The 144179-nt window shown below is 39.4% G+C and overlaps 2 protein-coding genes and 2 pseudogenes across 2 annotated transcripts; 1 reads left to right on the top strand and 3 right to left on the bottom strand.

Annotated features, from left to right (window-relative positions):
• Positions 1-14391: 14391 nt before the first annotated feature.
• Positions 14392-15400, bottom strand: LOC138075614 (olfactory receptor 10AG1-like; annotated as a pseudogene).
• Positions 15401-25010: 9610 nt separating this feature from the next.
• Positions 25011-25961, bottom strand: LOC138085983 (olfactory receptor 10AG1-like). The gene has a single exon (XM_068980676.1). The coding sequence runs from the start codon at positions 25950-25952 to the stop codon at positions 25011-25013; it is 942 nt and encodes a 313-aa protein (XP_068836777.1). The 5' UTR covers positions 25953-25961.
• Positions 25962-34146: 8185 nt separating this feature from the next.
• Positions 34147-36168, top strand: LOC138075608 (zinc finger protein 786 pseudogene; annotated as a pseudogene).
• A 29409-nt stretch (positions 36169-65577) lies between these two features.
• On the bottom strand, positions 65578-135658 carry ZC3H6 (zinc finger CCCH-type containing 6). The gene is made up of 12 exons (XM_068973360.1): positions 135578-135658; positions 106791-106971; positions 100367-100489; positions 92272-92524; positions 88235-88368; positions 80035-80151; positions 79322-79433; positions 75876-75985; positions 74292-74542; positions 73492-73982; positions 72937-73170; positions 65578-67590 (listed from the first exon to the last, which is right to left on the bottom strand). Exons 1-12 carry the CDS (start codon positions 135607-135609, stop codon positions 66116-66118), a joined length of 3513 nt encoding a protein of 1170 aa, XP_068829461.1. The 5' UTR covers positions 135610-135658; the 3' UTR covers positions 65578-66115.
• Between the last annotated feature and the right edge of the window lie 8521 nt (positions 135659-144179).

Genomic DNA, 144179 nt, shown 5'->3' with positions numbered 1-144179 from the left:
CAAACATAAGACACCACCAGGACCATGCATAGAACAAGGGATGGAACAGAAATAGCCGGCTGCAGACCATCCCCCTCCGGTGACAGGCAGCCAGAGCCGTAAGGGCTGGAAGGGGGCAATCGCAGCCCAAGAGAGGCATTACCTACCAAAATGCAAGCAGGCTTCTTTGCTAACTAAGACTTCTGGGGTTCTGGACAGTAATCATTCACCTGAGAAGGGACGCCAGCGATACACCCAGAAAACTAAGCAGCAGAGATGGGAAAGGCGATAAGTCACAGGCACCATGAGCAGGGGCAGGCCCAGCAGGGCTGAGACACTGCAAGCACACAAGAGTGCTATTTATTTGCAGCATCCCTCCCTCCCACAGCGCGACTAAACAAGTGAGCCTAAAAAAAAAAAGTGTCCACCACCGCCCCTGCTGTGTCAGGGCGGAAACCAGACACTGAAGAGACCAGCAAACAGAAGAAGTTAAACAGAGGGAACTGCCTTGGAAGTGACCCCACACGGCCCACAACACCAGAGAAAGGGCCAGATATATCTTTACTATTTTTACGACCATTCTTTTGTTGTTGTTGTTGTTGTTGTTGTTGTTGTTGATGATGATGATGATGATGATGTTGTGTGATTGTTTTTCTTTTCTTTTTCTTCTTTTTTTTAACATTTTTAAATTTTTAAGTCCTCTATTTCTCCTTTAATTTTTATTTTTATAACCTACTATTACTTCTCAGAAAAAAGAGCCTATTTTTAAAGCAAACACCATATATAGTCTTTTTGTGGTTGTCGTTTTTTAATAATTCCTGTGGCTTTGTCTTTTTTTCTCTTTTTTTCTTCTCCTTCTTCTTCTTTTCTTTACTATTGTATTTTTTAAAATCCAACCTCTACTCTAGATTTTTAATCTTTGCTTTTTGGTATTAGTTGTCAATTTCATACATTTAAAAACCCAATCTTCAGTACCTAATTTTACCTGAGAGCGAGATTACTGGCATGACCACTCTCTCCTCCTTTGGACTCTCCTTTTTCTCCACCAGGTGGCCTCTGTCTCTTCCCTCTCCCTTCTCTTCTCTACCCAACTCGGTGAATCTGTGTTCCAGACAGTGGAGAACACTTAGGGAACTGGTTACTGGCTGGATCTGTCTCTCTCCTTTTCATTTCCCTCTTTTATCCTCCTGGCCACCTCTGTCTACTTCCTCCCTCTCCTCTTCCCTGTATAACTCAGTGAACACCTCTGAGCAGTCCAGACAGTGGAGTGCACATACGGAAGTGATTACTGGCTTGCTTGCTCTCTCCTCTTTTGATCCCACCTCATCTCATTCCAGTCACCTCTAACTACCCCCTCCCTCTTCTCTTCTCCATGTAACTCAGTGAACCTCTCTGGGTGTCCCTCAATGTGGAGAAACTTTTCATCTTTAACCTAGATGTTTTATCATCAGTGCTGTATAGATGGAGAAGTCTTGAGGCTACTGTAAAAATAAAACTGAAAACCAGAAGCAAGAGGCTTAAGTCCAAATCCTGAGAACATCAGAGAACTCCTGAATCCAGGAAACATTAATCAATAGGAGCTCATCAAACGCCTCCATACCTACACTGAAACCAAGCACCGCCCAAGGGCCAACAAGTTCCAGAGCAAGACATACCACGCAAATTCTCCAGAAACACAGGAACACACCCTTGAGCTTCAATATACAGGCAGCTCAAAGTTACTCCAAAACCATTGATGTCTCATAACCCATTACTGGTCACTTCATTGCACTCCAGAGAGAAGAAATCCAGCTCCAACACCAGAACTCCAACACAAGCCTCCCTAACCAAGAAACCTTAACAAGCCACTGATACAACCCCACCCACAGTGAGGAAACTCCACAAAAAAGAGACCTCCACAAATTCCCAGAATATAGAAAGGCCACCCCAAACGCAGCAATATAACCAAGATGAAGAGACAGAGGAATACCCAGCAGGTAAAGGAACAGGAGAAATGCCCTCCAAACCAAACAAAAGAGGAAGAGATAGGGAATCTACCTGAGAAAGAATTCTGAATAATGATAATGAACATCATCCAAAATCTTGAAATCAAAATGGAATCACAGATAAATAGCCTAGAGACAAGGATTTAGAAGATGCAAGAAAGGTTTAACAAGGACCTAGCAGAAATTTTAAAACGTCAATATATAATGAATAATGCAATAAATGAGATCAGAAACACTCTGGACGCAACAAATAGTAGAATAACGGAGGCAGAAGATAGGATTAGTGAAATAGAAGATAGAATGGTAGAAATAAATCAATCAGAGAGGAAAAAAGAAAAACTAATTAAAAGAAATGAGGACAATCTCAGAGACCTCCAGGACAATATGAAACCCTCCAACATTCGAATTATAGGAGTCCCAGAAGAAGAAGACAAAAAGAAAGACCATGAGAAAATCCTTGAGGAGATAATAGTTCAAAATTTCCCTAAAATGGGGAAGGAAATAATCACCCAAGTCCAAGAAACACAGAGAGTTCCAAATAGGATAAACCCAAGGCGAAACACCCCAGGACACATATTAATCAAATTAACAAAGATCAAACACAAAGAACAAATTTAAAAGCAGCAAGGGAAAAACAACAAATAACACACAAGGGGATTCCCATAAGGATAACTGCAGATCTTTCAATAGAAACGTTTCAGGCCAGGAGGGAATGGCAAGACATAAAGTGATGAAAGAAAATAACCTACAGCCCAGATTACTGTACCCAGCAAAGATCTCATTCAAATATGAAGGAGAAATAAAAATCTTTACAGACAAGCAAAAGCTGAGAGAATTCAGCACCACCAAACCAGCTCTCCAACAAATGCTAAAAGATATTCTCTAGACAGGAAACACAAAAAGGGCATATAAACCCAAACCCAAAACAGTAAAGTAAATGGCAACGGGATCATACTTATCAATAATTACCTTAAACGTAAATGGGTTGAACGCCCCAACCAAAAGGCAAAGACTGGCTGAATGGATACAAAAACAAGATCCCTATATATGCTGCCTACAGGAGACCCACCTCAAAACAAGGGACACATATAGACTGAAAGTGAAGGCCTGGAAAAAGATACTCCATGCAAATAGAGACCAAAAGAAAGCAGGAGTACCAATACTCATCTCCGATAAAATAGACTTTAAAACAAAGGCTGTGAATAGAGACAAAGAAGGACACTACATAATGATCAAAGGATCAATCCAAGAAGAAGATATAACAATTATAAATATATATGCACCCAACATAGAAGCACTGCAATATGTAAGACAAATGCTAACAAGCATGAAAGGGGACATTAACAATAACACAATAATAGTGGGAGACTTTAATACCCCACTCACACCTATGGACAGATCAACTAAACAGAAAATTAACAAAGAAATGCAAACTTTAAATGATACAATAGACCAGTTAGACCTAATTGATATCTATAGGACATTTCACCCCAAAACAATGAATTTCACCTTTTTCTCAAGTGCTCACGGAACCTTTTCCAGGATAGATCACATCCTGGGCCATAAATCTAACCTTGATAAATTCAAAACAATCAAAATCATTCCGAGCATCTTTTCTGACCCTAATGCACTAAGATTAGATCTCAATTACAGGAGAAAAACTATTAAAAATCCCAACATATGGAGGCTGAACAACACGCTTCTGAATAACCAACAAATCACATAAGAAATCAAGAAAGAAATCAAATTATGCATAAAAACGAATGAAAATGAAAACACAACAACCCAAAACCTGTGGGACACTATAAAAGCAGTGCTTAGAGGAGAGTTCATAGCAATACAGGCATACCTCAAGAAACAAGAAAAAAATCAAATAAATAACCTAACTCTACACCTAAAGCAACTAGAAAAGGAAGAAATGGAGAACCCCAGAGTTAGTGGAAGGAAAGAAATCTTAAAAATTAGGGCAGAAATAAATGCAAAAGAAACAAAAGAGACCATAGCAAAAATCAACAAAGCCAAAAGCTGGTTCTTTGAAAGGATAAATAAAATTGACAAACCATTAGCTAGACTCATCAAGAAACAAAGGGATAAGAATAAAATCAATAAAATTAGAAATGAAAATGGAGAGATCACAACAGACAACACAGAAATACAAAGGATCATAAGAGACTACTATCAGCATTTATATGCCAATAAAATGGACAACGTGGAAGAAATGGACAAATTCTTAGAAAAGTAGAACTTTCCAAAACAGAACCAGGAAGAAATAGAAAATCTTAACAGACCCATCACAAGCATGGAAATTGAAACTGGAATCAGAAATCTTCCAGCAAACAAAAGCCCAGGTCCAGACGGCTTCACAGCTGAATTCTACCAAAAATTTCGAGAAGAGCTAACACCTATCCTACTGAAATTCTTTCAGAAAATTGCAGAGGAAGGTAAACTTCCAAATCCATTCTATGAGGCCACCATCACCCTAATACCAAAACCTGACAAAGATGCCACAAAAAAAGAAAACTACAGGCCAATATCACTGATGAACATAGATGCAAAAATCCTTAACAAAATCCTAGCAGTCAGAATCCAACAACACATTAAAAAGATCATACACCATGACCAAGTGGGCTTTATCCCAGGGATGCAAGGATTCTTCAATATCTGCAAATCAATCAATGTAATTCACCAACATATGATTATCTCAATAGATGCAGAGAAGGCCTTTGGCAAAATCCAACATCCATTTATGATAAAAACTCTTCAGAAAGCAGGAATAGAAGGAACATACCTCAACATAATAAAAGCTATACATGACAAACCCACAGCAAACATTATCCTCAACAGTGAAAAATTGAAAGCATTTCCCCTAAAGTCAGGAACAAGACAAGGGTGCCCACTTTCACCGCTACTATTCAACATAGTTCTGGAAGTTTTGGCCACAGCAATCAGAGCAGAAAAAGAAATAAAAGGAATCCAAATTGGAAAAGAAGTAAAACTCTCACTGTTTGCAGATGACATGATCCTCTACATAGAAAATCCTAAAGAGTCCACCAGAAAATTACTAGAGCTAATCAATGAATATAGCAAAGTTGCAGGATATAAAATCAACACTCAGAAATCCTTTGCACTCCTATACACTAATAATGAGAAAGTAGAAAAAGAAATTAAGGAAACAATTCCATTCACCATTGCAACGAAAAGAATAAAATACTTAGGAATATATCTACCTAAAGAAATTAAAGACCTATATATAGAAAACTATAAAACACTGATTAAAGAAATCAAAGAGGACACTAATAGATGGAGAAATATACCATGTTCATGGATTGGAAGAATCAATGTAGTGAACATGAGTATACTACCCAAAGCAATCTACAGATTCAATGCAATCCCTATCAAGCTACCAAAGGTATTTTTCACAGAACTAGAACAAATAATTTCAAGATTTGTATGGAAATACAAAAAACCTCAAATAGCCAAAGCAATCTTGAGAACGAAGAATGGAACTGGAGGAATCAACTTGCCTGACTTCAGGCTCTACTACAAAGCCACAGTCATTAAGACAGTATGGTACTGGCACAAAGACAGACATATAGATCAGTGGAACAAAATAGAAAGCCCAGAGATAAATCCACACACCTATGGACACCTTATCTTCGACAAAGGAGGCAAGAATATTCAATGGAGTAAAGACAATCTCTTTAACAAGTGGTGCTGGGAAAACTGGTCAACCACTTGTAAAAGAATGAAACTAGATCACTTTCTAACACCACACACAAAAATAAACTCAAAATGGATTAAAGATCTAAATGTAAGACCAGAAACTATAAAACTCCTAGAGGAGAACATAGGCAAAACACTCTCAGACATAAATCACAGCAGGATCCTCTATGATCCACCTCCCAGAATACTGGAAATAAAAGCAAAGATAAACAAATGGGATCTAATTAAAATTAAAAGCTTCTGCACAACAAAGGAAACTATAAGTAAGGTGAAAAGACAGCTTTCTGAATGGGAGAAAACAATAGCAAATGAAACAACTGACAAACAACTAATCTCAAAAATATACAAGCAACTTATGCAGCTCAGCTCCAGAAAAATAAACGACCCAATCAGAAAAATGGGCCAAAGAACTAAATAGGCATTTCTCCAAAGAAGACATACGGATGGCTAACAAACACATGAAAAGATGCTCAACATCACTCATTATCAGAGAAATGCAAATCAAGACCACAATGATGTACCATTTCACACCAGTCAGAATGGCTGCAATCCAAAAGTCTACAAGCAATAAATGCTGGAGAGGATGTGGAGAAAAGGGAACCCTCTTACACGGTTGATGGGAATGCAAACTAGTACAGCCACTATGGAAAACAGTGTGGAGATTCCTTAAAAAATTGCAAATAGAGCTGCCTTATAACCCAGCAATCCCACTGCTGGGCATACACACCAAGGAAACTAGAATTGAAAGAGACACATGTACCCCAATGTTCATTGCAGCACTGTTTATCATAGCCAGGACATGGAAACAACCTAGATGTCCATCAGCAGATGAATGGATAAGAAAGCTGTGGTACATATACACAATGGAGTATTACTCAGCCATTAAAAAGAATACACTTGAATCAGTTCTAATGAGGTGGATGAAACTGGATCCAATTATACAGAGTGAAGTAAGCCAGAAAGAAAAACACCAATACAGTATACTGACACATATATACGGAATTTAGAAAGATGGTAATGATGACCCTGTATGCGAGACAGCAAAAGAGACACAGATGTAAAAACAGACTTTTGGACTCTGAGGGAGAGGGAGAGGGTGGGATGATTTAGGAGAATGGCATTGAAACAGGTATACCACCATGTAAGAAACGAAGTGCCAATCTATGTTCGATACAGGATACAGGATGCTGGGGGCTGGTGCATGGGGATGATCCAGAGAGATGATATGGGGTGGGAGGTGGGAGGGGGATTCAGGATTGGGAGCTTGTATACACCCGTGGTGGATTCATGTCAATGTATGGCAATACCAATACAGTATTGTAAAGTAAAATAAAGTAAAAATAAAATTAAAAAAAGAAGAAGAAGAAAATCATACTGAAACTCAGGTTCAAAAAATAGCCTGGTCAAAAAACAGAACTTGCAATAAAAAATACAGTGTTCTTAATTTACTAAAATATTTTTTGTCCTTAACTTTGCTTTTCTTTGTCAAATGGAGCAAGATTTTATGAATCTTAAGTGGAATTATCAAAGTAAAATCATATTTAAAGTAAGAAATATCAAAACTATTCAAATCCTACCCAAGTTACACTTAGTTTTATAAACTCTATCTCATCAAAATTTTTCTTCTCAGATCTTGCAATGTCACTACTGGTTTCCAAGTTCTGGAAACCTTTAGATAGCACTAATACTACACTCAGAAAGACGAGACACTAAACTGTTCAGGTTATGTAGCCACTTTTGTTTGTTTGTTTAATTTAATGTTTTTTTTTACTTTATAATATTGTATTGGTTTTGCCATACATCAACATGATTCCGCCACGGGTGTACATGTGTTCCTAATCCTGAACCCCCCTCCCACCTCCCTCCCCATACTACCCCTCGTTTTTATCCAAATAACTTATGTTTGCTTTTCTGGTCTTTTCACTGTGTGAGGATTATAATAAGCATGTACATTATCTATCATTAAAATGTACATGGTGCTATTGAAAGCAAGTTTGTAAAATCAAATTGAAGATAGGAAATAAAAGTCTAAAACTGGTGACTCAAAGAGTCTAATTCCGTGTGCTGCAGTCCATGGGGTCACAAAGAGTCAGTCACAACTGAGCGACTGAACTGAATTGAACTGAATTCCTTATTTGAAGTTTCTAAAGATTAAAATGAAAACATACCAAAATCTCTTTCTCATTGTCAGATTCAGTTACCATAAAAGTTATTTTTAACAAACAGGATTTGATGTAAATAGGGTACAAAATCTTTTTAATAAAGTTCATTTACTATCTTATTCCTTCAGTTCAGTTCAGTCACTTAGTCGTGTCCAACTCTTTGCGACACCATGAATTACAGCACGCCAGGCCTCCCTGTCTTTCACCAACTCCCGGAGTTCACTCAAACTCATGTCTATCAAGTCAGTGATGCCATCCAGGCATCTCCTCTATCGTCCCCTTCTCCTGCTCCCAATCCCTCCCAGCACCAGGGTTTTTTCCAATGAGTTAACTCTTCGCATGAGATGGCCAAAGTACTGGAGTTTCAGCTTCAGCATCATTTGAACTTCAGCCTCCAAAGAACACCTAGGACTGATCTCCTTTAGGATGGACTGGTTGGATCTCCTTGCAGTCCAAGGGACTCTCAAGAGTCTTCTCCAACACCACAGTTCAAAAGCATCAATTCTTCGGTGCTCAGCTTTCTTCACAGTCCAACTCTCACATCTATACATGACCACTGGAAAAACCATAGCCTTGACTAGACGGACCTTTGTTGGCAAAGTAATGTTTCTGCTTGTCAATATGCTATCTAGGTTGATATACAATTAATTTTAATGAGATATCCCCAGATTTAATACATGCAAACTTCTTAAATATATACTTAACACATAGCAATCACTTAATAAAGGTTAGCATTTAAATTATTATGATAGTGAGGCAGAGGTTGGTAAACTTTGGTATACTGGCCCACACTATATTATAAAGTACTTTTTAACTTTTTATTTGATAATATAATGATGTGGGTCAGAAAAGTAAAAAGGCTATCTGAATCAGGGTTTTGAAATTAAACAACAATAACAAGAGTTTCCTTGCTAAACTTTCTGAAATGAGTGGTTTTTGCCTGATGTTACATGTAAATAGGTACATTTAAAACTAAATCCAACATTGGACAAAAATGAGGCATGCTTACCTGTTTGGATTGAAGTTAAATATAATGCTTACCTTTATTAATTGAGTTATTGAGTTAAAAGCTGATAGAAACTGTGAAAGGTGTGTTTTGGGTTTTTTGTGCCTTTTTTTTTTTTTTTTTTTTTGGCAGTAAGGTAATTCATGATACCAAGAATTTGATACCAGGCTTAACCACTCGCTAAAATATCTTCTATCTTCATAACAAATAGGGCTCTTTAAATAAGAATTATTCTTACCCTTGGGATCAGCTTCTTCCCCAGGTCACTTTCTAATTGAGCTAAACCTTTCTGCTTGCCACTCAAGAAGTTTGGTACAACAAGCAAAACCATACCTGTCTATACCACCTGTTCTCTACATTCTCTATATCTCTTGCTGATTTTTGTAATTACTAAGAAATAAAAGCATTGTAAAACATTAATTTGTGATGATATATTATTTTTATAAAATAAAGATGGTCTGAAAAGATATAAATATATACTGTTTTACAGGGAATTTTGTTTTTCTCTCATTAAGAGTTCTGCAATAAGAAATCCAGGACTGTCAGGGCAACTGTGTCATCTTCAATGCAGATCTTCCATTTCCATGTCCATTGTAAAACAATAATTTATGATGATACATCATTTTTATAAAATAAAGATGGTCTAAACAGACGTAAATGTACACTGTCTTACAGGGAATTTTGTTTTTCTGATATTAAGTGTTCTGAAGCAAGAAATCCAGGACTGTCGGAGCAGCTGTGGCTTCTTCAACACAGATCTTCCACCTCTCCGTCTACATGAGCTGGGTAGTCCTCACTGCCTCCCAAACTACAGGGGGACACAAAGGAATGCTCACTCACTCCTTTTCAGATGTACAAACCGGAAACAGAATACTGAATTTCCAGGTATGACCCCTCATATCAACATTCATTACCATATCACGCTAAACTGGAAGAGAGGACGGAAATATTTCTAGCTGTGCTGCCGTGTGTCCGGCCAAGACTTCCATTTCTATCAACTGCCCTCAGCCGTCACAAAAGGCTTCCCTGGTGGCTCAGACAGTAAAGCGTCTACCTGCAATGTGGGAGACCCCGGTTCGATTCCTGGGTCGGGAAGATCCCCTGGAGAAGGAAATGGCAATCCACTCCAGCACTCTTGCCTGGAAAACCCTACGGATGGAGGAGCCTCATAGGCTACAGTCCATGGCGTTGCAGAGTCAGACACGACTGAGCGACTTCACTTCTTCACTTCAAAGCTCCAAGAAGTTACTGTATTGTCTCCCCAGCCAAGCATGCCTTTAAGTTAATTGTGGCAACTCTTGGTACAATGATTATAAAATAATAACAGTGTTTTCTGTAGCACACCCTACAAAGACACATAGACTTACAAAATGCAATGGAGAAGAATATCAGATTTAACTATACAAAGTAGGAATAGATTTATACTCTTATGAAGATTAATAAAGAGATAATTTAGAAATTTGATGCCCTGCATTGAAAGCTATTCAAAACTTATATATATATGCACACACCAATTTTGAATTATATCATTTTGTAATTTGTTTTGTTTAACTCTAACAATTGAAATACATGTGTAGCATAATCTCATTTTTGTTTTCATTTGCATTTTGATAATGACTAGTGACAGTGACTATCCCTTATGTGATCATTTGACTTCTGATTATCTCCTTTAGTAAAGTATCTATTTAAGAGTTTTGTACATTTAGTGGACATTTAGATTGCTTCCATGTCCTGGCTATTGTAAATAGTGCTGCAGTGAACATTTGGGTCCATGTGTCTTTTTGAATTATGGTTTTCTCAGGGTATCTGCCCAGTAGTGGAATACTTGAATCAATGGCAGTTCTACTTTTTTAGTTTCTAAAGGAACCTCCATACTGGTCTGCACAGTGGCTGTATCAGCTTAAGTTCCCGCCAACAGTGCATGAGGATTCCCTTTTCTCCATACCTTCTCTAGTGTTTTTTGTTTGTAGATTTTTGATGATGGCCAGAGAGCTAGTGGGAGCCTGCTGTAAAGCACAGGGAGCTCAACTCAGTGCTCTGCGGTGACCTAGATGACCTTCAGGGGTCGGAGGGAGGGGATGTATGCAAACATTTAGCTAATTCACTTCATTGTACAGTAAAAACTAGCATAATCCTGAATAGCAATGACATTCCAATGAAGGAAAAAAGAAAAATCTTGTACATTGATGTTAGATTGCTTCTTTTCTTCCTGTTGGTTTTGAGACTTCTTTGTGTAATCTTTCTATATATTTCTTATTTGAAATGTGTGACTTTCAAATATTTTCCCTTTTAGCTTGTATTTTCTGTTTGGGCTTCCCTGATAGCTCATTTGGTAAAGAATCTGCCTGCAATGCAGAAGACCTCGGTTTGATTCCTGGGTCGGGAAGATTCTCTGGAGAAGGGATAGTCTACTGACTCTAATATTCTTGGGCTTCCCTTGTGACTCAGCTAGTAACGAATCTCCCTGAAATGAGGGAGACCTGGGTTCGAACCCTGAATTGGGAAGATCCCCTGGAGAATGGCAAGGCTACCCACTCCAGTATTCTGGCCTGGAGAATTCCATGGACTGGATAGTCCATGGGGTCACAAAGAGTAGGACACAACTGAGCAACTTTCACTTTCACTTTATATTTGTGAAGACGATTAAGACAACTTACTCCTCCTTTAGAGACCTTTCAAAAACATTTTGCTGACTTTATCTTAATGATAAAATTTTAGATGTAGGAGCTTATTAAGACTGTATGAATATTCAAAACAAAAATAGATTGAAAATGAGTACAGATCAGTGCAGATACAGGTATTATTAACAATGTCTCTTGAAATCATTTTTATCTTTGGGCCACTATTTCAAGTAATAATGAAGGGGTCATACTTGTTATGAACCAAGTTATAAGAAAAGTTCAAGGCCTGCAGGTTTAACAATGCTTTTACATGTCAGAATTATACAACAACAAAATTGATTACAAAATGAAATATTATTTAAAATGTAAGAGATTTATCAAACAACTACTTTCAAATCATCAAATTCCTAGCTGTGGAATATCATAATTATGAAAGCCACACTTACAGAAGCATGCAATTCTTTTCTTTGAAATATCAAGAGGTCATTCCAGGGCCTTTCTTGCTATTCTTCCCATTGACATTGTGGATATATTAAATTCTTGCAAAATGCTTATGAAATGTGTCTATATACACAGCTGTCTACATCCACAGAAGTTCAGAAATCGGATGAAGTTGGGTTGAATGCATGAACAGAAAAGAAAAGCACACTTCCCTTGGAACATCCAAAACATCAGTCATAACACACACATTAAAAGTATTAAAACCTGATATTATTCAGCTGCTAAAAAGAATGAAGTGATGTCATTTGCAACAACACGGATGGACCTAGAGATTGTCATACTGAGTGAAGTCAGACATAGAGAAATATCGCATGATATCACTTACATGCAAAATTTTTTAAAAAAGAAAGATGTGATGAACACACTGCTATGTTTAAAATGGATATTGGATGAAGGCCTACATACTGCACAGGGAGTGCTGCTCAGAATTATGTAACAATGCAAAAGGGGAAAGAGTTTGAAACAGAAAAGGTACCTGTATATGCATAATTGAATCACTTGCTTTACACATGACATTTTGTGAATTTAGGGAACAGCACTATTTCCATGACATTGTGATTCCTGCTTTCCTAAATTTCAGAAACAAAACTGCTATCGTCATCTTTATCATCACTATTATAATCCTCATCCTAGATTACATTATGGGCTATATATAAAAGTATATAAACATACTAAACATTTAATTAGAAGGTATATATGCATATAGACACTATGAATAAAATGCATAAATAACTAAACCTAGTACATCATATTTACTGCCTAGATATTAAAGGAAGCAAATGGACTGAGACGTGAACTATAACTAGCTTCACAACAGGAACTAACATTGCCTTATACACATGTGTACAGTTATAACTAAAACAACAAGAGTATACTGTCAAAAGAACTGCCAGCGGACATATTCTCTAAATGAGTTGCTGAGTGTGTTTGTGTGTGTGTGTGTGTGTGTGTGTGTGTGTGTGTGTGTATGCTCTCAGTCGCTCGGTTGTATCTGACTCTTTGGGACCGCCTGGACTGTAGCCCACAAGGCTACATGTTCATGAAATTTCACAGGCAAGAAGACGGGAGTGAGTTGCCATTTCCTGTTCCAAGGGACCTTCCTGACCCAGGGATGGAACTCGTGTCTCTTGCATCTCCTGCATTGGCAGGCAGATTCTTTACCACCGTGCCATCTGAATGGAATTGGGAGGATACCTGTTAATGATTCTATTGACAGATGCTCATTTTCCTTGTGAATATCGGTTCAAAGGTTTAAAAAATAATATCGCTTAGAGAAGGATGGAGGACTAGGCAAGGCACACTAATGTAAATGCAATTGTGGAAACTTTGTGTAATTCTGAAAAGAACTTCTAACATTTTCCTCACATTAAAAATGCATATATTTTATTTTTCAATATTAATTAGCATTGGGGTAGTTTGGAAGGCAGTGATGAAATAATTCAAAGCAGATTATTTTGGGGTCAAAATTGCCACATAGAATATAGAAATATGTACAAAGTAAAAGTGTTGAGACAAACAGGGAGATTCTTCTATAGAATGCAGTTGGGAAAAATACTCAGATTTGCTTTTGTTATGATGATTGAAGTAATTCCTCATGAGGGTACAGTGGGCTAAATAGACATATTCTTAGTGTCTATTGATCCTTTGAAGTTTCTGGATTTTGCCAGGATTCTGACATAGGGCAAGGTAATATGCATTTGTTCATTCACTTGTTCAATTCCTCCTTCAAATAGTCATTACTTAACTGCTACTGGTCAGTTTCCATGCAATTGAACCAAAAAAAATGCCAACAATAGAAGTGGAAAAATAGAAGCTGTGATTTAGGTAAGGAATCTTGCATGTTTTAAGGTATATTTAAGCCAAAATTCTTAAGAGCTTGAATTCTATTTTGTTTTTTCATAAAGTATGTCATGAACATTGTTCTTTATTCACAATACAAGATTATTTAGGTATGAAATATTGAAGATGTTTTGACTAATTATCCCTCCAGGCACCTCTGTCCGCGAGGATTCTCCAGGCAAGAACACTGGAGTGGGTAGCCATTCCCTCCTCCAGAGGATCTTCCCAACCCAGGGATCGAACCCAAGTCTCCCGCATTACAGGCAGATTCTTTACTATCTGAGCCATCAGGGAAGCCTAAGAAATATTTAAGCACAGTCAACTGTGGGTTATTTTAAAGTATCTAAAAGTATCTTATAAGCTAGCAATAGTCAAGTTTTTAAGGAGAAAATATAGATATTTAAAATCTTTATCTGGTAATTGTGTGACAAACAGCTAAAACATTTATAAATATTCTCATCATAGTATATTTATATGTTTTCCGTCACCCAGTGGAGTCCAATTTTTTGTGACCCCATGGACTGCAGCACACCAGGCTTCCCTATTCATCACCAACTCCTGGAGCTTGCTCACACTCATGTCCATTGAGTTGGTAATGCCATCCTACCATCCCGTCCTCTGTCATCCCATCTCCTCCTGCCTTCAATCTGTATTTTAAGTAACAATTTTCTCAATGCTGCAATCACATCCTACTTCCAAAGGCTGTATATCATGGGATTGAACATTGGAGTCACTATGGTGTAGAACAGAGAGGAGTCTGTGAGTTCCTGTAGAATGTCTGGATTTGGGCCTTAAGTAGTTAATGGTAGCAGATCCAAAGAATAAAAGCACAACCAACAGGTGAGAAGAACACGTGGAGAAGGCTTTGGCTCTTACTCCGGCTGTTGGCAACCTCAGAATAGTGGAACTGATTTTGCTGTAAGAGGCAAGGATCAGCATAAAAGGTACAGCAACAAACAGCAGAGCTCCTGCATAGACTGGGAGCTCATGTGCAAAAGTGTCTCCGCAGGCCAGCTTCAGAATGGGGGGATGTCACAGAAGTGGTTAATCTTGTTTGAATGACAGAAACGCAGAGAGATCCGGCACATATGCCCTATCTGCACTGGGATTCCACTGACCCAGGAGCCCACAGCCAGCTGGAGGCACAGCTTTGCGGTCATGACCAGGGGATAGTGCAGAGGGTCACAGACAGCTACACAGCAGTCATAGGCCATCACCACCAGGAGGAAGCACTCAGTGGCTCTGAGGATAAGGAAGAAGCACATTTAGGCAGCACAGTCCAGCACAGAAATGCTTCTGTCCTGAGCCCAAAGGTTCACCAGAATCCTAGGAAGAGTGACGGGACTTGAAACAGATTTCCAAGGTGGAAAAGTTTGCCAAAAAGAAATACATGGGTTTGTGCAGTGCAGGGTCAAGCCTAGTTAGTATTATTATGAGACTGTTTCCAGTTAAGATAATGATGTGAATGATGGAGAACAGCCCAAATAGCCCTTGGAGGTTTGGAAGGTCAGAAAACCCCAGGAGTACAGAGTCTATCACTTTGGACATGTTGTCTTTTGCTTCCATATCTTCATATTTCATCTGTGGGAATGATCCAGTCAGAGGTACTATTATTTCACTTTCACTAGCTCTTGTTTTCTTATTTACAAAACAGGAGGCTGCAACTTTCTATTTTTCAATTTCCTATAAAAACCAAACCTATAACACCAGGTGCTCTAAATGTATGATGAAGTGTGTTTTTCATCATTATTAAATCTATCTGCAAATTAAAAAAACACTTTAATCTTTCTTTCTCTGCTATCTACAATATTTATTTAGTTCTGAAGATACGTGATTGTAATTTTGCTATTCATCTGACCACTCAAAAATATAAATTCTGAATTTAAGTTCCTTTGTGAAATAACTTGATATTTTCATTTGACCTCTCCATTCTGTTTTTCATTATCAATTCAAAATTAATTTTTTTTGCCTTTTTAAATGTCTTAAGCAATATAAAATAGTTTTAGGGATATATATGGTTAATTTTTTTAAATGAGTTTTTTTTCAGTTGTATTTCCAACATCTTTTTAACTTTGACATTCTGCATATTTAGCTATTTTTATAAAACAAAATTCATCAGCTAACCACTCAATATTTTTAAATGGTATTTAATTTTTAAAATTGTGTATAGCAAAACCAATACAATATTGTAAAGTAATTAGCCTCTAATTAAAATAAATTTATATTAAAATAAATAAAAATAAAAATTGTGTATTTCAATATAGTGTGTACAAATTCAGCAGTCATAATTTTTATTCAGATTGATGCTATATTTTATAAAGATTAATGATTAGAAAGATGAAAAATGTATTTTAGAAACATTATGTCCATACATGGAATAATATCACTGTTCAAGGTTTATATATTTACTCACAAATGTTGTTATATTATTTTGTGGTTTTTTATTTTAATTCTAGCCATTAAAGTACATGTGTATCACAACTTTAATTTTAATTTGCATTTCAAAATGCAAATGCTAATGCTGAAGATGATGAGGAAGTTTTATGTTATTATTTTAATTCTGTGTATCCTTATAGTAAAATATCTATCAAAGAGTTTTGTACATTTGTTGATTAGGTTGCTTCTGCTCTTGCTACTGATCTTTGGGAGATTTTGTATTATCTATATACATTTCACTTTTTTGAATATGTGATTCACAAATACTTCCACATCTGTTTTACATTAATGTTTTGTTGAGACAAGAATACGACTTATTTTATCCTTATGAGTCCCTCTTTACATATTTAGCAGACTTAATCTTAATAATACAATTTTAGTTATAGGAACTTATTATGACTCGATTGTTCAAAGGAAAGACATTGAAAATCATACTGATGTAGCTATTATTAATCACAAGCCCTTGAACTAGTTTTCCCTACTTTAAGATGCTATTTTAAATAATCATGAAAGTGTCATACTTGCTGTGAGCCACGTTTTAAGGAATCTGCAAAGCCTACAGATTTAGCAATGATTTTTAATATCAAAGATCATGTAACAGCAGAACAATGTTGATGACAAAGTTAAATATTATTTTAAAAATAAAGTATTTGCCTTAAAAAATGCTTTTAGAATATCAAATGTCTGTAAAAAGTTATATTTATGAAAAACAAAGTAACAGAAACATGCAACACTTTTCTTTAAAATATCAATAGATCGATAGATCTTTCTAAAGTTAGACCTTTCTTTCTAATCTCCCATTGACACTGGGAGCATATTAAAATATTACAAAATACTAGTGAAACGTGTCTGTATCCTCAGCAGTCCTTATCAGATGAAAGCGTGTTGAGTACACGCACACCAAAGAGAAGCATCCTTGAAACACCTGAAATATTCAGCCACAACACACACATGATCATCATTAAAGTCTACAAGCACTTTCATCTGATATATGAACTTCTTGGGATATGGACTTCTTGAGGATACTGACAGGTTTCACTGTTATTTTGTAATATTTTAATATGCTCCCAGTGTCAATGGGAGATTAGCAAGAAAGGTCTAACTTTAGAAAGATGGATAGGATGTGGAGAAAAGGGAACCCTGTTGTACAGTTGGTAGGAATGCACATTGATATAGTCACTATGGAGTACAGTATGGAGAATTCTTTAGGAAAAAAAACACTAGTAATAAAACTACAATGTTGTTGTTCAGTCACTCAGTCATGTCCAACTCTTTGAGACCCCATGGACTGCTGCACACCAGGCTACCCTGTCCTTCACTATCTCATGGTTTGCTCAAGCTCATGTCCATTGAGTCAGTGATGCCATCCAGCCATCTCATCCTCTGTCGTCCCCTCTCCTCCTGCCTCCAATCCCTCCCAGCATCAGGGTCTTTTCCAATGAGTCAACTCTTCGCATGAGGTGGCCAAAGTACTGGAGTTTCAGCTTCAGCATCATTCCCTCCAAAGAAATCCCAGGGCTGATCTCCTTCAGAATGGACTGGCTGGATCTCCTTGCAGTCCAAGGGACTCTCAAGAGTCTTCTCCAACACCACAGTTCAAAAGCATCAATTCTTCAGCTTTCTTCACAGTCCAACTCTCACAACCACAGCCTTGACTAGATGGACCTTTGTTTGCAAAGTAATGTCTCTGCTTTTCAATATGCTATCTAGGTTGGTCATAACTTTCCTTCCAAGGAGTAAGCATCTTTTAATGTCATGGCTGAAGTCACCATCTGCAATGATTTTGCAGCCCAGAAAAATAAAATCTGACACTGTTTCCACTGTTTCCCCATCTATTTGCCATGAAGTGATGGGACTGGATGCCATGATCCTCGTTTTCTGAATGTTGAGCTTTAAGCCAACTTTTTCACTCTCCTCTTTCACTTTCATCAAGAGGCTTTTTATTTCCTCTTCACTTTCTGCCATAAGGGTGATGTCATCTGCATATCTGAGGTTATTGATATTTCTCCCAGCAATCTTGATTCCAGCTTGTGCTTCTTCCAGCCCAGCGTTTCCCATGTTGTACTCTGCATACAGGTTAAATAAGAAGAGTGACAATATATAGCCTTGATGTACTCCTTTTCCTATTTGGAACCAGTCTGTTGTTCCATGTCCAGTTCTAACTATTGCGTCCTGACCTGCATATAGGTTTCTCAAGAGGCAGGTCAGGTGGTCTGGTATTCCCATCTCTCTCAGAATTTTCCACAGTTGATTGTGATCCACACAGTCAAAGACTTTGGCATAGTCAATAAAGCAGAAATAGATGTTTTTCTGGAACTTTCTTCCTTTTTCCATGATCCAGCGGATGTTGGCAATTTGATCTCTGGTTCCTCTGCCTTTTCTAAAACCAGCTTGAACATCTGGAAGTACACAGTTCATGTATTGCTGAAGCCTGGCTTGGAGAATTTTGAGCATTACTTTACTAGCGTGTGAGATGAGTGCAATTGTGTGGTAGTTTGAGCATTCTTTGGCATTGCCTTTCTTTGGGATTGGAATGAAAACTGATCTTTTCCAGTCCTGTGGCCACTGCTGAGTTTTCCAAATTTGCTGGCATATTGAGTGCAGCACTTTCACAGCATCATCTTTCAGGATTTGAAATAGCTCTACTGGAATTCCATCACCTCCACTAGCTTTGTTCCTAGTGATGCTTTCTAAGGCCCACTTGACTTCACATTCCAGGATGTCTGTTTCTAGGTGAGTGATCACACCATCATGATTATCTAGGTCGTTAAGATCTTTTTTGTATAGTTCTTCCATGTATTCTTGCCACCTCTTCTTAATATCTTCTGCTTCTGTTAGGTCCATACCATTTCTGTCCTTTATCGAGCCCATCTTTGCATGAAATGTTCCCTTGGTATCTCTAATTTTCTTGAAGAGATCTCTAGTCTTTCTCATTCTGTTGTTTTCCTCTATTTCTTTGCATTGATCACTGAGGAAGGCTTTCTTATGTCTTCTTGCTATTCATTGGAACTCTGCATTCAGATGCTTATATCTTTCCTTTTCTCCTTTGCTTTTTGCCTCTCTTCTTTTCACAACTATTTGTAAGGCCTCCCCAGACAGCCATTTTGCCTTTTTGCATTTCTTTTCCATGGGGATGGTCTTGATCCCTGTCTCCTGTACAGTGTCATGAACCTCAGTCCATAGTTTATCAGACACTCTATCTATCAGATCTAGTCCCTTAAATCTATTTCTCACTTCCACTGTATAATTATAAGGGATTTGATTCAGGTCATACCTGAATGGTCTAATGGTTTTCCCTACTTTCTTCAATTTGAGTCTGAATTTGGCAATAAGGAGTTCATGATCTGAGCCACAGTCAGCTCCTGGTCTTGTTTTGTTGACTGTATAGAGCTTCTCCATCTTTGGCTGCAAAGAATATAATCAATCTGATTTTGGTGCTGACCATCTGGTGATGTGCATGTGTAGATTCTTCTCTTGTGTTGTTGGAAGAGGGTGTTTGCTATGACCAGTGCATTTTCTTGGCAAAACGCTATTAGTTTTGCCCTGCTTCATTCCGTATTCCAAGGCCAAATTTGCCTGTTACTCCAGGTGTTTCTTGACTTCCTACTTTTGCATTCCAGTCCCCTATAATGAAAAGGACATCTTTTTAGGGTGTTAGTCATTACCCCTACCATGGGCCAAACTACAGGGAGGGTACACAGCCCCACTCATCAGTAGAAAAGTGGATGAAAGATTTACTGAGTATGGCCCCACCCATCAGAGCAAGATCCAGATTTCCCCACAGCCAGTACCTCCCAGCAAGAAGCTCCCACAAGCTTCTTACCCTTATTCATCAGAGGGAAGACAGAATGAAAACCACAACCACAGAAAACTAACCAAACTTATTACATGGACCACAGCCTTTTCTCACTTAATGAAACTATGAGCCTTGTAGGACCACCTAAAATGGACAGGTAATGGTGGAGAGTTCTGACAAAGTGTGGTCCACTGGAGAAGGGAATGGAAACCACTTCAGCATTCTTGCCTTGAGAACCCCATGAACAGTATGGAAAGGAAAAAAGATATGACACTGAAAGATGAATTTCCCAAGTTGGTAGATGCCCAGTATGCTACTGAAGAGTGAAAAAATAGCTCCAGAAGGGATGAAGAGGCTGAGCCAAAGTGGAAACAACACTCAGCTGTGGGTGTGTCTGGTGGTAAAAGTAAAGTCCGATGTTGTAAAGAACAACACTGCATAGGAACCTTGGTCCATGTATCAAGGTAAATTAGAAGTGGTCAACTAGGAGATGGCAAGAGTGAACATTGACATTTTAGGAATCAGTGAACTAAAATGGATGGGAATGGGTAAATTTAATTCAGATGATCATTATATCTACTACTGTGGGGAAGAATCCCTTAGAAGAAATGGAGTAACTCTCATAGTCAACGAAAGAGTCTGAAATGTAGTACTTGGGTACACTCTCAAAAATGACAGATCTCTGTTTCCAAGGCAAACCATTCAATATCACAGTAATCCAAGGCTATGGTCCAACCACTAATGCCAAAGAAGCTGAAACTGAATGGTTCCATTATGACCTCCAAGACTTTCTAGAACTAACACACCCAATATATGTCCTTTTCATCACAGGGGACTGGAATGCAAAAGTAGGAAGTCAAGAAACACCCGGAGTAACAAGTAAGTTTGGTCTTTGAGTACAAAATGAAGCAGGGCAAAGTCTAACAGAGTTTTGCCAAGTGAATGCATTGGTCATAGCAAACACCCTCTTCAACAACACAAGAGATGACTCTACACATGGACATAACCAAATAGTCAATACCAAAATCAGATTGATTATATTCTTTGCAGCCAAAGATGGAGAAGCTCTATATAGTCAGCAGAAACAAGATTGGGAGCTGATTGTGGCTCAAATCATGAACTCTTTATTGCAAAATTCAGACTTAAATTGAAGAAAGTAGGGGAAACCACGAGGCCATTCAGGTATAACCTAAATCAAATCCTTTATGATTATACAGTGGAAGTGACAAATCAATTCAAGGGATTAGATCTGATAGACAGAGTGCCTGAAGAACTATAAATGGAGGTCTGTAATGTTGTAAAGGAGCCAGTGATCAAAATCATCCCCATGAAAACTTCCATAAGACTCAGCACTCCTACTCCTGGGTATATTCCCTGAGAAAACCATAATTCAAAGAGATATGCAGCACTATTTACAATAGCCAGGACATTGGAGCAACCTAGATGTACACTGACAGATGAATGGATAAAGAAGTAGTGGTACATATATATATAATAGAATATTACTCAGTCATAGAAAGTAATGCATTTGTGTCAGTTCTAATCAGGTGGATGAATCTAAAGCATGCTATATAGAGTGAAGTAAGTCAGAAAGAGAAAAAACAAATATTGTATATTAATGCAAATAAAATGGACTCTAGAGAATTAGTACTGATGAATCTATTTGCAGGGCAGGATTAGAGAGGCAGACATGGTGAACAGACTTGTGAACACAGCAGGGGAAGGAGAGGGTGGGGAAAATTGAGAGAGTAGCCATGAATCATTTACATTACCGTGTGCAAAACAGATCTAATGGGAAGTTGCTGTGTAACACAGCTCAGCCCAGTACTCTATGACAACCTAGAGAGGTGGGATGGGGTGGAGAATGGGAGGGAGGTTCAAGAGAGAGGGGACATATGTATCGTTAGGGTTGATCCACCTCGCTGTGTGGCAGAAAACAATACAACATTGTAAAGCAATTATCCTCCAATTAAAAAAATAAAAATAAAAAAGCACCAAAATCTACATTTCTGAGAAATGTTTCCTGCCACAATACAGCTTTTCACCAGATGAACAGACACAAGAGGGGTACTATCTACTACCACTTACCATTGTGAAACATTAATATGTATGCAGATGTAGTCTCCTTTAGAATTTTATTTAAGCCTGCGAGATTACTTCACAGAGCGCTTCTGGTAGGGTGGTGTGACTAGTCTTATATTTTAAAAATAAAGACATTGGAGTGTCAGGTTCCTCATGCTCTCCTGCTTTCCCATTCTTAGATATGACTTCTGCACCCTTCCAAGGATGAAAGATGGAGAAGGAAATGGCAACCCACTCCAGGATCCTTGCCTGGAAAATCCCATGGACAGAGGGGCCTGGTGGGCTGCAGTCCATGGGGTCGCAAAGAACTGGGCACAACTGAGTGACTAACACTAAGGATGAAAGTAGTGGAGACAAGACTGAACACTTGTTGACACCTATCTTCATGTTATTAGCCAAAATTGAGTCATTGCTTCATACTCAGCTGGAATGCAGGCTGAGAAATTGGATATTTCAAATCCTCATAGTGCAGCTAAATTGGTTATGAGATTGAAGTTTTGAATTTGTATATTCTGAGCAGGTCTACACCATCTCTTATATTATTTTCTGTGAACATCATTATTTTCTGTGTATTAGTTGTCTCTTGCAGTTTTAGTAAATTACCACCATCTGAGTGCCTTAAAATTTATTATCTTAGAGTTCTGTAGATGATAGGTCAAAAGTGTTGGGAGGGCCACATTCTTTTTTTATGCTCTAGTGAGTATTCCATCTTTCTTGTTCAATTAAATTACTGGCAGAATATGCTTCCTTGAGGTTGTTGGACAGAGGACTGATTCTTTGCTGGCAGACCACCAAATGCCATGCTCACTTTCTGGGGATCAGGATAGTCCTTACTCTTTGTCCCAACAGACTTTGGAGCCAGCAATGACAAAATGAGCCCTCCTTTGCTCTGCTCCATCTGTGATAACCAATTTTTTGAATATTGCTTTTCTTTCTCTTCTTGTTCTCAAGGCTTATGTGATCAGATTGGTTCTACCTGAATAATCTCCCCATCTCAATGATTTATGATATTAATCATATCTATAAAGTCCGTTTTGTCAAGTAATGTAGTGTACTTGTTTCCAGGGATTCTAGTTCATCTCACCTGAAGAGATATCTATCACAATCTCCCAAAGAAATAGCATGACTGGCTTATGTGGTCTTCATTTGATTTAACCATTAACTTCCATAAATTATTCTCTGATACACCATATGATAGTATATCCCAGGATAAAGACAGTTCAGTTCAGTTCAGTTCAATCGCTCAGTCGTGCCCGATTCTTTGCGACCCCATAAATCGCAGCACGCCACGCCTCCCTGTCCATCACCAACTCCCGGAGTTCACTCAAACTCATGTCCATCGAGTCGGTGATGCCATCCAGCCATCTAATCCTGTCATCCCCTTCTCCTCCTGCCCCCAATCCCTCCCAGCATCAGGGTCTTTTCCAATGAGTCAACTCTTCACATGAGGTGGCCAAAGTATTGGAGTTTCGGCTTTAGCATTATTTCTTCCAATGAACACCCAGGACTGATCTCCTTTAGGAAAGACAGGTTATAATTAAAACTAAAACCAGAGAATGAAATAATTGTCAAAAGAACTGTAGCAGAAGTTCTCAGGGACAGCTACAACAAATCATCTCTTAATGTTGCTGATTTGAGAATGGAATTGGGAAGATGGGCATTAATAATCCTAGTGAGATATGTTCACTTTCCTTCATTATATCAGTCAATGATTTAAAGGGGATAAAGACATGGGAGGTTAGTCCAGACACACTAATGTAATGCAGTTGTACAGACTGTGGGTAATTCTGAAAATAACTTCTAAAACTTTTCTTCACTTTTATATCCATATATGTTTTCTTTTAAAAATTCAAATTGATATAGATTTAGCTGTCAGAATGCAGTTATGTAACAGATGAAATAATGCAAAGCAAATTATTTTGGATCAAATTTGCTAAGCAGAACATGCAAATATGTGCAAAGTAAACCAGTTAAGATGAGTAGGAAGGTACTCTTTTATCATGCACTTAGGAAGAGAAAAAAGATTATGAATGCTATTCTTTTGGTTTTATGATTGGAGTAATTTCATATGAGTTTATAGTGGATAAGCAAATATGCTCCCAATATTACTGGTTCTCTGAAAAATCTAGATTTTTTGCTAGCAGTCTGATGTTGGCACTAGCAATATTCATTTACCCGTTCACTCATTCAATCCCTCCTGCAAACATCCAATTTTTAACTGCTGTTCCTGCTGCTGCTAAGTCACTTCAGTCGTGTCCGACTCTGCGCGACCCCTTAGACGGCAGCCCACCAGGCTCCCCCATCCCCAGGATTCTCCAGGCAAGAGTACTGGAGTGGGTTGCCATTTCCTTCTCCAATGCATGAAAGTAAAAAATGAAAGTGAAGTCGCTCAGTCGTGTCCAAATCTTTGAGACCCATGGACTGCAGCCTACCAGGCTCCTCCGTCCATGGGATTTTCCAGGCAAGAGTACTGGAGTGGGGTGCCATTGCCTTCTCCTTTCAACTGCTAGTAGTCATTTTCTGTGCTATAGAATCAAAGAATGCCAACAAATGCAAGTGTGGAGATAGAGATAATTATTTAGATCAATAAACATACGTTTTCCAGCATATTTAAGCCAAAAAACCTAACTGATTCAATTTTGTTTTAGCTTTTTTAATATGTAAATTACTATGTAATTTATGAGGCAGGATTATTCCTTAGGCATGGAGGATTGACGACACATCTACCTGGTATATATCCAAGCCCAGTAAATTGTGGGTTAGGTTACTAAAGTATTCATAAGTGCATCTGAGAATAGAAGTGCCTAACTCCTTAAAGAGGGAAAATAGAAGCTGAAAACGTTTCTCTGTTAACTGTTTAGCAAACAGTTAATCATCACATTATTTTTTAAGTAATAATTTTCTCAGCGCTGTAATCACATCCTTCTTCTGAAGGCTGTATATCATGGGATTGAACATTGGAGTCACTATGATGTAGAACAGAGAGTAGAGTTTGTCAGTTCCTGCAGAATGACTGGATTTTGGTCTTGAGTAGGTAATGGCAAGAAATCCGAAGAATAACATGACAACCAACAGGTGAGAAGAGCATGTGGAGAAGGCTTTAGCCTGTCCTCTGGCTGTTGGCAACCTCAGAGTAGTGGAAATGATTTGGCTATAGGAGGCAAGGATCAACCAAAAAGGGACAGCAGCAAATAACAGAGTTACTGCATAGACTGAGAGCTCATGTGCAAAAGTGTCTCCGCAGGCCAGCTTCAGAATGGGGGGAATGTCACAGAAGAAGTGGTTAACCTCATTCAAATGACAGAAATGCAGAGAGATCCGGCACATTTGCCATATCTGCACTGGGATTTCACTGACCCCAGAGGCCACAGCCAGCTGGAGGCACACCTTTGCAGTCATGACCAGGGGATAGTGCAGAGGGTCACAGACAGCCACACAGCGGTCATAGGCCATCACCACCAGGAGGAAGCACTCAGTGGCTCTGAAGATAACAAAGAAGCACATTTGGGCAGCACAGTCCAGCACAGAAATGCTTCTGTCCTGAATCCAAAGGTTCACCAGAATCCTAGGGAGAGTGATGGACACGTGACAGATTTCCAAGAAGGAAAAATTTGCCAGGAAAAAATACATGGGTTTGTGCAGTGCAGGGTCAAGCCTAGTTAGTATTATTATGAGACTATTTCCAGTTAAGATAATGATGTAAATGATGGGGAACACCCCAAATAATATTCCTTGAAGGTCTGGAAGGTCAGGAAACCCCAGGAGTACAAATTGCATCACTGTGGACATGTTGTCTTCCACTTCCATCTCTTCGTATTTCATCTGTATGAATGATTCAATCAAAGGTACTGTTATTTCACTTTCTCTGGCTTTTGTTTCCTTATATATATATATATATAAAAGATGGTACCCCATTCATTTTTTCCAGTTCCATTAGAAAACCAACCTATAATTGCTAGGTGTCTAACAGGTTGTGAATTACATTTTTCATTATTATTAAATCAATTTGTAAGAAAAGTTATCCATTTAATCTTTATTTTCTGCCGTGAATTATCACTTTTTCTGAAGATATGTAGGTATAATTTTGCTCTTCAACTGAATGCTCAAAAATGCAAAAATTTGAGTTAAATTCATTTACATTAGTGATTTTGCTCTTACAGCCTGTGTTTTTCTCTTCACCTCTCAATTCTCTGTTTATTATCAATTGAAAGTTAATTTGATTGCATGGTGAAATATATTGTAAGTGACCTAAGATAGTTTTAGGGATGAATATATTTAATTTTTATAGTGTTGGTTTCCCTGTGGTATTTCCAAAGTCTTGTTTGGCACTGACATTCTACATATTTCATTTTTTTCTTATAAATAAAATTGATGAGCTGACTATATAATATTATGGGATGTTACTAGTTTTCAAACATGTGTATTTCAGTGTAAAGTCCATAAATTAGTAGTGATAAGTTCTATTCAGATTTCTCAGTTGAGAGAAAAGGAATTTTAAAGTGTTCTTTTGGCCCAGGAACACTCGAGACATAAGAGGCAAGTACATCCAGGTTTATGTTCACGAAAGTAGTTCTAGCTAGAATGTTCACCTCTCACTCATTTACTGCATGAAAGAGACACCACCCACAACTCATCTGTGAGATCTTCCTAAATTACCCACATCCTCAACAATTATTTTGCTGATGATCCCATTCAACTTATTCATTCTTTCTTTTTTGCATGTGTTTGTGTTAGTCATGCATGTGAATGCAATAGGTTGAGATTTTCCATCTTTTTTGCATTTTTCTTATTATTTTAACTATATTACTAGGTTCTTTTGTTTTTCCTGTAGATCTTTTTGGGCAGTACTTAGTACATTTCTTCCACTAAATGTGATTCATTAACTTCTGCTGCTGCTGCTGCTGCTGCTAAGTCACTTCAGTCATGTCCGACTCTGTGCGACCCCATAGATGGCAGCCTACCAGGCTCCTCCATCCCTGGGATTCTCCAGGCAAGAACACTGGAGTGGGTTGCCATTTCCTTCTCCAATGCATGAAAGTGAAAAGTGAAAGTGAAGTCGCTCAGTCATGTCAGACTCTTCACAACCCCATGGACTGCAGCCTACCAGGCTCCTCCGTCCACAGGATTTTCCAGGCAAGAGCACTGGAGTGGGGTGCCATTGCCTTCTCATTAACTCCTAGAATACACTGTGGGCAGATTCTTTACCAGCTGAGCCACAAGGGAAGCCCAAGAATACTGGAGTGGGTGGCCTATACCTTCTCCAGCAGATCTTCTCAACCCAGGGATCAAACAGGGGTCTCCTGCATTGCAGGCAGATTCTTCCAATACAGATTCTTTATCAGCGGAGCTATCAGGGAAGCCTGAAATAACCTCCGCCTGAACAGGGATTTGAACCCTGGACCATAAGACTAAAAGCCTGATGCTCTACTGACTGAGCTATCTGTGCTCTTAAGCAATCCTTTGGAATTTTCCCCAAGGTATAAGGAAGCAATCAAATTGATTCAATCAATTTGATTGAAGGAAGCAATCAAATTGATTCAATCAATTTGATTGAAGGAAGCAATCAATTTGATTGCTTCTTATCTGGGCTCTTATTCCTTGGAGCAATTCCAAAGCAATTCCAAAGAATTCCATACATGACCACAGGAAAAACCATAGCCTTGACTAGACGGACCTTAGTCGGCAAAGTAATGTCTCTGCTTTTGAATATACTATCTAGGTTGGTCATAACTTTTCTTCCAAGGAGTAAGCGTCTTTTAATTTCATGGCTGCAGACACCATCTGCAGTGATTTTGGAGCCCAGAAAAATAAAGTCTGGCACTGTTTCCACTGTTTCCCCATGAAGTGATGGGACCAGATGCCATGATCTTCATTTTCTGAATGTTGAGCTTTAAGCCAACTTTTTCACTCTCCTCTTTCACTTTCATCAAGAGGCTTTTTAGCTTTTTAGCCTCTTTCAGGCTCCCTGGGCTGGGAAGATATGCTGGAGAAGGTATAGGCTACCCACTCCAGTATTCTTGGGCTTCCCTTGTGGCTCAGCTGGTAAAGAATCTGCCCACAATGCAGGAGACCTGGGTTTGATCCCTAGGTTGGGAAGATCCCCTGGAGAAGGGAAAGACTACCCACTTCAGTATTCTGGCCTGGAGAATTCCATGAACTATACAGTCCATGGGGTCACAAAGAGCCAGACACAACTGAGAGATTGTGACTTCACTTCCAAAATATAAACATGGATTCCCACTGAAAATGTAAATCTCTCCTTCCTCTCTTTCCTGTTAGAGATCAAACGTACTTTTTGTGGGGCATGCATGTGTGTATATTTAGAAATTATACTCTTTTTACTCATTCTTGCAGAAGTAGTAAATTGCTTCATTGTTTTCAGCATGTTATACATGTATTTTCATATTATATGTTAACTTATTTGAAAGCCAATAGAAAATAAATCACTGAAAATAAGATACACAGCTAACTGCATATTCTAAAGGTATTAAGTGAGGACAAAAGTTGAGATTTCTGCTGCAAAAATGTAGACAAACATGGGGTAGAACCGATAGTCCATGCAAAAGCAAGAATACTGGAGTGGGTTGCCATTCCCTTCTCCAGGGGATTTTCCCCACCCAGTGGTCAAACCCAGGTCTTCTACATGGCAGGCAGATTCTTAATCATCTGAGCCATCAGGGAAGCCATATACTATTTATATATGTACCATCTACAATATCTTAAACTACACATTACAGTACTAAAGATATTCAAACTTTTTCCATTATTATATAATTCTCTCAATAAAAAATGTGAGTTAGAAATGCAAAAATGCTATGAATGAGTCTTTTAAATGGTCAGAAGCTAGTGGCTGACAGATGCATCATATATGAGTCTATACAATCATGCCTCCTTTTTTCAATACTTTGTCCCAACTTTACCAAATTTTATTCACATACTGAAATCAATGTAGAGTGTAGTACTTGGATACTGATTAAAACTGCTTATTAATGAATCATCAGTCTTTTCAGCAAGCAGCATGCACCTACATTTGATGAGCCACCCATTTCCTGCAGAAACTGCCATCTGCTTTATTCTTTTTATTGTATCTGCTGTTTATGTATGTAAGGTTTTCTCTCATTTTTTAATCCCCGTTGTAAATTATTCCTTGCTGTTCAGGTAGAATAGTACATTTATAAAGCATACTGAAACTAAGATGTCAAAGAAAAGCCCGAAAAAGTAAGAAAGCAAAACTTAATATCAAGAATGGAGTGTTCCACATTTATTAAAATATTTTTGTCTCAACTTTTTATTTGTCAAATGGAAACTTTTTATGAATAGTAAATGGAATTGTCAGTATAAAACCATTTCTAAAGTAAGAAATACTATAATTATTCACATTCTATACAAACTGTACTTATATTCTAAACTCAATCTCAGGTTCAAAGATTTCCTCAAATCTTGTGACATATTTGTTGGTTTCTCTGATTTCTAAAAACTGTCAATGCTTCTCTTTATACAACTCAAAGAGAAAATTACTATATAATTCATCTAAATAGAGCCACTTTTGTTTTTTCTCAAATAATTCATATTTATTGTTCTGGTATTTCCACGGAAATGACAATTTTCTTTGATGTAGGGATTATGATATCATGTAAATCAGCTATATCACAATGCATTTAATACTGTTTAAACCAAGTTTATGAAATCAATTTGAAATAGAAAATGGAAACCTAAAATTGGTGAATGCAGTTCAGAGCCTGCTTCCTTTAGGATAAAAAGGAAAACAAGCCAATATTACTTTAATATTTTCTCATTCATTTGTCATAGAATTTAATTTTAACAAACAAATGATTCCCTTGGTATTGGATGAGAACACATTTAATAACATCTTTTACTATCGTACAACTTATTTAAATAATTTTTAAAAATCTTTTGTGATATATCCTGATTTAATGCTACATGCAAACTACTTAAATATATGCTTACTATGTAGTAATCACTTAATAAATCTTAATACTTAAGATGACTGATGATAATGATAATGAGGTTGTAATCTTTGATATATTGGCCAAATATATTACAAGACATTTCCTGGTGGCTCAGTGGTAAAGAATCTGCCTGGAATGTAAGAGATGAGAGACGTGGGTTTGATCCCTGGGGCAGAAAGATCTCCTGGAGAAGGGCATGGCAGCCCACTCCAGTGCTCTTGCCTGGAGAATGCCATGGACAGAGGAGCCTGGTGGACTACAGTCCATAGGTTCCCAAAGAGTCAGACGACTGAAGTGACTGAGTGCACATGTGTATTACACAGTACTCTGTAATTTCTCACTTGATAATATAATGAGGAGAATCAGAAAAGTAAAAAGATTACCTGAATCAGGGTTTTCTAAATTAATTAACAGTAAGGAGAAAGGATCTATATTTAATTCTTCTGAAGTGAATGCCTTTTTTGCTGATGGTAAATATGCATAGATAATTGTAAAGCTAAATTTGCTATTGGAAAAAAATGATTCATGCTTACCTGTTTGCATTGAAGCTAAATGCAATGCTTACCTTTACAGATAGAGTTAAAAGACAGAAAAAAGTGAGACCTTTTTTGTTTTGGCAATTAGGCAATTTACATTTATTTGGAACAGAAGCTAAACACAACCTAGAATATATTCCTTGTCAAAAAAAATAGTGCTCTTTAAATAGAAAATATTCTTTACCCTTGGGATCAGCTTATTCCCCATGTCACTTCTTAATTAAACTAAACCTTTCTGTCTGCCCCTGGAGGAGTTTGGTACAACAAGCAAAATCATATCTGTCCATTGTATTCCTTAAAATTTTCTACCTCTCTTCCTGTATTTTGTGATTATTAAGAAATGGGAGCATTGTAAAATCAGAAATTTATGATTGCATATTACTGATGCTATAAAATAAAGATGTTCTAGAAAAGATGTAAGTGAGCAATGTCTTGAAGAGAATTGTCTTTGTCATTAAAAATTCAAAAGTAAGAAATCTAGAAGACTTGGGAGAATTAGGTTATGTTCAACATGAATTTTCCATTTCCACATTCACACTAACCAGGTAGACCTCACCATCTCCTAGACTACAGAAAGGGGAGTGAGGGGAAGGGGAACACACACTTATTCCTTTTCAGGTGCACAAGCTGAAAGCAGGAGCCCGGTGGGTTACAGTCCAAAGTGTCGCAGAGACGACTAAGCATGCACACATGTAAGCAGGAATGAATAGACTCGTATAAAGAATAATGGAAAGAGAGTTAGAACAATACATTTTAGAGATATTTTGTCCATGCATTGCCGGGGGCCAGCATGAGGAACTCCGCGCATGGCAAAGGTCATGAGGAAGGAGGCTTGGCATACGCAAAGGTGTGATCAAGCCTCAGGAAACCCCCTGTTCCCGAGCATCTACCCCAAAACCAGAGTCTGTTTTATGCTCTCACCTACACCTCTGACTTTATGGTGGGCTCTCCCCCATAACCGTTTCTCTTGGAGAAGGAGTAGACATGCAGCTCCAAGTCAATAAAAATTCCTGGGCATGACAAGAGTGTTTCAGCTTACGGACTCCTCTGATGGTTATCTAGCCCACCTGTATAGGTTCGTCCGGCCACATGTGATTGTTTATAGCCTCCAAATCTGAGAGGCACGAGATGTTTTAGACTTACTAAGAGCAAATTCTTTTGGGGAGTTAGAAATTATTAGTATAATGGATTGGTTAGGAATTATATTGGTGAAGGGTTTTTCAGTTGTTGTGTCAATAATTGCTGCTAATTCCCTGCTCTGGGTGGGACAAGGATGTCTCAGGTCAAACCTCTCTGCTGACAGACTAGCTTGTGTGACAGGATTATCCATACTCCTGCCACATGATTGTTTACTACCTCTCAACCATAAACAGCACAGAGAGTTTTGGAGTATTTTGAGAGTCTTAATTAGCATAGGGCTTTTTCTTCTTGTTGAGTCAATGATTGCCACCAGGCCTCCATATCCTTAGGCACCTGGGAATATATTAATCAATGTATTTGGAATATAGCAAAGGAAATATAGTAGTTTTTGATGTTAGCAATACTAGACTTTTTGAGCTAATGGATTTTCTCTTTTGTAATAGATCACTGTACTTTGCTATAAATCACTGTGTCCTTGCTATATAAGAATGTAACTTTATCATATCTTAAGACTAAACGGATCTTAAGGGGAGCATTGGTGAAAGGATTTTCATTTGTTGGGCTGATGTTTGCTGCTAAGTCTCCATGTTCCCTACACTTATAATGAATATAACTAGCATATAGGAAGAAATAAGTATTAACCTTTAAGATTAATCATGCTAACCTTGGGTTAAATAAATTCCTTTCTTGATTGTAACTCACTACACCCTCACCCTATAGGAATGTAACTTTATTTGGAGGGTGGTGCCTGGTTTAAGAAAAAACACCCTTGGAAGAAATAAGTTTTTTGGTTATCAGAAAGAAAGGATCATAAGATGTCAGCAGGTCTCACTCATGGCCAGAAGATGATGTACCTTTTTTTATACATTTATGTGAAGCACCTGATTTTGATAAAGGTTAGGACTGCTGACCCCCCCGTGACTCTGTATTCATCCCTGTGTGTAACAAAAGGTATATAAGCAAACCCAAAAATAAAGAAATCGGATCAGTTTCCGGAAAGACTGATTCCCCCATGTTGCTTCTTTCTTGCTCCCATTTTCCTGGCTGAATTCCCATCTGGAGCATGGATGCTATTCCACGTAATCCAAGTTATTCAGCCTCTTTTTCTCCACTAATCTTCCTACTACACTATCCATTTCTAATCTCTCTATATCTGTGATTAAATATGTATTTTTCCAAAGACGCCGACTCCGTCCCCCCACCTTCGAATCACTGTGGATCCACCGGGGCTGGACCCCGGCAATGCATTGAAAGCTATGACTATTGAACGGTTATATGTTACGTAACTTTTCAAGTATCTGGAGGTCTTCCTCTTACTGATCTACATTTTTACTTAATATAAATGTCACATATCACAGTCTATGAGAAGCAGCCAAAGCAGCACTTAAACAAAATATTATAGCACTGAACATTTAGAATATTAACACAACATCTTAAGTCAACAGATTAAATTTTCACCACAATAAATTCTAAAAGTCATAGTAAAATAAATCCAAATCAAACAGAAGAAAAAACAAAAAGAGTAGAAGTGACCAAAACTAAAAAAAAAAAAAAAACAGAAAGGCAATCAAGTAAAAAGCTGATACTTTGTAAATTTTATAAAGTAGATATGATTTTTAAAAAATGGACAGTGAAGAAAGACATATCACATGTATTAAACACAAAGAATGAGAATTGGCACATTGAAATCTATAGATATTATTAAAGGGTTAATAAAGATGCTTTTAATAACTCTGTGTCTATAAAATTGCCAATAAGATGAAATGGACTCCTGGAGAAGGCAATGGCAATCCACTCCAGTACTATTGCCTGGAAAATCCCATGAACAGAGGAGCTTGGTAGGCTACAGTCCATGGGGTCAAAAGAGTCAGACACAACTGAGCAACTTCACCTTCACTTTTCAGGAAGATGACATTGAAAGAAGTTACCCAGTGATTTGTTCCCACTTTTGTTTAAAGGAAAAATGAAGGAATTCCATTCTATACATATGCATTCGGAGCTGGATGAAGCATAGAGAAACAAGTGGAAGGGGTGGTTGTGGTCACCAAACAGAACCACACGATGGGAGTAGGGGAGGAGCTGTTCCCAAGGGAGAGGCTGCCTAACAGACAAAAACACTACACTGTGAAATTCTTAAATTGATGACAAGGAAGTGGGGTTTTGAAGCAATAATGACTGTATAAGCCTGCTGTGCTGCAGTCCATGGGGTCACAAGGAGTCGGACACGAGTGAGCGACTGAACTAATGACTGTATATGTGTTATGTCTATAATTTCAGTTACCTCTGACTTTTGAGGATGTGGCCATTTATTTCTCAGAGCAAGAATGGCAGAATCTAGAGGCATGGCAGAAGGAGCTTTACAAGCAAGTAATGAGAGCCAATTATGAGATTCTCCTTTCTCTAGATAATGGACTTCCCAAACCAGAACTGATAGCCTGGATTGAGCAGGGGAGAGAGCTCTTTAAGAAATGGAGAGAATCACACGAATCAAGAAACACAATTTGCTCCACTGCTGATTTGCATTTTGATCCAGTTATTGAAGGACAGCCATTTTCAGTTTCAGGAAACCAACGAGCTGTGAGTTCAGAAGAAGCTCATTACTATTTCCAAGTAGATCCTCTTCAGAGCCACCGTTCCTGTGAACCCTTATCAGAAAAAAGTGAAGATGTTTCCTTCAGGCCTGACCAAGCCGTCGCCCTCCTGAACCCACAGAGACATAACACTTGGGCTCTACTCCCAGCGGTCCACAGCTCCAGGGAACCCATCCAAAGAGAGAGAATCGTCAGCCCTAGGGCCCTGGGTCTCCCAGGCTTCCAGAAAACCGCCTCAGGGGAGGGCCTCCAGCAGTCTTGTGCCTTTTGTGGGGAAAGCTTTTGTAATGAGAACCTCTTAGAGCGGCACCAGGGGAGCCACTTGAAGGCCTGGAAGAAACTCAGCAAACAACCTGAAGCACAGCAGCCTCGGAGCCAGACTCACTTCCGCTGCCCGGGATGTGGGCGGGGTTTCCGCCAGAAGCCGAGCTTGCTGGGCTCCCTGGCGGTCCGGGCTGAGGAGAGCCACCTGCTGGGCCTCGAAAGTCGAGAAACGTGTGGCCGCCGCCTGACGCTACCAAGGCCGCCTCCGTACCCCGGTTGTATCGAGAGTGCCTCCCGGGCCCCCCCGGGCGTGGAGAGGCCAGTCTCCCCGAGAGAGGGCGCCGGGGCGGCCTCTGAGCGGGCCGAGCTCCCTCCGAGCTCGAACCTGGCTGGTCAGGAGTGTGGCCGCTGGGCTGGGGGGCCGGAGGCCCTCAAGCCTGGCCCCGGAGGGGAGAGGCCGTGCTCCTATGGTACGTGCAGCCGGCGTCCCTCCCAGCGGTGCGGGCTCTCCGACCACTCCCACCTGCACAGCGCGGAGCGGCCCTGCCGGTGCGCCGAGTGCGGTCAGGCCTTCCGCCAATGCGGGCGGCTGCGGCTCCACCGGCAGCCGCCCTCGCACGAGCCGCCCTGCTCAGGCCCGGAGTGCGGCCTGGGCTTTCGCCTGAGGACCCCGCTGCGGGCCCACGGGCTGCGGCACGGAGGTGACAGGCCGCTGGCGTGTGGCGAGTGCGGCCGCGGCTTCGCCCATCCGTGCAAGCTGCGCGAGCACCTGCGGGTGCACAGCGGCGAGCGGCCCTTCGGCTGTGCCGAATGCGGCAAGAGCTTCCGCCTCAAAGGCATCCTGAAGGCGCACGAGCGCACGCACAGCCGCGAGCGGCCCTTCCAGTGCGCCGAGTGCGGCCGGGGCTTCACGCGGCCGTCCAAGCTGGCTGAGCACTTCCGCGTGCACAGCGGCGAGCGGCCCTTCTGCTGTTCGGACTGCGGCCGCCGCTTCCGCCTCCAGGGGCAGCTGCGGAGCCACCGGCGCCTGCACACCGGCGAGAGGCCCTTCCCGTGCCCCGACTGCGGTAAGAGCTACCGCGTAAAGGCCGACCTGAAGGCTCACCAGCTGCTGCATGGCGGCCCGATGCCTTTCTCCTGTGAATGCGGCAAGGGCTTCGCCAAGCAGTCCAAGCTCGTGGAGCACGTCCGGACGCACACAGGCGAGAAGCCCTTCCAGTGTCCACAGTGCGACAAGCGCTTCCGCTTGAAGGCGCAGCTGCTCAGCCACCAGGGCCTGCACACCGGGGAGAGGCCTTTCCGCTGCCCCGAGTGCGACAAAAACTTCCGGGAAAGGGGCCACATGCTCCGGCACCAGCGCATTCACCGGCCCGACAGGCCGTTTGCCTGTGCAGACTGCGGCAAGGGCTTCATTTACAAGTCGAAACTGGCCGAACACGTGCGAGTGCACACGAAATCCTGCCGTGTCCGCAGAGAGCCTGACGTTAAGAAAAGGCTCAGCCAGCTGTTTGCGATGATCGAGGCCGACTGGAGTTGAGGCTGAGGAGGGCACTCACAGTGTTCAGCAGGGTTGGTGTTGCATGGGAAGCCACAGCCGAACCCCACATCTAGTAAGACAGAGCAAGAAAGGAATGCAAGTTAGGAATAGGAGAAACCACGAAGATTCTCTCATTTAAAACATCACCAGCTATTTAATATATTTTTTTATCCATTGGTAAAAACAGGTATTTGTTCTTCCCACCATCTTATGGGGTAATTTCCCGTGACATGCTAATAAGCTAACTCTGAAATCCCGACTTGAATTTAGGCAGCCGGAGAGCCCTCCAGTACTGTTCTCAAAAGCATGGGCTGACTGTTAAATGTCAGCTCTTCTCTTCATGGTATGAACATAAGCAGGGGTTTCAATCCAGTGAATTTTGTTGCAGGTCTGAAATGATACTGGGTTTGGTTTAATTCATTTACTTGAAGCTAATAGCAATAAAATGAGTTCTCTGAAAAAAAAAAAAAAGATGAAATGGACTGATTCCTCAAAGCTCACAAACTATCAGGGGATCTTTCCGACCCAGGGATTGAACCTACATCTTTTAGGTCTCCTGTATTGGCAGATGGATTCTTTACCACTAGCGCCACCTGGGAAGCCGCAGGATATTTATATCAGTATCTGTATCTAGATATCTAATCTATGTCTGTATCTGTTAATATATATTAATTTAAAAATATTCAACTGTTAAATTTAATGAGAAACTACAGCAAACCAACTGGGGCAGCCTGAGGATCACAAATAATCAGACACAACTGAAGCAACTGAGCACACACATGCACACACAGCTCCCGGAATCACACATCTAGTTTCTGGAAATGCATCTCTGTGTGTTTGTGTGTGTATGTGTGCCTGTTTGCAAAAGACTGAGGGCAAGAGGGAAAGGGAGCAACAAAGGATGAGATGAGTGGGTGGCATCACCATTTCTCTCCCTCATTCGATCAATTTTGAATTAATTTTTAAATAAGGTTTTATGGTTTATATAGAAGTTCAGGGGGTTGTTGTTGTTGTTGTTTGTTTCCTTGGATTTGCATGTGCAATAATTTAATAACTTTTTTAAGACAATATATTTTTTCTTAAATATTTTGAATGATTTTGAACCTTTGTCAAAAATCACTTAGTATTATTTGTGTTGGGAAATTTTTTAAATGTCTCAGATTCCATCGGTCTAGTACCTACTCCTCCATCAACATTAGATGCCCTAATTCCCCTAGGATATTTATGTGCTTGTGTACTCTGTAGCTTCAGTCGTGTCCAACTCTTTGTGACCCATTGGACTGTAGCCCGCCAGGCTCCTCTGTCCATGGGATTCTCCAGACAAGAATACTGGAGAGGGTTGCCATCTCCTTCTCCAGGGGTCTTCCTCACCCAGAGATCAAACTGACATCTGCATTGGCCGGCGGATTCTTTACCACTGAACCACCTGAGAAGCCCATCAATTTTATATATATTATCAATAGTACATATGTCAATCCAAATCTCCCAGTTCCTCCCACTCCTGCTTTCCTCCTTGATATCCATGTTTGTTCTCTATGTCTGTGTCTCTATTGCTACTTTGTGACTAAGAACATCTGTTCCATTTTTCTAGACCCCACATGTATGGGTTAATATTCAATATCTGTTTTTCTCTTTCTGGTTTACTTCACTCTGTATGATAGTCTCTAACTCCATCCACATCTCTGCAAATGACCCAACTTAGTTCCTTTTTAGAATCTGCCTGCAATGCAGGAGACTGGGGTTTGATTCCTGGGTCAGGAACATCCCCTGGAGAAGGAAATGGCAACCCATTTTCTTGCCTGGAAAATCCCATGGACAGAGGAGCCTGGCAGGATACAATCCATGGGGTCCCAAGAGTGGGACACGACTTAAACCACCACCAGTATTCCATTACACACGTAAACCACAGCTTCTCCATCCATTCCTCTGTTGTCACCAACTTCACTGATAACACATTCTGTTTCTCTGAGTGCACCTGACACAGTCGCCTTCTCATCAAAGCCTTCTGACACAAGCATTTCCCAGAACTGACTTCCTAGGTTGGCCAGCGTTCAGACAGTGAGAAGAGCAGGCTCACTCAGCCCCTGTTACCGCTCCTGTCCATGGAGGGCTGTCCACTCTCCTGTTACTGCTGCTTTCCCCAGGGGAAGAGCAAGGCCTCGCACTTCATGGTTCCACTACAGGGAAGCACTCTCCTTCACACACACACACAAGCTCAGTGCATTGGAGACAGGGGGACAGTGGTCCTATCTGGAGAGCTACCCCTGGTGGGATGGCAACTGGATAAGGGAGAGTCACCATCCATAAATTTCTGCTCCACATGGCCCAGAATATCAGTTCAAACAGTGAGCCCCTGAGGCCTTCGAAATGAGCTCGTGCATCTTCTAGACACTTGTCACAACCCGGAAATTATTTTTCTCCTTTTTAATTTATTTGGCTGTGCCAGGCCTTAGTTGCAGCATACAAGATCTTTAATGGTGGTGTGTGGAATCACAGTTCCTTGACCAGGTATCAAACCTGGGCCCCCTGCATTGGAAGTGCAGAGACTTAACCACTGGACTGCCAGGGAAGTCCCTAACCTGGAAACTCTTTATTCCAGCTGTGGGCTCTCCAACAGAGTCCTAGCCTCCTTCACTACTAAAGAGCCTGGAGACACTTCTTATTTCAGATGCTTACGGCCCTTGAGAGTTGAATATGAGACATGAATTGAATATTTTGTTTCCTATCCCTTAGCTCAAGGCCCACCAAATTGCATATTTGCCATTTTTGCCCTTGCTTTCAGTCACTGAGGTTGAGTCTTAGTCTCAGTTGCGTTCTCTCCTTTCTCTTCATGTCACCTACTCTGGGACCCCATCTGGGCAGCCTGCTGGCCCTCAGTGTATAGGTCCATCTCCAGGAAGGGCTCTGGCTTGCCCCTCCCAGCATGCAGGGGCACCTCAATCTGTCTAAAACAAGGTCAACAGTTTTCAGAGGGTGGGGAATTACTGAAGATTAAACACAAAAAAAGCCAGGTGGACTCCCCAGTATGCAATAGCACAGAAAGTCTAAACTCTTAGCCACTCAAGTTCCAGGACATCATCTTACTCATCTTTAGATCCTTCAGGACAAGCACAGGTGCACAGTAAGTGATCTAGATTGCTTGTTAAGATGCTAGAAAAGCCAAGAAGTGCAGACAACATTGAAATTTGGGGCAAAATGGTCATGGGAAGGATGGAGCAAATATGCTAGATATGTCCTGAAAGGAGTGTGGTCTTGAGTTGAGCTTCAAAGAAAGTTGGGATCTGCATTTTCCAGGAAGGATGGGAAGGACATTCTAGGCAATAATAGCTCCGGTTTGCAAGTGCCTATGAGTCTGGGTGGGGGGTTGTGGGCGGGGGGAGTGGCAGAAGCAGCGGTGTGCATACCTGTGCTCATCTTTGCTCCCAATGTAGAAATTAATACTTAGTGGTTGGAGAGGAAAACAGTCTATAGTTAATCCTTCACTATGGATACCTGGCACCACCTCTAGCCATCCATCCACCTGGCTGGTTGCTGTTCTCAGCCTCTGGACAACTTCTGAGTTGAAGCTGAATGATCAGGACTCTTCCCCCATGCTTGGCAGCTGTTGCCTCTGCTTGCTCCAGGGCCAAGCTTGGGGACCCATGTCCCAGGCGGGTCACCTAGATCCCAGCCTCCATGGTCTCCTGGCCCCAGACTCACATATGTCCCCTCGTCTGTCATATGGCAAATGCTCACATAAACACCCACCTGAGCTCTACAGCTACAGCCAATGGATGCAATTCACCCAACCCCTCCTTGGGCCATTGGTCTCCTGATTCTGCATTGTTAGCCCAGTGACCTTCCTGCATGCTTGGCAGTGAGAAGAGTATGACAAAGACTGAACAGAGTGGCCAGCAAGGTGGGGGTTAAGGGGACATGTGCCTAGAGCAGTTACCCTTTGATTTCCACTCTCCTTCTGGTGAAATATTTGCTACATATACAGCCTCAGATCAAATGGAATCATGAATGTGTATCTCCCAATTTAAACAGAATTTGCTATCACACTAGCACTTCTCCAACAATTATATTGTGGCTCTTCGAGGTATTAGTGTGCTACAATGGGGTCTTGTGGGAGAAGCTGGGGTACAGGAAGGCCCAGAAGTTTTTTCCACCCCTATTCTCCTTTCCCTCTGCATCCAGGAGCTCAGGATCTGGTGGGTGAGGCCGAGGGATGATCAAAGCCATTGTTGCTTTTGGATTTACCTTATCTGGTGCCTCAGCAGTAAAGAATCCACCTGCCAATGCAGGAGATGTAGGTTCAGTCCCTGGATCGGGAAGATCCTCTGTAGGATGGTATGGCAACCCACTCCAGTATTCTTATCTGGAGAATCCCATGGACAGAGAAGCCTGGTGGGCTAGAGTCCATGGGGTCCCAAAGAGTTGGACACAACTGAGGGACTAACATTTTACCCTGAAGTGCAGAACATCTCATCTCAATTCCAGAGTCTGGAAAAGGCTTAGGGGAGGCCCCACCCAGCATCCAAAAAAGAATAACACAGCCTGTTCCACGATGGCAGAAGTTTTTTCCCACTAGAATATAATAAGCAAGTTAATAGGGGAAAATAATTATTCATATCAGAACTGTAAAATCCTATCACATAGAATAATTGATATGAAACTGTCCCAAAGTTGGGACATTCAAGGATTCCTGAATTTCTTCAAGAAGGTAGAGATCCTCCTTTCTCCCAGGTAAGGCCTGAAAATTCACTGAGGGAAAGAAAACATGATGTTTTAACTATACTGGGATTCAGTCTGCTGAGTGGCAGTTTATGCAGATTGCAGATGCATGAAGCACAGAATTAATAGCGATTCACTGTTTCCTCTTCTCAGTATTTTCCAAAGTATTTGGAGGAGACTGTCAAGAGCCACTGGCATGTGGGGATCAGGATTCCCTCTTGATTCCCACTCTTAAAAACGGTGGAGAAGCAGACTTCCTGGTGGTCCAGTGGTTAAGAATCCACCTACCAATGCAGGGGCCATGGGTTCCATCCCTGGTCTGGGGAGGTCCCACATGTCAAGGGGCAGTTAAGTCAGTACCCAACAACTTCTGAGCCTTAGAGCCCTAGAGCCTTGGGCTCTGCAACAAGAGAGACTACCACAATGAGAAGCCCACACACTGACTAGAAAGTAGCCCCTGCTCTTCACAAACAGAGAAAGCCTGAGTACAGCAACAAAGACCCAGCACAGCCAAAAAGTAAAATAAAGTTATTTTTTTAATGATAAAAAGGCCATTAACACCCCCACTGCAGTCGAAAGGTCTGAGCACCTGGAATGTCATCAGTCCCACCCTGTCTTCTTCCTACAGCAGCAGCAGAGTGGCACCCCTGGTAGCCACCCACAGCTACCCAGCCTGGCTGGAGGCAGAAATGGACCCGCCTCTCCCAGAGGATGGCTGCAACCAACAGTGGAAACAGAATCACCCAGATTACCCAGGAGATGGCCAAGGAGGTGTTCCTGATGGCTCAGAGTCTGAGGAGGAAAGAATGCATCTTAGTACTTGACCTTAAACAGGTGATGGGAGGATGGGACACTCCTGGGGAAAAACAGGAGTCCCAGCTGCTGCCCCACAGGAGCCAGGCCAGCCAGGCAGCTCCCAGGAGAAGGGGAGCCATGCTTGGGGCTGTGGGGCACATAGCATTGTTAGATGCTGTCTTCTCTATCTGGAGGTATCATAGAGCTCACCTCATTTCTCTCTTCCTTCCTCCTGTGGGCTCGTTACTAAGACATTGTCTTGGTCCATCAGGGAAGATGATTTGCCGGAAGTTGCAACTTAGTAAAGTCAAGGACTCTTTCATATCCCAGAGGATGAACTGAAGGGACTGTTTATGTCTATAAAAATTCCCCCAACATAGTGGTAACAGGGCTGCAGGATGGCCTGCATCTGAAGGATGGCCATTCAGCCCAGCACATCCTGGAGGTCAGAGGCTGCTTTCCACTGGCCAACTTCAACCACAAGTCAGCTATTGTCATTCTCTTTAGCCCCCTCCCCCTTTTTAAACTTTTTATCCTGTATTGGGGTATAGCTGTTAACAATGTTGTGATAGTTTCAAGTGGACAGCAAAGGGACTCAGTCATACATATACATGCATTCATTTCCCCAAAAAAGGGCTTCTCAGGTGGCATCAGTGGTAAAGAACCCACCTGCCGAAGCAGAGACACAAAAGATGCAGGTTTGATCTCTGGGTCAGGAAGATCCTCTGGAGGAGGGCATAGCACCCCACTCTCATGGATAGAAGAGCCTGGTGGGCTACGGTCCATGGGATCACAAAGAGTTAGACATGATTGAAGCAGCTTAGCATGCACACACATTCTCCCCCAAACTCCCCTCCCATCCAGGCTGCCACATAACGTCGAGCAGAGTTCCCTGTGCTGTACAGTAGGTCCTTGTTGTTTATCCATTTTAAATATAGCAGTGTGTAACTGTCCCTCCCAAACTCCCTAACTATCCCTTCTCTCCATCCTTTCCCACCGCCTGCAACCATAAGTCCATTCTGTAAGTCTATGAGTCTTTCTGTTTTGTAAGTCAGTTCATTTGTATCATTTCTTTTTAAATTCCACATGTAAGGGATGTCATGATATTTCTCCTTCTCAGGCTGACTTACTTCAGTGTAACAGTCTCTAGGTTTGTCCATGTTGCTGCAAATGTCTTTAGCCCTTTTCTTGATTCAGTGTAAGCATAGTTTACCATCAACCCACTGACACTGAAAGTAAAAGTCCATTTATTGAATGTGAGCACTAGAAGGGACGAGATAGGACACCATCAAGAGCCATTTAGAAAATGCCTTCCAGCACAGGTCGGCCAGGTTAACTAATGGTCCCCAAACCCACAGCTGGCCCCAAGGGGTACAGGAGGGGGCACCTCCAGACTAGGTGAGTGCAAAGGGAAACCCAGCAGCTCCCATCCCAGCCTCAGCACCACAGACACTGCCCTCATCTTTCTCCCAACTCCCGTCCACCTCAGCTAGTTTCTCATGGGACAGTTACTCTGAAGGCATTAGGTCAGAAGTGACAGCTGACAGCTCCCAAGCCCCACCCACTCCTCCTTCTCCTTGAGCTCCAAAAGGGCAAGTCAACAAAAAAGCCCAGGCATGGTCTCCTTTGGTGCCAGCTGGAAGTTCAGACCACACGAGCCCTGACTGATGCGTGGAAACTTGCCGGGAGCCAGCATGAGGAATCCTGCCCGTGGCAAAGGTCATGAGGAAGGAAGCCAGACATACACAAAGGCGTGATCTGGCTTCAGGGGTTCCCCCTGGTTTTCCTGAACATCTACCCCCCAAAACCAGAGTCTGCCTGCCTTACTGTACTGTGCTTTCCACTCTTCTGCCTCTAAAAGGAATTAACGTAGGGCTCCAGTTAACAGTCTCCTGCATATAAAAAGAATGTCTAGGCTTAAACCCCTCTGATAGCTTTCTAACTTACCTGACCGGTCTTCCCGGACTTTTACAACTTGTGATTGTTTATAGCCTCCCAACCACGAGAGGCACGAAGCTTAAAGGATCTTAAAGATACAGAGCCTTTTTTAAAGAGCTAAGAATTATATTGGTAGAGGGTTTTCATTGTTGAGTCAATGACTGCTGCCAGGCCTCCATATTCTTTATCTTTTAGACACCTGAAGGATATTAATCAATGTTATTGGGATATAGAAAAAGGAATATAGTAGTTTTGATGTTAGCAACACTAGACTTTTGAGTTAATTACTTCTCTCTGTTATAAATCTCTGTACTTCTTTCATTGTTATAAATTGTTGTGTCCTTGCTGTGTAAGAATGTAACTTTATTTAGTGCTTTCTGAGAGTGGCACCAGACTTTGGGAAGAACAACACTATTAAGGCAAATAAGTCTTCTGGTTGACAAACCCTTATCAGAAAAGGGCCGTAAAATGTTAATTGGCCCTCTGGCCAGAAGATTATGTAAATCACCTAAGACTTGTGTATACAGCTATGTATGCAGAGAGAAAGCCTGGTCTCGATAAGAGTCAGGGCTGCTGACACGGCATAATTTTGTATTATCCATTGATCTCTATGTACAATCAAAAGTATAAAAAGCCTTTCCAGACAATAGAGGATGGGCCAGTCACTGGAAAGACTGGTCTCCCCCATGTCTTTTCTTACTCTATTTTCAGGCTGAATTCCCATCTGGGGCATGAAGGCTCTCCGAGTCTACTTACTTGCTCTGGCTTTTAAGACCCACGAGAGAGGGAGCCTAAGGTGGGGCACCCTCCGCTATTCAAGTGGGCGCCAGTGGCCTAACATAGACAGTGCAAGTTCCTTGTTTTGGAACTTTGTTAGTTCTCCACGTAAACCAAGTTATTCAGCCTCTTTTTGCCACTAAATTTTCCTACTATACTATTTTTCCTAATCTCTCTTATATTTCTAATTAAATAATTCTTTCTAAGACGCCACGCCATCTCCCCTTTGAATTACCCTGGATCCACCGGGGCTGGACCCCAGCAGAGACCCTCACCCTGGCCCCATCCCCTGCCTACAACAAAGCCAGGCCAGTCTCCTTTCCTTGTTCTCTCAAGCCTCTTCAGACTGGTTAGGAGCCTGCCCTCCTCACTCTATCCTGAAACCTTCATCATCTGTGTAACAAGGCTTTTTTATACCTTCATGCTTCATGTTTGGCATCATCCAAACCAAATTCTCAGAGGAAGGGTCCATCCTGTCTTGGCAGAGTGGCTAAAACAGCAGGACCTGTGACATTTCCTGGGTTTTCCTTTTCCAAACTACATCTACTTTCCTATGGCTGCTTATCTGCTCATCCCAGACAAGCAGCTGAAGTTTCAGTTCGAGTTTCACATTTGCTGGAATACCCCATCTTTATCTGTATTAGTTGCCTCAACATTTACTGTTATGTTTAGGATTTTTGTTAAAATCTTTTTTAAAGTATTTATTTACTCATTTTATTTATGTGGGATCTTTCGTTGCCAGTACAGGGACTCTGTAGTTGTGGGCTGTGGGCTCCGGGGCACAAGGACTCAGTCACTGCTGCAGCACATGGGCTTAGCTGCCCTGAGGCATGCGGGATCTTGGTTCCCCCACCAGGGTTCAGACCTACATCCCCTGCATTACAAAGCAGATTCTTAATCCCTGGACCACCAGGGAAGTCCCTAAGATTTTAATTGAATAAAGTGTTCTGTTGTTTTGTTTTGTTTTTTAAGATGAAGAAAGGAAACTGCTGATATTGCCCAAACTTCTCTTTCAAGTGAAGAAAAATAAGGTCCAAAATGATCAAAATTTTGAATCAGGTAAGAGGTGGCTTCTGTCACCAACATATCATTCATCAGTTCCCAGCTCTACATGTCACTGCTATCTTTTGCCCCTCTGGTCAAGCCAAGATCTCCTTCGAGCTGCGTTTTCCCCACACCTGGCCTTTCTCAGGGGCCTCGTTTCTGCCCTGGGTCTGCTGAGAACTGTCTCTGAGCTCACGCAGGCCACAGCTCCTGTGCAGAAAGTCTAGATCAAGACCAAGGGGCTCGGCCAAGCTCCTTTCAGCACCGCCACCCCCCCCCCCCCCCCCCCCGCCACCCAAGGACAAACGGGCCTGAACCGCCTCGTTCTGTGGTTTTCAGGAGAATAAGCTTCTTATTAACCCAGAGTGGCTGGGCTTAAATCCTGTAGCACAAGTTCAGGATCATGGTTTTAGACCAAATGCAATATTGGATTGGCCAAAAAATTTGTTCAGGTTTTCCCATAACGTCCCATGGATCTTCATCAATGAACAACCCAGTATGTTCATTCTGGGGCTGAAACCAGTTGTGCCAAGTGTGTTTTGGATGTTTACAATTTATCACCGATTTCTTAGGGAAGACCTGTGATGGTGCTGTTTACCTGCATGCGTGCTAAGTTGCTTCAGTTGTGTCTGACTCTGCAACCCCATGGACTGTAGCCCACCAGCCTCCTCTCTCCATGGGTTTTTTCAGGCAAGAATACTGGAAATAGGTTGTCATTTCCTTCTCCATTTTTGGAGAATATACCTCAATTTTTTAAAAAATGTATGATAAAGATAGGTGGGGGACTGGCAGTCAGAACTCTCTGCCCATACTGTCCTCTTACACACGTTGAAACTCATGTAGGAAGATAGCATTTGGTGGTCTCTTATCTCTGCATGTGTGTGAGTGCTAAGTCACTTCAATCCTGTCTAACTCTGTGTGATTCCATGGACTGTAGCCCACCAGGCTCCCCTGTCTATGGGATTCTCCAGGTAAGAATACTGGAGTGGGTTACCACACCCTCCTCCAGGGGATCTTCCCCACCCAGGGATCGAATCTGCATCTCTACCTACTTCTAATTCTTTCACTTCTTTTGGTTCAGACCAAAGATCAGCTCATTGCCTCTGCTAGAAAAATTGCAACTTTTGGGCAGAACTTCGCCAAACTTATCCATATCATTGCTAAGACCACAGATGTCCCCAGGAGCACTTGTGTGTAATAGAGCAGATTGAGACAATGAGCAGCCAGCTCCACATCTTCTCCAGGTAGAAAATGGCTCTGGGGGGAAACTGCCCAGGCTGATTAGGGTAAGGGAATAGTGGCCCTGGGGAGTGTAAGAGCTCCATAAAGAAGATGGTTGAGGGTGTGAGCTTGGGATCAATTGGTTGGCATGTGTAAGTGCACTTGTAGCCAAGTGGTTCACTAATTCTGAAAGTGTTAGTTGCTCAGTCATGTCTGACTCTGCGACACCATGGACTGTAGCCTGCCAGGCTCCTCTGTCCATGGGATTCTCCAGGCAAGAATACTGGAGTGGGTAGCTATTCCCTTCTCCAGGGGATCTTCCTGACCCAGGGATTGAACCTGGGTCTCCCACATTGCAGGCAGATTCTTTACCGTCTGAGCCATCTTGGCTAACCCTGGGAATGAGCAGTCTTTCCAACATCAGATGTCCCTAATGTAGAACACCAGAAATACAGAAAATGAAAAGGTATGATTAACACAGGTATATTTATCAAGCTTTCAGTACTCTAAAAGGATCCAGAAGTCCTGAGATTTTTACCAAAGTTAGTCACTTATGTTTCACGGCATCTTCATTTTCTTTTTAATTTTTTTATTGAAATATAGTTGATTTACAATTTTATGTTAGTTTCAGGTGTACAGAAAAGTGACCCAGTTACATCCATTTAGCTATGTTTGTCATATTCTTTTCCACCATTGCTTATCACAAGATATTGCACACAGTTCCCTGTTTTATAGTAGGTCCTTGTTGTTTATATATTTTATAGATAGCATCTTCATTTTCATTGCTGAAAAATAACTTGTCTCATTAAATTCAGTTACACTCAGTTTAAACCAAATATCACAGAAATGTGTGATTCAACTAAGAAATAACAGTCTGGGACTTCCCTGATGGTCCAACAGTTAAGAGTCCGAGCTCGCAATGCAGGGGGCCCAGGTTCCAGCCCTGGTTGGCAAGTTAGACCCTGCATGCTAAAACTCAGAGCCCACCACATCAACTAAGATGTGGCACAGCCAAATAAATTTTAAAAAAACAAAAAGGACCACCTGTCTTATCTTTGATTACAACTTTTACTTTAAGTCCTGAATGCAATTCTAACATTTCTTGTTCCCTTTCATTACATATGGATGTTGGCATTTATTCTTCATGTACTCTTCAGCTATTTTCATTAAAAATACTTCTTAGCAGACACACAGATATAGAAAATAAACTAATGGTTACCAATGGGGAGACGGAAGTGGGTAAGGGCAATATAAGGGTTGGAGAGTAAGAGGTACAAACTATTATGTATAAAATAAACTACAAGGATATACTGTACAACAGAGGGACTATAGTCAATGTTTTATAATAACTATAAATGGAGTATAACCTTTAAAAATTATAAATCACTCTATTGTACACCTGTAACATAATATTGTGCATCAACTATACTTGAACAAAAACAAAAAAAATACTTCTTGTTAATTTCAAAATGAGTCATACTTTCTTAGTATCAAAATTAAAATGTGATGTTAAATTATACCTTTAGAACTTTCTCTGAATAGTCTCCACAAAGGCATCCCAGTTTCCTGGAAGAGGCTTACATTGTAAATTCTGGTATTTATTTGAGATTATGCCTTTTACCTGGTGTCATGGTAACTGCTTTCCTGCTGCCAACTCCCAAGTGTAAAAGCCTTCCTGACAAGAAGCAAGTCCTCTGAAGAGCTCCTGGTGGAAAATGCACAGCAGCTCCTCTGTGCTGTCTCTAAGACTGTGAGGGCTACAGAAGCTGCAAGTCTTCAGGTAGGCGGACACTGGCATAGAGTACACACTCACAGGACCATGACTCAGGTCACAGGCTGAGAGGAACATTGCAGCATTCATGAGGAAACTCTACCAGCTTCCTAACTACTAAATTCAACTTCATTTCTAACCCAAACCTGTGACCTGATTTCCTGTGTGCTTTAGATTGGCTAATTTCTATCAACCTACCTTCAGTTTCACTTTTTCTTCCTCTTGTGTCCAGTCTACTGATGAGTTATGAAAGCATTGTTCCATTTGTTGCCATCTATTTTTTTCATTTTAGCATTTAAATTCAATTATTTCTAGTAGTTTTGTGTCTCTGCTAAAATTCTCCATTTGTTTATGCATTTTGTCTACTTTTTCTAAGTCATTAATACATTGACCATAGTTATTTTTAATTTCCTATCTGATGGTTTCAACATGTGGCTTATATCTGAGTCTGATTTTTTAATCACTTTGTCTTTTTGTACCAATTAAAATTAAAGAGTACATAAAATAGACAGTGAAAAGCATTTGAAAAATGTGTTTGAACTACAAGTTCCAGAATTTCTCGACTATAAAAAAGGCTGACAGAAAAGCTCAGGACTGGTCCTATGGATCCATGTCTGTCCTGCCAGCATGCTGGCACGGCCACAGCCACAGACTCCCACTGATCCAGCAGAATCACCCAGGGCAGGGCCAGACCCCAAGTTCCAGTGCCCAGACCATCTGAGTGCAGGAGAACCTGAGAGTGAGGCTGAATTCTTGCAGTGTACACCTGCGTCCTGACTCTGCTTAGGCTGCTGCCCAAAGACCCACGGATTGTTTGCATAAAGCAAAATGAATAAGACAAGATCCAGAATGAGGCAGAATTTGGGTCATAGAGAGAATGTTTTTTAATTGATTACTGTCCCAGAACATTCTATTATGATAGACAAGATCCTTTGCTCTGTTGTGCTTCTCCTTTAAGAATGAGTGGGCTCCAATTCAGAGGACCTCTCCAGTTGTGATTCCTTGCTCTCCATTAAATTAGGTCTAGAATATCAGAAAACCAGCCCAAACACCACTCAGAAGAATGGTCTAGGCACTCCAATCGGCTGACACCAGGAAAGAGTACACAGCGTCTCCTAGTACTTAACCATCTTTCTCTCCTCCAGGGTTTCAGACAAACTTCCCCAGACCCAGAGGAACCAGAAGTTGCTGCCTTCTGCATGCAGTGGAGAAGAAAACTGCTAAGGCACAGACTTCAAGAAACCTCAAACCTGGTCTGTGATGAGCTGGGCCTGTGAAAAAACAGCACCAAAGGGCCTGCGACACTCACAGTCCTGCATTAAAAAGCACTGTAAAAGCTGAATGATATTCTCCAGCTTGTGTGCACTGGGCCCAGGACTCTGGGAGCCCCTGGGAAGTGCCTCTTAGGCCAAATCAGCCTGTAGGGACATAGGATGAGTGGGGGGTCGTGTAGGTGCAGGGTGGCCAGGGCCAGGCCTTGAGCAAAGCCGTCCAGACAGCATTCTCAGTTAAGGGGACAGCTCTGGGTCCCTGGTGAGACTGCTGTCTGCCTGGGAAGGATATTTAGCTTTCTGGCATCAAAGGGAACCTCAAATGTAGATTGTGAAGGGATGCAGGAAAAAAACATCCAGGCTCCTTTATCTGAAGCCTTTATTAAGATACTTCAATGTGAGAATAGCCCCAGTATGTTCTTTAGGGAGCCAGGAACTAAAAGATGTATGGATTAGCTTGGCAGTCAGTCAGAGCACACCGAGCTTGAGTAACTTGGCAGTGTTCAGAAACTCAAGGTGTAGGAAAACTGAAGATGTGTTGGTTTAGGACAGAGGGCAAGAATCTGCGAATCTGAAGGCCCTGAGCTGCGATTTGGTGAATCTGGGTTTAGCATTTGGGACAGAGAGGAAGAGCTGGGAGTTAAGGTTTTGGACAGTCAGTGGGTATTTTCCAATTCTCAGTATCTTTCACAAAACCTATTTGGTAAAGGAATGAGGAAAAGGAGAGTGAGGAGACCAGTGACCTTCACCTCGGGGGTTGAACTCCGTGGGCCAAAAGTAGAGAACTGAGTCTGGAGGAGGGGGCCACAGACAGGGACTGTGGACGTGGAAGCAGGGGTGCCCTGGGGGCTGGGGTCCTGTTTTGGGGGGACACCATGCCAGCCTCTTAGATTCTGGTGCCACCCACAGGGAGGAGGGCTGACAATAGATGAGGCTGAATTTCCCATAATCCAGTGGGATCATGGCTCAGATTTAGTTTATAAATGGATTTCTTTCCATAAAAAAAAAATACAATATGTTGAGTTTTGCCTTATATACAGCCATTCAACCATCACCACAGTTAGGATAATGAATATATTTGTTGTTTGCTCAGTCACGTCTGACTCTTTTGCAACCCCATAGACTAGAGCCCACCAGGCTCCTCTGTCCATGGGATTCTCCAGGCAAGAATACTGGAGTGGGGTGCCATTTCCTTCTCCAGGGAATCTTCCCAACCCAGGGATAGAATGCATGGCTCCTGTATTGGCAGGCAGATTCTTTACAGCTGAACCACCAGGGAAGCTCTAATGAATATATCCATAACCCCAGAAATGTCCTTATTCTCTCCTACCCCTCGGTTTCTCCCCTCAGTGTCCTATAATGACGGATCTGCCTTGTCACTTAAAGATGAGTTTGATTGTGCTGTGCTGTGCTAAATCACTTCAGTTGTGACTGACTCTGTGACTCCATGGACTGTAGCCCGCCAGGCTCCTCTGTCCATGAAATTCTCCAGGCAAGAATACTGGAGTGGGTAGCCATTCCCTTCTCTAGGGGACATTCCTGACCCAGGGATGGAACCTGTGTCTCCTGAACTGCAGGCAGACTCTTTACCATCTGAGCCACCAGAGAAGTCCCAGAAAATCCCAAAGACACTACCAAAAAACTATCAGCACTGACACATGAATTCAGTAATTTGCAGAATACAAAATTAATATAACAGACATTTGTTGCATTTTCATACACTAACAACAATATATCTGATAAAGGGCTAATATCCAAAATCTACAAAGAACTTAAACAACTCAGCATAAAAAAAAAAATTAAAATGGACAGAGGACCTGAACAGACCTGTCTTTTCCAAAGACATATAGATGGCCAACAAGCACACGAAAAGATGCTCAATATCACTAACTGTCAGGCAGATGCAACTCAAAACCACAAGGATATATATCACCTCACACCTGTCAATTGGCTATTATAAAAACAACAACAACAAATAAGTGTTGGTGAGGATGCGGTGAAAAGGGAACATTCATGCACTGTTGGTGGGAATGAAAGCTGGTACAGCCACTATGGAAAACAATATAGAGGTTCTTCAAAACATTAAAGATAGAACTAGCAAATGTCCAGCAATTACACTTCTGGGTATTTTTCCAAAGAAAACAAAAACACTAATTTGAAAAGCTATATGCAGCCCTATGTTCACTGCAGTACTACTTACAATAGGCAAGATATGGAAGCAACCTAAGTATTTATTAACAGATGAATGGATAAGTATACATACACAATGGAGTATTACTCAGTCATAAAAAAGAATGAAATCTTACCATTTGCAACAACATGGATGGACCCAGAGGGTATTATGCTAAGGGATATAAGTCAGATAGAGAAAGACAAACACATACGATTTCATTTATACATGGGGTCTAAAAGACAAAACAGACAAATAAACCAAACAAAATGAGAACAGACTCTCATAGTTACGGAGAACAGATGGGTGAGAACCAGAGGGAAGGGGTGAGGAAATGAGTAAACCAGGTGAGGGGATCAAGAGGTATAAATTTCAATTGTAAAATAAATAAACCACAGAGACTTAATGTGCATGGTAAGGGATATAGTCAGTAATATTGTGGTAACTTTGTATGGTGACAGGTGGACACTAGCCTTACTGTGGTAACCATTTTGTAATGTAAAAAGAAATTGAATCACTACACTGTACATCTGAAATTAATACAACATTGTAAATCAATTATACTGGACTTTCCTGGTGGCTCAGATGGTAAAACGTTTGTCTATACTGCAGGAGACCTGGGTTCCATCCCTGGGTCAGGAAGATCCGCTGGAGAAGGAAATGGCAATCCACTCCAGTACTATTGCCTGGAAAATCCCATGGACAGAGGAGCCTGGTAGGCTACAGTCCATGGGGTCGTAAAGAGTCGGACACAACTGAGCGACTTCACTTTCACTTTCAATTAGTTAGATTAGTTTGATTAGTTTACTAATTAGATTAGTTTGCCGTATATAGGGCTTGTGTAAAAATAGATTCATATAGGTGTTCTTTTCCCCCCTCGGGATTCTTTCATTCAGTGTAACTATTTTGAGATATCCATAATACATGTATATTGTGATTCATTCTTTTTCATTGCCTAGTAGTATTTCATTATATGGATATAGGACAATTTTTTATCCACTCACCTGTTGATGGACATTTGTATTGCTTACAGTTCGGAGCTGTAACAAATAAACCTTCTATGCTTTCATTTCTTCAGGAAAATTTCTAATAGTGGAATTGTTGGATAGTAGTGTCAGTGAATGTTTAACTTTTACGGAAGCTGTAGAAGTTTATTTAGGTCACTTCTCTCATTCCTGATACTGGTCATTTGTCTTCACTCTTCTTTCCCTGGTAAGTCTATATAGAGATTTATCAATTTTATTTTTTTATATAACCATTTTTGATTTAGCTTTGTCTAAGATTTATTCTCTATTTCATGAATTCCTTCTTTTTGCTATTTCTTTTCTTCTGTTTCAATTTTCTCTTTTTCAAGTTTATGAATGTCAACGGTAAGGTCATTATTTTGTGGCATTCTTTTCTAATATAGGCTTTTACGTCTGTAGATTTCTATTTTTGCTTCTTCCCACCAATTTTTACTTTTTCCTTTATCATTATACAATCTAATTTTCTTTTAAAATTATTTGCTGACTCATGGGTTATTTGGAACTGTACTTAGTTTCAAAATATTTGTGTGTGGGGGGTGGAAATTCCAAAGATTTTGTTTTGATTTCTGATTTAATTCCTTTGCAGTCAAGAAGCATACTTTGTAGTTCATAATCCTTTTAAATTTATTGAGCCATGTGTTGTGGTCTGGATTATAGTTTATCATGACAAATGTTCTATGTACATTAGGAAAGGAAGTACATTATGCTATTGTTAGTTGGAGTGTTCTATAAAAACCAGTTAGGTCAAGTTGACTGACACTGTTGCTCAAGTCTTTGATGTCCTTAGATTTTCCTTTTACTTGTTCTATCAGTTTTTAAAGTAGGATATTGAAATTTGCAACTGTAATTGTGAATTTTCTGTTATAGTTCTATCAGAGTTGCTTCATTTATTTTTAAAGGTGTATAAACATTTACATCACTTTGATGAATTAAATCTTTCATCATTAATAAAGCAATCTCTTCATTCCTGGCAAAATTATTTGCTCTAAAATTTACTTCGGTTTTTAAAATATTTCCTAAGCCTTTACTTATGAACTTGTGGGATACAATTTTAATATTTTTTTAATATCTTTGTCTCTACAAATTCTTACATCTGTGTCAGTTCTCAATTGCTTTCAATAGATTCATTTACCTTCTGACTGTGAGCAATATTTCCTGATTCTTTGCATGCCTGGTAAATTTTACTGTGTGCCAGACTTGTCTTATTGGGTTCCTGGCAATTTCTGTGTTCCTATAAATATCCTTGAATTGGTTCTGGGAGACAGTTACTTGGAAACAGTTTCCTATTTTCTGTCTTGCTTTTAAGATTTGTTAAGTGGGATGAGAGTAGGGTTCAGTCCAAGGTGAAATAGTTCCTTCTGAGGCAAGACTCTTCTGTGTACTCTCTCCAATACTTTGTGAATCATAAGCTTTTCCATTCTGTCTGGTGAGAACAGGTGCTTTTCTTGGCCCTGTACTAGCCCTGGCACAATTATCTCCAATCTTTTCAGCTCCTGGTAGTTTCCTCACAGATATACACTCATCAGTACTCCCTGAAACCGCTGCAGATCCCCCAAAGTTCTGTGCACCTTTCTCCTCTCTGGTACTCTGTTCTGCAAAATCCTTTGGTTTCTCAGGTCTTTCAGCTTTGTCTCATTTAAAGAAACTGCCAGACTCTTCCTGGGCACTTCCTGTTTCTTTGCATGTCTGGTAATTGTGATTGGATGCCAGGCATTGTGACTTTTAACTTGAATGTGTGCTGGGAGGTTTCATATCTGTGTAAGTATTCTTGAACTCTGGGATGCAGTTAATTTATCTATAAACAGTCTGGTCCTATAAAGTCTTAACTTTAAGCCTTTTTTTTTTTTTTGGATAGGATCAATGCTGTGTTTCTTCTAGAATTTATTTTGCCTCACTACTGAAGCAGTGTTTTTCTGAATGTCTTATCCAATATCACTTTGCTTACATGATTTATCCATTCTGGATGATGGCAAGAAACCTCTGTGGTAAGCTCTGGAGAATGTCTCCTCTAATCCTTTTCATGACCCCAGGAAATTTTTCTCATACACTTGTGTTGATGTGTACATAGCTGAAGACATGTGGCTTTCTGAGCTTTCTCTCTGTGTATCTCTCATCTTCTCATTCTCTGCCCTACAGACTAGAGCTCCCTTGTGTTCCCTGGACTCCCAACTCGGTCTTCTCATGCTGAGACCACTGGCTTCTCCCTGGATTCCCCCTCAGCTTACCACAGCTTGGAAACTCTCCAGGAATTAAGCTGGCTTAGTCAAGGGCTCATCTTTTTTTTCTGTTAAGAATCATTGCCCTAGGGTGGGACAAATTGAGAGAGTAGCGTTGACATATATACACTTCAGTTCAGTTCAGTTCAGTGGCTCAGTCGTGTCCAACTCTTTGAGACCCTATGAATCCCAGCACACCAGGCCTCCCTGTCCATCACCAACTCCCAGAGTCTACTCAAACTCATGTCCATTGAGTCCGTGATGCCATTCAGCCATCTCATCCCCTGTCGTCCCCTTCTCCTCCTGCCCCCAATCCCTCCCAGCATCAGGGTCTTTTCCAATGAGTCAACTCTTCACATGAGGTGGCCAAAGTACTGGAGTTTCAGCTTTAGCATCAGTCCTTCCAATGAACTCCCAGGACTTATCTCCCTTAGAATGGACTGGCTGGATCTCCTTGCAGTCCAAGGGCCTCTCAAGAGTCTTCTCCAACACCACAGTTCAAAAGCATCAATTCTTCAGCACTCAGCTTTCTTCACAGTCCAACTCTCACATCCATACATGACCACAGGAAAAACCATAGCCTTGACTAGACATACCTTTGTTGTGTAAAATAGATAGCTAGTGGGAAGCTGCTGTATAACACAGGTAGCTCAGCCTGGTGTTCTGTGACAACCTAGAGGGATAGGATGGGGTTTGGGGTGGGTGAGAGGCTCGAGAGGGAGGGGATATATGTATATTTATGGCTGATTCATGTTGTTGTTCAGCAGAAATGAACACGATATTGTAAAGTGATCGTGCTATGCTTAGTTGCTCACTCATGTCCGACTCTTTGTGACCCCATGGACTATAGCCTGCCAGGCTCCTCTGTCCATGGGGATTCTCCAGGCAAGAATACTGGAGTGGGTTGCCATTCTCTTCTCCAGGGGATCTTTTTAAAAGCCAAGGATCGAACCCAGGCCTCCTGCATTGCAGGCAGATTCTTTACCGTCTGAGCCCATAAAGTTATTATCCTCCAATTAAAGAAAAAAAGAACCATTGTCTTATGCTGCCTGATGTCTAATATCTAAAGACCAATGTTTTGTATATTTTGTTCAGTCTTGGCCAGCAGAAGTACTTACTCTCCCTTTTTGGACTACCTTCCCTTTGGTTTATGTTCAATTCTCTTTTCTTGGGTAACATTCACTGGACTTTCTCCTTCCAGTTACAACTACGTTTCTATAAGTAAATTTAATCTATCTTTGCAGTTTTATTACCATCCATAAAGTCTTCAAAAATCCGGCCTAGTTTTTCATCTTTTTCTAACTTGTCAGATGAAATCTGACAATCTCAGAATTCAGTCTCTTAAGAGTTCTTGACCCAGGCAAGAATTTCTTGACACTCTGTTCTCCATTGGCCTCCTTTCTGCAGTTTTCATCTTTTGCTGTTTATGACTTTTGACTCCCTTTTGCTTCATTCCACCTGCACTGCTTCTCTCTTCCATACTGTTGCCATTTAAACCACTCTGATTGGCAACTTTATTCATGCCTCCTTTTGGCTTCAAATCGTTCAGTGACCTTAACTGCATATGAGATACAGTCCAAAATCCTTTGCAGGACTTACCAGACTTGCCATGAAATATCTATGTTATCTACTCTCCATGCCTCCCAGACAGACAGACACACCATTCCACTTAATTTCCATCTGTGCTCTAGCCTTACGAGACCAGTAAGAAGAAGTCACTTGTAGACATCTGAATAGATATTTCTATTTCATACTTCCATGTTTTTGGTCTCACCCTTTCCTCTTCATAAATCCCTGCTCCAATCTATCTAATAAACATATTTATTTTACAGAAATCAGATTAACTGTATCCTTTTCTATTAGGCTTTTTTTTTTTTTTTTTTTGAAGATACACAACAGTTTAATGGGCTTCCCTGGTGGCTCAGCTGGTAAAGAATCCACATGCAATGCAGGAGACCTGGGTTCGATCCCTGGGTTGGAAGATCCCCTAGAGAAGGGAAAGGCTACCCACTCCAGTATTCTGCCCTGGAGAATTCCATGGACTGTATAGTCCCTGGGGTCACAAAGAGTCAGACATGACTGAACGACTTCCACTTCACTTCAACATTTTAATACAGTAGTGTTAAGAATCAAAACGAATGCAAAAATGCATGATGGAATAGACATCAACATTTTTAATAAATACAGGATCAGACTCCACCATTGCACAGCCCTGACTGCTTGCATCATTCCGATCCTGGCCCTTGTCCCAAAATAACTTTATTTACAAGACTAGGTGGCCACTGTAGTTACCAGTTTTGATGATGGCTGCCTTTGCTAAGTGCCAACTGGGCACCCACCAAATGTAGGAGGCATTTCTCTAACCCAGACACTCATTAACAACTCTACTCGAATCAACAAGCCCCTCCTGTATGCTTCCTTGTCCTTCACCAATTCCTCCAAATTCTCAACAAAATCTGTCAGAAGACATGTTTGATCTCATTCTGGCCTCCTTCTCCACCTTCAGCCTTTCACACTCCAACCGGTAAGGAACAAGAGACTTTATTGACCTCTCTCCCCTTCCTTCTCTCTTTCCTCTCCTTAACCCTTCCTATCATTCCCTGTTTTTCTAGTTCCCCGGTCCTGGACGCAGGAATCTGGTCGAAGGGCCCTCAGCCTGAGCTGAGGATTGGAGACTGATCACCTCCTCTTGGCAGAGAACGCGAATTCTGGTTCTGGTCTGGTCTGATTTCTGGTAGGGCCGAGTTCCAGTCCTCCCTTCTCTGGAGGCCCAGGGCCAAGTCCCATAACGCCTGGGTATCTGTAGGTGGCAGGAGACGTCTGTAAGGCCACCCCTTTCACACACCCCTCTCCCGCCTCCTCCCCCTTCTTCTTTCAACCTGGCTTCCTTTCCTTCCTTGAAATCTTTGATGTTAGTACTTGGATCTGAAGTTCTGTGTCTCTATAGGTTTTCTGAGAGACTGTATTCTTGTATTTAAGAGCTTCCCTGGTGGTGCAGAGGTGAAAGCATCTGCCTGAAATGTGGGAGACCTGGGTTCGATTCCTGGGTCGGGAAGATCCCCTGGAGAAGGAAATGCCAACCCACTCCAGTATTCTTGCCTGGAGAATCCCATGGACGGAGGAGCTTGGTGGCCTACAGTCCACGGGTCGCAAAGAGTTGGACATGACTGAGCGACTTCACTTTCACTTTCTCTCTTATTCTGATCCAACCACACTAGCCTCACTTCACTTCCTCAGATACAGAAGTCCTGCCTCAGGGTCTTTGCACAAGCTGTTACCATTCCTTAGAATGTATCTCTTTCCGGCCCACTCAGACATCAGATTTCAGTTTAAAAATCACCTTAAACATGTATATATAATTTATTTATTTGGCTGTCTTAGTGTCAGTTGTGGCATGCAGGATCTTCTGTTGATCCTGATGGGCTTTTCTCTAGTTGTACTGCATGACCTCCAGAGTGTATTGGCTCAGCAGTTGTAGTGCATGGGCTTAGCTGCCCCACAGCATGTGGGATCTTAATTACCCAACCAGGGATCAAACCCACGTTCCCTGCATTGGAGGACGGATTCTTAACCAATGGACCACCAGTTCAGTTCAGTTCAGTCACTCAGTCGTGTCTGACTCTTTGGGACCCCATGGACTGCAGCACCCCAGGCTTCCCTGTCCATCACTAATTACTGGAGTTTCCTCAAATTCATATCCATCAAGTCGGTGAAGCCATTCAACCATCTCATCCTCTGTTATCCCCTTCTCCTGCCTTCAATCTTGCCAGCATCAGGATCTTTTCCAATGAGTCAGTTCTTTGCATCAGGTGGCCAAAGTATTGGAGTTTCAGCTTCAGTATCAGTCCTTCCAATGAATATTCAGGACTACTTTCCTTTAGGATTGATTGGTTTGATCTCCTTGCTGTCCAAGGGACTCTCAAGAGTCTTCTCAACACCACAGTTCAAAAGCATCAGTTCTTTGGCACACAGCTTTCCTTATGGTCCAGCTCTCACATTCACACGACTACTGGAAAAACCAGAACTTTGACTAGACAGACCTTTGTCAGTAATGTCTCTTGCTTTTCAACATACTGTCTAGGTTTGTCATAGCTTTCCAAAGAGCAAGCATCTTCTAATTTCATCGCTACAGTCACCATCTGCAGTAATTTTAGAGCCCAAGAAAATAAAGTCTGTCACTATTTCCATTGTTTCCCCATCTATTTGTCATGAAGTGATGGGACCAGATGCCATGATCTTCGGTTTTTGAATGTTGAATTTTAAGCCACATTTTTCACTCTCCTCTTTCATCAAGAGGCTCTTTAGTTCCTCCTCACTTTCGGCAATAAGGATAGTATCATCTGTGTATCTGAAATTATTGATATTTCTCCCGGGAATCTTGATTCCAGTTTGTCCTTCATCCAGGCCAGCATTTCACATGATGTATTTGGCATAGAAGTTAAATAAGCATGGTGACAATATACAGCCTTGATGTACTCCTTTCCCAATTTGGAATGAATCTGTTGTTCCATGTCCAGTTCTAACTGTTGCTTCTTGACCTGCACACAGATTTCTCAGGAGGCAGATCAGGTGGTCTGGTATTCCCATCTCCTGAAGAATTTTCCACAGTTTGTTGTGATCCACACAGTCAAAGGCTTTGGCATAGTCAATAAAGCAGAAATAGATGTTTTTCTGGAACTCTCTTGCTTTTTCCATGATCCAGTGGATGTTGGCAACTTGATCACTGGTTCCTCTGCCTTTTCTAAAACCAGCTTGAACATCTGGAAGTATACAGTTCACGTATTGCCGAAGCATGGCTTGGAGAATTTTGAGCATTACTTTACTAACAAGTGAGATGAGGGCAATTGTGCAGTAGTTTGAGCATTCTTTGGCATTGCCTTTCTTTGGGATTGGAATGAAAACTGTCCTTTTCCAGTCCTGTGGCCACTGCTGAATTTTCCAAATTTGCTGGCATATTGAGTGCAGCACTTTCACAGCAACATCTTTTAGGATTTGAAATAGCTCAACTGGAATTCCATCACCTCCACTAGCTTTGTTCCTAGTGATGCTTCCTAAGGCCCACTAGACTTCTCATTCCAGAATGTCTGGCTCTAGGTGAGTGATCACACCATCGTGATTATCTGGGTCGTTAAGATCTTTTTTGTATAGTTCTTCTGTGTATTCTTGCCACCTCTTCTTAATACCTTCTACTTCTATTAGGTCTATGCCATTTCTGTCCTTTATTGTGCCTATCTTTGCATGAAATGCTCCCTTGGTATCTCTAATTTTATTGAAGAGATCTCTAATCTTTCCCATTCTACTGCTTTCCTCTATTTCTTTGTGTTGATCACTGAGGAAGGCTTTCCTATCTCTCCGTGCTATTCTTTGGAACTCTGTATTCAAATGGGTATATCTTTCCTTTTCTCCTTCGTTTTTGCTTCTCTTCTTTTCACAGCTATTTTGACCCTAAAGAGTTCTTTTTCTACTCTGTGCATTACACTTGCTAGCAATCTCTCAGATTCAGATCTTTTTAACAGAAAATTAATATGCTAATGTTAGAGACACTTCCTTACATAGAAGAGGGCCTTAAATGCTGTTTATCTGTGTGATTAAGTAAAGTACAATCTCTGTGCACTAAGAATAAATTGAAGGATGGCTTACTGCTATGTTCTTTCAGGAAGGCCTGGAAGCTTTCCATTTACAAACTCTCATGAGGACATGGATCCCTGACAGTCTACCTTTAACTACCGAATATTTATTAATATTAAAGCAAAGCAATGCACTGTGAGACAGATATTATTAGAAATATTTTTATTTAAAGTCAGACAATAGAAAGATGTCACAGAAGACAACTACAGAAACTTGAAACAACAAAATGCAACTTGGAAAAGTTACTAGTAAATGAGAAGGGGGGAAAAAAGATATTCCTGATGTTACCAAGGAATTTGTTAGTCCTGGTGTAGAATAATTTATCAGTTCAGCAAAGTATATCCTTTGCTGGTATCTTTTGAACAGACAATAGATTAATGATTTAGTTAATTTACTAAATTAATAGCTACTGAAATCCTCCAAAGTGAAACAGTCAAGAAAGCATTTCCCCAACATTTGAGATATGTGGGGAATTGAAATAATAACTGTAGGAAGTTGTTTTTTCATTAAAAAACACTACTTCATACTGAATGGGTTTAATCTAAATTTCAGCTTACAGATGGTGCTTATAAATCTCATAGAAAAAGGGTGACCACAAGTCTGGACATGGCACCACCCCTTACCAAACACACACTACATCCTAGGACACAAGTGCCATCAATGCCCTTACCATGGGCAAGCACAGCAGCCTAGAAATGACAAAAAATGAAATGACCTGGGCACTGGAACCCTGGATCAATACTGAGCCCTCTCTGAATCCTTGGTGGGGAGCAGTGGGTTTAAGATAAGAAACATAAAAATTTTTTTAAACTTTGGTAAGTAGAGCAATGACTATTTCTCGATTGTCACTTTTAAAGGAAATATTCTACCTCAGGAAAAGATATTCTCCTATCTTATTTGACTTCTCTCTCAAATATTTGGAGGGCAAATTCCTATAAAAAAGAGATGGACTAAAACCTCTTATCTGTAATAATTAATTATTTGCCACCTTCTCTATTTAAAAAGCATATAAAATGTAAAGTCTATCATTAATGACAAATCCCCAAGACCTTGCTTGTAATGGAAGTTTGGAAATGTGATTAATTTTTAAAAAATTGGGCCTCTATGTATTTAATTCCTTTACAATAATCTATATATCAGACTCCTGACAAAATAATATTACCTAATGCAAATTTCATCACTCCTCTCAACCTTAACACCCTCACAGAGGTATTAAAATTAGTAGAGTACTGAGCCAAGGAGCAAGGAGCTTGATAATTTACAAGGTTGATTTTTTTTCTAAAATGCTATAACTAGCTCTATAATAACCTTTTTCTCATAAATTCTAAGTTTAAAAAACAAGAGATTCAATGATAAATCAAGCTATAATATATTATTCCAAGAACTCACAGTCATTGGGACAAAGAGATTTTCTTTATGCCCTCAATGATTTTCCCAACTGTAACACATGACTGTTGTATTCCAAAGGATAATGAAGCGTGTTTAAGGACAAAACACAAGACTCAAATTTATTCATAGTGTTAGAATAAAATGCTATTGGAAATTCACTAGGTTAGGCATATCTTCATAATTCTGGCTGAATTTTGAGGAGAATCAGAAGGGGAAAATTAGAGAAACATTTTAAAATGAAAACATGAGACTTTAATATGCAGTTCTTTCAAAGTACAGAAAGAATCCTTCATAGATCTACAGGGATCTATGTTTGATCTAGTCAAACTTCTACAATGAAGTAGTAAAATCATCTTGTAAAGCTTAGAGGACTCTTAGAATCATGAATTATTGTAGAAACATGTTAACTCTTAAATAAAAGCTGCCATAACCCTACGTTCATATTGTTTGGGTGGGTGGTGGGGAGAAGAGACAAGAAAAGAGAAGGCTGGTGCCCTATGTCTAATGAAAGAGGCATAATTAATGACCATACTCTTTCTAATACAATCCTGGAGTGGCTCTGCCACATCTATTTTGACAGATGGAGGCACCTGCAAAATCTTAACTTGGATGGACGTTGGGAAGCAATCAAGAAGCAGTTAACAAAACACCTACTGCGTGCACAGAACTAGGCTTGTTGCTGTGCGGAAACAGAAGAACAAACAGACGCATACAGGTTCAGCTTCCAAAAACATAAATTTTAAGACATACTTTTCATTTCTTATTTTAAAATCATAAATTCTAAATGTTATGTTGGCATTAACTTAAAGTCTTAGGTCTGTATCCTTTCCAAGAAAGCCAGGTTAAATTAGGGGTTTTGTTACAACTGGTAGATCCTACTGATAAATAACATACTGAGAAACATAACCCCAGCAGTACAGCAATTGGTAACTACTGAAGCTGGTTCTGCAAATCACATGAAGTTACTTGGGGGAGAAGGCATTACCGAAACACAAAGTCATAACACATAAGTGAGGAAAACAAGTTCAAACACTCAGACACTCTTCGGTTACATTTTGTCAAGGCTTACACTTCCTAAACTAAGCCTTATTTAAACTAAGCAAATTTACTAATGATTACTAAACTTTGAACATAATATTATCAAGTGCTCCCAAACCATTTCTGAAGAGATGATTATAACTCTTCATCCTAGAAATTCCCAGAAGCCCTGATACTGAAGGAGGCAGGGGCACTATCGGTGGACTGCTTGACTGCAGATCATCCCTCCAAGGCACGGCCTTTGACACAGACAGCCTCTGTGAGGCGCAGTCCTCAGCCCAGGAGAGTGAACTCAGAGAGAGCGTCTCTATCACGAGACTCTGTGCTGTGCAAATGGAAATATACTGACAAGCCCTAACATCCAGGTCACTGGGAATTTTCAAACTTCAAGATGCCATTAACCAAAGAAAAATGCACCTTTTTCCAACAAGTGATCACTAAGAAAGATCTCAATGTTGCATGCTTGCAGAAATACATAATAAGAGGTGGGAGTAAATATCCTTATTGTTTCTAAAAGCCAACAGCCTCCCATTGACTGAGTTGGCCACTTCACCCATACCACACATGCCATGATTTAAGCAAACACGTCAGTCACAAAACACGAAGTCATAACACATAGGTGAGGAAAACATAACACAGACCATCACAGGATTTTCACCTTCTGTCAATATCCAACCTGTCTAAAGTGAGCATATATGTCAGACCCTGAATAGACACGACAAGCCCATAGAGCTCTAAAGTAGAAAAAGCCCTGTGACTTACTGATACACAAAATGTTCAAGGAAATTGCTAACCTGATGGGTTAATACTCTCTGAAACAACTTCTACTGTGTCTTACTATTATCTGAAACTTCACAGAATTGATGAACCACACAAACCATATTATATTATTTTGGAATCTGTACAACTTAACGCAAACCCAGTGGGAATGTAATGATTATGTGTGTGAAATAAAATATAAATCAATTTTATATTTACAAATACTTTAAAATAATAATTCATTCCCTCCTTACATCAAATCTGTGAACAGTCAAAATCATACCCATTTCACAGATAACAAACTAGACACTGAGATAAAACACCTATAAATCAGTTCAGAACAAGAATAGGAATTCCCTGTCATAAACCTCTAACCCTCATAAGTTCTCTCCTCCCTCTCTCTCTTCTAATTAATTCAGCAAGTAGCTTATATGAACATTCATAAAGGATTTTTTTACTAATCAATTATCCTTCAACTTGCTTCCAAAGGACAGCAAGTCAGAAAATACTTTCTATAATAGCTGTAAATTTCATTTTTTAACCATAAAATGTTATCCAGAATCATTTTAGGCAACAATGTAACCAAAGTAAAAATAGTAGGAACTCACATTCCCTTGAACAACTGTCCTTCCACTTAGAACACAATGAACTTCTGAGGTAGACAGGCAGAGTTCTTGTTCACTTAACTGCAACCTCATTTCAGCATGGAATCAGAGCAAAAGAAGCAAAAGGTGAAGACAGGAATAGGAAAGATATACATTAGTATTAAGCCATGTGCTGAGCTTTAGGTTCCCACACAAATATTTTGCTGTATATTTTAAAAATCACTTCTCAAGTGCTGATTTCCTCTACTTCCATTACCTTTTACAATGAAACGCTCCTTTTAAATTACTTGCTGGAGTTGTTACTAGCAAACACTGTCAGATACCTCTAGTCGAAGATATTAATATATACACTTAGCCTGAGACTTAAGTGTAATACTTAGTTTTAGTTATAAATAATATATGTATAAAGTAAGTAGGGTTGCCATTATTTATATACTGCAATAAAGATATGAGAATGAATACAAATTATTTTTCATAAAAGTACAATTTCTAATCCATTGAGGAGGTTTCCAAACTATGAGGACATAATAAAACACCAAGCAGTCTCCTCTGTTATAGAATGCCAGTCAGGTGAGATCTGAAAGAGAGTCTTTATTGATAGCCATATACAGTTGACTATACCATCTCTGTGTTTTCTTGCTATTTAAGAAAAAATATAGAACCTGCACACTTAAAACATTATCAATGCAATAAATCACTACAGACACACCGGATCTTTTAAAATTTTGTTAAAAACTGCCAAAGTCATGATGAATACAATTATTGCAGCTACACAATTTGAAAAAGTAATATAAATTATGCTGCTAAAGACAAAAGACATCAAAATGCATAAACATCATAATGTAACAGCAATAACTCATAACTATTATTATGAAAAATTAAATTTAAAAAGTTATGTTAGAGAATTTGGAAATTTTTTACTTTAGCAAAACATTCTATTTATATATCTCCAACTTCTATGATACAGTATACCATAAAATACATTTAAAAGATATGACATTCAAATGCTTCATTTACACAAATAATATTGCCAGTAATAATAAAAGTGATGCCCTTAAACATGAACTGCTCTGCTAATATTAGATTTAAAAAATGTTTTCTTTACTTCACTTTACATTTTAGCTAGCAGTTAGCATTACATATTAGTCAGTTCTGTGTTGACAAATTGAGAGGATCCTAGTCAAAATACTGTTTCTGAAAAGTAATGTACATTATATTGCTTGAAACTAACAACCATATAAAAGTGGTGATCATTTATCTAAACACTGATTATGAAAGACAAGTGGCATATGTTCAGGCAAAGTGTTGAGTTCATGATGGTTTATTTACAATAAAAGTACTTTTACTGAAACTAACATGATATATAGGTTTCTATGTCAATGACTACAGTCTCTTAAAATTATAAAAATACTATATAAAATACCACAGGCTTTGGAGGATATAACTTCATGTGGTTCTGATACTAGCAGCTGAAAAGTGTTTATAATTTAAAAATAAATAAACTATAGAGGTAAAACAGTTACAAAACAGCAGGGGACTGCCAACAGTCAGGAGAGAGAAAATAACTGCTTGGTTACACAACAGCTAACAAAACGGTGAAGCTGTTGGGTCAAAAGTTTTAAAAACCTCCTTCAGAGATTTGTCATCTGTTTCTTTGCTGGGATCATCACCGGGGGTGGGGCTCACCTGTCCCAGATGTTTTGACTGCCTGGGATCGCTGTACTGGGGTCTGATTAGGCCTGTTAATGCCTGAATTGGAAGGCTGTGCACTGCTGGGACTTGAACGGTACCGGAACTCCGGCAAACATCCGTCTGTGGGTCAGCTGGGCGGTCAACAGGGACGTCCACATTTGGAGCCATTTTCTGTGGTAGGATTGCTTCTCCAGGAAGAGGCTCATTTTTGTCACTACATTTTAAACTCCCGCTTTTTTTCTGGTTCTCTGCATTTTCTGCTGCTAGCTCTGATGTAGAGGGTGAACCTTGCTCCCTGGGGTCATACAAACTAATACCACTAAGGACTGAACCTGGAGTTCCCAGGGGAAGGCCAGTTGAAGATGAGAGTTTGGGGGCATATGGAGGTAAAGCCCCAGGACCAGAACTGCTAGGTACCGCCCCTGAGGGCTGTGATGACCCCAGGTTTGGCCTGGTCCCTAAAGGAGGGGCAGTCTTAGACATATGGGGGTCCTTCATAACTGCTTGATGAGGCTCTGTGTTGTGCAGTCTGTGAAGTCTAGGATCAAAATTTTTTTGCAGCCTAGGATCTCCTAATTTACTTCCAGAACTATGTGAGTCTCCAAATTGGTCTGGGTAGCCTTCTCTGTTTGCTGTGTTAATTTTGGCTTTGGCTGCTAGTTTTGTATCAGTGGGCACTGTGTTTTGACGAAGATCACTTTTTGTATTCCATAACCTACTGAGCCTCTGGTCAGCTATAAGAGGGGGCAGAGGTAAATTGATTGAAGAGACTGGATCAGGTTTAGGTAAAGGAACTGGTAGTAAGTCTTCTGGAGCCCACACGATGTGTTTGGCAAAGTTGGGTTTGGTTAGGGTAATATCCATTTTAATGTGACTAAACTGTCTCAGCTGTGACCTTGGGTCCTGCAGCATCACACCAGGGGAAGAATCCAGAGGTATTAAGAAAGCCTTTTCTCTCAGCTCTCTTTCTGTATCTTCATCATCATCATCTCCCCTTTTGTGTCTGATGCTAGGGCCGGTGTTGCCATGATGTGAATCAAACTTGGCTCCAGCAGCAGCAGAACTGCCATGGCCGCTTCCACTCCCTCTTAATTTCCTGGGATCCCATGCAAGTCTGAGATCCAGTGGGGCAGTCTCAGAAGATTTTTTAATGTCTTGCCTTGAGATAGTCCTAAGTCTAGGGTCGACAACTTGGTTTCCTTTATTCTTCTCTCTAGCAAGTCTCGGGTCAGTAGGAGTGCCAAGTTCTGTGGAAGGCTGCTGCTGACTCCTCAAAGTCTCTGTTTGTTTCTGTAACGTTCTCAGTATTGACTTGACGCTGCTCCCTTCTTCCTCTTCACTACTGGAGTACCAGTTAACAGTTTCATCTAAATGCAGACAAAAACTATTGTAAAGAGTGACACATTCATATTTGGCTTTAATTAAAAAACACATAGGCTATTTCTGAAAAAAGGGTAGTCTAACTTCAAGACAATGCATCATAGAAATGACGGAGTTTCAACACTGGAACAAGATAAGATGTGATATAACAACTAACAATTCAGTCACTGTACTCTATAAAGAAAGAAGTATGGCATCAGAACATGTAAAATGTCCTTCCAGTCAGAGAAGAGTCTGGACCTTTCATTCCAGCTGGCCAAAAGGAACTCAGAAATGTGTCGGAAGACAGGGCTGAGGGAGAAGGGAAAACACTCTAAAAAAGAAATTCCAAAATGTATTGGATGTCTTTAATTCAAAGTGAAAGTGAAGTTGCTCAGTCGTGTCCGACTCTTTATGACCCCATGGACTGTAGCCTACCAGGATCCTACATCCATGAGATTTTTCAGGTAAGAATACTGGAGTCGGTTGCCATTTCCTTCTCCAGGGGACTGGGACTGGAATGGGTGAATTTAATGCAGACGACCATTGTATCTACTACTGCGGGCAGGAATCCCTCAGAAGAAATGGAGTAGCCATCATGGTCAACAAGAGTCTGAAATGCAGTACTTGGATGCAATCTCAAAAACGACAGAATGATCTCTGTTCGTTTCCAAGGCAAATCATTCAAAATCACGGTAATCCAAGTCTATACCCAAACCAGTAACGCTGAAGAAGCTGAACGGTTCTATGAAGACCTACAAGACCTTTTAGAACTAACACCAAAAAAAGATGTCCTTTTCATTATGGGGGACTGGAATGCAAAAGTAGGAAGTCAAGAAACACCTGGAGTAACAGGCAAATTTGGCCTTGGAATACGGAATGAAGCAGGATGAGTTTTGCCAAGAAAATGCACTGGTCATAGCAACAACACAAGAGAAGACTCTACACATGGACATCACCAGATGGTCAACACCAAAATCAGATGATTATATTCTTTGCAGCCAAAGATGGAGAAGCTCTATATAGTCAACAAAAACAAGACCAGGAGTTGATTGTGGCTCAGATCATGAACTCCTTATTGCCAAATTCAGACTTAAAGTGAAGAAAGTAGGGAAAACCGCTAGACCATTCAGGTATGACCTAAATCAAATCCCTTATGATTACACAGTGGAAGTGAGAAATAGATTTAAGGGACTAGATCTGATAGACAGAGTGCCTGATGAACTATGGATGGAGGTTCGTGACACTGTACAGGAGACAGGGATCAAGACCATCCCCATGGAAAAGAAATGCAAAAAAGCAAAATGGCTGTCTGAAGAGGACTTACAAATAGCTGTGAAAAGACGAGAAGTGAAAAGCAAAGGAGAAAAGGAAAAATACAAATATCTGAAGGCAGAGTTCCAAAGAATAGCAAGAACAGACAAGAAAGCCTTCCTCAGAGATCAATGCAAAGAAATAGAGGAAAACAACAGAATGGGAAAGACTAGAGATCCTTCAAGAAAATTAGAGGTACCAAGGGAACATTTCATGCAAAGATGGGCTCGATAAAGGACAGAAATGGTATGGACCTAACAGAAGCAGAAGATATTAAGAAGAGGTGGCAAGAATACACAGAAGAACTATACAAAAAAGATCTTCATGATCCAGATAATCATGATGGTGTGATCACTCACCTAGAGCCAGACATCCTGGAATGTGAAGTCAAGTGGGCCTTAGAAAGTATCACTAGGAACAAAGCTAGTGGAGGTGATGGAATTCCAGTTGAGCTATTTCAAATCCTGAAAGATGATGCTGTGAAAGTGCTGCACTCAATGTGCCAGCAAATTTGGAAAATTCAGCAGTGGCCACAGGACTGGAAAAGGTCAGTTTTCATTCCAATCCCAAAGAAAGGCAATGCCAAAGAATGCTCAAACTACCACACAATTACACTCATCTCACACGCTAGTAAAGTAATGCTCAAAATTCTCCAAGCCAGGCTTCAGCAATACGTGAACGGTGAACTCCCTGATGTTCAAGCTGGTTTTAGAAAAGGCAGAGGAACCAGTGATCAAGTTGCCAACATCCACTGGATCATCGAAAAAGCAAGAGAGTTCCAGAAAAACATCTGTTTCTGCTTTATTGACTATGCCAAAGCCTCTGACTGTGTGGATCACAATAAACTGTAGGAAATTCTTCAAGAGATGGGAATACCAGACCACCTGACGTGCCTCTTGAGAACCCTACATGCAGGTCAGGACGCAACAGTTAGAACTGGACATGGAACAACAGACTGGTTCTAAATAGGAAAAGAAGTACGTCAAGGCTGTATATTGTCACCCTGCTTATTTAACATATATGCAGAGTACATCATGAGAAACACTGGGCTGGAAGAAGCACAAGCTGGAATCAAGATTGCCAGGAGAAATATCAATAACCTCAGATATGCGGATGACACCACCCTTATGGCAGAAAGTGAAGAGGACCTAAAAAGCCTCTTGATGAAAGTGAAAGAGGAGAGTGAAAAAGTTGGCTTAAAGCTCAACATTCAGAAAACGAAGATCATGGCATCTGGTCCCTTCACTTCATGGGAAATAGATGGGGAAACAGTGGAAACAGTGTCAGACTTTATTTTTTTGGGCTCCAAAATCATTGCAGATGGTGACTGCAGCCATGAAATTAAAAGACGCTTACTTCTTGGAAGAAAAGTTATGACCAACCTAGATAGCATATTGAAAAGCAGAGACATTACTTTGCCAACAAAGGTCCGTCCAGTCAAGGCTATGGTTTTTCCAGTGGTCATGTATGGATGTGAGAGTTGAACTGTGAAGAAAGCTGAGAACTGGACAATTGATGCTTTTGAACTGTGGTGTTGGAGAAGTCTCTTGAGAGTCCCTTGGACTGCAAGGAGATCCAACCAGTCCATTCTGAAGGAGATCAGCCCTGGGATTTCTTTGGAGGGAATGATGCTGAAGCTGAAACTCCAGTACTTTGGCCACCTCATAAGAAGAGTTGACTCATTGAAAAAGACTCTGATGCTGGGAGGGATTGTGGGCAGGAGGAGAAGGGGGTGACAGAGGATGAGATGGCTGGATGGCATCACTGACTCGATGGACGCGAGTCTGAGTGAACTCTGGGAGTTGATGTTGGACAGGGAGGCCCGGTGTGCTGCAATTCACGGGGTCACAAAGAGTCGGACAGGACTGAGCGACTGTGAACTGAACTCTCCAGGGGATCTTCCCGACCCAGGGATCAAACCCAGGTGTCCCACATTGCAGGCAGACGCTTTACCATCTGAGCCACCAGGTAAGCCTTCTTTAATTCAAGCAATCCCTTAAATTTCATACCTCTGGATTTATCAGATAACACGGAAGAGCTATTTAAAAAAAAAAAAAACCTGGAAAGAAAACAAAACACTAACATTGAATGTTAGGAAAGCAAAGGGAACTGAGCATATATGGGCCCCAGGCTTTTCTCTCATAAATTTTTAAATGTTTGACCTTGTGAATATATTACTCAAACACTAAATTAAAAGCAACAAATGAAACTAACACCCTAAAATTTACATACTTTAACTTTATAAGAACTTTGGGCCTTACTCTTAAAGCCTATGTAACTTTAGCATGAGCCATAATGTTAAGAAGCTTAACCATCAGAGGTCTTCTCTCTAGTAGAGAAGGAAATAAAAACTGACACCTCAGGAGGGTGGGTTTCCTTCTTCTCCATTAACACATATATAGATTATCTCTGAATTAGCCATGTACATGTATATATGTACACACAGACACTTATGTATATCATAGAATATCTCTAGTCAACAGAATAGCACATACATTCTCATTTTTATCTCACTGCTCACCATGCATTTCTGTCACATGGAAATTTAGCATTACACAGTTAGTTTGAACAGAAGAATGCTACAGAACAAGCACTCATATTTAGGGGAGGATGTGGCTTTAAAATAGTATACACTATATCACAATGGCAAAAACTTTAATTCATACCTCAGTGTCTGAAAAAAACTACTTCTAGACACTGGATCTCTTTTTTTCTCTGACCTCCAGGAAGTCTAGAGCTAGACCTGTGGTTCACTTTCAACTGTTGTAGTTATTTTAAACATTTCTGTGTAGGAGTTTCACTCCTCATAGAATTTGGTACTTAATCCAAATCCGATCCAAATAGGTAAGATGCTATTTAATTTTCACTTTCATATAAACATATTTTATAAGCAGTCTTAAAATCTTTTTGGAACAAGAATGAATATGGAGCAGAAAGAAAGTAGAACAGCAGAGAGGTCAGTGGAAAGCAGGTATTAGAAAATGATTAAAACATTTCTATCAGCTTTTTATCAAAGGACAAATAAATTCACAAAGGCAATAAAATTTGTAAGAATGAACACAAACACACAAAAATCTGTTTAAGATGTTTTCTGATTCCAAGAAAACAAGCCTTATAAAACATTACCAATTTTATAGTATTATATATAAAATTTTATATCACTTAGAAAAGTTTTATTTTTTTCTTTATGAAAATATAAGACTCTGTTACACTTTAAAGAAAGAATACCATTAAAATGATTATTTCTTAAAATTAGCACCTAAAGGAGTAAATATAAATTATACAGGAAATTAACTTATTAGAAATTCCTCACTTCCCTGTCATGTTAAATAAATGAAGGTTTAATACTATCTTTGCAAATGTAACAATATTTATATAACTTGTGGCTGCTAGCATTATCCAGTTTTACATAGTTATTCATAAATTTCATGTTTCTCTCATTTTTGGCCATGCCTCACATCATGTGAATTTCCCTGACCCCTGCAGCAGAAGGATGGATTCTTAACCACTGGAATGAGGGAAGCCCTTAATTTCATGTTTAAGAGTGGCCAAACATATCAATTTTTTAACTCATAATAACAACTGGTTGATTTCAAGTTTTCTTCCCTTAACTGAATTAACTAATTGCTGTAGATTTATCAGTATCAAAAATACTAAGGGAAACTTAAAATATAATCTTTTATATTAAAAATAATATCCTTTAATAGTATAGCAGAACCTGAAGGAAACAGCCTCTGGCCATAAAAATCTAATAACCAAATAATTTTGAACTTGAGTTAAAGTTAAAATTCTTAAGCTCAAGGCTATCTTGTTTCTGTTCTATTTCTCTTCAAAAACAAAGCTTAATAACAAGTGTGCTTCCAAGGCCTCACACTCCAGTCTGATTTATTGCTTCAAGTCAAACCTATTGCAATTAATTACTAATGCATCAATGGCACTGGAAATGACAATCAGCCCCAAGAAGATAGTAGCTGTAAGGTAGCTGGAAATCGAATAGGTAGATCCAAACAGATACGATGCTATCATGACACCTGACACACCTTCTTCCTTGCTTGGTGTCCTCTGAGGCTGGGTGCTGCTTGGTTCTTCATCTTCTTGGTATTTCTGAGTAAGTCTGACAAAAAGAGCTCTCTGGACAGCAGGGAGGAGACCCAGTGCAGGCAGGGGGCCCTGGCCTGCCACATTACTGCTGCTGTCGGACCCACTCCCACGGTTAGGTGAGTCTGGAACAACTGGAGCCTGGTGCTGGGCAAAGTCACCGTGCCACACCCCATCTACATACACAACACAAAAAGACACAAGACACTGATTGAGCACAAAACTCCAGGAGACAAGGACCACTGTGCCTTGTAAGAAACTGAGTTACAATAATATCACATTTGATTATCAGATTATTATGTAACAGTAAGCACTGTTTAAAGTTATCTCAAAGTCTATTGTTAGAAATATTTGGTTAAATTGAAAACACATTTTAACATTTCAATTTCATCATATTTTCCTTTATTTAAAACACACATGCCTTTCATGTTACTAAAGAAACATAGGACTCCAGATATTTTAAGTTAGAAATGAGTTATTTAGAAAGGTAAACTTACCACCAGAGTGACTGGGTGGCTGAAAATTATGGACAGCATGCTGTGAATAGTAATGATCATAAAACTCAGCGGGATTTTGTAAGGAATCATAGCTGGTACTGAGCTGCCTTTCACCAGGTGGGTGCGATGAGCCTGGAGAGCAGTGATTCTCTCTAGGTACTTTCATTACATGTTCTGGAAAGCCCGGGCAGTGGTAAGAACCACTCATATTTGGTGGTGTCAAAGGCGTATCTGGTTGACCAAGTACTCCAGCTTGACCATGAGGGCCCACAATTCCTGGGGGGCCAGGCAGCAAAGGTGGGCTCTGTGGCACTGGTAAGCCAGGACAGTGTCCGGGGGAGCCTGGGTGGATCACAGGACTGTTGTGTCCCTGAGACATGTTAGGGCCAGGACCTGGACTTGACCCCGAACTATAGACATGTTGAGGATGTGGGCTGCTTTCCTGAAATTGTGGTCCTGGTGGTGAGGCACTGTTATAAAATGCTGGTGGCCTGTGGACAAAATAATAATATTTCTTAGTTCAAAGAAAAGAGATAAATAAGAACATTACATCTCTAAATAGATATTGGACCTTTGCTGCAAAGATCTGTCTAGTCAAGGCTATGGTTTTTCCAGTGGTCATGTATGGATATGAGAGTTGGACCATAAAGCAAGCTGAGTGTTGAAGAACTGATGCTTTCGAACTGTGGTGTTGGAGAAGACTCTTGAGAGTCCCTTGAACAGCAAGGAGATCAAACCAACCAATCCTAAAGGCGATCCACCCTGAATATTCACTGCAAGGAATGAAAAATTTAACTTACTTCTTTCCAATTTTATGTGCTAAATCCACAGTAGGTTTTACAACTATTTCAAAAAGAGATGGAATCTTCTTGAAATCATCAGAGAGATCTGTCTGAAAACCATCTTCAGGATCAGAAAAGGGAAAATGCTCCAGTGGGGTTGGCAGAAGTCCAACTCCTGGAGGTGGTTTGGGAAGAGGAGTTATGCCATGCTTTCTAAGTTCTTCTAATTCTCTTTCATCTTCATTTGCAGCTTCTTCAGTATTCAACACCTAAAGATAATCGACCAAGATTTACTATTTCAAAACTAGCTTTCTTCCTCACATTTAAAACTGTGAAGACTTGAATAAACTAGTTTTGTTAAGAGAAAAATATAATATTAAAGTTGAAATAGATCAGAGATAGTGAACTAATTTTTTATAAAGAATATGAGGTTCAAAGAGGTAAAGGATATTTCTCAAAGTAAATTAGCTTTTTTAGAGATCACATTTTGTGGTTACCAAAGGCAGAGGGTAGTATGAGTAGGAACTGGATGAAGGTACTAAAAAGATACAAACTTCAAGTTATAAGGTAAGCAAGCACTAGTGATGTGAGGCACAACATGGTGACTATAATTAACAGCGCCGTACCGTTATATATGAAATCTGTTAAGGGTGTTCGTGGAAAAAAATCTTTTCTGTTTCTTTAATTTCGTATTTATTTGAGATAATGGATGTTTGCTAAGCTTGCAATAATTTCATGATGTATGTAAGTTGACTCATTATGTTGTACACCTTAAATTTATACAGTGTTGTATACCAATTATATCTAAATAAAATTGGAAAGTAAATGACATTTGAACAAGAGCTCAACCAAGAAAAATAAAATTTATGATGGACTGGTTGAAAAAATTTGTGATGGACTGTTTTTTAATGGCAGAACAATGATAAGAACAAAAGATTCTGGGTTTTTTTTTTTAAGGTTAAGGCAATTCTATTATATGCTATCATTAATAAGTAAAGAACTATAATAGGTGCCACTAACTGCTGCTGCTGCTGCCAAGTCGCTTCCGTCGTGTCTGACTCTGTGCGACCCCACAGACGGCAGCCTACCAGGCTCCCCCGTCCCTGGGATTCTCCAAGCAAGAACACTGGAGTGGGCTGCCATTTCCTTCTCCAATGTATGAAAGTGAAAAGTGAAAGTGAAGTCGCTCAGTCGTGTCTGACTCTTAGCCACCCCATGGACTGCAGCGCATCAGGCTCCTCCATCCATGGGATTTTTCAGGCAAGAGTACTGGAGTGGGGTGCCATTGCCTTCTCCAGCCACTAGGAGTGGTACAAAGTGTTTCATGTACATCACAATTGAATCTTATAAGAACAAAATATTCTTAATTCTTAGTCCAATATTCCTGCTTTTCTAACACACTACATTAACAGAATAAAACATAAAATAAGTCCTTGCTTTCTCAGCAAGATAGTGAAGTTGCTCAGTCATGTCTGACTCTTTGAAACCCCATGGATTGTACAGACTCCTCTGTCCATGGGATTCTCCAGGCATAAAATATGACTTATAAAACATGATTAAAGTCTAATGAATCTGTAATCAAGGTGCAAAAATATTACTCACTTTGTCCAAAAGTTTCTTTGTTTCTTTAGTCAGATCATCATGTGAAAATTTACAGTTGTCTCCTTGGTAACATTTTGCTCCACTATGATAGAACTTACATGGAAATTCATGTAAATAAAAACATTAAGGAACAGACCAAGTAAAATCAAACTCTCATATTTTTAAAACAAAAAATACAACTGTGAAATCAATATAACTTTATTACCATATACTGTACTAAATTTTCAAGTCACAGATTATTTAATTTTTAATTTTAAGATTAATTATTTTAAATATGCTGTTGCAGAACATTCAAAAATTTTAAGTCTCTTCTACTCTATTAGAACTAGAGAACAATTTTTTAAGAGCTTAATTTTTTTGTTTTAAAAAACTTGACTGTACAAACTATTATTTTTTCTGTCAGTGATATTTATGTCTTCTATAATAGTAGAGTTAGTAATGTGGGTAATTAACACAGACTTCCTTAATAAGAGCTCTCAATCAAGATTTACAAATTATCTCCCAAATTACCATTGTAAATAAATTATGTCTAAAATCTAGTGCAAACTCTAGCTGTTTTCACCACTGATCAAGAGAGTCATGTTAAGGTTTCAATAGTTTGTTGAAAGTACCACGCTAGGAAAATGTTACATATAAATAGAGCTTGGATAATTAGCTAATTCCACTAATACTTCTAAAATTTCACTTATTTACTTTCACTCATGTTTGGCTGCACTGGGCCTTTACTGTTGTGCGCAGGCTCTCTCTAGCTGTGACTGGGGGCTGCTCTCTAGCTGTGGGCACAGGCTTCCCACAGCACTGGCTTCTCCTGTTGCTGAGCACAGGCTCTAGGGTGTGCAGGCTTAAGCAGTAGCAAAGCATGGGGCGCAGTAGTTGTGGCATACTGGCTTAGTTGCCCCACAGCATGTGGAATCTTCCTGGAACAGAGATTGAAACTGTGTCCCCTGCCTTGGCTGGTGGATTCTTTTTTGTTAGTTACATCAATTTTATTTTTTTAATTGGAGGATAACTGGTTTACAGAATTGGGTTAGTTTCTGCCATACATGAACATGAATCAGCCATAGGTATACATTATGTCCGCTCCCTCTTCAACCTCTCTCCCACCTCCCTCCCCACCCCACCCTTCTTGATTGTCACAGAGCACCAGGTTTGATCTCCCTGTGTCACACAGCAAATTCCCACTGGCTATCTATTTTACATATCATAATGCATATATTTCTGTGTTACTCTTTCAATTTGTCCCTCCCTCTCCTTCCCCTGCTGTGTTTACAAGTCTGTTCTCTATGTCTGTGTCTCTATTGCCTTGTAAACAGGTTCATCAGTACCATCTTTCTAGATTCCATATATATTTGTTTCTCTCTTTCTGAATTACTTTACTCTATATTCATCCACCTCATTAGAACTGACTCAAATGAGTTCTTTTTTATGACTGAGTAATATTCCACTGTGTATATGTACCACAACGTCTTTATCCATTCATCTGTCAATGGACATCTAGGTTGCCTTCATGCCCTAGCTATTGTAAGTAGTGCTGCAGTGGACACTGAGGTTTCTTCAATTACCAATTTTTAAAAATTGAAGTATAGTTAATTTACAATGTCATGTAAGTTTCAGGTATACAGCAGAGTGATTCAGTTATACATACATATATACACATATATATATATATATATATACACTCTCTTTCAAGAAAACAATTTTTTAAAGTAAAAATGGCTATAGCTATTTATAATGGCTATGGTATAATTTAATTATGTAAACTGTTACTTTATACAATAAAACAAAATACAGAGCAAATAAATTTTGAGCAAATGTTTATATCTATGAAGAAAAATAAAGGAGTCTGATATTGTCACGTTAAAGTTAAATATCCCAACAACCAAAACCACAAACTAATCTTAAAATTTTGGAGACAAAGATCTAAAGAAAATATTAAATCTAGAAGTATAGTGAAAAATATACCATTTCAGCTGGTGTATGTTCTGAGAATTTCTGAGGAGTTTTTGGAAATTTATTACTGAAATCATCACACTGATAAGGTCAAGAAAGAAAAATAATGTGATTATCTTAGCAGATACAAAAAACAACTGATAAAATTCAAGTTTTTTTATATTAAAACCTCTTAGTAAAATAAGGATATATATTAGATGTTGTTGTTTAGTCTCTGAGTCATGCTCGACTCTGCAACCCCATGGACTGTAGCCTGCTAGGCTCCTCTGTCCATGGAATTTCCCAGGCAAGAATACTGGAGTGGGTTGCCATTTCCTTCCCCAGGAGATCTTCCTGACCCAGGGATTGAACACGAATCTCCAGGCATATTCTTTACTACTGAGACACCTAGGAAGCTGAAGAATTTATATACTTAACTTGATTTTTTAAAAAATCAATCTTAAAATTGTAGCCACAAGCCAAAGCAAAAGGGCATTACCCTTAAAACATGTTTTATGCTTCACAATCCCTATTATTTAACATTTTTCTGGAAGTACAGCCAATACTATTAAAATTGTCATGCCACAGATGGCATGACTATGGAGAAAACGTAAGAATAGATGAGAAGATTTCAGAAACTGTTCAATAAGGTGTCTGGTTTCTAAAGAAATACATCAAATCTTTAAAAAAAAATTTGTTTGAATAAGACAAATTTATTATAACATTTTGATACAAAAGGAGTATTTGCCCTTAGTAAGTATCAAACATACTACTACAGAGCAGAATGGTCAGATAGCACAAGGTATAATGATATATTACAGAAACAAAACTATGCTCGCTGAAAACTTAGAATATGGGCAAGTGACCTCTTAAATCTGTGAAGAGGAGATGATGAGCTAACCATTTGGAAAATAATAAGGTCTTTACCAAAGGAAATGTTTTATATATATATATTTAAATTATTTTTAACTGAAGGATAATCGCTTTACAAATTGGTTTTCACACATCAACACAAATCATATATATATATATATGTACCATATACAGTGAAATGCCACATGGTAGAGGCAGGAATACAATTTAAATGTATCAGAAGTAGGGAAGAATATACAGGGTAGTGCTTCTCATTTGGTGGTAAGATTTGACAGTACTTGAACTTTATAATTCCCAACAATGATAATTTATTATTTATAAACCCAAGTAAATAGTAATTAAGTCACAGAATAAATATGTTGCCAACTCCTTCAGAAAACACAGCCTCTTGAAATACTTATAAATATTATTTAAAATACATTTATTTCAGATTTTTTTTTCCAAAAGGAAGCTATTTCATTTCCCTAAAGAAAAGAACTCAGTTGACCTTCTGAAGTGCAAAGGCTGAAGAGATCTGGTTTACATAATGTGTTATTTTAAACTTAAAACCAAACTAGGCTTTCCAGATTGTACTTAAGATTTTTAATGCCTCAATGCCACTTGAAAACTGCAATATTTTGGTTAACATTTTTAATAAAGGATATTATGCATATAAATGCAGTTCTCTCCTTTGGTACAATATCCTTGTAAATAAAATTTGCAGATCTCTTTCCTCTTCTCCAACTCTGCATCATGATCAAATTTACATTGATCTCCCTGTTCACAAAAAAAGAGAAAAAAAAAGTAACCATTGAGTTAAATTTTCTCTGTGGTGTTTCATGGTAGAACCATGGTCATATCTCCCATCTTTAAATAATGAGCTCACAGTAATTGAAACAATCCCTTAGAATTCTTGCCCAGGATAGTGGAGGTGGCTTTGGGCAGAGAGGCAGAACAGTGAACATGACCTCAGAGGACACTGCTTGGCTCCAGCACTCACCATTTCTGGCTGAGCTACTCTGGGGACTCGTTTAACCTGTTGGTTTGACCATGATTAAAATGAGAATAATAACAGTAACTGAACTTTACTGCATCATTGTAAACATGAAAACATTTAATATTAGTAAGACAATTTGAAGAGCATGTGCCACATAGCATCATGTGTCAGTAAAATAAAAACTGATTTCAACAAGCTATATTATTGTCCCAGAATATAATTATATGAGTTCTGATATACAGTATTCAATGCAAAATCCATTTTGAAGAACTAGTTTTATTCCAACTATATGAGAAAACACTCACCACCCCCTAAAATGACCTTAAATTTTAAAGATTATTTCAGAAGTTAAAACGATTTATGATACCCCTATAAATTTACCTTAATACATCTCCCTTCCAGAAAGTATTTACAGATTTGTTTTCCTTTATGTTCCACTGTATGTTGATTAATAAATTCCTGAGTCATAATCTTCCATTTTTTCCCTGGTTTACTATACTGCAAGAAAAAAATTTACTTAAATAAAACATATGAAGTATTAAAAAAGACATTAAAATTCATACTAAAATGGATCTAGAAAGCAGTACATATTGATTATTAAAAGTGGTTAAGACTGAACATTATGATGCTATTTATTTATCTGGAGAGAGGCGATCCACACAAGCATGCTTTTAGAAAACTGCTTACGATACTGGTAGTTGCAAAGAACCCTATCTCTAATTCAATGAAGACATCTAACTACATTTTTCAAAATAAAATTGTGAAAATTTTAAACTTAATAATAACACTCAGTTTTGGCAAAGACACAATAAAATATGCACTTTCATGTATAGTTGGTAGAAAACTTAAAATATTGATATTGTTTGACACAAAATTTGTACTTTTCAGTACAAAATTCTGAAGGAATTACCAGGAAGGCACATGAAGATTTATCCACAAAAATGACCATTGCAGAATTATTTATAAGTAAAACAAACAAAACCAGGAAATACTCTGTATCTAAAACTAGAACACAAAAAACACATTATGGTACATTTAGAATATTATAAAGTCATTTAACAAATCATCAGATGGAAAGACAATCTGGGGACACAGAATGTTCACAATACCTTACCAAGTGAAAAAGTGATCTGAGTTTATAATAATAAAGACAAAGAAAAAAACAACTAAAAGAATATACCCCTACCTTTAAGAGTGTGTATCTCTAGATGAATTTCTAAAATGTTATAGATTGTTTGCATGTGTGGTTATTTTGTATTTTCTTTAGGGAAAAAAATTGAGGATATATTACCTTTAACTTTTAAACTTAAAAATTAAGAAAACCTAGTATATGATAGGAAATCTCACAGCCCTACTTGCTTTCCTTAGTTTTTCTCAGGCCCCTATTCAACTTTTGCTGCAAGTATAAGAAGGCTGAGTAACAACAAAGTATGACCTTTATGAAAGAGCACTGCTTTTCAAGCTCCTAGCAGGCACAGTGCCTTGCACACTGTAGGAGGTTCATAACTATTTACATTTCTGAATTGATATCAGTTTTCTCTTTTCCCTCAATTTGCTAGACAATGGAGAACAAAGCACAATCTACTGAAATCTCTCATAGCAAACACCTGAGGCAATAGAGAGGTAAAGTTAAATCTGATCCTCAGTGCTCACAACTGATGAATGATAGAATTCACCTGATTTCTGGAGAAAAAAAAAAAGTATCAGAATACCAGGAAAACATAATCTTTGAGTTTCTTTTAAAAAAGTATTTATAGATACACACATATATACATATATATATACAGACATATACACACACACGTGTGTGTATCCCATGAAAACTCAAAGACTTTAACTCATTATACTCTACTCTGATAGGATCATTTTAAATGTCTTCAGTTCAGTTCAGTCGTTCAGTCGTGTCAAACTCTTTGTGACCCCGTGAACTGCAGCACGCCAGGCCTCCCTGTCCATCACCAACTCCTGGAGTCCACCCAAACCCATGTCTATCGAGTCGGCAATGGCATCCAACCATCTCATCCTCTGTCGTCCCCTTCTCCTCCTGCCTTCAGTCTTTCCCAGCATCAGGGTCTTTTCCAATGAGTCAGCTCTCAGCATCAGGTGACCAATGAACACCCAGGGCTGATCTCCTTCAGAATGGACTGGTTGGACCTCCTTGCAGTCCAAGGACTCTCAAGAGTCTTCTCCAGCACCACAGTTCTAAAGCACTGATTCTTCAGCACTCAGCTTCTTTATAGTCCAACTCTCACATCCATACATGACTACTGGAAAAACCATAGCCTTGCCTAGACTGACCTTTGTTGACAAGTAATGTCTCTGCTTTTTAATATGCTGTCTAGGTTGGTCATAACTTTCTTTCCAAGGAGTAAATGTCTTTTAATTTTATGGCTACAATCACCATCTGCAGTGATTTTGGAGCCCAAAACATAAAGTCAGCCACTGTTTCAACTGTTTCCCCATCTATTTGCCATGAAGCGAAGGGACCAGATGCTATGATCTTAGGTTTCTGAATGTTGAGCTTTAGGCCAACTTTTTCATTCTCCTCTTTCACTTTTATTAAGAGGCTCTTTACTTCTTTGCTTTCTGCCATAAGGGTGGTGTCATCTGCATATCTGAGGTTAGTGATATTTCTCCCAGCAATCTTGACTCCAGCTTGTGCTTCTTCTAGCCCAGCATTTCTCAGGATGTACTCTGCATATACATTAAATAGGCAGGGTGACAATATACAGCCTTGATGTACTCTTTCTCCTATTTGGAACCAGTCCATTACTCCATATCCAGTTCTAACTGTTGCTTCCTGACCTGCATATAGGTTTCTCAAGAGGCAGTTCAGGGAGTCTGGTATTCCCATCTCTTTCAGAATTTTCCAGTTTATTGTGATCCACCCAGTCAAAGGCTTTGGCATAGTCAATAAAGCAGAAATAAATGTCTTAAACCTACATAAATTTTATTTACAAACATTTTCTATTTCTATGGGAAGCTTCCATAAGCCTCTTATCCTTATCCATCAGGGGGCAGATAGAATGAAAATCACTATCACAGAAAACTAATCAAACTGATCACATGGACCACAGCCTTGTCTAACTCAATGAAACTATAAGCCATGCCGTGTAGGGCCTCCCAAGATGGATGGGTCATGGTGGAGAGTCCTGACAAAACGTGGTCTACTGGAGGAGGGAATAGCAAACTATTTCAGAATTCTTGCTTGAGAACCCCATGAACAGTATGAAAAGACAAAAAGATATGACACTGAAAGATGAACTCACCAGGTCGGTAGGTGCCCAATATGCTCCTGGAGAAGAGTGGAGAAATAACTTCAGAAAAAGTGAGGCAACAGAGCCAAAGCAAAACAATGGCCATCTGTGGATGCGACTGGTGATGGAAATAAAGTCTGATTCTGTAAAGAACAATATTGCATAGGAACCTGGAATGTTAGGTCCATGAATCAAGGCAAATTGCAAGTGGTTAAACAGGAGATGGCAAGAGTGAATATTGACATTTTAGGAATCAGTGAAATAAAATGAACTGGAATGGGTGAATTTAATTGAGATGACCATTATAACTACAACTGTGGCCAAAGATGCCTTAGAAGAAATGGAGTAGCCCTTGTAGTCAACGAAAGAGTCTGAAATGCACTACTTGGATGAAATCTCAAAAACGACAGAATGATCTCTGTTCGTTTCCAAAGTAAACCATTCAATATCACAGTAATCCAAGTCTATGCCCCAACCACGAATGCTGAAGAAGCTGAAGTTGAATGGTTCTATGAAGACCTACAAGACCTTCTAGAACTTACACGAAAAAAAAAAAAAGCTATCCTTTTCATCATAGGGGACTGGAATGCAAAAGCAGGAAGTCAAGATACACCTGGAGTAAACAGGCAAGTTTGGCCTTAGGCTACAAAATGAAACAGGGCAAAGGCAAAGAGTTTTGCCAAGACAACGCACTGGTCATAGCAAACACCCTCTTCCAACAAACAAGAGAAGACTCTACACATGGACATCACCAGATGGTCAATACTGAAATCAGACTGATTATACTCTTTGCAGCCAAAGATGGAGAAGCTCTACACAGTCAGCAAAAACAAGACTGGGAGCTGACTGTGGCTCAGATCATAAACTCCTTACTGTCAAATTCAGACTTTAATTGAAGAAAGTAAGGAAAACCACTAGACCATTCAGATATGACCTAAATCAAATCCCTTATGATTATACAGTGGAAGTGAAAAATAGATTCAAGGAATTAGATCTGATAGAGTGCCTGAAGAACTATGGATGGAGGTTCGTGACACTGTACAGGAGGCAGTGATCAAGACCATCCCCAAGAAAAAGAAATGCAAAATGGCAAAATGGTTGTCTGAGGAGGTCTTACAAATACCTGAGAAAAGAAGAGAAGCTAAAGGCAAAGGAGAAAAGGAGAGATACACCCATCTGAATGCAGAGTTCCAAAGAATAGCAAGGAGAGGTAAGGAGGCTTTCCTCGGTGATCAATGCAAAGAAATAGAGGAAAATAATGGAATGGGAAAGAGTAGAGATCTCTTCAAGAAAATTAGAGATACCAGGGGAACATTTCATGCAAAGATGGGCTCGATAAAAGTGAGAAACGGTATGGACCTAACAGAAGCATAAGATATGAAGAGGTGGCAAGAATACACAGAAGAACTACACAAAAAAGATCTTCATGACCCAGATAACCATGATGGTGTGATCACTCACCTAGAGCCAGACATCCTGGAGTGAGAAATTAAGTGGGCCTTAGGAAGCATCACTATGAACAAAGCTAGTGGAGGTGATGGAATCCCAGTTGAGCTATTTCAAATCCTGAAAGATGATGCTGTGGAAGTGCTGCACTCAATATGCCAGCAAATTTGGAAAACTCAGCAGTGGCCACAGGACTGGAAAGGTCAGTTTTCATTCCAATCCCAAAGAAGGGCAATGCCAAAAATGTTCAAACTACCACACAATTACACTCATCTCATACGCTAGCAAAGTAATGCTCAAAATTCTACAAGCCATGCTTCAACAGTATGTGAACCATGAACTTCCACATGTTTAACCTGCATTTAGAAAAGGCAAAGGAACCAGAGATCAAATTGTCAACATAGGTTGGATCATCAAAAAAGCTAGAGAGTTCCAGGAAAACATCTACCTCTGTTTTACTAACTATGCCAAAACCTTTGACTGTGTGGATCACAACAAACTATGGAAAATTTTTAAAGAGATGGGAATACCTGACCAGCTTACCTGCCTCCTAAGAAATCTGTATACAGATCAAGAAGCAACAGGTAGAACCAGACATGGAACAACAGACTGGTTCCAAATTGGGAAAGGAGTACGTCAAGGCTATATATTGTCACCCTGCTTATTTAACTTCTATGCAGAGTACATCATGAGAAACACTGGGCTGGATGAAGCACAAGCTGGAATCAAGGTTGTCAGGAGGAATATCAATAACCTCAGATATGCAGATGACACCACCCTTATGGCAGAAAGAGAAAAGGAACTAAAGAGTCTCTTGATGAAAGTCAAAGAGGAGAGTGAAAAAGCTGGCTTAAAACTCAACATTCAAAAAACGAAGATCACGGCATCCGGTCACATCACTTCATGGCAAACAGATGGGGAAACAATGGAAATAGTGACAGACTTTATTTTTGGGGGGTGCCCAAAAATCACTGCAGATGGTGACTGCAGCCATGAAATTAAAGGACGCTTGCTCCTTGAGGAAAGCTATGACCAACCTGCTGCTGCTGCTGCTGCTAAGTCACTTCAGTTGTGTCCGACTCTGTGTGACCCCATAGACGGCAGCCCACCAGGCTCCCCCGTCCCTGCCATTCTCCAGGCAAGAACACTGGAGTGTGTTTCCATTACCTTCTCCAATGCATGAAAGTGAAAATTGAAAGTCAAGTCCCTCAGTTGTGTCTGACTCTTAGCAACCCCATGGACTGCAGCCTACAAGGCTCTTCTGTCCATGGGATTTGCCAGGCCCAAGAGTACTGGAGTGAGGTGCCACTGCCTTCTCCGATGACCAACCTAGATAGCATATTAAAAAGCAGAGACCTTGCTTTGCCGACAAAGGTCTGTCTAGCCAAAGCTATGGTTTTTCCAGTAGTCATGTATGGATGTGAGATCTGGACCATAAAGAAAGCTGAGTGCCGAAGAATTGATGCTTTTGAACTGTGGTGTTAGAGAAGACTCTTGAGAGTCCCATGAACAGCAAGGAGATCCAACCAGTCAATCCTCAAGGAAAGTAGTCCTGAATAATCATTGGAAGGACTGATGCTGAAGCTTAAACTCCCAATATTTTGGCCACCTGATGTGAAGAACTGACTCATTTGAAAAGACCCTGATGCTGGGAAAGATTGAAGGTAGGAGGAAAAGGGGATGACAGAGGATGAGATGGTTGGATGGCATCACCAACTGATGGACATGAGTTAGAGTAAACTCCGGGAGTTGATGATGGACAGGGAATCCTGGCGTGCTGCAGTGGGGTTGCAAAGAGTCAGACATGAGTGAACAACTGAACTGAAAATTTTTTTAATAAACGTTTTCTATTTCTAGGCTCACTTAGAACAAGTAGTTATAAATGACCAGTTCACATATGCCTTCTCCACAAGGATTGTGGCTGTAATAAAATAGGCAGCCAAAGAGTGCACCATGAGAAGTCAAAGAGCCAACTTGAGGAATATAACTCTGAAAATCAAAAAGTAAAAATATTAGGTAATGACCCCCCCAGTAAAACCCACTGAAGAATGCACCAAGTTGTACTATGTAGCAGCCCATCAGGCTCCTCTGTCCGTGGGGTTCTCCAGGCAAGTATACTGGAGAGGGTTGCTACTTCCTCCTTCAGGGGATCTTCCCAACCCAGGGGTCAAACCCATGCCTCTTACATCTACCTGCACTGGCAGGTGGGTTCTTTACCAGTAGCAGCAACTGGGAACCCCTTTAGTCACTCAGTTGTGTTTTACTCTTTGTGACCCATGGACTATAGTCAGCTAGGCTCCCCTGTCCATGGGATATCCCAGGCAAGAATACTGGAATGGGTTGCCATTTCCTTCTCCAGGGATCTTCCCGACCCAGGGACAGTACCCATGTCTCCTGCTTGACAGGAGATTCTTCAGGAAAGGAAAAATGTCCTAAATCTGATAAATGCACAAGAAAGAATTTATTCTTATTTTCTATCACAAGATTAAGAAATTTTTTAGTTGCAAGCTAGATCTGGAAACATCTAAAATATTAGTGCTTGAAGGGGCCATTAGAGTTAATTTTAATACTGTACTCTAATATTACAGGTTAAGCAAACTGAAGCTCAGAGATAGGCAGTAACTCCCTCAAAACTATATTTTCCTGGAAGCTAACATTTTTTCACATATAGGGTATAAGTACTGAATATAGGAGGAGGTTTACTCAGAAAGTATTCAAATCAATTTGGTCTAGTGAAAGCAGCACATCCTAGACAACCACACCTGCCTAGAAAGATGGAGAGGCAGGTTATAGTTTCCCAGAAATTTTAAGCTTATTTGCAAAGCTGTTATTCCACAGAACAGTGAGTTAAGAATGAATGTTTGTAGGTGAGTGGGGGAAAAAAAAGAGTTCATGGTGAAGTAAATTTTAGAAATGATGGGTTGAACAAAGTCAGACTTCTTTCTGCCTAACCTGCTCAGAGCCTTTAAACATTCATGTTGACTGAGAATCACCAGGAGTAGAGTAGTATGTGCTGGGCTTCACAAATTTATTTATTATTTATTATTTATTTATTTATTATTTATTTATTTATTTATTATCCTAAACTTTTTTTTAAGGTCATACTTGCTAGCAACTCCCTAAACAGTATACTAAGGAGTATATTAAAAAAATCTTTTCCTATTATCTTTAAACCCAGATATTAGAAAACTGAGCATTTTCCAATTGCAATGTTAGTATCCCTTTTCTATCAGTCAGGGTTATAGCTATTGATAACCCCTTGTTCTGCATAATTCAATCAAATCTTACTGGAACAATGGCAGAATACAGAAACTGGATTACTCTAATCTAGAAAGTCACTACAAGGTTGAAATGCATTTGTTCAGAGTTCAGTTCAATTCAACATACATTTATTCAGTCTCTACTATACACATGGTTCATAAATTGACCCTTCCAAACATTAATACCTCCTTTCTTCTCTTTCAAGGATTTCAATTCTAATAAGTAAGTAAATTTACCACTGTCTCCCTTCTTGGTCCTGCCACGTATTGAGCTACCAAGCATCTTACTTCCATTTGCATCAAGGGAAGATGACCCCTAGGAAGGAAAAGTACAACAGAGAACCTACAGAACAAAAATTTTTGCTTTCAGACATATCAATTTTATTTTGAAGTGCTTTTGAACTTAGCAATTTCATTTCAATGTCACCTAAACGTGCATCTGTATACTAGTATCATAACTAAGTAAAACAAAACTTGTTTTTGGAATTCATCTATACTCATTTGACCTGAACTGGAAATTTTTCATTTACTAGGAAAATAGTATTAAAATCACAATGCTTTATTTGCAGCCAAGTAAGTTAAAAGGTAGAATCCTCAATATACATAAATTCTCATTACCTCATGATAGTCATCAGTTCCTGAAAACACATTTGGCCCTTTGTTGACCCTTCCGCCACGGTCTTTGCGTTTGATTTTTTTCAGCAAACCTCGTCCACGAGCAACATTAAAACTTTTAACCCTCTGCTCAGTACCTACAAAAGTTAAAATGTACTCTAGATGTTATAAATAAAACAGCACACCAGGCTACTAGTTTACAGAGAATAGCATATTTTAAATAGTCTACAATGTACAGTGCATTCTTTTTTCCCTCTAGATTCAATGAAAAAACTAATTCCATCTTTACATTTTACTTGAAGGTACTGCTTCTTATTGTTTTGTTTCTCAAGTGATGTTAGCAACATAAGGAAGGCAAAGAACAAGGATACACGTAGCTGGAGAAGTCAACTCTAGTTTTATCCTTCTCAATTCTCCTTAGAATAAACAATTAAGGAGGTTTTCTGTTTTTTAAGAGAATTAAACATTGCATTCCTCTCTAAGGAAGACAATGAAGTATTATTAGTGATTAATTTGTAGCAAATTGTTTCTATTGATAATTCTGGATATCACATATATTGCCAAGCAAAATTTATACCTGTCTTTTACTTTTGAAAAACTTGATGTTTAAAAGTATCTAAACAGATACTTAAATTATAAAAATTATATATTAGGGTAGTAAGTTACAGTACAAAGTGATTTCTCATTTTACCAAAGTCATATTGGACTACTAAGTTTTACAATGATCTTAAATCTACAAAACAGCCAATAAACGCATGACAAAAATGTTTCACTTCATTAAAAGAAATTAAAAATTAACACACCAATTTTCACCTCAAAGAAATAACGGTGGTAGGGATTTGGAGAAACTGGCATTTTCACACACTGGCAGAAGTGTTATAAACTGCTATAACACCTTTTTGGATATCAGCTTGGTATATAGGTCAAAAATTTTCAAATGTGCCTATGCCTTTTGACTTAATTCTACATTTCAGCATTTATTATTAGGAAAAAAATGTTTACCAAGATGAGATATGTATAAATATGCAGGGTTAATCACAGAATTTTCAAAAAATGGGTGCAACTTAAATCTCAAATAATTACTAGCAAACAAATTTAGCAATTTAATAGATAAATTATGGTGCATCTATTAGAATGTAGGCATTAGAATCTACTCATTAACGTAAGAATGACAGAAATACAATTCACAGTTAAAGGGGGAAAGAAAGGAGTTTTAACAGTGTATAGTTTTTTGTTAAAAATAATTCTCAAAAATTCTAGAGAATGTTTGCCAAAAATATTAATAGTAATTGTCCCTGGGTGTAGAGATTCAAATTTTTTTTTATCTTTGATCTTTGCTGCGTTATCATTTTTTACACATAGAAAAAGTTTTCTGCATTTGACTATATATTACTTTCATAATTCTGGGGAAAAAATGAAATTCAGAATAAAACGCAATACTCAATTCATTAACAGAACGAAAAGAAGGAGTCTGAAAGGAAAAACCCCAGGTAGGAAGGGATGAACAAGAACTTCACATTCCCTTTATTCCCCAAGTGAAATGATCCCTGACACCACTATGTCTGACTCCAGGAACAAACGTGCCAATTACAATAACACATGTATAGACAAATTCCTCCTCTTTAGTTCAACAAAGCCTCGGTTCACATTTTTCAAAGGAATTTTGCTAGGAAATCAAGAAAAAATAAAGCAGTAAAAATAACCAAATTTACTCATAATGGACTTTTTTTTTCAGTGCTAATTAAAAGATGTGAAACGAATTGCCAGTCCAGGTTCGATGCATGATACAGGATGCTCCGGGCTGGTGCACTGGGATGACCCTGAGGGATGGGATGGGGAGGGAGGTGGGAGGGGGGTTCAGGATGGCGAACACATGTGCACCCATGATGGATTCATGTTGATGTATGGCAAATCCAATACAATACTGTAAAATAATTAGCCTCCAATTAAAATAAATAAATTTATATTTAAAAAATAAAATACAATAAATAAAAATAAATAAATAAATTTTTAAATTTACATTTTAAAATTAAAAAAAGAAAAGATAGTTACATAGGGTTTGGGTTTCATCGTTTCACCTCAGCCTCATCTTGCTCCAGTTTTCTTGAAGCAGACATGCTAACTAGACAATTTTTAAGGCTAATTTGACCCTTATGTGATCCATAATTTCTATGGAGACTTGTCCTGGTTTTCCCAAGGATGATGTACCTCAATATAACAGATGAATAGGTTACCATTCCAGAAATTTCTTTAGGTTTTGTTATTTCTGATTCAGAAAAATGTGTATAGTCCTTGGTTGGGTGGATGAAAACATGTGCATGTATGCACTTCCGTTTACCACACCACTCTGCTTGACTCCCCCTCCCAAATTGTAGTTATTTTATATTGTTAAGTTAATCCATTATGTACCCACTGTTTCCATTATGGCTTGCAATTGTAATTCTTTTATTTTTTGTATGGCTATTGATTGTAAAAACTGATAACATCTTTTACTCTTGTGATTATGTAACTATTACTCACTTAATACCACTGTATCATGATTGGTCAACAGAAAAATAATAGAACTCCATATCACCCAAACTAGGATCTAACAAAAAAGCCTGTAATCACTTTTTAAATTCCAGATGCAAATCAGAGTTATCTTGAAACTTTCTGAAAAATACAAATGATCAGGTATTGCTTTTTTTCTCCAGAGCTCCAGATAAGTTTCTAATGAGCAGTCATGTTTAAAAATGATGCTTTTGAACTGTGGTACTGGAGAAGACTCTTGAGAGTCCCTTGGACTGCAAGGGGATCCAACCAGTCAATACTGAAGAAGTCAGTCCTGAATACTCATTGGAAGGACTGATGGTGAAGCTGAAACTCCAATACTTTGGCCACCTTATGCGAAGAACCAACTCATTGGAAAAGACCCTGATGCTCAGAAAGATTGAAGGAGGGAGGAAAAGGGGACGACAGAAGATGAGATGGTTGGATGGCATCACCCATGCAATAGACATGAGTTTGAGTAGGCTCTGGGAGTTGGTGATGGACAGGGAGGCCTGGCATGCTGCAGTCCTCCTCTTTGGGGTGACAAAGAGTCAGACACAACTGAGTGACTGAACTGACTAAACTGGACTATATGATGATCTTTTATTTTTATCTAGTTTGTTTCACTTTTTCTATTTCATATTCAGTGCCTCATTTCATTTAGTTTATGTTTTCCAATTTCTTGATCTCTCTTTTATTTTTATTTTTTGATGTTCTTTCTCAAGCCTTTATCAAGTATAGTAGAAAAGCTTTTGTATACATATGTATAAACATGTATAATACATATATTTTAGGAAAATTATGAATTTTTACATAACAAAAAAATATGACATTTTGATTTCACTTGTTTGGCTTAGTATGAATAGAATGCTAGATTTCTAGCATTTATTTAGGTTTACTGTATAGCATAGGGAACTATAATCAGTATCTTGTAATAACCTATGATGAAAAATAATTTCAAAAATAGTATTTGTGTAATTGTATAACTGAATTATCTTGCTGTGTACCTGCAACATTTTAAGTCAATTATGATTCAATAAAATACATATATTTTTTAAAAAGTATACAGTCGAGTATATTTAAACAGCAAAGATGATCACTACATTTTAAACTCTAATAAAAGAATAGCTTTCCAGGATTCTGTCTTTATAGGGTCTAAAATATAAAGTAACACAAGGTAACAGTTGAAAAGGATAGGTAATTTTTTTTTTTCAGTATACTGATACCATATAGAAGAGAGGGGAAATTTTGTAACAGGAAAGTTTTTCTACATTTTATATACTTTAAAAATATTAGGAAATCTATTAAATGCAAATTTTAAGATATCATGCAGATTGAAATATCTATAGATTTTTGTCCTCAAGGTCTACAAAATAAAGAAAAACAAATTTAGGAACCACAGGAATAAACTGACAATTACAAAGGGCTAAGAAATTTAAGTTTTTACTTCATAGCTACCTGTTTATCTTAATAAAGTTTTCATAGTCAAAACCAGACAATTTCAAACTTACCTTGCTGAATTCCTTTCAATCTTTGTTTTTTCCCTGGTTCTTTAGAAAAAGATGATCCTAAAGAAGTATTCGAGGTTTCTTTAGCTTGCCTGTATTGTTTCAGCTGACTGGCAAAATCTTCCTCTGTTTCCTGACTGTAGCTACCAAAGTTGTCATCACTGTAGGTACTGTACTCATCATATTCTTTACTTTTAAATTTTCTGTTATGTTGACTCTTCTTTGATGCCATGTAGCTTCCTGATATATGTCCATGCTAAGTGAAAATGAATAATCATTGTCAGGATTTTTCAGTTACATATAGAGGAGTTGATAGTAACATAGGACATCTTCCCCCACCCCTCCACCCCTAGAAAGCTGGGAGAAAAAGGGGAAAAGAGTTGTTCTGTCTTGTGGTTAGAATTTATCTATGGAACTATTTAAAACTAAGTTTAAAAACCTAAATGCTACTCTGATGTTATTAAACACTGTAATGTTCATAAAACCTTGCTGGTGAGTGTGTCTTGTTCACTTTTGTTTCCCATGCCCATGTCTTACATTTCTCATGCTCCACACCTCAATATTTCTATCCACAAGAATACTTTAAAATCCGTATCAACATACACGAATTCCTTCTCCAAAAACCCACAGAGGTCTTTGTGAAAATAGAAAAAAAATAGTAAAATAGCTTGGAGAAAGGGTAGAAAATATACAGTCTCCTTAAGATTGAAAAATTCCCAAATGACATGTTTAAGCATATTATATTTAATAAAAAATATGTAAGGTCAAATTTGTAAAAAGAAAATGTTGCATATGAGATTTAATAGGAAAAAATATAGATGTCCCTAATAATGAAAAACATCTAATGAATAAATTGCTCATTAGAAACTATTTATTGCATTTACCCATTATGAATTTTATTGCTTTTTACTAAAGCATGTAAAAATAAAAAAATACATTGTAGTCCTAGGAGTTTATTTAGTGATAGGATTCAAGTACTTCTCTATTCACTGAAATATTTTCATTACTTCTATCATATCTTGTCAATTTTTTTATTAGAAAGCAAGAAAAAAAATTGCACATAATTACAACTTGAGGATCTAGAAAAAGTCAGACCATGACTCATTTTCAGTTTAGTACATTTTAAATGTGATATAAAATACTACCCTGGCAGAATACCAACATGAGACTGTGTTTTTAATAAAATACAGAGAAATATTAAGTCCTTTCTATAAGAGTCAGGCACGACTGAGTGACTTCACTTTCACTTTTCACTTTCATGCACTGGAGAAGGAAATGGCAACCCACTCCAGTATTCTTGCCTGGAGAACCCCAGGGATGGGGGAGCCTGGTGGGCTGCCGTCTATGGGGTCGCGCAGAGTTGGACACAACTGAAGCGACTTAGCAGCAGCAGCAGCAGCAGCAGCAGTAATTATAAAATAGAGAAAAAGTATATAACTGAAGCAATCAAGAAAAACAATTAACATCGATTTAGAATTTTCAAGACACTGTATTAGACTTCCAACACTCTGCTTTTTTTAATATAAATTTATTTTTTTGTTTATTTAATTGGAGCCTAATTACTTTACAATAGTGTATTGGTTTTGCCATACATCAACATGAATCTGCCATGGGTGTATACATGTTCCCCATCCTGGACCCCCCTCCCACCTCCCTCTCCATCCCATCCCTCTGGGTCATCCCAGTGCACCAGCCCCAAGCATCCTGTATCATGCATCGAACCTGGACTGGCGATTCATTTCATATATGATATTATACATGTTTCAATGCCATTCTCCCAAATCATCCCACCCTCACCCTCTCCCACAGAGTCCAAAAGACTGTTCTATACATCTGTGTCTCTTCTGCTGTCTCGCATACAGGGTTATCGTTACCATCTTTCTAAATTCCATATATATGCCTTAGTATACTGTATTGGTGTTTTTCTTTCTGGCTTACTTCACTCTGTATAATCGGCTCCAGTTGCATCCACCTCATTAGAACTGATTCAAATGTATTTTTTTAATGGCTGAGTAATACTCCATTGTGTATATGTACCACAGCTTTTTTATCCATTCCTCTGTTGATAGACATCTAGGTTGCTTCCATGTCCTTGGCTATTATAAACAGTGCTGCAATGAACATTGGGGTATGCGTGTCTCTTTCAATTCTGGTTTCCTCGGTGTGTATGCCCAGCAGTGGGATTGCTGGGTCATATGGCAGCTCTATTTCCAGTTTTTAAAGGAATCTCCACACTGTTCTCCATAGTGGCTGAACTAGTTTGCATTCCCACCAACAGTGTAAGAGGGTTCCCTTTTCTCCACACCCTCTCCAGCATTTATTGCTTGTAGACTTTTGGATAGCAGCCATTCTGACTGGCATGAAATGGTACCTCACTGTGGTTTTGATCTACATTTCTCTGATAATGAGTGATGTTGAGCATCTTTTCATGTATTTGTTAGCCATCTGTATATCTTCTTTGGAGAAATATCTGTTTAGTTCTTTGGCCCATTTTTTGATTGGGTTGTTTATTTTTCTGGAATTGAGCTGCATAAGTTGCTTGTATATTTTTGAGATTAATTGTCAGTTGCTTCATTTGCTATAATTTTCTCCCATTCTGAAGGCTGTCTTTTCACCTTGCTTATAATTTCCTTTGTTGTGCAGAAGCTTTTAATTTTAATTAGATCCCATTTGTTTATTTTTGCTTTTATTTCCAATATTCTGGGAGGTGGGTCATAGAGGATCCTGCTGTGATTTATGTCGGAGAGTGTTTTGCCTATGTTCTACTCAAGGAGTTCTATAGTTTCTGTCTTACGTTTAGATCTTTAATCCATTTTGTGTTTATTTTTGTGTATGGTGTTAGAAAGTGTTCTAGTTTCATTCTTTTACAAGTGGTTGACCAGTTTTCCCAGCACCACTTGTTAAAGAGATTGTCCTTTCTCCATTGGGCTTCCCTGGTGGCTCAAAGGGTAAAGCAGCTGCCTGCAGTGCGGGAGACCCGGGTTCAATCCCTGGGCTGGGAAGATCCTTTGGATAAGGAAATGGCAACCCATTCCGGTACTCTTGCCTGGAAAATCCCATGGACAGAGAAGCCTGATAGGGCTTCCATGGGGTCCATGGGGTCACAAAGAGTCAGACACGACTGAGCGACTTCACTTCACTTTCTCCATTGTATATTCTTGCCTCCTTTGTCAAAGATAAGGTGTCCATAGGTGCGTGGATTTATCTCTGGGCTTTCTATTTTGTTCCACTGATATATTTCTGTCTTTGTGCCAGTACCATACTGTCTTTACTGTGGCCTTGTAGTAGAGCCTGAGGTCAGGCAGATTGATTCCTCCAGTTCCATTCTTCTTTCTCAAGATTGCTTTGGCTATTCGAGGTTTTTTGTATTTCCATACAAATTGTGAAATTATTTGTTCTAGCTCTGTGAAAAAATACAGTTGGTAGCCTGATAGGGATTGCATTGAATCTATAGATTGCTTTGGGTAGTATAACTCATTTTCACTATATTGATTCTTCCGATCCATGAACACAGTATATTTCTCCATCTATTAGCATCCTCTTTGATTTCTTTCACCAGTGTTTTATACTTTTGTATATATAGGTCTTTTGTTTCTTTAGGTAGATATATTCCTAAGTATTTTATTCTTTTCATTGCAATGGTGAATGGAATTGTTTCCTTAATTTCTCTGACATGAAGGAAACGCAGCCCCTTGGTCTCAAGGGTGGGCCTCGCGGACAGCTTTTCCCCCTCCCACTCCATGACAATGAAGCCCCAGCCGGCCCCGCGCCGCACACTCCCACCAAGTCAGCACAGAAAGGGCCTTCACCTTCTGGTGGGCCCATAGTACACTGGCGCCAGGGGCCAGCTTCTGGCCTCCCATGACTTCCAACATTCTTAAAGCAACGTTTTTAAAGTTTATCAACTGTTCTCAGTCTAGCACTTCAGAAATTCAGAAGTGGATTTAGGATTATAGCCAAGAGGCAGTTTCTTACATTTTTTAAAAAGCCACTATTAAAACAAAAAATAATTGTTTTGATTAAGCTGAAGATTAATTCACTGAATGGTACTTATATTCCTTTTATTAAAAATGTGATTGTATTAATTTTTCAATGATATATTTCAATACTTAATTACTAAAGATTACTGTTAATGGGCAACTATGAATTTTCCTCTAGAAATTAGATGCTTTCCACAAAAACTTTTAAGCATTAATATTAATCCAGTTCTCTTGATTTTTCACAGCCTTTACAAAAATAATGTTCATAATTCCTACTTTTTCAAGCAGAATTACCCCTAAACTTAAAATTCATCCCTCCCTTGATTTCCCAACAGCAAATAATCCTATCCCTCTAATGATGCAAATCTCCCACCTCAGGGCTCCTTCTGCAGTGACAGACTCTAATGTGCCTGCTGCAGTGCTTAGTGTTTACATCAGGGCACCACCCAAGCTCTCCTGGAAGTGCTAAATGGACTGAGGGGGTACAGAGCAGCCCCAGTTCTCTAGAAGAAGAGCTCCTCATGCTTCTCAAGCTCATCATCTGGAATGAACAAAATGTACTCACCAGCAAGGATCTAGCAAGTATTTTTAAAAGCCCTCCTAAAGATAAAAGAAACAAAAAAGACTATAAATTCTACCAAAAGATTTTCTTCAATCACTTTGCTTATTGATTATTAGGCTATATACCTGCTAGAATGTCTGTGGGGGCAGATTTGGTTTCCGTAATACAGGCTATCATTATGAACATGAAATAATAGTACAGGAGACCCTGAACAAGGATGAGGAAAAAGGAAAACATATTAAGTACTTCAATTTCATAGTTAGATGCTAATACTATATTCTATTATTGCCTTTTAGAGTAAAAGTTTCATATAGTACCTACTTATAATCTCATTAAATGAGATTTTCAGGATATACTTTCTAATCTCAGTGAGTCAACCCTAAAGCTTATGTGAAGGAAATGACCCTGAACTTTCTTTTCTAATGCCAGATTAGGTAATTTAATTCAGATCAGCCCTTCTCCTAAAAAAAATGCAGAAAAGGTAGACAAAATATTTTTTTTTCAAACTACTATAGACATCAGAGAGCTAATAAATTAGTGAAGAATTTCTGGACCATTATTCATGGAGTAGCTGAAAATCCCCAGAAATGAGCAGTACTTGGAGCTGTTTTTGCTCTGAAAGCATTAGCCCATCATGAAAAAACATCTGACAGGTTCAACAATACTTTTGACTATCGTTTTAACCTTTGGGAACAAAAGGAGAAGTCCAGAGTCTGGAAAGAGTGGAAACCTTAGTAATCCCCAGCTGCAAAAACTCAGAAAGTCTGGGGTTTTTAAGGTATACACACACTGACCTGAATACTCCTCAGTACTCCTGAGAGCACCAGGATTTTTCCAGCACAAAGTAATTATTTATATTGAAGTCTTGCTCATACAATCCAATATACTTAAGGAAGATATAAAGTATATCATGTTTTACTTTTTTTTTCTGTTTAAAATACACCAAATAACATTTGCACTTGAAAAGGTAGATGGCACAAAAGTCATATATTGAAGCCCTAACCCTCAATACCTCAACATGTGAGAGTGTTTGGAGAAAGGGACTTTAAAGTGGTGATTAAGTCACAATGAAGATGTTAGGGTGAGTCCTGATCCAATTTGACTGCTCTCTGTCTAAGCGGAAATTTGAATACACAGAGGAACCAAGGGTTCACATGCACAGAGGGATGATCGTACAAGGACAAAGCAGCAAGTAGATCTACAAGCCTACAAGTCTATAAGCCAAGGAGAAAACCCAAACAGACCCTTCCTTTGCAGCCCTCAGAGAAAACCAATCCTGCCAGCACCTCAATCTTGGACTGGACTGTGAGAAAAGTAAATTTCTGCTGTTTAAGCCACCAGTCTGTGGTATGTTGTTATGGCAGCCCTAGCAAACATTCTTTATGTTCAAAGATTTGAAATTTGTAGCATGTTTTATAGAATATTTTTTTAAACATCAGAAAGCAAAGAATGAAATTGAAAGCTTAATTCTTCTCTTTAAAAGGCAGTAATTCAAAAGATATCATTTCACACCCATTAGGAAGGCTCTTGGGCTTTCCAGGCAGCTCGGTGGTAAAGAATCCACCTGCAATGAAGGAGATGTGGATTCAGTCTCTGGGTCGAGAAAGTCCCCTGGAGGAGGAAATGGCAACCTGCTCCAGTATTCCAGCCAGAAAAATCCCATAGGCAGAGGAGCCTGGTGGGCTATAGTTCATGGGGTTGTAAAGAGTCAGACACAACTTAGCAACTGCACACATACACATAAGAAGGCTCTTATCCAAAACAAAACAAACAAAAAACAGAAAAGAGCAAGTTTGACAAGGATGTGGAGCAATTAGAAAAGTCGCAAGCATTGTTGGCAGAAATGTAAACCGGTGCAGCCTTTGTGGGCAATAGTTGATAATTCCTCAGAAAGTTAAATGCAGAAATAACATATAATCAAGCAATTTCACCCCTAGGTCTACACCCCCAAAGAAATGACAGCAGAGTCTTGAAGAGATGTCTATGCACTCACATTCATAGAAGCATTAACAATAGGCAAAAGGTGGAAGCAATCCAAATAACTATTAATAAAGGAATAAATAAACAAAATGTAGTATATACCTATAATAGAATATTATCCAGCTTTAAAACGGAAGGAAATTCTGATACATACTATACAACACAGATGGAAAAAATTTTTTCAACAAAGATGAAAAAATTATGCTAAGTAAAAAGAGTCAGACACAAAAGGACAGTGTGTGAAGTGCCCAGAGCAGACAAATTCACAGAGATGGAAAGAATAGTGGTTACCAGGAGTGGGGAAGGGAGAAATGAGGTATTACTGTTTGGCAGATACTGCTTCTCTTTAGGATGATGAAAATGTTGTGGAAATGGATAGAAGTGATCGTTGCTAAACACGGTAAATACACTTAATGTCACTGAGAAATTGTTATTTTAAAATGGTGAAAATAGTGAGTTTTTCCAAAGAAGATATATGAGTGGTCAACAGGCACATGAAAAGATGCTCAATATCACTATCACTAATCATCAGGGAAATGAAAATCAAAACCACAAGGATGTATTACCTCACACCTGGCAGAATGGCCATCATCAAAAAGATAAGAAATAACACGTATTGGTGAAAATGTGGAGGAAAGGAAACACTTGTACACTGTTGGTGGGAATGTAAATTGGTGCAGCCACTACAGAAAACAGTATGAAGGTTTCTCAAAATATTAAAAACTAGAACTATCATATGATCCAGCATTCCACTTCTGGATATTTTTCCAGGGAAAATAAAAACATTAATTTGAAAAGATATATGCACCCCTATGTTCACTGCTGTATTATTTACAGTGGCCAAGATATGAAAATGACCTAAGTGTTCATTAAAGGATGACTGGATAAAGACATGTAGCACATATACAATGGAATATTACTCGACCATAAAAAAAAATGAAACCTTGCCATGTGCAACAACATGTATGGACCTACAGGGCATCATGCTAAGTGAAATGACTCAAAGAAAGATAAATGCCATGTTATTTCTCTTACATGTGGAATATAAAAACCAAACAAATGAGCAAACAGCAAAAGGGAAACAGATTCACAGAGAATGAACAGGTGGTCGCCAGAGGGGAATAAAAGAAATAGGTCAGGGAGATTAAGAGGTAGAGCCTTCCAGTTGTAAAATAAGTGAATCACAGGGATGAAATGTACAACATAGGGGAAACACAATAATGTAGTATCTCTGTAGGTGACAGCAGAGATGAATGGATAAAGATATGTAGCACATATACAATGGAATATCACTTGGCCATAAAAAAGAATGAAACCTTGCCATGTGCGACAACATGAATAGACCTAGAGGGCACCATGTTTTAAGTGAAATAAGTGAAAGTCTGGTAACCAGATTTGTGATGGTATCATTTTGTAATGTACAGAAATAATGAATGCTATTATTATAATACATTGTGTACCTGGAAATAACATAGTGTTGTAGGTCAATTCCACTTCAATTTTTAGAGAAAGAAAAATAGTTAAAACTGTAAATTTTTGCTATGTATATTTTATGACAATAAAAATAAAGAAATACCTGAGAAAATGGAATGTCATAATCTCTGTAGAAACCAGATCTTTTTCTGTGGGAAGTTTCTGTATGTTCGACCTCTGAATCAAGGCTATAGTCTGAGCTATCATCACTGGATGGAGAATTATGCTGAAAGAAGGAAAAACCAAAACTGTTACATTTACAAAAGGAAGAAAATTTAACTAGTAACTGAATAACCTTGTTTCAACCAGAGGGGCCAACCAACAGATTATATCATCCTAGTAGGTTCTGAAGTATTAACTGAAAAATTCTTGCTCCAAAACACCACCTCCACCCCAGCTTCTCTAAAATTTTCTGAAGGAAAGTACATATTCCTCTTTTCTCAGAGATTTTATGGCAGCATTTTCTCCATCATCCCTTTGGCCCAAGGACTTCAAACAGAAAATATGCTCTCAAGGTATTTAAATTTAAGTTAATCTTAAAGAAAATAAAATTGGTTCCTCATCACCAAAAAGGTCCTAGAACACGAATTGAGTATGACTTATTATTTGTTTTTACATAAAACGGCTTTAGAGTTCTTAATCTATTGTATAAGTACCCTAAATCTAAAAGATACCAAAACATTCCAAATTATAAATATAAAACAAATACAATCCATAAAATTGAACAAAGATGAAATGCAAACCATAAGTAATTGATACTGATTGACAAATATCATGAATAAGTTTTTTCAAGTATGAATGCAATTTCACTCATTCAGATCACCAAATCTCCTCCATCTGGTCAAAATAATTACCTTCCCAGTTTGAGCATCCTCTTTAAAAATATTTTTTAAAGTTCTTATCAACAAAGACACTGGCTCTGTATTTCATCGTCCTTACATTTCCAGCATGAAGGTCTAGAACAAACTCAGTAAAAATGTGCCAAACAAAACTGAGCTCCTGATACTTGGACAGAAGGATCTGTTTTCCTCTATTCCATTCTTACATGCTCACTTAAGATGACTGTTTTCCTCTACATTGTTCTTAAATGTTATGGGGTTTAGTTTTGTGGTGCTGCTCTGTTTCTGTTGATTTGATACGTGATATGAAGATCTTTTTATAATTCTGCTCTGAAACACTTCAAGCTTAAGTATCTAATCTTTTTGGTTAGGATTTGAAATAAATATTATCGATTTAAAAGCCAAATTTGCTGTGTTATTAGCAGAAGCCAGCTCTGGCTAAAGAGAACACTTCTCATTTGAAGAACACTAAGAAGACTTGCCTAAGAAGAAGTTCAAACAAGGGCCTTGCTTCAGAAAGAGCCATCAGAGAAGAGAAGATTCTGCTGAAAGAAGAAGAGTCTTCAGGCTATCCCCCCAAAATGAGTCTAGAATACAGATTTAAGAAGCCATTAGGTAGGCTATTATTAAAAATATATACTATGTGGTTCATATATAGTAATAACTAAGAGTAATTATTAACTTGGAATTAGCAACTGGACTACATTAAAAATAGCTAGAAATAGAAGAGAGTAATTAAAATTATTACATTTTTAAGTGAAAAGGATAGTACACTTTTTATTTCAGAATTTTTGTGTTTCTTTTTTGGGGTATTGTTTAGTATCTGTTTAGTGTTTGAAAGTGTTCCTTTAATTTTGTTATTTTACTTATAATACACTGGTAGATTATTTCTTTCAATCCACTTGGTTGCTAAGTACTAAAGTTCAAGTCTAAATGATTGTTTTCTGTGGGACTCTTTAACAGCATGACACCACATCGTGGTGAGTAAAGAGGGCAAAAGATGGATAGTCAAGAGCTAATTAACAGAATGGCCACTTAGTGCACCCTTCAAATATTCAGTGCCAGAAAGAAATTAGAGACTTCAGTGACTTCCATGAACATGGCAGCCTTTTCATGCCTTTTTGCTTTTGTATTCTTTGTGTCTCTTCGGTCAACCGACTAATTCCTACCTGTCCTTCAAAAATCTACCACAAATGAAGAAAATAGTTTTCTGTTTCACTGTCTATTTTTCCATGTACCAGTATCACACTGCTTTAATGACAGAAGCATTAATGTGCTTTAATATGTTAGGGTCACCTCCTTTGGGGGTTTTCCTATCTATTCTTGGATGGTCGTTTTAAAGGTAAAGTCCACAAATTATTACTCCTGTCCTCAAGAGGTAAAGATTAATTCTTCTCCCTGAGTGAGGCCTAAACTTAGAAGCTTGTTTCTAGTAAATACATCTTGTCCAAAGTGCTTAGGTTAAGAAGACTGTAGCTGTCATCGTGGGTGCTCTCGCTTGCTCTCTCACTGTTGGCTCGCTTGCTTTGGAGGCAGTGAGCCAAACCGTGAGGACGCTGCTGTGACATGTAAAGAGGCTCACATGGTGAGGAGCTGAGGCTGCCAAGAGCCTCATGACTGAACTTGGAAGAGGAAATGACTGCAACCTCACAAGAAGTGCTGAGCCAGAATCACAGTTAAGCCATACCCACATTTCTGACCCACAGAAACAGAGAGGCAAACTTTCGTTGTTTTAAGCTTCTAAGTTTGGAGTAGCAATCTGTGCAGCAATAGTTAGCTAATACAGATTCTGGAAATGTGGTGCTGCCAGTACAAACACTAAAAGGCAGGACTGGTTTTGGAATCAGGGAAGGAATAGATACTGGAATGACCTTAAAGGAGCATAGTGAAAGCCTAGATCATCCTTAATGATCACTAGTAAAATTTTGAACTTTGGGGTAACTTAAAGGAAAGAGAGAGAGAGATCTTATTAAAAGTGAAGGGGTTTCCCTGGTGGCACAGTGGTTTGATCCCTGGTCTGGGAAGATTCCGTATGCTATAGGGCAATGAAACCGGAGTGCTACAAGTACTAAGCCTGTGCTCTAGAGCCCGGGGGCCATGCCTACTGAGACCATGCACTCTGGAGTCTGTGCTCTGCAAGAGAAGGCACTGCAATGAGAAGCCCGTGCACTGCAGCCCCAGCCGCCACTTGCGGGAACTACAGAGAGCCCATGCAGCCATAAACCCAGCACAATCAAAAGTAAATAAAGGAGTGGCGGCAGGGAGATCTCCGTTCTATAGTGCAGAAACCTGGCAACACCGTTACATTCAGTAAAACGGAAAGTAGGAAATAAGCCTAATGAACTAGTTACGATTTTCAAGCAAAATGTTGAAAGTACCTCTCTATGAGGGAAGATAGATAACTTAAAGGAAGAACTGTTAAAAAGGAACCAGGGCATGATGGTTTTAAAAGTTCTTGGCCTCAAAATATCTTTGTTTTTGCATCTCCTTTTTCTTGACTAGTTTGGCCAATAACTTATATATCTTGCTGATTTTTTATAAAACTGACTTCATATTTTAATTTGTTAAATTCTGCTTGTAACTTTAAGTTCTTCCTTTTTGTTTCTCTCTTTTCTGTTTTCTAGATTTTAATACCATAATACTTTTTCTTCTGATAATTTTTTAGTTATCCTCCATATGTCAAAGTTTTATCATTGTATTCCTGAAATTCTGCAGTTTTAATCTGTGTTCAAAGACATTTCTGGTTTCTGACTTTTATTAATGTCTTATTTTATTGCATTGTGGTTTGAGATTGCTCTTTATATTATTTCTACTCTACTGAATTAACTGGAGTTTGTTGCCTATGACATGGTCTGTTTTTGTGAGTATTCCAAGTATACTTGAGAGGAAGATATATTCTCAGGATTCAGAGCTTACTATATATTTATAATATTTCTTTAATATCCTTATCAACTCTTTATCCATTTGATTGAGGTCTTTGGAATAAAAGAGGTTACTAGTGTATCTCCTTTTATTACTATTCCTATTTCTTCTCACAGTTCCTATAGTTCCTACTTTATTAAAATTGATATTTAAGAGAATATAAAATATTAACAACATAGCTTCATTGTGAATTATAATCCTTAACATTATAAAATGCCCTTCTTTGCTTCTTTCAATGCCTTTTCAAAAAAATTTGTTTTTAGTTGGAGAATAACTGCTTTACAATATTGTGTTCTCTTCTGCCATACAATGTGAATCAACCGTAAGTATACATATGTCTCCTCCCTCTTGAATCCTCTCCCCTACCCACCTCAACACGGCACCTTGTTCAATACCTTTTTGACCTAAATTTGACTCTTCTGCCATACCCCTACAGCAGGCAGGATCTTAGTTTTCAGACCAGGGATGGAACCCATGCTCCCTGTATTGGAAGCATGGAGTCTTAACCACTGGACTGCCAGGGAAGGTCCTTGACTTTTTCATATATCAACACTATGACTTCTGCCTTCTCTTTCTTTGCATTTGCCTGGTATTTCTTTATCCATTTTTAAAAATCTTTCTCTTTTACATAGCTTAGAATTAGATTTTGCATTGTTGAGGAATGTATCTTTTGGTATTAGGAAGGTATTTGGTATTAGGTATTGGTATTTTTGTTTGAATTACTTCTTTCAGACTGCCTTTTCCCAATAACCTGAATCCCTGCCCCTTCTTTGCATATTATTTGTTTCCTAGAAGAACTAATGTTGAAATTAGGTAGTAACCTCTTCTTTTCTTTTCTCTCTTTCATTCTCAGGATAATAATTTGAGGTATATTTTTAAATTCTCAGTTAATAACTATAAAGCTACCAATAAAGTTATCTTGCTTACCATATATTCTTCTGCTTTTCCTGATACCTTCTATAGCCATTATGTTTCAATACATAATATTCTTCCCTGCTTATGTTCATTGTTTATTTTTAGTTTTATAGATAACTATGCAGTGTATATAGATCACTCTTGCTTTATCACTCAGTCATTTTGGATATCTGAACTTGTTCTCTAGTAGATTTTATGAGAAGGCTTATGACACTGTTTCCTATACAGTTTTTCTGAGGACATTATATTTGAAATTTGGTATGTACCTGGATATAAAATGCTTGGCTCACATTTTATTCAAATATGTTACTCCATGATCTTCTGACACAAAATAGTGACATCAAAAAAAATTTTTTTTAATCTGATTTCCCTTTCTTAAAAAGTGACTTGGTCTTTTTGCCTAAATGATCAAAGGATCCCCCTGCAAATTCTACTGATGCTGTCTGATCATAGTTTGTATTATTTTCGTAATTTTTAAAAATCATTTTGAAATATTAGGTTAAGTTTTTCGTGCTTTGTGGGCACTCTTTCTTTTCTGGAAGAATGTTATTCTCTCCATTTTCCTTTTTTTTTTTTTTAATAACAGTAACTTATATGGAAATGTGATCATGGTCCAATCTTGTTGCTCATTATCACAGGAAGAATGGACCAGGAAAACTGCCCCAGCTTCACTCTCATGTTGTTAACACGAAGCATGAAAAAATATGGCTGCATATGTTCTGAGATAAGCCACCCCTGCTCTCTAACTCATTTTTCTTTCCTTAGCCCTATTACTCTTGTCTTCTCCATCTAGATTCTATTCCCAGCAGCTGTCTCTTCAGGGTGGGACTCTGTTCTAGAAGAAATTTAGTTGACCAGCATTACGAGTTCATCAGACCCAGACCATTCCAGCACCATCCAGTTTTAGCTGGTCACCTTATACTCACACAGGAATTGGAAACTAGTACAGTCCCCTCTCGGTCTCTACTGAGGTTTCTCAGTTTGGCCAACAGGCTCTCCACATTCACTGGGGACTTTCATTTGAGATGAATACCTGTTGGTATCTGTTTTCTGGAAATTTCTTTACCTTTTCTCTGCTTCATTTCACACAGCTGCTGATCCTACTTTAGTCCTGAGTCTGTGGTTTAGCCTTATCCTTTTGTATTTTTGAGGTTTGTGGAGGTAACTTGTTACTTCATTTTTCGGTAGATGTTGCCAATGCATTTTTGGTTTTGCCATCCTAACTGCTCTGTTTTTATGGGGGAAATTCAGGGAGTTAAAAAAAATTACCCCACTACTACTGCCAGCTTTAGTTCTCTGTCAATATAAGTTCTCTCTGCTCAACCCTAACCCACATCATTCTGTATCTAGCACTCAACTATTCTCTTGATAGCATTTGGCTTTCAGTTGTTTCATGCCTCTCTCCTTCTCATTTCAGTGTAATCTCTGTAGGAGCAGAGACTGTTTCATTCACTACTGTAACCCCCAGCATACAGCACAGAGATTTCCACAGCAAGCATGTAGTAATACTTATGGATGAATAAATAAATAAATGAGCAAACAAGGCCAGTGCTGACAATCTACATCTGTGGAGAATGAAATTTTCTTTCCTTAAGCTTTCAGTATGCTTGCACACAATCTTCTATCAATTTAAAAGGTTTATTCTAATTTGTATTAAAATTTACCTTGATCATTTTTAAATCTTTAAGATATCTCGTTTAATCTTTAAAGTCTATTAAGCACATAAATCAAAAGATCTAATCCATGTATTTTATAAGAAAATAGGCAACGATTTATACTCTCTAATTTTCAGTGTAATGTTTACATTTCATAAAAATTTACCAAAGAAACAAAAAATAGATTCTAACTAACCTTATGCTTCTCACGTTTTCTCCTTTTGGACTTTTTCTTCTCTTTTTCTTTCTTGTGTTTTTTCCTTGATTTTCGGTAGGCTTTCTGATTTTTCTGCTTTTCATCCTCTTTTGCTTCCTGTTCCTGTGTTTCTTCAAATCCTGCATCATCTATTTCACCATCTTCTAATTCACCATCTTCTCTGTAAAAGGCAATGAAAATGTCAGTTTTCAAATGTCAATTCTAAAGGGAATACTATAGAAACATTTCCAAAAGGAAAGAAAAATGAGTCAAGATTTTAAGTTATACTCAGTAAGATTAGGGATTGGCCAATTTTCTATAAAGGGTTGCTACTGCTAAGTCACTTCAGTCGTGTCCGACTCTGTGTGACCCCATAGTCAGCAGCCCACCAGGCTCCCCCATCCCTGGGATTCTCCAGGCAAGAACACTGGAGTGGGTTGCCATTTCCTTTTCCAATGCATGAAAGTGAAAAGTGAAAGTGAAGTCACTTAGTCATGTCCGACTCTTCACAACCCCATGGACTGCAGCCCACCAGGCTCCTCCATTTATGGTATTTTCTAGGCAAGAGTACTGGAGTGGGCTATAAAGGGTTAGACAGTAAATATTTTAAATTTGCAGGCCACATATAGTTTCCATTGCAAATCCTTCTTTTTTAAAAACACCCTTCAAGAATGTAAGCAACAATTTCAGTAGCTATAGTTTGCCAAACTTTGATTTAGATTAAAAGCATTGACTCTCACCAAACAAATGAATGAATGCATAATGCAATACTGTCCAAAAGTAACACTGCAATAATTATTAGGTTGCTGCAAAAGCAATTGGGGTTTTGCATTGTTGAAATTTGCCATTTGATTTTGGAATACATTCTTAAGTAAATGTGGCTATGTTATACGTAATTTTAATGTGCATTTCTCACTTTATGTTTCTTTGGTAATGACTTATTGCTGCTTATTTTATATTTATTTCAGACTACGGAAATGATGTTAGACAAAAAGCAAATGTGAGTGATTTTCTTATTTTAGTTCAAATGGGTCATAAAGCAGTAGAGACAACTCACAACATCAACTATGCATTTGGACCATGAACTACTAATGAACGTACATGAAGTGGTGGTTCAAGAAGTTTTGCAAAGACGAGACCCTCAAAGATGAACAGCATGGCCATTGGAAGTTGACAATGAACAACTGAGAGCAATCATCGAAACTGATTCTCTTACAACTAATCAAGAAGTTGCCAAAGAACTCAACATAAACCATTGTATGGTCATTTGGCATTTGAAGTAAGTTGGAAAAGTGAAAAAGCTTGATAAGTGGGTGACTCAAATAAAAAAAAGTTATCGTTTTGAAGTATCATCTTCTCTTATTGTATGCAACAACAAACCATTTAAGTGTATTTTATATTACAATCGGCAACCAGTTTCATGGCTGGATTGAGAAGAAACTCCAAAGCATTTCCCAAAGCCAAACTTGCATCCAAAAAAATGTGATGGTCACTGTTTGGTGGTCCACTATGACTTAGGGCGAAACCATTATATCTGAGAAGTATGCTCAGCAAATCAATGAGATGCACTGAAAACTGCCACACCTGCAGACAGCCTTGGTCAACAGAATGGGCCCAGTTCTTCTCAGTGACAGTGCCCAACCTGACTCATGTCACACAACCAGCACTTCTGAAGTTAAATGAACTGGGCTATGAAGTTCTGCCTCATCTGCCATATTCAACTCACCTCTCACCAACTGACTACCACTTCTTGAAGCACCTAAACAACTTTTTGCAGGGAAAACACCCCCAAACAGCAGGATGCAGAAAATGCTTTCTCAGAGTTCATCAAACGCTGAAGCATGGATTTCTAAAGGAATAAACAAACTCATTTCGCACTGGCAAAAACGTGTTGACTGTAATGGTTCCCTTTTTAATAATGATGTATTGAGTCTACTTATAATGATTTAAAATTCACGATCCGAAACTGCAATTACATTTGCACCAACCAAATACCATCTACTAAGCTACCATAAAAAAGAAAAGAAGGAAGGACAGAAGGGAGAAATTAAAATACTTTAGGAAGCAAACATTCTAACTACTGGAAGGGATTTTTTATTTTTTTTGGCCCACAGACAGCTATGTATATTAGTTCTCATCGTAAAAGTAAACTTTAATAAGAAAATAAATTTTAATAGTAGATAAGTAATAAAACCTGAACCACAAAAGCAGAATACTTCAACTTGAATCTATAAAAAATATTCACAGCAAAAGCAAAAATCTACAAATTTTTATGACATTTTTATAGTTATAGAAGCCCAAATGTTCAATAACAGCATTTTAAAACGCAAATTAATCAACTGATCTACATGGAAGATGCGTGTGTGTTACTCGCTCAGTCATGTCTGACTCTTTGCAACCCCAGGGACCGTAGCCTGCCAGGCTCCTCTGTCGACGGAATTCTCCAGGCAAGAATCCTGGAGATTGCCATTTCCTTCTCCAGGGGATCTTCCTAACCTAGGAATCGAATTCACCTCTCTGTGGCTCCTCTTGCATGCAGATTCTTTACCGCTGAGACACCGGGAAGTCCTCCATCGTAAGTACTCCCCTAACAATTCTCAGTTGTTTATATCTGCACTCTGTAGATATTATATATGAATGACTTGCTTATTGTTTGGTGAAAGCAGAGTATGTGACTGTGTCTTTCATAGCTGTATCTCTAGGCTCTGCCACAGTGCCTTGCTGTTTACTGAATGACTGAATGGAAAATATCCATAACCCTTGCCATTTTAGAACAGGCACACAATATCACCCTAAGATGATTGTGAAGGCAGTGTTATTCTTCCCCAATTTCTATCATAAAATCAGAGGTATATGTCTAATTTAGGTTGATGTGAAAATTTCATGTGAGACAGGTTCAGCATACTGGCTATTTTAATTTTAAAAGTTTTCAGCTTTTATAATACTGTAATATCTTACAGCCTAAGAAAAATGAGTGCATATATTCACCAAAGGACAACTATAAGAAAGTTTTTAACAGCTTTAGTCATAATGGTAGGAAATTGTAAACCCAAATCTCCATCAACAAGTGAATGGATAAATAGTGCTTTATTTATATAATGGAATCCATAAAGCAAAGAGAAAATTAAATATTGTACCACTAAACACAATATGATGAATCTGCAGACATAAGCAAAAGCAGCAGACATAAGAGACTACTGTGTGATTTCATCTATATGCACTTCAAGAATAGGCAAAACTAATCGATGGTGACCTACGTTAGAATAGCAATTACCTCTTGGAGGTTTATAACTAACAAAAAAAGACTACTAAGGAGCTGTATAGTACAATAAAATATTCTCTATAGATGGTTACAATGATTACTTCATACACACGTGTAAAAATTCATCAAGTCTGAAAAATTCAATTAAGAACTGTGTGTTTTACTGTCTGTATGTAAAATTCTAAATGCAAATAATAAAACCTAGAGGTATGCATCCTTTCTTTTACCACCAGTCTCAACTGGCTTAAGCTCCTTGGTGTAACACCTTTTATATCTTCATATTTAGAATTCATATTAAGAATTCTGACTAGAGATACTGAAAATATTGAAGAAAGCAGGGAAGAAAGTAGGGGAAACCACTAGACCGTTCAGGTATGACCTAAATCAAATCCCTTATGATTATACAGTGGAAGTGAAAAATAGATTCAAGGAATTAGATCTGATAGACAGAGTGCCTGAAGAACTATGGATGGAGATTCGTGACATTGTACAGGAGGCAGTGATCAAGACCATCCCCAAGAAAAAGAAATGCAAAAAAGCAAAATGGCTGTCTGAGGAGGTCTTACAAATACCTGAGAAAAGAAGAGAAGCTAAAGGCAAAGGAGAAAAGGAGAGATACACCCATCTGAATGCAGAGTTCCAAAGAACAGCAAGGAGAGGTAGAGAGGCCTTCCTCAGTGACCAATGCCAAGAAATAGAGGAAAATAATAGAATGGGAAAGACTAGAGATCTCTTCAAGAAAATTAGAGATACCAAGGGAACATTTCATGCAAAGATGAGCACAATAAAGGTGAGAAATGGTATGGACCTAACAGAAACATAAGATATGAAGAAGAGGTGACAAAATACACAGAAGAACTACACAAAAAAGATCTTCATGACCCAGATAACCATGATGGTGTGATCACTCACCTAGAGCCAGACATCCTGGAGTGCGAAATTAAGTGGGCCTTAGGAAGCATCACTATGAACAAAGCTAGTGGAGGTGATGGAATGCCAGTTGAGCTATTTCAAATCCTAAAACATGATGCTGTGAAAGTGCTGCACTCAATATGCCAGCAAATTTGGAAAACTCAGCAGTGGCCACAGGACTGGAAAAGTCAGTTTTCATTCCAATCCCAAAGAAGGGCAATGCCAAAAATGTTCAGACTACCGCACAATTAACACTCATCTTATACGTTAGCAAAGAAATGCTCAAAATTCTCCAAGCCAGGCTTCAACAGTACATGAACGATGAACTTCCAGATGTTCAAGCTGGATGTAGAAAAGGCAAAGGAACCAGAGATCAGATTGCCAACATCCGTTGAATCATTGAAAAAGCTAGAGTTCCAGAAAAACATCTACTTCTGCTTTATTGACTAAGCCAAAGCCTTTGACTGTGTGGATCACAATAAACTGTGGAAAATTCTTAGAGATGGGAATGCCAGACCACCTGACCCGCCTCCTGAGAAACCTGTATGCAGGTCAGGAAGCAACAGTTAGAAGTGGACATGGAACAGACTGGTTCCAAATTGGGAAAGGAGTATGTCAAGGCTATATATTGTCACCTTGTCATATTTAACTTATATGCAGAGTATATCAAGAGAAATGCTGGACTGGATGAAGCACAAGCTGGAATCAAGATTGCTGGGAGAAATATCAGTAACCTCAGATATGCAGATGACACCACCCTTATGGCAGAAAGTGAAGAGGAAATAAAAAGCCTCTTGATGAAAGTGAAAGAGGAGAGTAAAAAAGTCGGCTTAAAGCTCAACATTCAGAAAACGAAGATCATGGCATCTGGTCCCATCACTTCATGGGAAATAGATGGGGAAACAGTGGAAATAGTGTCAGACTTTATTTTGGGGGGCTCCAAAATCACTGCAGGTGGTGATTGCAGCCATGAAATTAAAAGATGCTTACTCCTTGGAAGGAAAGTTATGACCAACCTAGATAGCATATTGAAAAGCAGAGACATTACTTTGCCAACAAAGGTCCGTCCAGTTAAGGCTACGGTTTTTCCAGTGGTCATGTATGGATGTGAGAGTTGGACTGTGAAGAAAGCTGAGTGCTGAAGAATTGATGCTTTTGAACTGTGGTGTTGGAGAAGACTCTTGAGAGTCCCTTGGACTGCCCGGAGGTCCAGCCAGTCCATTCTGAAGGAGATCAGCCCTGGGATTTCTTTGGAAGGAATGATGCTAAAGCTGAAACTCCAATACTTTGGCCACCCATGCAAAGAGTTGACTCATTGGAAAAGACCCTGATGCTGGGAGGGATTGGGGACAGGAGGAGAAGGGGACGACAGAGGATGAGATGGCTGGATGGCATCACTGACTCAATGGACATGAGTTTGAATAAGCTCCGGGAGCTGGTGATGGACAGGGAGGCCTGGTGTGCTATAGTCCATGAGGTCGCGAAGAGTCAGACACACCTGAGCAACTGAACTGAACTGAACTGAAAGGCTCCTGCCACTAAGCAGACGGACACAAAGGATCCTGCTACAAGCTACAGATTAGAAACTGAGTCTTCTGGAAGAAACACAAAAGCCTCAATAAAAGAGTATACAAGTACTCTGGAGGGATGATATTACAAAGATATTACTCATGAACACAGTTTCTTGGGATAAACTGTTCACAACAAAAAAGACATTTTTCAGAGTACACAACCTGACAGAAGTAGACTGCTTATCCTAGAACCAAGAGAACACAAATTCTAGATGCTTGAAAACTATCGCCTGTAGCACTTTTCCTGCTTTGTTCTAATTCATTCTGTCACTTCCTCCCTCAGCATGGATGATAATGCTGGGAAACTGCTCTGCACCAGCACCCCCCTGACCACCATACATGTCTCCACACAGGCAAGGCTTAATCACAGGCTGATGTAAGCCTGAGCAGGCACCCTGTGATCCTCCCAATTATGAAAAGGAAAGTGCTGCTGCAAGGCTATTTCTCACCTGCTTCCTTATTTGGAGGGAGGCTGCTGTAAGGCAATTTCTCATCCACCTTCCCTGGTTTCAGTGAGGGCTTAGATTTTCCACCTTGCCCACCTCCTATCATATAGCTGTAGACTAAGAAATTGCAAAGTTGCACTACAGAAACTGCTCCTCAGTGACACAGTGCCGTCACCCACCGTGCCCACGCATCTCTGTCCCCTTTGGTCTCAGTGTTACCCTGTCAGACAAGGGAGGTGAGGAGCTGACACCGTGCTAATCGGGCATGTGTCGTCTGCGTATAAATAAGCTGCCTGAATCTTACTTGCTGAAGCTGTAGCAAGTGTCACCAAAAGCTTGCTTGAGTCTGGGATTTGCCTGTGCCTACTCTGTTTCCTTCAACCTGTATAGCTTACGTATGATCCTCTAATGATTAAGCTTTAGCCTAAATCCCTACCTTAACCTCCAAAACTAGGTATTTTCCCTTAGAGAAAATACTGGTTGGCTATACTGGTGTCATAGAAGAGCTCCCTGACCTGAGTTTTTGTGATTTTTTTGTTTGTTTGTTTATAAACGGTTAAGGTCCCAAGCTGGACCTTGGACATTTAAAAAATGTTTTAAACATTTAAAAAACTAGATGGTTTATCTTATGTGTTCCAGAAAAAGGTTTCTCCTTATAAATTACCAGTGGTAAAATCTGGATATCTACAAGCCTTCAAATCACTTCTATGTTTATCCTTTACCCAATACATTCTTACACCCTCTAGAATGTATTTGGCTTACAGAAACTAGCTTATTCCTTTAAAAGACTATCTACAGCCATGACAATTTTCACTTGGTTTGTTTTTTTCTCCAAGTCAGTCTTAGCACTTAGTCAGTCTCAACCAAAATACAAATTCCTTCAGGAATGGGACTTCATACAATCATGGGCAAAATTACATATTTTAATTAGCCTAATATCATTCATAGTCATATGATAACCTTTGCAAATTTTGTTTAATTCTATATATGTTATCTGTACTCCAGAGATAACTGAGAATTCCTTCCCTACTTTTGTTGTAAGTAACTGGTCTTTTGTTTTTAAAACTATATGTGGTCCTTCTAATCTTTATATCCTGTATCAACAACACACTTTATCACATTTACTTCATCAAAACCTCACTTGCAGGACTTCCCTGGTGGTCTGGTGGTTAGACTGCACTTCCTGCATGGAGCACCAGATAGATCCCTGGTTGGAGAACTAAGATCTTGCATGCCAGAGGGGCCAAAAAAAAGAAATAACCTAACTTGCATATATAGGTAAATATATATTTTCTTCCCATCTCCTTCAGGAGACCATTCTTCTCTGGGACGAATGGGCATTGATCTGAAGGGGTACTAACCATCCTAGAGGAAAAAAAAAAAGTTACTCCCTTAAACTTAGAATCACTAGGGCTCTGTCTTCAACTAAGGGGGTCATATAATTAGAAAAATTAATAAAAAGTGTGTTAATAACATTGACTGAGAAGATAATATTGTAAAGTCCTAAAAGAACAACAAACTAAAGTCACTGATTCAAGTGGTTGTAGATAACTGCATGGCCCTGGGTTTCTTCCTGGCAAGCCAAGAAAAATATATAATATATAGCTAGCACTTCCTGCTTCTCATGGAATAATTCCACAGGGGAAATTGATCAATCTATACCCAAACTAAAAGACAACTTGGCTGTCAAAAGTGGACTCAGAGGGGAGTTTTATCATCTCACCCACTGGTCAGGAAAGGCGTCTCTGGTTGGCATTCTAAAGTGCCTTCCAGTTTCTCCTTATGACACTCATGGCTACTCTTACTTTTCCTTCAGCACCTTGTCTCCAGAGACAGATGTGCCACTGCACAGCTGCTATTTCATCAGATGGTACAAAAATCAATTTTTATAACAGAAGGAAAACAAAGGAATTCAGTTAAACCAAGGCAGAGTTCCCACAAAGACCATAACCTACACAGCAGTAAACATGTAACTTGCTCTTTATCTGAGTAGGAGTAAGGGGAGATTTTTGTTAAAACTCTGCCAAGCTCCCAGCATGTATATACAGAAGAGCTAAACTGTATGCCCCTGAGCCTAACAGATACTTTCATAACCCTGCTAAGACATCTTCATAAAGTAATGCCTGTGCTTTTTTGACATAAGCAGAAAAAAAATCAAAAGAACTTCCATTTCCCAAATTAACCAATTAGAACTTAATACCCAGAATTCCTCCCAACATGTAATAAACATTGTATATCCCTCTTTATCCCTTCCACTTTCAGCATGGAGAGACACACTGAACTTGTTTCCTACCCAGCAAGCAGATTAACAGATTAATTTCTCTTTTTCAATAAAGTTCTAATTAAAACATAAATTTAAAAAAAAAAAGAATTTTAAACACTTGGGGAAAAAGAGAAATTCTCCTCTGAGCCCTTATAAAGACAATATCATTGGATACAATAGGCAGTACTTGGTGTAATAAACAGTATCAATAGTGTCCATACAACCAATACAACAGTTTATCATTTACAGTATACCCCAATTTGAACCAAGGTCATACTGCCAAAGTTCAACTGAGGAAAAGCAATTATATGAGGAAATAAAGTAATAGTGTCCAAGTGTTCAAGCACACAACCATCTGACGTTCTGATTTAAGCCAGGGATGACAACCACAACATCTAGAGCAACAATTCTCAAAAACTATATAAGAATCTTTTGTCCTCCTAGCAAAAAAAAAAAAAAAAAAAAAAAGCACCATTCATTCATTCAACATATTTATTCACTGCTAATTGGGGATACAATGGTAAACAAAAAAGATACGGTTTTCTTCTCTCCTGAAGTTTTCAATCTAGTGATGGAGGAGTCCAGACATCAATCAAAGACTCATACAAATAAATATAATAACCATATATTAACATTAACATGAAGGAGATAAAGGTGCTACCAGTAGACACAACAGGAGGAAATCATCTCTCAGGGAAGTCTGGAAGGCTTTCCCTGAGGGAGCCATGAATGAATTGAGAGGAAGAGTCTGCCTAGGAGGAAGGGGTAGGGAAGGGTCTCTGGCAGACAAAGAAAACAGGATAAACAACATTTCCCTGTAGAACTGAGATAGGAAAGGAGACAAGGCCAGTGTCCCTGGGTCAGAGGAAGGGCAGAAACTGGCTCATCACACTGGAGTGATGGGGTAGCACGAGGTCATGCAGCGCTTCGACCATGTTTGGAGTTTATCCTAGAGAAATGAAAACTCACTTGCAAGTATTTCTAGGAAAGGAGGTGATGTAACTAGATTTCTGGAGAAGGAAATGGCAACCCACTCCAGTACACTTGCCAGGAAAAATCCCATGAACAGAGAAGCCTACAGCCCATGGGGTCGCAAAGAGTTGGACACAACTGAGCAACTTCACAACTAGATTTCTATTCTGAAATATACATTTAGTTGAGAGTGAAAAACAGGTCTAGAGGAGAGACAAAACAGGTGCAGGAAAAGCAGGATGCCACTGTGACAATCCAGCATGAGTCCAAAAGAAGAATGGAACGTATATGAGAATTCTGACACTAGACGCACTCCACTCGAGTATACTGTTACTAACGGGAATGTTTTTCCTCCAACAGTCTTGAGGAAAAAAAAAATTGCTGAAAACTACTCATATAGCGAAATGAATAATTATCCTTCGGGCAATCCTCTGTGAATATTACAAACATTCCCATGAATTATACCTTTAAAATGTCACCTCATTATTGCTGAGCCCATTCCTTTGAACAGGATCAAGATTTCCCTTAAATACAGTAAAGAATATAAATAAATAATATGCTAATCTTCTCTATCACAGCAGCACATTATCCCAATCAGTTAAGCCTTAAAGTATTCAAAGAAGACATAATTATCCAATGCAGTAATTAATACATCAGTAACATAATAAAGAAACATCTAAATTCAAGCAATGTAACTTACCAGTGAACTTCCCAGTATAAATTTATACTGTGCATACTGCCATTTTACAGAGCATACTACCAAGTCATTTAATTAAAAAACCTGAACAAAGAAAAGGAGTCCTTGGAGGGAGACTTCGGAGAAGACAATGGCAGCCCACTCCAGCATTCTTGCCTGGAGGATCCCAGGGGCGGTGGAGCCTGGTGGGCTGCTGTCTATGGAGTCACACAGAGTCGGACACGACTGAAGTGACTTAGCAGCAACACCAGGAGCAGAGGGAGACTTATGCTTTTATTTAAATACATTTTTGGGAAATAATAAAGATTAAAAACAAATGGATGACCCGGAGGGATGGATGACCCAGAGGTGGGAGGGGGGTTCGGGATTGGGAACACGTGTACACCCATGGCGGATTCATGTTGATGTGTGGCAAAACCAATACAATATTGTAAAGTAAAATAATAATAATAAATTTTAAAAATATATACATAAAAAACAAATGGACTCTACATTCAACTAAAGAACTAAAAAAGGGGAAAACTGAAAATAAGAAGAATGAAAATAATAAACATGAGGACAGAAATCAAAAGAGAACAAAAACAACAGAAAATACAAATAAAGCCTTCTTTAAAAGGCTACCTTTTAAAGAAGCATTATTACAGTACCAGTTTGTCTTAGTCCTGCAATCATTCAAATCTAGATATGAACAAACAGAAAATGTAAATGATTCCATTTTAGCTGTAATAAGTTAACTTTGTTTCCCCATAAAGGCCAAAATATTGCTTGGAACCAGAACCTTTAAAAAGCTTGGGGCTATCACAGTATTATGGATACATGACTTTAACAAATAAAAATATCTCTCAGCAATTTTTAGTCTACACTTTCTAGCATCTAATTATTTCACTATTTGCCTATCTTCAATTACAGCTGTGTTCATAACAAACTAGTATTAGTTCTGAAGTAAAGTAACATCTCAATCCAAATTTGTAGGAAAAAATAAAAATTTTATATCATCATATATAATATGAGAGTTAACAATTACTGAGCATTTACTAGACTGCCAGCCATGCTGGATCAGTTCACTTCACGTTCATGTTAACTCTACGAAAAAACGTTGACCCTTAACAATGTGTGATGTGACCCTCTGCACATAATTGAGAGTGGGTCCTGTATATCAGAGGTTCCTTGAAACCTCAAGGTTCATAACTGCAGATTCAACCAACCTAGGTTTGCATAGTACGTAGTCTTTATTATTGAAAAAAAAAAGTAAAAATGTACCCACACAGTTCAAACCAGGTTTGTTCAAGGTTCAAATATAACTATTATTATCCCCATATAACTGGTGAAGAAGGGAGACAAAGAGCTTAACTAACTCTGTTAGTATTAAGTTGGCCAAAAGTTTTGCTTGGTTTTTTCGGTATGATGGCTCAGTAATGCTGAGTTGTCATTAACTTCATTAGAAACAATTCCCTTAGACTGCATTGTGACAGGTGACATATCAGCATGCATTAAAAAAAAATCAACACCGGTGAATTTTTGTGTAGCCATTTTAATATGGAAGAAAAAAAGCAGCATTTTTGGCATACTATGCTTTATTATTTTAAGAAAAGTAAAAATCCAAGTGAAACACACAAAAAAAGATTTGTGCAGTGGGTGGAGAAGGTGCGATGATTGAGCGAACATGTCCAAAAGTGGTTTACTAAGTTTCGTGCTAGAGATTTCTTGCTGGACAATGTTTCATGGTCAAGTAGACCAGTTGAAGCTGATGGTGATCAAATCAAGATATTAACTGAGAACAATCAACGTTATACCACGCAGAAGATCAATTTACATACTGAAAATATCCAAATCAAGTGTTGAAAATCATTTGTATCAGCTAAGTTATGCTAATCACTTTGATATTTGAGTTTCACATAAGTTAAGCAAAAAACACCTTTTTGACTATACTTCTATTTGTGATTCTCTACTTAAACATAATGAAAACATTCCATTTTTAAAACAAATTGTGATGGGCAATGACAAGTGGATACTGTACAACAATATGGAACAGAAGAGATCATGGGACAAGCAAAATAAACTACTACCCACCACATCAGAGGCCAGCCTTCATTCAAAGATGATGATGGTGTATATATGGTAGGACTGGGAGCCCTCTATTATGAGCTCCTTCCAGAAAATGAAATGATTCATTCCAAAAAGTACTGCTTCCAATTTGACTAACTGAAAGAAGCATTCAGCATGAAGTATCCAGAATTAGTCAACAAAAAATGCATAATCTTCCATCAGGATACCGCAAGACCACATTTCTTTGATGACCAGGCAAAAACTGTTACAGCTTGGCTGGGAAGTTCTGATTCATCAGCCACATTTACCAGACATTGCTCCTTTGAATTTCCATTTGTCTTTACAAAATTCTCTTAATGGAAAAAATTTCAATACCCTGACTATAAAAGGCACTTGGAACAGTTCTTTGCTCAAGAAATTAAAAACTTTTGAGAAGATGGAATTATGAAGTCGCCTGGAAAATGACAAGGACTCCCAAGTGGCACAGTGGTAAAGAATATGCCTGCCAACCCACTAGATTCAAGAGACGTAGGTTTGATCCCTGGGTTGGGAGGATTCTCTGGAGGTGCAAGTGACAACCCACTTCAGTATTACCTGGAAAATTCCATGGACAGAAGAACCTGGTAGGCTATGGTCCACAGGGTTGCAAAGAGTTGGACATGACTGAGTGACTAAGAACTGCACAGCACAGTGGAACAAAACAGTGAATACGCTGTACAATAAAGTTATTGGTGAAAATGAAAAATGTGTCTTTTATTTTCCTTAAAAACCAAAGGAGCTTTTTGGCCAGCCCAACAGATGACAAAGCTAAAATCCAGTCTAAGCCATCTGATTCCCAGATAATATCTCAGTTAATATCTTTCTTAACTTTGTTGCTCTAATAGCTACAAATGGTGCATAGCATATGAAGGTGTTTACTGTAAAATTCTTTCAACATATTTGTATGTTTGAAAATTTTCATACTAAATTTTAGGAAAAAGAAACTTCTTGATTTAGGTGGTGTTTTAAGATATGATACAGAGAAACTATTGAGAAGTTGCATTTCTGAGATGTAAAAGTAAATGTGCTATATTCCAATAAAAATTAACTTAAAAACTAGTAAACATGAGTTACTTCAATTCCATAGGCGTTATTTTAACGGTTGTCAGGAAACAGAGCCACCATGCTATACCAGTTGGAGTGAGAGAACAGAGCTTGGAGTTATGAGATGTTATAGGGTTTTCTTTTCATTGAATACTATGTTTTTAAGTGCTCTAAAGGTAACAGTAAAAAAGCAAATTTATTGAAAAGACTTTTTTAAAGAGGTAAAAAGACTTGATCAAATCATGAGCACTGAAAAATGGTCTCCCTATTTCATTTCAGGGTCCTCAGCAAGTTGTTAAAAGTGGTGCAGTTCAGGTAACAGCCTACTAAGTGAAATCCTCTACATCAAACTCACAAGAGGGGAAGAAAAGAGAGGAATGCTGGAAAAAATGAAAATTGCTATGTTATTACTAAGGTTCCACATTCAGTTAAAAGAAGAAGGGGCCCAGCACCAACATCCAGAAATGAACATGAAATACTTAAGGTAGTTGGCTTTGATCCAAACCAAAATCAAAAAAAAAACCTTTCTTATTTAACGAGGACCCAGTACTCTGGCAAAGTGAGATCACCTGAACCTGGAAATTAAATTAGGAGTGTTAAATAAGAAAAATAACCAACAACAGACTTCTTAAAAGGACAATTTAATGCTTTAAATTTGTGGCATTTTACAACCAAATACTTAAACAAACAAACAAACAAAAAAATCATAGTGTAGAAAAGCTCTAGAGCCAGAAGGATTGTGGGTTCAAGCTCTGCTTCTCAGTTATACACTAGATATATGAATTTGAACAAATTATCTCAATCCCTAATGTTCGTTTCCTCATCATTGACTCAAAGGACCTGAGTTTGAGCAAACTTCGAGAGATAGTGAAGGACAAGGAAGCCTAGCATGCTGCAATCCATGGGGTCACAAAGAATCAGACACCACTGAGTGACTGAACATCATCTACGAAAAAGGATTAATCAATTTACCACCGGAGTTAAGGATTAAGTGAGAAAAAGTTAGCTAGTGGAGGTGATGGAATTCCAGTTGAGCTATTTCAAATCCTGAAAGATGATGCTGTGGAAGTGCTGCACTCAATATGCCAGCAAATTTGGAAAACTCAGCAGTGGCCACAGGACTGGAAAAGGTCAGTTTTCATTCCAACCCCAAAGAAAGGCAATCTCAAACAATGCTCAAACTACTGCACAATTGCACTCATCTCACACGCTAGTAAAGTAATGCTCAAAATTCTCCAAACCAGACTTCAGCAGTACGTGAACCGTGAACTTCCTGATGTTCAAGCTGGTTTTAGAAAAGGCAGAAGAACCAGAGATCAAATTGCCAACATCCGTTGGATCATCAAAAAAGCAAGAGAGTTCCAGAAAAACATCTATTTCTGCTTTACTGACTATGCCAAAGCCTTTGACTGTGTGGATCACAATAAACTGTGGAAAATTCTGAAAAGAGACTGGAATACCAGACCACCTGACCTGCCTGCATGTCAGGAAGCAACAGTTACAACTGGACATGGAACAACAGACTGGTTCCAAATGGGAAAAGGAGTATGTCAAGCCTGCATATTGTCACCCTGCTTATTTAACTTATATGCAGAGTACATCATGAGAAACATTGGGCTGGAAGAAGCACAAGCTGGAATCAAGATTGCTGGGAGAAATATCAATAAACTCAGATATGCAGATGACATCACCCTTATGGCAAAAAGTGAAGAAGAACTAAAAAGCCTCTTGATGAAAGTGAAAGAGGAGAGAGAAAAAGTTGGCTTAAAGCTCAACATTCAGAAAATGAAGATCATGGGATCCAGTCCCATCACTTCATGGGAAATAGATGGGGAAACAGTGGAAACAGTGTCAGACTTTATTTTTGGGGGCTCCAAAATCACTGCAGATGGTGATTGCAGCCATGAAATTAAAAGATGCTTACTCCTTGGAAGGAAAGTTATGACCAACCTAGATAGCATATTGAAAAGCAGAGACATTACTTTGCCAACAAAGGTCCATCTAGTCAAGGCTATGGTTTTTCCAGTGGTCATGTATGGATGTGAGAGCTGGACTGTCAAGAAAGCTGAGGGCCAAAGAATTGATGCTTTTGAACTGTGGTGTTGGAGAAGACCCTTGAGAGTCCCTTGGACTGCCTGGAGGTCCAGCCAGTCCATCCTAAAGGAGGTCAGTCCTGGGTGTTCATTGGAAGGACTGATGCTGAAGCTGAAACTCCAATACTTTGGCCACCTCATGCAAAGAGTAGACTCATTGGAAAAGACCCTGATGTTGGGAGCCATTGTGGGCAGGAGGAGAAGGGGATGACAGAGGATGAGATGGCTGGATGGCATCACCAACTCGATGGACATGAGTTTGAGTAGACTCCGGGAGTTGGTGATGGACAGGGAGGCCTGGCATGCTGCAATTCATGGGGTCGCAAAGAGTCAGACACGACTGAGCAACTGAACTGAACTGAATGACTTAGCATTGTACCTACTAGAGAGCCCTCAACAAAAGTTCCATTTCTTCTGTGATCTACTTGAAATACAGGCATGTGAATAAAATGGGTATGCTAGACTGAAGGAGGAAACAGAATAAGTTCTATGTTGAAAGCAGGACTCCATCTTGGGCCGATCTGCAGACTTTGCACTATATGCCCAGTATCTATGGAAACGACAAATCAACTGGAAAACTAGGCCCCTGCAAGGAAGAGCCCCAAGGCTCTCCATTACCTAAAAGGATACCCTAATTATCTGTGTGACCAAATAGAATCATACATTCTATTATGTTTATTGGGGAAGGACCACAAACCTATTGATAATTGTCCACTGTTAACTACCCAGGTTTAAGGCATATGAATCACGGGTTGACTTTGATTGTATCTTTCTCCTCCTTTGTTCAGACTAATTGCAGGGAATTTGGGGAGGTGGGTTTGGGTATGTACACTTAGGGTATATAAGGTTTTCACAAAAACTGGTCGGGGTCCTTGGCTAAGAGGAGACTCTGCCTTGGGCGCGCTGGCATAACAGACTGCACTCCACATCTGCATTGTCCTTCTGAGTGAGTTTGTCTCCCGGAACGCGTGGCTACAACAAGACTACAGGTACTTCCACACAAATTGGGAAGGGTTATAAATCCCTGGAGCATGGATTCTTAAGGGAAATTTCTTTTATTTTCCTTCAGAGAATAACAATGAAACACTATCCAAAACAAGTAAAAGGGAAAAGGCATCTAAGATAGACCAGGTTTGAAGTCTGTTCCTGAGGGTATTTCTATACTTATCCTATCATTAAGCAACAGGTAGCAACAACAGTCTGTGTGAAAGCTTCCATATTTCCAAAGTCTCCTGAATTCAACAAGATACAAGATGGAGTAGAATACCTAGTATTCAAAGAGATAATGAACAATATGTGTTCATGCTAAGCAGTCAAAAAAAGGTTAAATCAGTAACAGTCTATCGAGTAAGATAGGAAGGCATGCCATGTATTTTTTAAGGGTTTCATTAAAAAAAAAAAAAAAAAGGTTCCTTCAAAAAAATTCACAAATTTGGTTTCCTATAAAATCTTTGTTAATCCTTAATTCCCTGCTCACATCCAATGGCCGCTAGAAGAGGTACTGCAGTGTATTAACTTATGAAATTAAAATTTTTAACCCATTCTTAAACTTGTACATCTAACATCCTGAGAGAAAAACACACCATTCCTCAAACATCCTTTATGCCATGAGCAGAGACTATCATTAAAACTGAATTAGCTTGCCGTATTTCTTTTTGAGACTGCACTTTTTAAATTCCCCTTTTTTTTTGTTTAGCCCCGTCTCACAACTTCCAGTAACTCAGTTCCCCAACCAGGGATTGAACCCAGGCCACGGGCCTGGGTTCCTGACCTAGAATGCCGAGAATCCTAACCACTAGGCCTCTCCCTAAAATTTCTTTTTATATTTCATTTCCTATCTTGGCTACTTCACTAAGCTAAAATTCACTTATTTTCATTCCCTTTCAGTTTATCCTTTTTCTGATGTAGATCAGAGAAGCTAGAGATTCAACAGAAACAAATCTCAGCAAATAAAATACCCTTAGAATCTGAAAGCCAGAAAACAATTTTCTCAGCATCATGTCAAAACAAAAAAAATGAAGAAATCTTTTTGGATGAATCTGTAAGACAAGCTAGGTAAAATTGCCTATGATCCAACAATATCCAAAAAGGGTAACTGGTATGTAATTGTCCAATATCCCAAATTGATTGATAACCAGATTAACTACAGTATGAGGTACCAGGGCTCTGGGATTTGGTGAGTGTGGTGGGATCAGACTTTACTTAGATCCAAAATTAGGCTTTGCCTGAAGTATTGTTTCTTATCTCTCCTTGCTATTCTTTGGGACTCTGCATTCAGATGGGTATATCTTTCTTTTTCTCCTTTGCTTTTAGCTTCTCTTCTTTTCATAGCTGTTTGTAAGGCCTCCTCAGACAACCATTTTGCCTTTTTGCATTTCTTTTTCTTGGGCATGGTCTTGATCACTGCCTCCTGTACAGTGTCAGGAACCTCAATCCATAGTTCTTCAGGCACTCTGTCTATCAGATCTAATCCCTTGAATCTATTTGTCACTTCTACTGCATAGTCATAAGGGATTTGATTTAGGTCATACCTGAATGGTATAGTGGTTTTCCCTACTTTCTTCAATTTAAGTCTGAATTTGGCAATAAGGAGTTCATAATCTGAGGCACAGTCCACTCCCAGTCTTGTTTTTGCTGACTGTATAGACCTTTTCCAGTGCTCAATGAGGAAAGCCTTCCTCAGTGATCAATGCAAAGAAATAGAAGAAAACAATAGAATGGGAAAGACTAGAGATCTCTCCAAGAAAATCAAATACCAAGGAAAATTTTCATGGAAAGATGGGCACAATAAAGGACACAAATTGTACAGACCTAACAGAAGATATTAAGAAGAGGCAGCAAGAATACACACAAGAATTATACAAAAAAAGATCTTCATGATCCAGATAATCACGATGCTGTGATCACTCACCTAGAGCCAGACATCCTGGAGTGTGAAGTCAAGTGGGCCTTAGGAAGCATCACAACGAACAAAGCTAGTGGAGGTGATGGAATTCCAGCTGAGCTTTTTCAAATCCAAAAGATAATGCTGTGAAAGTGCTGCACTCAATATGCCAGCAAATTTGGAAAACTCAGCAGTGGCCACAGGACTGGAAAAGGTCAGTTTTCATTCCAATCCCAAAGAAAGGCAATGCCAAAGAATGCTCAAACTACCGCACAATTGCTCTCATCTCATACGCTAGCAAAGTAATGCTCAAAATTCTACAAGCCAGGCTTCAACAGTACGTGAACCGTGAACTTCCAAATGTTCAAGCTGGATTTAGAAAAGGCAAAGAAACCAGAGATCAAATTGCCAACATCCGTTAGATCATCAAAAAAGCTAGAGTTCCAGAAAAACATCTAGTTCTGCTTTATTGACTACACCAAAGCCTTTGACTGTGTGGATCACAACAAACTGTGGAAAATACTTAAAGAGATGGGAATACCAGACCACATGACCCACCTTCTGAGAAATCTGCATGCAGGTCAAGAAGCAACAGTTAGAACTGGACATGGAACAGACTGGTTCCAAATTGGGAAAGGAGTACATCAAGGCTGTATATTGTCACCCTGCTTATTTAACTTATATGCAGAGTACATCATGAGAAACGCTGGGCTGGATGAAGCACAAGCTGGAATCAAGATGGCTGGGAGAAATATCAATAACCTCAAATATGCAGATGACACCACCCTGATGGCAGAAAGCAAAGAAGAACTACAAGAGCCTCTTGATGAAAGTGAAAGAGGAGAGTAAAAAAAAAAAAGTTGGCTTAAAACTCAATATTCAGAAAACTAAGATCATGGCATCTGGTCCCATCACTTTGTGGCAAACAGATGGGAAAACAATGGTAACAGTGACAGACTTTACCTTTTGGGGCTCCAAAATCACTGCAGATGGTGACTGCAGCCATGAAATTAAAAGACGCTTGCTCCTTGGAAGAAAAGTTATGACCAACCTATACAGCTTATTAAAAAGCAAAGGCATTACTTTGCCAACAAAGGTCCATCTAGTCAAAGCTATGGTTTTTCCAGTAGTCATGTATGAATGCAAGAGTTGGAAAAAGAAAGCTGAATCCCAAAGAATTGATGTTTTTAAACTGTGATGTTGGAGAAGACTCAAGAGTCCCTTGAACTGCAAGGAGATCCAAGCAGTCCATCCTAAAGGAAATCAGTCCTGAATATTCTTTGGAAGGACTGATGCTGAATCTGAAACTCCAATATTTTGGCCACCTGATGTGAAGAAGTGACTCATGTGAAAAGACCCTGATGCTGGGAAAAATTGAAGGCGGGAGGAGAAGGGGATGACAGAGGATGAGATGGCTGGATGGCATCACCGACTCGATGGACATGAATTTGAGTGAACTCCGGGAGCTGGTGATGGACACGGAGGCCCGGCATGCTATGATTTGTGGGGTCACAAAGAGTCGGACACGACTGAGCAACTGAACTGAACTGAACTGAATTTCATGAGGAGAAAAAACTCGTTATATTCAGCATAATCAATCATGTTTGCCTCAGATGGTTAAATATATATATATATAAAAGAAAATGTTAGAGGAAAAAAAAGTTCCCTCAACTATATTGTATTCCACTAATCTCAGTTGAAAATGATCCTCTATTCACTATCGTGTGCATTACAATACCAGTCACAGGAGCAACCTAACAACAGGCAGTGCTGAAAATGATTGTTACTGTACTCTCATGTCCTATTTTAAGAGAGATCACCAAAATTTCTAATAACAGATTATAATAATTTGAGGGACAATATTTCAGATTTATCCACATATTCCAAAAGTTTAATCTATGGCTTCAGCCCTAGCTTTAGTCAAATACTGGTTTTCACACTTGGACATTTAGCAACAGAAAAAAAAAAAATGTGTGTATGTGCATTTATACTGTCAAATATGTAGGTGTTTCTAACTTACATGCATTATTTTACTTCTTTTTCATTTGCTTGCACAAAACAATTTTAAAACAGACTCCCAAGTACTCCCAGAGTACAGAAATCAACACACAACATCCTTTATAGGCCACAGAGGTTATAAAGAACTTAATCCCAGACACAAGCACCAGCAATCTAACATTTTACTGTCAGCTGCCAGTATCCAAGCAAAGAGGTATTGGTTCTTCTGACCTCTTACGAATCTTCAATTAATTCCTGAATCTTCAATGAATTCCCGTAACAGTTTGAAACTTATGTTTTCTATAGTTAAAAATGTGTAGATTTGTTAGTTCATTTAACTCATTTCATAATCTCTTTAAAAATAATGTGAAAAAACAGTATTCTTTAATTCATTTTTAAAACATAGAAAAACCCTTAGTCATGTAAGATGAATTTATAATGAACCCAGATGAAAATTATCCATGATCAAGTAATACTTCAAAACAAAAACCCTTTTAGTTGTCCCAAACCCAACCCAGCATCTGATATCAGATTTCCTATCTTTACAAGAAAATGGAGGCAACACAAAGAGTCGTGAACTGAAAGCTATGAGACACAGGTTGTGCTTCTCATGCAGCTGCTCAGTCACCATGGCCAAGTTCTGTATCCTCTAAATCTGTTTCCTAAATCATAAAATGAAGACATTAGTATCTGTTCTGTCTATACGGTCCAAATGAATGTTCATTATGAACAGCAACATACGTATAATATTGAGTATCATCAGTCCTAAATCTTGCTTTTTATTTTTGTAACAATTTCATAAACAGATTGTTATTTTTAAGTAGTTTTATAATTTTAGTGATTAACTTGGGACTCCTTTTATCTAATAGCTAACTGGTGTTCTTTTATATATATACATATTTTCTTGTGATGAAGATGTCTACTCAACCACAAAAAGTGCAGGCTCTGGAATCAGATTATTTGAGCTCCCAGTGATTTACTCTGCTTATTTTGGATATTTACCAATCTCTTGTTATCTGTTTCCTCATTTGTAAAAAGAGGAAACACTACTCCCCAAGGTTGTTGTGAAGATTAAATTCATGAAAAGCACACAGAACAGAATCTGTCACACAGTAAGCACCAAATAAATGCTAGCCACTGTTAATACTTTTGAGCATGAATTAACATCCCCATGTCTAATCTGCTCTGAGACTGATCAATTTCTGAATCTGAAAACCTAAAGCTGGGCCACAGTGTTATACACCTCCAGGGCCATCTATGCACAAAAGAATACTCTGGCAGCCCCAGACTGAAGGACTGACCTGGCAAATTCAAAGGCACCCACCTCTTAAGTTTTGTGGTAGTTAGATTGCCAGTCTTTTCTGGTGAACATTTCACTGCATAACAAGAGGTTGCAAACTCAAACCTCTTAAGTGGCCAGGCCGCTTCCCAAATGAGGAAAGCACATCTCGTGTGCCGAGTATGAGTGATAGGACTATGCAGGGTGGAGAACAAGAGTCAAGCCTAATGGAATTTATTTCCAGTTCTGTCAATTCTAAGAAATAATCTCATGAATGTTGCCTTTTGTCTGCTTTCTCATTGCCAATTATTTTGATCAGATCTTCATTGCCCAATTCCTGAATTTCCACATTTTCACAGTAGCTTTGCCTTCTATCTTCTTTCCTGCTACACATCCATCCATCAGCATATCCTGTTGGTTCTACCTCCAAACCATACCAAAATCCAACCATTTTCACCTCCCTGGCGTCACTGCAGCACCTTCTCTTTTTTTTTTTCAACCACTTTTTTACCACACTATTACCCTGCCCCTCTCTGCTCAAATCCTCTGCTGCTGCTGCTGCTAAGTCGCTTCAGTCGTGTCCGACTCTGTGTGACCCCATAGACGGCAGCCCACCAGGCTCCCCCGTCCCTGGGATTCTCCAGGCAAGAACACTGGAGTAGGTTGCCATTTCCTTCTCCAACGTATGAAAGTGAAAAGTGAAAGTGAAGTCTCTCGGTCATGTCCGACTCTTCGCAACCCCATGGACTGCAGCCCACCAGGCTCCTCAAATCCTCTAGTGGTCCCCAAACTATTTATAGGGATGTCTAAGTTTCTTACAATGGCTTACAAGGCCCCACACAACTGCCCTTTTGGCCCATCTGGCTTTGTCTCTTATTGCCCATGCTCAAGGGCTTCCCTGGTGGCTCAGTGGTAAAGAATCTGCCTGCAAGGCAGGAGACCCAGGTTCGATCCTTGGGTCAGGAAGATCCCCTGGAGGAGGGCATGGCAACTCACTCCAATATTCTTGCCTAGAGAATCCCATGGACAGAGGAGCCTGGTGGGCTACAGTCCAAGGGGTTGCAAAGAGCTGGACGCGACCAATTCAGCACGCATGCACAACCCTTGTTCAAAATTTCTCTAGCCACACTGCTCCCTTGATTTTTCCTTAATTACATGAAGCTCATTTCTGGCTCCAATCTCTGTCCTCTTTATCTGGAGTGTTCTTCCCCCAGATGTACTACACTTGGATTGCTTTCATTTGAGGGGTTTGCTCAAACGCTTCTTTTTCATTAAGTGCTTCCCTAAATACTCTATTTAAAATAGAAATATCCTTCCTAAATGCAAAGGATGCACCACCTCCCTTTCTGCTTATCTAACACATTTGTTTTTAATGTTGTGTCTTTCTCTGTCTCCAAAGAAAATGTAAGCTCCACTAGGTAAAGAATTTTTTCTTTACTGCTGCTGTCCAGAATAATACATATTAAATACAGGGTACCTAGTATTTAATGAGTGAAAGCTACCTAACTTCTTCTACTGCTCTCCCCTTCCATACTTTCTTCTATCTCCCAGGTATCGTTTATCATCTGATCATTTTCCTGCTTACAAAGCTTTGATGACATCTTTACATCCTTCATCTGACTCCTAATTAGTTGCATCCTTTTCCTCATTCCCCAAAGTATGTTGTACACATTTCACATACTAACACTTTTATCACACCCAACCCTATCTTGCCATTTCATTTCTTCAGGCTTCTCTTATATTTCTGCCTCCACTTAGCCAAACTTTTACTCATCCTCCAGACCCAGCTATTTCATACCTCCCTGAAGCCCCATTTATGCCACCACCGCACGCAGTCTCTACCTCCATTCTGGTGTTAAAAATTACATATTTATCAATCTGTTTCTCCTACTAGATCATAAGATCCTAGAGAGCAGGATCAGTGATATTATATTCAGATTTTTTCCCACCAATGCTTAACACTGTATTTGGCATAGAAGTCTTTTCAATGAAAATTTAATGAACAAAATTTAAAAGTGAATTAAACAATTCATGAGGGGCTAGAAGAAAAACGTCTTCATAAAAGTCAAAGTGCTTTCCAACATCAAACCTGAACATGATGTATACCTTGAGTGCTCTACCTTTGCTAAAGAAAAACTCACTTTGACAGTTTTGATAGTAAATTAGTAGATTCAGGAATCCAAAATAATAATAGTGTTTCAGTTTTGCAAGATGAAGAGTTCTGGAGATTGGCTGCACCACAATGTGAATATACTTAACACTACTGAACAGTACACTTAAAAATGGTTAAGACGGTAAGTTTTATGTTGTATTTTTACCACAATTAAAAATACACAGAAGAGGGAGGAGGAATTGGATGAAGGCAGGTATAAGATAAATAAGTACTAAGGCTGTTATGTAGGAAATGGCAACTCACTACAGTATTTCTGCCTGGGAAACCCCATAGAGTCAGATAGGACTGAATGACTGAGCATCCACGAACATGCACAGGGATGTAATGTACAATAAGATAAATGTAATTAACACTGCTGTATGTCATATATGAAAGTTAAGAGTAAACTCTAACAGTTCTCATCAGAAGGAAAAGAATATTGTTTTCTATTTCTTTAATTTTGTACTTATATGATGGATAGTCACTGAACTTACCACCATAATAATTTCATCATGTATATACAATCAAATCATTATGCTGTACTGCTTAACCTTATAGTGTTGTATGTCAATCACACTCAATAAAACTGGAGGAATATATAAAGTAATTAATTGCCTAGTGAGGGGAGACACTTACTCCAGTAAACATATTTGCAAACCAGATGATGTGTAGGGCATCAAAGTGAATTCCAATGTAAGAAAAGGCATCTGCAATTTTTTTTAATTAAAATTACTGACTTCTTAAAGTAGAAGAGAGTTTGGAAGTAATTCAGTTCAACCACCTTATTTCACAAACAAGAAAAAATAATCATGGAAAAAGAAAAGAGCATCAACCAAGCTAGAGGAAAAACTAGGATCAGAACCAAGGTTTTATTCAGAATACAGGGTTGGCTTAAACATACCACATTACAATCCCAAACAATTCAAGAACTAAAGGCTAGAATTTATTGGATTAATTCCCCATGCTTAACTTAATGAAGAGTTTAACACTGTTGGTAGGAGTTTGTAGTCCTGAATTCTCACCAGGGCTCTATCTGTGGTACCTCAGACAAATCACTGAGCATTGCAGTACTGTATTACCTCATGGGATTAATGTGAGAATCAAAGGAAAACCCACTTACAAAAGAAAAGTGTAACCATCTCCATCCTCATCCCTTCACACTCTCTGGTGTCAGGTTTCAATCACTATGTGAGGGAGGGATAGGAACAGGTAATATAAACTAGTACAGTTCTGACTAGCTGTAGTTTTGCTATTCTGGGTTTACATGAGGAAGGAAGGAAAGCAGGGAGAGAATGGGAAGGTGGGAAGGTTGTTCCTAATGGGCAAAGAATACCCTCCTTCCAAAGAAAGGTACTGGGAATCCCTGGTGGCTCAGCAGTGAAGAAATCTGCCTGCAATGCAGGAGACACAAGTTGGATCCCTGAGTCAGGAAGATCCCCTGGAGTAGGAAATGGCAACCCACTCCAGTCTTCTTGCCTGGAGAACCCATGGAGAGAGGAGCCTGGCAGCCTACAGTTCATGGGGTTGCAGAGACAGACACAACCCAGCAGGAGCACAAAGGAAAGTATTACTCGTACCTCCTATCAACTAAAGACTCTGAGACTCACAAGTTTTCATACAATTCATGTTAAAATTATCTTTTTTTTCTCAGTGTAGGGCCTGTAAAACTTTTTACCTTTAGCGTATTTCCAAAAATTATGTAACAGTTACTTGGGTGTACATTTTATCTTTCCTTCTCTACTACAGATGTGTCCAGCAGGGACTCACAGTATCAAGCCTTTAAGAGTTATTTCTGAGTTGTTTTTATTAGGTCAACATTCAGCTGAAATATAAAGATAGGCACCTGGAGTTGTGCTTAAAAGAACTGGATGAAAGGGAAGACCTGAATGCAAAGAGAGACAAAAACTTTATCTCCCTTTGTCTTGCCCAACTCCTTCCCCACCTCTATGATTTAATTCTAAGCGGAAGTCCTCTACTAACAGTCTACAGAGCCACAAGTTTATTTATAGGTATTTTTATATTCATAACACTTTATAAAAATACAAAGTTTTCACTCCAAGAATGAAACTATTTAAAGGAAAGTACAAATGGGTATTCTTTAATAAGTTAACTCTTTGGGCAAACAAATTTTATGCAAAATGTTCACCATATAAAACAATTTTTTAAAAGAAAATAATTGTGCATTCTGTGAATTTCCACTTACATGTAGAATCTCATGTAAACTATCATAGTAATATTTTAATTTGCATAATTATAGCAACTGAAAATAAAAATCACAGATTTAACTTTTTTCCTGCACTCACACAATATACCTTAATTTTCAAAATATCAGAAAAAGAACATCCTTGAGACAAATGCCAAGCTCCAAATTCCAGAAGTCATATATCTTTTCCACCTAATTCACGGAAATTTTTACTACAGTATAAAGTAACTATAAGATGGAAACAGAGAATATTTGGGAATTCCATAGATTAGTCCATTTTTTCCCACAAATTTCTTAAGTACTAGCAAGGGAGCTTATAAAAACTACAGATTACCACAATCCTTCCCTAGAGAATCTGATTCAGTTGCTCCGGGCAGGACAAAAATCTTTATTCCTCAAAGTGATTCTGATGGGTAGCTAAGCTTAATATTGATCTCCTAGACTGGTTTTCAACTTGGTACATACTAGACCGACTGAGCGACTTCACTTTCACTTTTCACTTTCTTGCACTGGAGAAGGAAGTGGCAACCCACTCCAGTGTTCTTGCCTGGAGAATCCCAGGGATGGGGGAGCCTGGTGGGCTGCAGTCTATGGGGTCGCACAGAGTCGGACACGACTGAAGCAACTTCGCAGCAGCAGCAGACCTACCTAAGGGCTTCCCTGGTGGCTCAGATGGTAAAGAGTCTGCCTGCAACGTGGGAGACCAGGGTTCCATCCCTGGGTCGGGAAGATCCTTTGGAGAAGGAAATGGTAACCCACTCCAGCACTCTTGCCTGGAAAATTCCATGGACGGAGGAGCCTGGTAGGCTACAGTCCATGGGGTGGCAAAGACCTGGACACGACTGAGCGACTTCACTTTTCACTTTCAGACCTACCTGAGGAGCTTTAAGAAATCTTGAAGTTCAGACCAATGGAAATGACTTCAATACTTTTTAAAAAGCTCCCCAGAGAAGGCTGAGAACCTCTAACCCCTCTGCATATTAAGAAACTAAGCTTGCTCAAGTTCATAAAGCTAAAGATAGCAAAGTTGGGAGTTAAAGCCATTTCTCCCAACTCCTAGTTCACTTTGTTTTTAGATAGTTATTTTTCACACAGGTTGACCAAAACAGGTGAGAAAAAGAAAAATCTATATTCTTGTCTCAGAAAAATACTGTCATTTAACAAATGGATAAATTAAAACTGAGCTCATCTTACTGCTTCAGAAATCACCAGAAAATAATTTTCTTAATCCTAATATAAAACAATTTTTAAAAAAAGACATTACTGCTTAATCTTTAGTTCCTACTACTAATCTGGTTATATATATCTTACAAAGAACTGTTTAAAATTTGATTTTTAACTTCTGATTCAGTCATTTTTTTATTCGTATTTTAAAACAAATTATTTGGTCCTTTCTAGCAAATTAAATCAAGATCTGTAAATTTGGCAACATGGCTTCTTCCTTATGTACAACACATAATTCTACATACTGAAGTTGCTCTGTGAACTAACAGAGAGTTCCTTCTTCCACACAAAAGAATGAATTTTAGGCTGCAGTAGCAAAACTCCCATCATTGGTTTGTCCACAGATCCTCAGAGTGCGAAACTTCTCAAAGTATTAATTAACCCCTTCCAAGAATTTTCTCATTTTACCAACAGGATAATGGAAAATAATTACGAAAATTGTGTCAAGTGCAAGCTTACCTGCCCATAATTTTTCTAAGAGTATTCTGACTTTCTAAAAATTACATGTTTACTTGCTTTCTGGTGACCTACATTGGTTATTACAGTAATAAAACTGTTAAAATAACATTTTTATTTCTCTCAAGGTTGTCAGATGTTTTGATATTTCAAATTTCAGGAATGTTTGTGATTTCTGCTTTTAGATTTAAAAGTGTTTGGTATACTTTACCAAAAGCAGGTCACATTACTCCACAGATAAAATTTCAGCAATCTGTATACAGCCTAGAGTACAATGTATGCTTTTAATTCATTTGCAAAGGAGTAATTTGCCAGGTTCTGGATCTTTTAAATATTCTAAACAAGAATCAGATGCAATGGATTTTGTTCCAGCAGTTTTAATGAATGAAAGCACACCCTTTCTTTTTTATTAAGTTGGATAGCAACAGAAATTAAAAACCTAACCAAAAGTTAAGTGCACTATTTAAAATATGTAAACACCCCGAAACCGTTCCTTGGAACCAAGAATGGGCCTCTTAAGTCATAGTAAAAACAAAAAAAAAAAAAAAAAATCTCAGATAAATGTTTAAATGATACATAGTATTTAGAAAATCGGGCTAGACTGGACGATCCATGGAGTTCGCACAGTAGGAGAAAATTGTGCTACACTGAGCAGGTTTGCAAAATCTTAACTATTTTGTAGTCAACATCTGAAACTTGCCATTTCCAATTGGGAGAGGTAAGCCTGTAACAGATACACGGCTTTTGGGATTGCTTAAAATTTTTCCTAAAAAGAGACCCCCCCCCCCCCCCCAAAAGAAACACACATGTTTATTTTCAGGAGCTAGGGTCGAAGTCAAAAGAAATCACCAGTTACTGACAATTCTTGGCGGGTCCTCGTTGCGCAGGGAGGCCGGACCCCGCACCGGGTGCCGCCTCCTCCGAGCGCAGGCTGGACCGCAGCCCCGAGCCGCGCGCAGCAGCCGCCCGGCGCCGCCGCCGAGCCCGCCCGAGGGCGGGGGGCTCGCACGTGCGACCGGGGGGCGGGGCCGGCCGGGAAGGCCCCCGCGCGGGAAGGCGGGCGCGGCCGGGCCGGCCTCCCCGCGGCCGCGGGCCCGGGCTTTCCGTCCGGGCGCACGTCACGGGAACGGATGGAGCCACACAGAGACGTCTAAGTCATGCAGGAGGCGCGCGGCCCCGGCCCGCTCCCGCCTCCCCAGACCCCTCCTCTCCGCCGACAGAAAGACAGACAAGAAGGGTTCCCGACCTGTCATGCCCTGCATGTTCAGAGTCTGTCATGTTTGGTCAAGAACGGGGCGGGGCTGGAGGGCAGGTCTGCGAGGCCGGCGGCGGCGGGGCGCGGGGAGAATCCCTGCGCCGCCTGCGGGTACCTGTTCCCGGCCGCCGCCGGGAGGTGACGAAGTGGTAAAAACTCACGGTTACTAGTGAGCGACACAGACACAGACTTTCCAGTCTATTAACAACCACGCCAGAGAGGTGGGGCTCTAACTGCAAACACTGGGCCACGGCCCCGCGCTGCCGGCGCTGCCGCTTTAGTCTCTATTCGCCGCCGGTGGCTGAGGCTTGGGAGCGGGCGGGCGGCGCGCAGCGACGCGGGGATTTGGACAGTGGCCGTAACGGTGATTTCTCCTCACCAACATGGCGGCACCCGAGACAGGCGGCTCGATAAAATGGCGCCTGCCGCAACACCTAGCCCGGGACTAAAGGGCAGGAGAGATTCCTCCGCGTGCCGCGGCCCTTGCCCAGCCCGCCGGGGCCGAGCGCGCCGGCCATTGGAGGACGCCGTCCGTCAATCACCTTCGAGAGCGAACTCTCCCGCTTCCCTTGCGAAGTGGCGGAGGAGGCAGTCTCTTATGGCGGGGCCGGGCGGCGCCTGGAGTAGTCAGCATAGGGGAGGCGTCCCGAGGGATCCGCTGTCCTTCCGCGGCTCCCGGGCCGGTCCGCGGCGACTCGCGGTTTTCTCTGCGAGACTTCGCCTCCAGGAGATGGGGAGTTACAGACGTGCCCTACCGAACGGGCCCCATAAAGCCATTATCCGCACGCGGCTGCCCAGTCGTCATTAGAAAAAGAAAAACAAAAACCTTCGTTGCTTAAGTAATGGGAAAATGTACTTTCTCCTTCAAGGTTGTAATGAATATCTCTTCATGTACAGCAACAACGATTCCTGGGTCGGGAAGATCCCCTAGAGAAGGGCATGGCAGCCACTCCAGTGTTCTTGCCTAGAGAACCCCATGGGCAGAGGAGGCTGGTGGGAAGAGTCTGACACGACTGCGCGACTGACCACTACCCAAACACAACAACGTCTAATATGCAGAATCAAAAGGAAAGACGGAATTTAAAAAAACATAAAATAATCATTTTTTGAGAAAAATAGTTTGGCACGTAGCTTTTTCTGACACTTAATCCTAAATTTACCTCTCCGGTTATTAGTTAATAATGACAGAACACTTGTTAAAAGAATCAAAACCATTACTATTTTATATGGAAAACACAAATAGTTTATAAATAAAACAGCTATCATATTTCTTTACACTTCTGAACGGACAGTTCATGAAATTCTTTAAGCCAGAATACTGGAGTGCGCAGCCTTTCCCTTCTCCAGGGAATTTTCACGACCCATAAATCCAACTGGGGTCTTCTGAATTGTAGGCAGATTCTTTACCAACTAAGCTATCAGGGGAGACCCCGTCTTTAGAAAAGGAATTTTTTAATGACCACATTTTGGCCTAGTTAGTGTGCTACTTGGTTTTGAAAGGGTGTCCTTGTTTTTTTACTAACATGATGGATTGATTGGTCCGCTCAGATATCTGACTTCCTTTGGGTTAAATGTGCTTTGTAGTGCTGTTGGAGGAAACAGACAGAACAGGCTCCGTCTTGAAAGCAGGACTCCATCTTGAAAGCAGGACTCCATCTTGGGCCGGACTGTGGACTTTGACCTATATGCCCAATATGTATGGAAATGACATACATACCTAGACTCTCCATTGCCTAAAAGAATACCCTAATTATCTGTGTTACCAAATAGAATCATAAATTCTATTATGCTTATTGGGGTATGACCACAGGCCTATTGATAATTATCCACTGTTAACTACCTAGGCTTAAGGCATATGAATCACAGGTTAACTTTGATTGTATCTTTCTCTTACTCTGTTCAGACTAGTTTCAGGGAATTTGGGGAGGTGGGTATGGGCACGTACACTTGGGTATATAACGTTTTCACAAAAAATGGTTGAGGGGTCCTTGGCTAAGAGGAGACTGCCTTTCGGGCCCGCTGATGTAATAAACTGCACTCCACTATCTGCATTGTCCTTCTGAGTGAGTTTGTTTCCTGGAACACGTGGCTACAACAGTGCATTTAGAAGCAATTGCAATTAGATTTTAAAATTTGAAATGTGTATGTACATATTGAAAAGTAAATCACATTTCTTTTTTTCTAAGTTAAATGAAGCCATGGACAGGAGTTGTACGCTGGTGGATTTTTCTGCAGGCACTGCCCACCTTTGGATGTGATACATTTCTAGGAATCTTTCAAAAGCAGATACATTTTGTCTGGAGTAACAATAATTAGCATTTTGGAGTTACATTAGAATTTGAGCGTTCAGTCCTTCAGTCGTGTCTGACTCTTTTGTGACCCCATGGACTGTAGCCCACCAGGCTCCTCTGTCCATGGAATCCTCCAGGCAAGAATACTGGAGTGGGTTGCCATGCTTTCTCCAGAGGATCTTCATCTTTTCCAGGGATTAACCCCTTGTCTCTTGGATCTCCTGCACTGGCAGGCAAATTCTTTACCACTGGCCAGGCTGGGAATCCCTCAGAATCTCTGCTTTGCCTCTATTGTAGCGTTGTTACTCAGATCTTGTGCTGTGCACCGCTCTGCTTAGTCGCTCAGTCGTGTCCCATTCTGTGTGGCCCCAGGAGCTGCAGCCCGCCAGGCTGCGCTGTCCATGGGGTCCTCCAGGAAGAAGACTGGAGGGGGCTCTTCATGACCCAGGGATGGGACCCGGGTCTCCTGCACTGCAGGAAGCTTCTTTACCATCTTAGATCTTACTGTAACTAAAGGGAGTGACCATGTGGGTGTTAGGGCAGGAGGCATGCTCCTTTAAGCTATGTGTTTGGAATCTAGACGTGCTCAGAGATGTCAGATAAAATATTTAAGGTGAAGGCTAAACCAAACCCAGGTTTCTTTCTTTTCTTTCTTTCTTTTTTTTTTTTTAATTATTTATGGCTGTGCTGGTTCTTCGTTGCTGCGCAGGCTTTTCTCTAGTTGCAGTGAGTGGGAGCTTCTTTCTGACCCCTGTTCTTTAGTTCTCCCACAGGACAAGAGCGTCTTTCTCAGGGACCTGAAGCCATTCATTTGAAATGTATTATCAGGAAAATAAGCTTCTGCTGGCAAGTCTCTGTAGGAAGAGGGGTCTAACTTCCATCATGGCCAGCAGGCAGATACAGCTGGATTAAAAGAATTAATCAAAAGAATTGCCCAACCCAATCACTGCGGATGGTGACTGCAGCCATGAAATTAAAAGATGCTTACTCCTTGGAAGAAAAGTTATGACCAACCTAGACAGCAAATTAAAAAGCAGAAACATTACTTTGTCAACAAAGGTCTGTCTAGTCAAGGCTATGGTTTTTCCTGTGGTCATGTATGGATGTGAGAGCTGGACTGTGAAGAAAGCTGAGCGCTGAAGAATTGATGCTTTTGAACTATGTTGTTGGAGAAGACTCTTGAGAGTCCCTTGGACTGCCAGGAGGTCCAACCAGTCCATCCTAAAGGAGATCAGTCCTGGGTGTTCTTTGGAAGGACTGATGCTGAAGCTGAAACTCCAGTACTTTGGCCACCTGATGTGAAGAGCTGTCTTACTTGAAAAGACCCTGATGCTGGGAAAGATTGAGGGCAGGAGGAGAAGGGGACGATAGAGGATGAGATGGTCAGATGGCATCATCAACTCAATGGACATGGGTTTGGGTGGATTCCGGGAGTTGGTGATGGCAGGGAGGCCTAGCATGCTGCAGTCCATGGGGTCATAAAAAGTTGGACACGACTGAGCGACTGAACTGAACTGAACCCTTTGTAATTTTACGTTTGCCTTGCCCCTGCCGCTGCCACTTAGTTTTTTTTTTTTTTTAAAGCTTTATGGGTAAAGTATATGCTATAAAATCCACCCATTCTTAAGTGTACAATTAAGTGATTTTCAGTAAATTTACCAAGTTGTGCAGCCATTTCGAGCATTCAGTTTTAGAACATTCCATCAACCCAAGTGCCTATGTCCTGCCTTGCCACCCCTGCCCCCAGGCAAACACTACTCTACTTTCTGCCTATAGATTTGCTTTTTCTAAACATTCGATTTACATTGAATTATACAATATATGTTTCTTCATCCTACATTCTTCCTTTAACATGCCCAGTCACTTCTGCACAAGTCGAAATGGAGCTCAGTTCTTTCCTCTCTGGTCAGTAGTTACCGAATAAAATATGTTTTCGCTGCTTTAACTAGTATCTGGCTTTGTTTATTTTTTTACAGTAATGCTCATCACCAATGCACACGCACACACACACACATGAAAATGTGCCGGGGGCCAGCGTGAGGAACTCTGCCCAGGGCAAAGGTCATGAGGAAGGAGGCTTGGCATACACAAAGGCATGATCAAGCCTCAGGAAACCCCCTGTTCCCGAGCATCCAACCCCAAAACCAGAGTCTGTTTCATGCTCTCACCTACACCTCTTACTTTACGGGGGGCTCTCCCCCATAACCATTTCTCTCAGAGAAGGAGTTAACTTGCAGCTCCAGTTAATAAAAATTCCTGGGCGTGACAAGAGTGTTTTAACTTAGAAATTCCTCTGGAGGTACTCTAGCCTCCCTGATCAGGTTCGTCGGGCCACATGTGATTGTTTACAGCCTCCCAACCTTGAGAGGTACGAGATGCTTTAAAACTTTCTAAATACAGACTCTTTTGAGAAGTTAGAAAATTATTAGTATAGTATAGTGGGTTGATTAGAAATTATATTGGTGAAGGGTTTTTTCATTTGTCCTGCCAATAATTACTGCTAATTCCCTGCCCTGGGTGTGACAAGGGTGCCTCAGGTCAAACCTCTCTGCTGACAGACTAGCTTGTGTGACAACCTCTCAACCATAAACAGCACAGAGAGTTTGGAGTATTAACATAGGGCTTTTCTCATTGTTGAGTCAGTGATTGCTGCCAGGCCTCCATATCCTTAGGCACCTGGGAATATATTAATCAATGTATTTGGAATATAGAAAAGGAAATATAGTAGTTTTTGATGTTGGCAATACTAGACTTTTTGAGTTAATGAATTTTCTCTTTTGTTATAGATCACTATACTTTGTTATAAATCACTGTGTCCTTGCTATGTAAAAATGTAACTTTATCACTATCTTAAGACTAAATAGACCTTAAGGGGAACATTGGTCAAGGGTTTACATTTGTTGAGCCAATATTTGCTGCTAAATCCCCATATTCTTTGCCCTTATAATGAATATAACTAGCATATAGGAAAAATAAGTATTAACCTTTAAGATTAATCATATTAAACCTTAGGCTAAGTAAATTCCTTTCCTAGTTGTAACTCACTACACCCTCACCCTATAGGAATGCAACTTTATTTGGAGGGTGGCGCCTGATTTAAGAAAGAAATCACCTCTGGAAAAATAAGTTTTCTGGTTAACTGACCGGTATCAGAAAGGGCCATAAAATATCAGCAGGTCTCATGGCCAGAAGATGATATCAAACCCATAAGACCTTTGTATAATTTTATATGAAGCACCTGGTTGTGACAAGGGTCAGGTCTGCTGACCCCCGCGTGACTCTGTATTCATCCCTATGTATAACAAAAAGGTATAGAAACAAACCTGAAAAATAAAGAAATCGGATCAGTTTCTGGAAAGACTGATTCCCCCATGTCATTTCTTTCTTGCTCCCCGTTTTTCTGGCTGAATTCCCATCTGGAGCATGGATGCTATTCCACGTAAACCAAGTTATTCAGCCTCTTTTTCTCCACTAATTTTCCTACTACACTATCCATTTCTAATCTCTCTCTGTATCTGTAATTAAGATTTTTCCTAGGACGCCGATTCCGTCCCCACCTTCGAATCACCCTGGATCCACCGGGGCTGGACCCCGGCAAAAATGGTAATTGATGTAAAGGGGTCAGTATTTTGCCAAATAAAGACTTTAACAAACCTTATTATGGGTATTTTGTAAAATAAAGGACATTTTAACAACAAGAATATGTTTAACTTTAAGAAAAATTCACTTCTTTGTCTTTGTTTTGCCCCAGGGCAGTAAGAACAAGCTCTGTAAACCATATTCCCAATTATGACAAAAATTTCAGTGGTCTAATGTGACCTGGGCGTCCCAGGTGCTCAGTGGTAAAGAATCTGCCTGCCAGTACAAGAGACCTGGGTTTGATCCCTATGTTTGGAAGAGTCCCTGGAGGAGGAAATGGCAACCCACTCCGGTATTCTTGCCTTGAGAATCCCATGGATAGAGGAACCCGGCAGGCTACAGTACATGGGGTTGCGAAAGATTCAGACATGACTTAGATTCCATAACAAAAATGACGTGACTGAGAGAGACTGGTCAACCTTGGGCAAAAACGATCTCCAAGGTGATCATTCTAAGTGAAGGATTAGGGGGCCTTTTCCTCAATCTTCCGGTGAGCTTGTAAAGTTCCTAACTGCTTGTGGGGCTCAAAGTAATGGTGGGGGGACCCCATTACAACTATGATTTTTGTGTATCTTGCAGGATGGGGGTGTCAGGTTGGAGTTAATTTGGGGGTGGGGAGATTCCCTATACAGTACACTTTAAGGTTACAAACAAATACCTGTTTTATTCACATTCTTTGGAAATTTTCCCAACCCCCCCCCCCCCCCAAGCACCTGGATATCAGCCCTGGTTTTGTGAAAGCGCTTTCAAAATGTTGCTTCCAAATGAGATGAAGATACTGACACATATGGCAGGCTCCATCATCTCTAGTTCATGCTCTCTGACAGCCTCAGATGGTAAAGGTTGGGATCAGTCCATAGTACACTTCAGGTGTATGTCTCAAAGGTAGAATACGGAAGTCACTGAGTCATATTAGAGGAGTTCCCTGGTGGCCCAGCGACTAGGACTCTGTGCTTTCACGGCAAAGAACAAGGGTTCAACCCCTGGTCAGGGGACTGAGGTCACCAAGCCCCACAGGGCAGCCAAAAAAAAAAAAAAGTCATTTTAGAATATCAGATCTTCTTTACACCTGCTTCTTAACTATTTTTGTTGTTTAGTCACTGAGTCATGTGACCCCTATGGCCTGTAGCCCACCAGGCTCCTCTGTCCATGGATTTCCCAGGCAAGAATACTGGAAAGGGTTGCCATTTCCTTCTGCAGGGGATATTTGTGACCCAGGGATGGAACCCTCGTATTATGCACTGGCAGGCAGATTCTTTACCACTGAGCCACCAGGAAAGCCTGTTTATTAAATACCTTCCTCCAAATTCTTTATTATTATTCTGCAAAGATAATGAACTCAGTGGCAGCTCTCAGGAGTTGTGAAAGCATTTTCTGATGCAAAAAAAAACAAAAATAGTCTTTATTTTAAGATATCACTTACATTCATCTGCAGTAGAAACTTGATGTTTATTTTTCCAATATTGAAAGTATGTACTGAACTCTATCTATCCCCACCCCCAGCATCTTAATCTTGGGAGCATTGATTCACTCATTTGTTTATTCAGGAAATATTTATAGATCGTTATGCTTGACATATCATGCTATCTTCTGAGCAAAGTTACAGATATACTACCTGGGATATCTATTCTCATGGAGCTTAGAGTCTAGTAATTTGTACTTGTGAAGCCTGCACTTATCAAAATGTTAAGTGGGGTCAAGGATACCTACTCAGTTGAAATTGAACTTGATTGCATGTAATGAAAACTCAACTATACGGCTTAACTAAAAACAGATTTTAAGTTTCTTTAATAATGAGATAGCTGTTGGTAGAGGTCCAAGACTAAACACAGGCTCTGGTTAGCTTCTTGCTCTGCGATTCAGTCTGAATTCAGTCTGCGATTCACTTCTTGCTCAACTATCGTGTGACCTAGGCCATAGTCTGTATAATATCTATCTTTAAAATTTGTTGATGCTTTCTGTACATGATTAATTTTTACAAATACTCCATGTGTGCTTAAGAAAATAAAATTCTCTCATTGTTGGATGCAGAACTTTTAATACCTGTCCATTAGGTCTATCCTATTAACTTCAAAGTGTTTATTAGCTATATCCTTGCCAATTTTTCTCTGTCCACTTAATAAGTCAATCAACTAAAGGATGTTAAAATCCCTCACTATGATGTTGGGGTTATCAGCTCTTCTCTTTCATATATTATAATGATATTTTATTAGGTACATAGATGTTTAAAGTTGTTTTGTTTTCCTAGTTAATTATTGAGTAACATTACATCAAGCCATCTAGGTTTTGGACACATTTACTTCTTTTTCTGTGGCTACTTTAAAATTTTTCTCTGCTTTTCTGCAGTTTTATTGAGATGTGCCTAGGTGTGAATTTCATTTAGTGATCTTGCTTGGTATTTGTTGAGTGATGTATACACATTTCTTGATGTGTAGATTGATGCGTTTCATCAGTTCTTAAAAATCTCAGCCTTTTCTCTCAAAATATTTCATCCACCTTTTTCTCTTTCTCTTTCTCACCTTGTGGTTAAAGTTAATTATGTTTAGACATCTTGATTTATTATTGTTATTTCTAATAGTCGCTTTTGTAGATTCCTTTCTTAAAGGGGGAGTATCTCTGGATAATTTCTTCTGACTTGTCTTCCGGTTCACCTGCTTTCCCCT

Source organism: Capricornis sumatraensis, chromosome 1 (assembly GCF_032405125.1).
Source record: "Capricornis sumatraensis isolate serow.1 chromosome 1, serow.2, whole genome shotgun sequence".
Lineage (NCBI taxonomy): Eukaryota > Metazoa > Chordata > Mammalia > Artiodactyla > Bovidae > Capricornis > Capricornis sumatraensis.
Note: the sequence above shows the minus strand (reverse complement) of the source record. Positions and strands in the feature narration are given on the sequence as shown.

What these genes read in the sequence shown, in the direction of transcription:
- LOC138085983 (XM_068980676.1), bottom strand. Translation starts at nt 25,952, where the DNA reads ATGAAATACGAAGAGATGGAAGTGGAAGACAACATGTCCACAGTGATG.
- ZC3H6 (XM_068973360.1), bottom strand. Translation starts at nt 135,609, where the DNA reads ATGACAGACTCTGAACATGCAGGGCATGACAG. An exon ending in GAACTGATGACTATCATGAG is followed by an intron (nt 80,152 to 88,234) that starts GTAATGAGAATT and finishes TTTTTCTTGCAG; the next exon opens with TATAGTAAACCAGGGAAAAA. An exon ending in CAAAGAAACTTTTGGACAAA is followed by an intron (nt 74,543 to 75,875) that starts GTGAGTAATATT and finishes GATTATCTTTAG; the next exon opens with GTGTTGAATACTGAAGAAGC.